Here is a 144179-nt window from a genome sequence, read left to right on the forward strand (position 1 = left end):
CTACCGTCACAGACGACCTTTGAATCATCCTTATTTTGACTTATACGAAACAAAGGAAACTAAGTCGATATGAAAGAATATCAATCGTCACAGACCCCATTTGAATAAGCCCTATTTTGACTTTTTTAAGACAAAGCATAAGTCGATGAAGGGTTGTACAGGCACAATACACCATGGTCATTCATCAGTGTGAAGTCCATGTTGAATACATGCACAGTCAAATGCACAAACTTGATTTCTGTCCTAACGATAGATTAGCAATGGATTATTAGCATCCACAGTTGGAGGAGTCTTTTGGTGTTGCTGTAAAACAAAAGCCATTCCAACTCCAAACTCCACAGCAGATGATGATGATGCATTGTCATGGGTAACAAACAGGTGAGGAGTAAAACGCTGGATGACACTGCTTGTTAAGTTCTCCTGCATACCAGTGATGATCTGATCATCACAGGTGATGTGTTGTCACGGGTAACGGGTTAGGATAGAACACTGGATGGCAAAGCTCACAAAGCCTTCCTGAATTCCTATGATGCTCTCACCATTACGGATGAAGATTAGTTTGAGAAGCCAAACACTGCTAGAAGAGGAGATGCTCCCCAGCATTGAAGATGCGTTGACATGAATGGATGAAGCCAGTGACGTTGCAGGGATGGTGCTTGTGATGTTGTGGTCATGTCAAGGTCTGCTACATGTATTTTTAAAGATGAACTACTTGAGGTACTAGCAGATGGGTGTCGGGTTATCGCTGCTCCAGCGATTTGTCTCGCGCGATGACAGAGTCATCAAATTTGATCATGTACGTCGTGCCCTTGTGCCAGTGAGCGGTAACTTTGGCCGGCTGCATTTGGGGAAACAAAGAGGATAAGGAAACAAAATGGAAACTCACATGAATGAAACGTTACTTCTCTTCTTAGCATGAGATCAATACGAGATCATCAATACGAGATCAATCGAAGATCAACAAACTTTGGGGTAGTAGCCATCCTTCGCAAGCTTTCTCACCTTCAAAATCATGTCATGTCAAAAATGGCCAAAGATATCTTACCAAGCCTTGGTGAAGTTCAACCTGCCTAAGTTCACCCTGCCTTGTTTGTTAGCATGGCAGGGAAGAAAATAGTCAATAAATGGTCAACATTCTATTTTATAAAATATGTGGTGCATGTATAGATCTAAATGAATTCTCACAGATTTGACAACGAATATTATTATTATGTATTCTCAATCATCTGCAGAAGTAAACTTGAAATGCAGATTTTATATAGACTTGTTTAACATGGCATACTCTGAAATGCACCAACAAAGTTCTTGGTTTGTCAGACAGCTACAACCATTACCAAAAACTGTATCAATTGATCGCATTTTGATCTCCTTCAAAACACGGTTTCCTTGCCTGGACCTCACTAGCACATAATTTCTCCTTCCATGCAACCCATGGAGGATAAAATCAAAACTTTCTACATTATTTCTTTTCTCTGCGTTTAAAAACAAGAAGTATGCTCTGCCCATTCTAAACTTCATGTATGTGTTTTCCGACAGAAATTGCGGTGTCTTCAAACCCTAAAAGAATAAAAAAACAAAAAACATTTATTCACATTTTTCATCAATACATGATACTTTTGTCAGTTAAATGTTTGTGGGGCCACACACAAAATATTTATTAGTCTGTGTATGTGTGAATATTTTGCTAATGGGTAACATGGGGACATACTGTAACTGTAAAGAAAAAAAAAGAACAAATAAACTTCTGAGCTGCAAAAAGAATAAGAAGTGTGGGAGACACATCCCCTAAAAGTCCCCATCCTACCTAAAATCAGCATGGTTTGACAGCCAGTGGGGTGAAATGTATGTAAACTATACCCATGAGAATGAGTTTTATCAAAATGTTGTCTATTGTCTCTTTGCAAATCTTTTATTTGTTTGTATTGTTTTTTCACACTGATATCGAAAAAACATAAGAAACAGTCAAAGTATTATTAAATAAAAAGGGGGAATTTCCCCCAGAAAGGAACACCCAAAAGTAAGTACCTACAATGTGCAATTAAGAAGTCACACACTGACCCATGTCACACATGTAAGCCCACCCTGGGTCTAGGAAATGTTGGGAGTACAATGTATTCAGCTCAAGTGCTGCACACCAAATGACCTGATCATTGACAGAGATACAACTCCAGAGGGAGCTATTGTGGCTAGACAGACTCTTCCTCTCTCTCTCTCTCTCTGTGTCTTGTTAACTGGCTCCAACACCACACACATCACTTCTCATAAACATCAGCGCAATTGCTTAGCTTTGTTTATTTCTTTATTTCCTGGAGGAATTGACCCCAGAAAAAAACAACAACTGATTTTGTGGAGAGTAGGTGAACACAAACCAGCAGGTCACACAACATGTGGGAGAAATCACACTAAGTGTGTCATTATGACAGGATTTATGATTTCTGATTCGACTGTTTTTGATTTCAAGTGAAACACCACTGCAACTTCAAGCTGACTTTAAAGGGACTCTACAGTACTGGTTGAGGTGGGGATTCAGTTTCACAACATTCCTAAGTGAGATAATGAGAAACCTCTTATGAAATATGAAAGAGCATGTAATACTACGAGGAATTCAACGTTTATTTGATGAAAATTGGTTTTGAAATGGCTGAGATATCCAAAAAAGAGCGATTTTAATAAAGTGTGGGACCCACACTTTACTATGATTGCTTCGTTTTACTTTGTTTTTTGGATGTTTCAGACATTCCAAACCTTATTTTCACCAAATAATCCTTGAATTCCTCTTAAAATGGTATGCTCTGTACTATATCTCAACTGTTTTCTTGGTATCTCACAAAAAGTTAAAAGTCCAATTTTCATCTCTACCAATACTGTACCATCCCTCTAATCCTTTGAGGATTTTGCTTTACATGTATTATGTGTTTCCAACGGATGCCAGTTCCACATTATTCTGGACTAGCCTACAATGGGTTAATAGAGTGAAGACAAACAAATGAAATGTTAGAAGTTACATACGAACTGGGCATAAAGAAGAAAGCTTTAAAGGCACATGGTCCTGGTGGTTTAGTCAAATGCGTACATGGGCGCACGGCGCAAGTTTCCTATAGAGACCCACACTATCAACTCCTCTTTAGCGCTTACGCTTTGGCCCATTTCCCCGAGTCCAAAGAAGTCCGATCCACTGTAGTCAGTGGTCGGATCACAGTTCGGCTCATGATTCGGCTGAGGGGGATGACAGCTTTAGCAAACTTCTTTTGTGGTGTCATAATAAGAATAATAATAAGAATGATATGCACGCACCCTGGCATTACTACAGACTGCGTGATGCGCAGAGAAGAAGACGAAGGCAACATTACCTAGCACCACCTACGTGCTTTACTCTTGATGACAGCTCAACTTCGGCAATCTTCGTATCAATGCTTAACAGTGATTGGCAGTATCATCAACAGCGCCCTCTACACTACTGGGACTATGTACCTTTACAGTGTCGAGTATTCATGAAACAGAAATATCTGTCAGAACAAAGTATGCAAATTATATGAGGTAATGGTATCACCCGACTTCTACTTATTCATAATGATTATTATGCATTTAGTTGACAAGAACAAACAAACAAACCCACAAACAAACTATGAACATTATCTTTATTAGGGGGGGGGGGGGTAAAATGCAGTTTGAACAGGTCTCTAGGCCCTAACCCTGGGCCCCGTAACACCAGCTTGAAGAGGGTCTCCCATGCAGAACGACCTGGTCATACTGACTGCACTTATGCAGTTAAGTTCTGTCTGGCTGCCATATCAAAGTGACAGGTTGGTCTCCATGCAGAGCTAACCAGAAACAGTGTATCTATTTGTTTGTTTGATTATTAGTTCAAAAACACGGCATCACCCCCTAGCCTTTATATTTCTTTCAATTCCTGAATGGTGTACGATAAAACGAACTGGACTCTTGGTTGTCAAATGGTTAAGTAAACGTGCAAGCGTCAGCAAGAGAATTCAGGTATGGCGATGCCAAAATGCAATTCAAGTATCCTCTTCATTTCTTTTATGAACTTTAATATTTACTTACTCATTGACCTGTGTTGATATTTCGTTTTAATTTATCTATCAATCCGTTTATCCCTGCATCTGTCTAAACTTGTTTCTTTTTTTAGATCAAGCTATTCATTCATCTACAGTAATCATATCTGTCTATTTCTTTCAATCTTTTTCACTGTTTTGGAGAATTACACACAAGTTCAGACAAGTTATCCATGGTCACGAATGCACTGACCCTGCCAGACTTCAAATACGGAGGATATGCAGCGTTGCAAACGATGTGCTGATGAGTTGCATTATATTTCATTTCACTGCAGAAATAACAGCACATACACTGATTAAAAAAAGAAAACAAGGCATAAGTTATCAAGAGGAGTGTGTATATGTATGGGTGTATGTGTTGTGCATTCTGTTTGCATGTTGTGAGTGATGTTTGTGTGTGAAAAAAATGAAAAAACTACAACAGATCTCAGCAGATTCAAATGGGTTAGATTTGGCAAACCTAATGAAAAACCACCTACACATTTGCAGCTTGAAGGCAATTCAAACTTGGGGCCCAACGAAGTTGTTCCTGTAACTGGATACATTGTCAATGATGTTCACTGAGGCTTCCTTGTCACCACGTAGCCCACTTCCCAACCAACCATTATCCCCCCCCCCCCCAACATTCAGCATCGACTCATTCCTCCAATTTTACGCCCAAAATACAAAATGTGCATCCTAAAGTCACAGATTTTACCTAAAATTGAACTCTTTCTTGAAAAAAAAAATGACAGCACCAATATACTGAGCATCTCTTCATTTTTTCCCCTAATAACCAATTGTGGCAATATGGTTTGACAGAAGAAAAAGAAAGTCCCCACTGGCCACCATTGTGTACACACATGACCTTCTCAAATACGCTCCTCTGGCTGCAGGGAACACTGCGAAAGAAAACGAATTCCCTGATGATACTATTCCACTGGGAGCTAGTGCCAACCTTGCGATCCTTCTGTAGTGAAGATCATCTCTCAGATCCAGGCCCAAGACCCAAGATGGCACTGCCCACCCCCTTCCCCTCCCCCAACTTCTGCAAGCCTATCACTCAGATGAAAGTACCATTAATTATAGCCATTTAAAAAAATTCCTCTTTTCTTTTCCCCCTCAACCTGCTGAATTTTTACTCTAGTAATTACAAAACAGCACCATTTCCACGTCACAAGCAGCATTATTGAATCAAATTTAAAGGTGAACATTCAAAGGATTTTGCAGTAAAAATCAGGCACTCTCTTGGGTACAGTCTGAGGCAAATATTTTGCCTCACGTTTATTTTAGGAAACTGCATGACTCAATTCATGAGAAAATGCTATTGTCTCCCATGAGGGAAATTCAAAGTATATTCCCTCCAAGGTGGAAAAGTTGCTAATCTTCCTTTTGAGATGGGATGATGATACATTCTTATTTTGTCACTGTACAAGTCTCAATCATAAGTCAATGAAATTTTCAGGGGTAAAACCATAGTCTTTGTTTCAGGACTTCTGAGCGGAGTTTGAGCAAAAGGAAAAAAAAAAGGATCCCTGAAAATTTCATGACAGTGAGCAAAATAAATTGGTCCCTTAGATATGACAAACATTGTATAAAAGACACTGAATATTTTGTGTATTTTTTATATATATATATATATATATATATTTTTTTTTTTTTTTTTTTTTTTTTTTTAACATATGTGAGAATCATTTATAAAAGCAAGACCTATGATGCTGACTGGCTTGGCTTGCTGGAAGAGCGCCACCTAGTGTTCACTTATTTAGAGCATCTTCAACAAGTCCTCTTCACCTCAAAATGCACAGGACACTGGCACCAGCATCCGACCATGATCCAACCAAAACTACAGCCCAATGCAGGAACCTGGACCAGCACTGTGTACAATATAGAAACATGTCTAGTGAGCCCGACAGTGGTCCATGGAATGGGGTTGTCTGAAGGAAACTGCCTCATACCAAGACACTGTCACTTTCTCCTCCATTCATCTACACTCTGCTATATGAAACACATTTACAGATATGGAATCCATGGAAAAACTGACAGGGGGAAGGGGGAAGGGGTCACAGTTGCAAAAGAACTTTACATAGTCATTCCAAGACACACAAAAGGGTTGGAAATTGTCCTTTTTTTGTACACTGCCCCGCCCCCTCCCCCCCCCCAAAAAAAAACCCCCAACAACGACAACAACTTTGGAATCTATTGCCCCTCTCAATAGCAAATAAGGCGTCCAATTTATTGTTAAGGCATTTAGAATCCTATTCATTTCAGTAATGCTATATAATATTTTATACTGGTATTTTTGTCTACTCGTAAGTTGATATAAATTTATAATGTTTGATATGTTGTTGTTTTAAAAAGCTCTTTGTACCCTCCAGAAAAGGCACTACACAAATGTCACAAGACATGTATGTTTGTAATCCGTATCCGGGCAATTACCCCCAGAGGGCAATTACCCCCCCCCCCCCCCCCCGCCAAATACTGGTAAGGTTAGAGTTAAGATTAGGGTTAGGGTTGGGTTTAGTGTTAGGAGTTTGGGTTATGGTTAGGATTAGTTTCAGGATTAGGATTAGGATTAGGGACAGGGGAAGGGTCCGGGGTAATTGCCCAGGGGGTAATTGCCCTAGACCCTTGTAATCATATCTTGAAAATGCACTTTTGAATATGATATGATGTGAGCTACAAGAAGCAGGGCACAAAAATGAATCTCTATTTAAGTATTATTAGCAAGTATTTCATCATTAGGATCTGATGTCTGTCATTCTGCTGTTTAAATCTTACAAATTTCCCACTCAAAGGAATAGAAGAAGATAAACTTTTCTTTTCCAATCCAATCCAATTTCCTTGTGATAAACAAACTTATTTTCATCTCATCAAGTTAGGTGTACTCAAGGTCATCCTCAATTTCATGCCAAGATTTCGCCCATCCTATATTTTATTAATACATCCCTGTAGTATCTTTTGCTTTTATTTGTGCTCCCAAAACATACAGTGTGCTAGGTTCGTAAACATGCAAACTTCTGTTGCCAACAAATGTGTCTGTGCCAACTATATAAAAGGCTATGCCCCTTTTGGCAAGTTTGGGGTTATAAGGGGATAGAACTGTTCAACATCACTCTAGTTATGTAGCGATAAATCAACGTGGCTGGCTTGGGGGGGGGGGGCGAGGGAAGAAAAATCCTTCACTTTCGGATGGCCATTTCTCTGGGTGTGATCATTTTCAGGTCCACGGACAGTGTGCCATAAATTCACGCTCGCTTTGGGAGAATGAGGGAGACACATGCACAGGGGGGAGAGCGATGGAGCGAAACCCTGCCATACGTTACGAAACTCTCATCACGTAACTCCAGAGTCTTCGCGCCCTCGGAGGTTCTCCCTCAGCATCAACCAGGGAGTCGTTTAACGAGAACAACAGGGGGCGACATTTACTGCATTCCTACATGGTCTCCAGAAGCAACGGCCCAACATTTGTAATCGTTTTTTTTTTTTTTTAATTACCGTGCACCATCATCCCTTTTTCTTGTCTATTTTTTTTCAAGGAAAGGGGGTCATAAGAATTAGAACATGCAATAGGAACTATTATTATCTTTATTTTTAAATGAAACACATTAGCACATGAATGTGGAGCTTTGAATTGGTCTCTTGAGCTATAGAGTTCAAGGTGAGGTGTCAGGTGGGGTGTGTTGGGACTGAATAAAATGCTGCATGGAGTTGAAAAAAGAAGAAGAAGAAATGATGGATGGGAAAAGGAAAAAATAAACACCTAAAAAAAAGCCCAACTGGAAATGGAGGACACAAATGATTACATCTCGCTTGCATTGTAAGAGACACACAGATGTTAATTAACCCGTTGAAGTTGAGTCCTGAGTATACTCGGGCAAGTGTCTATGGGAAATGCATGCTGTAGCAAAATCAATCTGTCCTGAACAGATTAATGAGTCTGAAGTCATACTGTAAAAGTGGATATTTTCGCGCGACTAATTTTTCGCACTTGGCCGTGTCAGAAGACTTTCGCATGCTTTTAATTCCGCGGAATCAAGACAAACAAGTACTGGAACATATGGGATGCAAAAATATTTGCGTGCTTTTATTTTCGCGCTAGCTTCTCGTTGCGCGAAATGCGTGAAAATTTCAACAACGCGAAAATGTCCACTTTTACAGTAATCAGAAGCATTAAATTTACTCCATCCCTCGGCTGGGATATGCTGACACTGTGAGAAATCTTGAGGTGTCAGTGGTTAAAGGAGAACGAAACAAAAAAATATATAATATGTACAGTTTGTAGATTGAAGGAATGCAGCAATATTGATTAGCACAATGCATCAGCAAAGTTTGAGGAAATTGGACTACCCCTTAAAAAGTTATAAATTTTCAAAGTTTCAGTCCAGCCACTGCTGGATGAGAAGACTACAACATTTTGTGACATCATGCATGGACGATGATATAAGAAAATATAAAGAAGAGTTAATATATTTTCACTTTTCTCCATACTGAAAGAGGACTAATTAACTGACCTCTTATGCAAAGCAGGAGGAACTATATTACCTTCAACATTTGTCAGTAACAAGTTGAGGGAATGTGCACTTTTCATTTAAAAATGAAATTGTGTGAAATTCTCTTGACATTTTCTTTATATCATTGTCCTGCTGAGAATGAACTGTCGCTTTAGTAGTCTTGTGATCAAGCGATGGAGACAATGGAACTTAAAAAACTCATATATTTTCCTCTGCCAAGGAAGGAAGTTATGTTTTCAACGGCGTTGGTTTGTTTGTGTTAAAAACTCACCTTTTTGACAATTGTTGATTACATGTTTGAATTAGAGAAATATGTGATAGATTTTGTTTCATTATTTTGTGCACGCATAGAGACTATTTGTATGGTATTATGCGTTTCTAAGAACTGACTATTATTATTATTATTATTTGTTTGTCTGTACGCAAAATAACTCAAAAAGTTGTTAACGGATTTGAATGAAACTTGCAGATAAAGTTGATGATGACACAAGGAATGGATGATTAAATTTTGGTAGCAATCTGGGAATTTTTATGGATTTTTGAAGGATTTTTTATCTTTTTGCAGATTGGGTCAATGAACTTGGGAATTCAAGTGGCGTGTATTTGAGGTTTGCATGCTCTGCTCAGGTGAGGCACCTCATAGCTGGAAGCTGATGACGTAAACAAAAGGCTTCTTTACTGGGAAATTGGGTGATTTTCATCATGCGTGAATGGATGGAAATGCGCCGCTTGGCGGAGGTCTGCAATCTCCGAGTGCTTTTCTAGTTTTCAGTAGATTATCAAATTTAGTTCAAATTTCAATGATGTGCTCCACCAATATTGCTGCATTCACTCAATCCTATATATTTTGGTTTCTTATCCCTTTAAAGTCAACTTTAACATAAGTGACATCAATTACTTAAGATTAGTAGCTCAGTTATGTAACATTCCATCATATTCTCCATTTGTGACCAGACTCACATGACCGCATTCAAAGGCAGTGGCTTGGGCAGGAGAATGCTTAGCTATTAATGGATGTTTGTGGTTCCACTTCAACAGTTCATGTCACATGGAATTTGCAGTCACATGACAATTCTGGTCACATGATATGAATGACAAGTCAGGTGACTGACATGTGGGTATGGGAATCACCTGACTGAACCTGATACAATAACCAAAACCTTTATAGAGTTTTACGTACAATCATGATTGTAGGAACAGCTGGTGAAGGCTTTAGAGTTTGAGAAACTGCTGAAAAGAGATATTAGAAAAGTTTACCTGTTCTCAAGGTCATGTAAAATGGAAAAAAATAACCCAAACAAATAAACATGACATTCATGCAAGAAGGTCTGAACAGACAAACTAATGCAAAATCAATCTAGTTTAATGAATATTCAAATAATTATTCGAACCCAAAATATAATCACACAATGACATTAGACTCTACAGGTATTTTCAGGAACACACAAACTAACTAACAAAAACAGGATAGACTTGAAATTTTAGTTGTAATGAATATATTTGCTTCAGTTTACATTTTAGTTTTTTATTTCTTCCTAAGAAATCCCTGTTGCCAAACTTTGTTGCATCTTCAAAACTCATACTTGCACTTTGTGGAATATGAGCAGTTATAAAAGAAAAAAAAACAATCAAATTCACTGATGATACTTACAAAGCTGCATCCATTCAGAATAGCTTCAATGATGCCAGCAGTAAAGGCTGCACAGTTTAAACTTCCTGCATGATAAAAAAGAAAAAATAAGAGATGGAAGTAGAGAGAGAATCTTTTAATAAACATTTTGGAATTTTCACAAATTGCTACTGGCATTCGATGCTTATAGTGTAGACAAGAACTTTTGCATGCATTTTAATTTTGCAAATCTTGGCTCTTGCAAAATTTGCAAAACTAAAATACATGCAAACATTTCTGGTTTTACAGTACCAATAACACTTGCACCCCAACTGGCTGAGGTACTCTCTAAAAAAAAAAAAAAAATCGAGTGAAAATATTCACTCTTGAAGGAGTGAATACAAAAAGAGTGAATTTAGAGTGAAATTGGAGTGAATTTTGAGTGAAAATGACGTTTTAGAGTGACCTCAGGGATCACTCCAAAATCTTCGAGTGATCCATGAGGTCACTCCAAAATGAGTGAAAGTGAACATTTTCACTCCAATTTCACTCCAATTTCACTCTTTTTTGTATTCACTCCTTCAAGAGGGAATATTTTGACTCAATTTTTTTTTAAGGGAGTATTAGTCTACAAAAGACACAAATGCATACACAACAGGACATAGAGAAAAACACAAACAAAAATAAAACGGAAATCAGATGAGAACAAAACAAAACACCATGACCAAGCACAAATTTGATCCCACACACCATACAGACAAACAAACAAAAACACAGGAAGTGAGAAAATTATGCAAGCCATATTTTAATAATGGCCACGTCAGTACTGGTTGGCACTAGTACATGGGGCGTGTTAAGGTTCTACCTGGTGTGTTGTTTATCTACTTTTGATTTAATTTAATTTGCTAGCCTGTACATGTGTGCACATGAAACAGGGGGGGGGGGGGAATGAGGTACTTACAAATTATTAAAAACAAAAACAAAATCATGTTCACCTCTAATCCAAATCAACCCACAAATTTCCATGTGATGCACTCATCATTAATCTTTCATTAATCTTTGTGGGAGAATATATACTGAGTCAGCATTAGGAACATGTTTGCATAGGAAAATGTACTTGACAATTGCTGAGAAGCATAACCATGATGTTGATAATATGATAATAACCCTAATCCATTCAGTCTTCAAACTTACTTTCTGATTTGAACCCTACATGTAAAATATACATTCATATATTTCTTTAACCTCATGCTCTATCACATAGATGATATAACATACATATATATATATCTTAACATTTTCACTCATATTTCTGTTTTCTGCTTGTTTTAGGTAACTTTGTGATATTCACTTCCAGAAAAATGTATACATTGTCGGTATACTGTTGTAACTGTCTGAATACTTTAAATATTTGTTGTAAGCTACCGATTCATTTTTTTTTTTCAAATACTAAAAGTGCAGTGAACTTTACCTGCCGCCAATGATGGGGTAGAAATTAACCCCCTTGGCACCAATACCATATAAAAAATGAATTATGTCTTTTGCCCTATAGTTGCCAGCAGTAAGTGACCGAGTTCATAAGCTTAAAGGTCAAATAAATATCACTTTTGCAGATGTCACAAAATTTTGCATGGTTGAAGAATGATGTATCCCAACACTGTGTATGAAATCTTATGGTAATGTACCATAGCTTCCAAAAAAGAAAGAAAGAAAGAAGAGAAATGAAAAACTAACAACGTATATCTCAAGAATATGATACCCTTTTGTACTGAGAATGGGGGGGGGGGTCTGAATGAATTCATTGGAAATCTTAAGTATTGTTTCCCCTTCCATTGTAAATTAGGATGCAGTTTTATCATTCTAAGGAAAGATTTGAATTATTTACCTCTACAATATATCAGCGTATGAAAGGAATCTAATTTTCAGGGTTGCAAAAGTATCTCACAAACTGTATAAGTATAAGAGACGATATTGCTGACGGCCTTCTATATTCATGTTCTTTTAAAGTACTCTTTAAGTAATCTACGAAATCACATGCATACTTTGACGAGAATGTTCTTGCTTTGTCATAATCATTTCATTTGTGCAAGTGAAGAACTAAAACAAGTTGAATCTGAAACTGAAAGGTGTGTGAAAGTTTCCCCTTCCTTCGCTGCTGAGAATTTTTAAGAGTCATCGTAGAACCCACAGAAAATGTGTGGCTGGCCCAAAGATGATGGTACATATATGTACATCTAGTTTGTTCCAACAAAGGAGCCTTCACATGTGCAGGTGATAAACATCAGGTTGACATATCAGAGTGTTACTGTGGCCTTAAGTGGAGGGGAAAACCTTTTCTTTTACCTCATTTTCTTCTCTTTTTTTCTGTTGTTGGTCCAAGTCACATTACTTTGAGGCCTTTTCCCCTCTCCCTCCCCCTCCCCCTTTCCACCCCCCCCCCCCCACCCATTGCCCCAGAGCCTGAAACCACAAAACCACACCACGATATTATTTTGACAGCAGAATGCTCAATATTTTCAAATTCAGCTGCTACTTAGAAAGGAAAACACATCAGGTCCGAGGGGGCTTCTCAGAGAATTATGCAGGCCCCGATCTGAACTTAGCCCCTTTGCATGCTTCACAATGTTGGCCAGGAGCAACCAGTAGAATTGTTTTGTCTTTAAAGATTGCACGGAAGATGTATAAGAATGGCAGTACACCAGAATCATCTCTATCATAAAGAGTGTATTTTTTTTTTTGCAATTATTCTGACAATGGTTCATGAGATAAGAGGCTGCATATCTATGACCAAACCCATCTCATTTTGTTTTGGCTTTATTGGTATGTTGGTGTGAGAAGATTATTGGCAATGGACCATTTCTGTCATTTATTACAATTTATGGATGTTTTTTCTTTTCTACAGCCTAGTAATGAAGCATCTTAATCTGTTGAGGATGAGTCCCGAGTATACTCTGGCAAGTGTCTGTGGGAAATGTGTGTTGTAGCAAAATCAGCCCATCCTTAACGGGTTAATTCACCTACATGTACTTCCTTTCATTAAGTTCTTTTGGCAGGATTTCATTTAGATGTTGCTAGATAGGGGCAAGCCTCTGGGAAGCTTTGCAGTTGTTAAGGGCAACTTTTGTGAACAAAGCACGCACAAAATCTGAATACCTGACAGAACTGGTCTATTGAGCATGCCTCAAATCACAACCACTGAAATGGCAACATTTGGTGTACTGCATAATTCTGTCTACCTCACAAAAATGCAAAGATGCTCTCACCAACTGTTTGAAATTTTGAACATTATTTTTTTTTTGTACTGACACTGTGTTTCACATCTCACAAACATTTTCTCATGATGTTATGAAACTGTTATAATACGTATCATAGCTGATGTAATAAATCTTTGAGCACACTTTATATCACAAACTTTTGGAAAAAAATTCTTACATCATTTTTTTCTCTCTTCTGAAAACACACTCTTCATAAATAAAGGCATAATTTACCATTTGCATAAGAAACAAAAAAACAAAAACATTAGTGCTTTAAAATAGTTCAAAATTGTGAGTAAGGGGTAGAAACTACCACTGTAAAATTTGAATCCGTATAATTTATATTAAGTATTGTTAAATACACAAAATGTGAACAATAGTTATAATAAAAATGCTGCCAGACTAAACTGTCTACAGTTATGGTTTAATGAGAAAAATACTGATATCTCCTTATATTTTAGACTTTCTTGCAAAAATTTTAAATGATAGGATGTTTTGTGATACAACAGACCTACACATGTGCATCAAATGTGATATCTTGAACATTTTTCAAATCAATGTTCCCAAAGGTAAACAGGCCCTTCCATGAAGAATTAGCTCATAATAAAAGATATTGTGGTATGAAATGTCACTGAAAGAAATCATTAATATATCTACCTCATTTAGCTAGAAATTATAATACATTTGTATACATTTAAGCCTCACTTTATTCTACTTCATCTTCATCATCTTGTTTATATTCCAACAAAGTCTGCAATTTTCCTTCTATAACATACACTGCAATAAAACTCAAAATTTTCATTCTAATATAAATAATAAATATAGCCACGCTCATTCCAAAGTAAAAATAAAAATTTATAAATTTACAAACTTGGCTACCATTCATCTTTAATCAATTTCTTCAACAGAACAAGAAAAATCTATGATGTCCTCCCCCCCCCCAAAAAAAAAAAAAAATGGAAAAAAATGTAAAGTTTGATTCACCGCATGGGATTCAACACAGCATGCCAAATATGCCAAGTCTCATGGGGTGATACAATGATTAAGACCATAATCATCATTATACCACCAGAGAAGAGAGAGTCATCTATGCAAATTTAAACCTCACGTGATGATGGCGTGATGTTTGATTTGGTATCAGTTTCTGCCAGGGCCAGGGGTGAGACACTGGGAAGATGTTTTATTCTTTCTTTTCTTTCTCTCTTAAGATCACACAGACAGGGTAATTCCGTGGGTGTGAAGGTACAAACACACACACACACACACACACACACACACACACACCACGAGGTACTCAGACCCTGTGTCAATACCTGCGAGCATTTACATTCCTGACACGACCCCGGTGCCGGCGTACGTTGGCCGGGCACCGCTGAATCGTACGATACTTTAAGGCGAAAATCTGAAGAACCTGAACAACACCTCCGTTTTGCATAGAGCAAGACTGAATTAATCCAGGAGGATACCAATACCAATATCAATAATTGCATTTTTATATAGCACTCTTACGAACTATCTAGCTTGCTTCTTCACAGGGCTTAACATCACATCATCTATAGCAAAGCTGCTGACAGAAGGCAGCCATGATAATACTAATGATGATGATCATAGTAGTAATGATAATGATGATTACAATAATATGATTATGATATTCACAACAAAATAATATAATTATGATATTCAAAACAGCAAAACAATAGTAATGATATCAATAATGATAAAAATAATAATAAATAACTATTTATCAATCTGTATCATTGTTATTAGCATCAGTACCATCATCCCTACTTCACAAACATAATTGAATAACAAAACTTCACTGGAAAAAAAAATGGTAATCTTTGTTACTACTGATAGTAAACATAAAACTCTGGCGCACCAATGACAGTAGGTACACCCAGGCCATGCACAGTTGCTACGTCAGGCCAATTAACCTGTACACTGGGATGGTCATGGAACTGCAAGATGACAAGTGGAGGATGTACAGTATGTATGCTACAAATGACATACCAATATTACAAGTCCTGAATTGTGTACATTGATTGATCGATTGATTGATTGTACATTGAGGGTCTAGGGCAATTACCCCCTGGGCAATTACCCCGGACCCTTCCCCTGTCCCTAATCCTAATCCTAATCCTGAAACTAATCCTAACCATAACCCAAACTCCTAACACTAAACCCAACCCTAACCCTAATCTTAACTCTAACCTTACCACTAACCAGTATTTAGCCGGTGGGTAATTGCCCTCGAGGGGTAATTGCCCGGATACGATTTTGTATATCAAGTAAATTTTTCTTTTTACTGATCAATGCTTAAACACACACATACACACACATACAAGCACATATCAATTGGTAGAAGTTTTGATTCATCCATGTAACATTAAAAAAAGGTACAAAATTAAATCAATTCATCTGGACTTACTATTACATCAAATCAAACGAGCTGATGAAGCGTCCCGGATCGGACGTGAAACTGTTCTCGGAATGAAAAAACAAACAAACAATAAGCCCAGATGAATTGATGTAATTTTGTACCTTTATTATACAGTACAAGCACATACATTGTATCAAGTTCAACATTCTACTGCACTAGCTTTAAAACTTCTGTGGGAGGGGGTGGAATAAAAAAAAAACTAAAGCAGGAAAACATGGTACTGTCAGGGTTACCAGCATTTCAAGAAAACAAAATTCCCTGATTTTGCCTTGATGAAGTCTCAAAATTCCATGATAATTATTTCAACTAATTTCCAGTTTCACACCCAATTTTCATCTAGTTTCATCCAATGGATGTTGTTTTGATATGAAACAAAATATAACAGAGTCTTACTCCCTCATTTCGATTTTGGGGCTGATCAAAATTTCCTGACTTTTCTCTGATTTGAGGCATTTTTATCAAATTCTCTGGAAAAAAGTAAAAGAATTTTCCCTGATTTCTCTGATGGGCTGGGAACCCTGACTGTACTAGCTTTAAAGCTTCTGTGGGTAGGGGGTGGAATAAAATCTGAAGAAGGAAAATATAGTACTGCAGCTTTAATGGTGATGTGAATGTTCGTCCTCAAGCATCGTGCATAGTGGGCTCAACTCTGCTATATCAACATCACTGACAAGCAAGTACAAAGAGATGCGCGGAGGAGGAGGAGGAGGAGAAGAAAGATGATGGGGGGGGGGAGGAGGAGGAGGTGACTTTCGATTCATAAGACAAGATGAGAAGAGAGAGAGACTGGGTTCATCTCAAGTTCATTTGTCGTCAAATGAAGAGAGACAATCGTCACTTTTTTTCTTTTGCCCCTCCTCCCCCTTCTCCTGGCCTCCTTCATCTTTTACATTCTAGTCTTGCATGTCAAGACATATCAATCTAATCTAATCTCATGCAGAAGATGCGATATGCTCCAGCAAAAAGTAAAATAGAGCAAAAAAAAAAAGGACAAACAAAAGAACATAAAAAAAAAAGAGGGGAAGAGAGGGGAAAAAAGTATCAAGATCTTCCAAGTCATTGAACCTCGATCGGAATGCAAACATTAAATTCTTGTTTGCATTTCTCCTCTGTTCTTGTCACAGAGGGAAAACAAAACAAACCAACCCACAGATAAGATACCTTTGGATGAAGATTGTTAAAGACAAGAACTGAAAATCACATACACAGAGACAAGAAGTGTAGCATTTTTCCCCCTTGGATCCAATCCCACAATCCAGTATGTTGCTAAGTCAGAGAGAGGGATTCTTCGAAAAACCCTTCACGAAGATGACAAAAACGGACAATCGCGTCGGGGAATGCACTCGTTTCCTTGACAACAAGTCGTACTTTTAAACACACCAACCAGTTCATTGGACAGAGATGATTTACGGAATTCCACAGGGATCAATTTGGTTAAGAACTCGGCGCGGGATTGCTGGAAATCTGGCTAATTCACAATTCATTGCTAACAGGAGGGAAATAGAAAGCCAGTTCTGCCACTTGGCAGCCGACTTGAGAGAAGTTCACAGGTGGCACCTTTCGTCTTTTGGAATTGCTCAACAGTTCATTATCACGCCAAGTGACCGCCCCGGGGAATATCAATACACCCCACAGCATCTTTGCAGAAAAATGCCAGATCTTGGCTTCGGCCATTGATGACAACAAATGTTCTCAGGAGAGCAGGGCAAAGAGGTACCTGGAGGCCTCTTTGTCAAAAACAATGTTTTGATTACTCTGTGATCAAAGGTTATGCTAGGTACAACCACCTCTCCTTTATCGCCTAACAGTTGCCGAAGATTTATATGTTTATGAATATATACATATATATATGTATATGGGTGTGTGTTTCAATAATATCCAAAAATACACACAAAAGAATTCTATATCACTTGAACACAATGTTTAACAAAGATGAAAACATTCCCAGACTTAAGAAGAAACCCCTGAGAAAGTCATCCCTTGATAAAAAAATGTTTCCTGAAGCTTGTAGGAATGCCCTACATAATGCAGATCTGCCTCCTTCAATATACAGAGTTCACCTTGTGTGTGCCTACATGTGATGAGAAAGGAATATTCACATTTCTGGCCTTAAAGAAAAAAAAATTGTCCAGCAGCTACACTGTATCTTTACAACTAGAGAAGATGTCCCCATGATGATAAAATACCCCCCCACACGCACACACAGTCTTTAACAACAGAGCAATGATAAATGTTGCTTTGCACATAACATTTGTTTGAACACACGACCATGTACTTCTTTAAGTTGGTTTATGTGGATGACCTTCAAAAGAGCAGATAAAAACACAAACTAGGGAGGTGAAAAAGAACAGAAAGATTCCACAATCCCAGAGAAAATTTTTTTATCTCCCAGTGAACAGTGATGACTCCCTCTATGCTATTAGCACTCACGACGCTGGCTTCTCCCCAAACAGAGAAAGTGGCATCGGGAGGCTCAACGTGAAGATGTGAGCATTAAAAGTGTCAAAAGTATTGTGACGGGGTGTCAACTGCATTCCGTCACCTCTCTGTCAACCGGGGCGCCCTGGGTGTCCGTCGGTTGTGGAGTGGCTAGGGGGACTCTGTGATGCAGACTCAACCTAGTTTCGGGCTTGGGTTCACTTCAAGCGGGGCAAGATTTTCAAGACGACTCGCCAAAATGTATGTGAAGAGTTAGCACAACCTTGAAAATTCATCAAAGTGAAAAAAAGTACACTCTCCTTTATACTTAACAAAAAAGAAAAAAACAAGATTTATCAGAAGTACTGTAGAATCCTATTCAGGTACTGACAAAGGTTTATTTGCATTTTTTTTTTTTTTTTATCCAACAGGATTGTTCACTTGAGCAAGATCGTAAGTAAAATTCTCTCAACACATTGTTTAAAATCGACTGTAAAGAAAGGTAAATGCACGGAAACCCTACAAAAACACATAAAAAATTGTTCAAAATCTCATCTTAAAATAAGAAATCTAATTTTGATGCTAAAACGTTGGTCATGAAATGATTACTGGTATACTCTTTGATACATATCCCCCCCCCCCCCAAGCTATATGCTTATTTGACGACAGTCTTCTGCATTCACACTCCCAATACAAGTGCCATAATTCTGTCAGATCATATGATTCACTTTATCCCAAGTGGTTCCCAATTGACGTGTTCTCTTATTCTTTTCTTTAATCTGCACACATATATATCTCAGTTTTATATTTGGATGTATACACTGTATGTTCTATTGTCTTGTAAACAAAAAGAAATGACTTTATTTCATTTGTAATACATATTCGATGCAGAAAATTCCTAATAAATTCATTTTGAATTTGAATTTGAATTTAAACAATGGATTTATACTTGAATAATTCTAAATCTTGTTTGTAAATCAATAGCAAGGACCAATAACTACATATCGACAGGTTACACTGCCAAGAAACAGACAGAAAGAAAGACGAATTCATAGTGAGAAAGAAATTAAAAACAAAAGTCACAGCTAATGACAAGTGTGAGCTTTGCATGCTGCAGCAGCCGATAAATTTGTCACAGTTTTCGTCACGCCAGTGAAATTGAGGATAGAGGCAAGTCAGGGATGACAACGTTATCTAGTTTCTTTCATTTGAATCTACGTAGGCGCCAATTGTGTTTGCCATCTATGTTTGATGATATTACATCAGTGGGACTGTTGCATGCTACTCAATAAACTTATCACACTGATCTACAAACATGATCATCACTGTGAAATGACAAGTTTTTGGCACCCTTGCTGACTTCTAAATATCATTTGGCCCAATGTCAGTGTTGAAAAAACCTGTGTAAATTCCAGTCATTGTCTTAATAACAAGGGACCCAGTGGGTCTAACACTCACCTGAGTAATTGCAAGTTTACCTTCTACGCATTCTTGCAGACTATTACATTGTACTAAGAAGAACATAGCACACTCAAAAGCTTAGTGGGGCTTCCAGGGGGCATGGTGCCCATTTGTATATTTCATCACACTGCCAATAATATCTGCCAAGTTTGTAGCAAATATGGCCGTGCACTTTCAAAAAGAAGATGAAAATGTGAAAACTGCCCCCCTCCCCAAATCTGCCATGTAACACTTGAAAGTACAGTACATGCACCGATGTACTCTGGCGTTGACTGTCATTTCTGGTTCTAGGGGTTTCCCTCGTAAATATATTTAATCATACGGCAAGTTTGGTAAAAATTTAAGTATACATTTTTAAGAAGAAGAGATGAGAGAGTATAAATTGCTCCTTAATTTTGTAATGGTACCATCAAAGGGGCCACCACGCTCACTGTATTCTCTCTTCCAACTCCCCCATGGGACCAACTAATGTCAAGGCAATGTTTTCATGGCTGACAGTATTGAGATGATTATGCCCCAAGACTTTAGTCCTGCAGCAAAGCTTTTGCTTGTTTGTGCTCACGTGACCACGCAGGTAAAATGTTCCGTAGTTATGTCTTTCCTGTTGTTTTCTCCACGGCTTCATCCTTTCCTCCGTTCCCATTTCCTTGCAAATCTGACATGACAGGAAGAATTTCACGTAGTCTAGACCTATCCCCCCTCAAGAGTACATTCAGCCCGTCTCAAATGGCCATCGCAAAACATACTCTGGAGGAATATAAAAAAGAAAAACAAATAAAAAAGTGCCACCCCTTCGTAAACTTTCTTATTCACACAGTGGTGGCATCCTGCAAACACTGCCAAAATTGCAGGCTGCTCCAGGAACGACGTTGCTGCAAATGCAAGGGGACTTTTGACGTGCGAGTCTCAGTTTCGACAGATGGACGCAAGGAATCCCCTCCGCCCACTCTGCAAAGTTGTTGTTTTTTTTTTTTTTTTTTTGGGGGGGGGGGGGTTGTAGCAGTCCTATACAACTTGATGTTGACATCCAGAGAAATGTTTGGGTTTTTTTTTTCCTCCCATCAAGTGACATCTACACATCACCATATGGAGGTGCTTTGGCACTGCAGCTACGCCACCAGACTATTGAACTTGAGGTCCACTGGTTCAAGTAAGTCCCCTGGCTGCAGTGGTTGTGCCCCTAGGCCAGGCACTTTAATACCCTGATTGCCAAATCATTTGGAACGGACTGAAAGTTGTTGGTCCAACGGCAGCTCACTTGCAAACATGCAATGCCTCCTAAGATCGTAATTCAAATTTGACTCAGAATAGATGACCTTCAGTTTAGTTCAGTTCGATTTCTGCATTTTTTCCTTGAAAATCATATAATGATTGAACGGTACATAAAATGTCCATGAAATTTTCACAGCATTCACTGATCTGAACTCAACGTTTTAGAAGACTTTGAAGGGAAATTTGGGGCCTAGACCTCTTTAAAGTTAGTCTGACAAGAAAGAATGAGGAAAAATTTGTAAGCACAACATGGAAAAAATTGATCAACTTGGATAAAAATTGAAGAAGCTAGGAAATTGTGAAGTTTTTCTTTTTTTTAACTAAACCTTTCTTGAACAGTTAGAGTGTAAATATGCAAATGAGTGAGTTGATGACGCCAACCCCTCATAACTTGCTTTATGCATGTACTTTGTACACAAAGCCTTGAAATATAGATATGCAGTATTTTGTTCAAAAGCATTTCAAATCTAAAATGAATCAAACATTCCCTCAAAAAAAAAAACAGTAAAATTATTAACATACAAAAACATGCAGAAATAGAAATGAAGTTTCACTGTACATTTTGGAGGTTTTGATCGGAATAAAATCCAGTTCCCTTCAGCACTATTAAGCAAACATGAGAGAGAGAGAGAGAGAGAGAGAGAGGGGGGGGGGGGGAGAAAGAGAGGGAGAAGGAGAGGGAGAGAGAATCAAAGGGTAAAGAAGATTCATACACCCTACATAAAAATAAAGAAAAAGAGGGGAAAAGCTTGGGCCTCATTAATACCGGTAAACCGATTCACCTCATTGCTCATGTGGTACCACTGGTAAACTAGGATCCACAGAGAGCAGAATGCCTGGAATTTCTGGGAATTAAATAACATAAAAAAAAAGGCTTTATTATGGCAGAACCTATTTTGTTCTTTATTTCTTGTTTTCTATAATTGTTTATCCCTTATGAGGGAGGGAGGTGGGGTGGTTTACCTCCCGAGCAGAGCCAAAGCAGTTAATTGTTCATTAAATTAGGTCTGAGCATCGGTGCAAGCTGAAAGCAGACTGATACACCTGCTGCAAGAATGCTTTCGTAAGGATGTTTGTTGTGTTGTTTTGATGAACATAAGAAGCAATCCACGAGCCATTTCACAAGAGATGTGGTACCAAACCTGGGACTCCCGATCCTTGACGGCATCACCATGGCAACAGCCAAATTGCATCATAGCTGATTGGCCATGATGGTACTTAACCCATGGTGACACTGCTTGCACATCAGGGATCTGCCGAAAATATGGATGAAAACCTACAATGTAGGTTCCACTGCTTTTTCACCAGTATCTTCTCCAAGTAAAACTTAATTTTCTTTGTTCCAGCATCAAATCTATAATTATTATTATTTTTCTTTTTGAGAGCGGAATGAATGGCAGTCAAGTAGAAACACACTCCACTGCCCAAGAATTTCTTTGAGGGAGGATCAAAACAATGTGGCATTATAAAAGAACAGAGCACAGATATTTGCTTCTTGCCAACATAAACCTCTCTTTGAGTTTAGGTTCACTCTTTAAAAATAATCCATTGTTATTTCACTTTCTTTTATTCACTCTATACTGGCAGGAACTTATAATCACTCACTTGCAGCCATCACAGCCTACCCTATTTCAAACCCCACTGTAGAAAAACACACAAAAGGAAAGTTTATGTGAAGTTAGTGTGTACAAAGCAAAACCATCAAACTATTCAGTTGAGATGTGAATCAAGCGTCTCACTCCCCTAAACGGGTCATATCTGTTTTGACCTTGGCTAAGCGCCCGACGGAGAAATCTTGTGAGTTGAACCCTCTCAGCTCTCCGACTTATATCATCGGTCCCCTGTGACATCATAAAAACGTGAATTTACGAGCCGTACCCGACAACGCGCTGCACGTGCGCTCCCAATCACATGACAGAATTTTGCATCAGAGACAATAATAATATACCAGTGACTCGGTTTGGTTGGAAACAGTCATAAGTGAGTCAGGTGCGTTGCATATTTCCATAGTATAATAAACTACATGATAGTTATGAGGTGTTGTGCTATGAAAATGTTAAAAAAGCACTGGCGTTTAATTAGCAAATTCAAATGGCTACAATGTATGCTTACTTAGAGGAAGGTGGGCAATATTATGAATTGTTACATATCCAGAGGGACGTGGAATGGTGGGGGGGGGGGGTTGAGTAATGAAAGAAAAAGATAAACCTTATCAATTAATATACCTCACACACCAGGCTTGTGATTTCAGGGGTGGGGCTCGCAAATACAAATGGAATATGTATGTCTAAAATTATTCTATCAAAATGATCAGAACGTGGCATAGTTAGTGATGTACAGCAAAAAATACGTTATTCAAGGTTGATTTCTCCAAGCACCAATCAGTACGAACGTTCAATCTGCAGAAATTTTGGAGATGTTAAGCCAAAGACACACTCTACTAGTAATTGGAAATTGGGTTATAATAAACGCACAATAGTGGACATTTTTAGCTGTGACTTGGCATGTGTTGCCAAAGGTTGCGGGGGGGGGGGGGGGATGAAGAATAGTAAGGAATGTATGTTGTTTACAATCACCAACAGGAAATCTACACACTGACTGACCACAAACAAGAAAAAAAGGGGGGGGGGGTCAAGACGGGAGGTGATAATTGAATCACATTTACTTCTGGCACAAAGCCAAGTGCTGCAATCTGATTCATAAATGCGTCAAATCAACCTACTAGACTTCCTCCCAGACTGCGTGCTGATCACGGACAGATGGCCATGGAATGTTGCTAGAAACCACATGATGCATCAATGGCATTTTCTTTTTTTCTCTTACAATCTCTCTTCTTATCACATCTAAATCTCATCCGAAAAGAGCAAAAAATAACCACCGCCTGTTACCAGCAGGAAACAGAACCGACGCTGAATGATGACATTCAATGAAATGATTATTGCAGTCATTACGTAATATCCCCTCGCACACTGGGCGTATTGTTTTGATCCATCTAAATTCCCCACACTCAAGGCGACAACCACACTGGCTAAATTTCACCACCTCTTCAGCCTCGATGCCTCTGTTGTAATTACATCAAACACTTCATATGGTAGTGCTTGTTCGGTTGCCCATAGCCCCATAGGAAGGCCAAACTCACAAACATGCATTCCACTCAAACTAAACAGGAAAGAGAAAAAAACAGAGGAACATAAACACACACAGACACACAAAAAAACCTGACATATATTCCAGTGACCTTTCTCTTGCCATCATCACATCAGAAAAGTTAGTCGAATCTGTTTTTCTTCATCAAAAGCGCCAAAACAAACCTGCAATATTGCCCATAAACTAAAAATAGGAAGGGTTAAATAATACCCCTTTCAGGTAATCGCGGTTCAATTATCCGCATCCAAATAATGCGAATGAAATAATCAAAATCGCGTTCATATATCCCATGAAGTGCGCATTACTTTTACGAGTGCCCGTTCATATAACGGTGCGAAAGACGGGAGTAATTGTCATGGTTACTGCGCACGCCTCTGTAATGACGTAATGTTTCCGGTGATATATACTCACGTGTATGCACAGCTCGCGCTCAAGCTCAGCTGCAATCAGCGGTTGTGCGGGAAATCGAGTGACCTTTGACCGAACTATGGAATGTTAGTGCGCATAAGTCGTAAAACTCGTCCATGTATTCTCGATCAACTCCTCATGCTGCAATAATGCGCATAATAGCAGCATCAAAATAATGCGCACTTTTTTACTCCTCTCCCGTTCACGTAATCAAATTTTACGACTTATTGCTCCTATTATCCGCATCCACGATTACCTGAAAGGGGTATAAGAGAAACAAGGCGACAATTTCAACCCTCTTTTTCATTATACAGGACATGGAAAGAACGTTACATTTGCCCTTGCCACATAATACTCCCATGCAAATGCTCAATCTAATGATGTAAGCGAGGCCAATTATGAAATCTTGAAATAATGCTGGGATCTCTTCATAGCAAACTATCGAATCTTCCCCTCTAATTCATCAAGGCTTGGTCACTCCCTAACAACACAGTACGTGCTCATTGAAGCATCTTGGGTACTATTGCCTTAAAGGGATCGTACAGTTTTGGTTGAGGCCGAACTACAGGTTTCTAACATTTTTTGGGAGAGACAATAGGAAACCTGTCATGAAATATGAAGGAGCATGTAACTCCAAGTGAACTTAAATGTTTATTTGATGAAAATTGGTTTTGAAATGGCTGAGATACCCAAAACAGAGCAATACTAATATATGGGACCCACCTTTTTTTCCGACTGCTTTTGTTTTTGTTTTTTTATGTCTCGGCCATTCCAAAACCTATTTTCATCAAATAAACTTAGAATTCCTCCTAGAATTGTATGCTCTGTACTATTTCACAAGTGATTTCTTGATATCTCACAAAAAGTTAAAAGCCCATTTCTCATCTCCACCAATACTAACTATACGGGGGCTAGAAAACATGGTTTTGTTTCAGACTGTGTTTTGTGGTTTACATTTTGCTATGAATGGTAGTTTTTGAGCATAGTTTTGAAACACACTGTGGTGGTGCAATTAAAAACTGCAGTGTTTCACTAGAAACAAGTTTTTTTAAAGTTTCACTAGAAACAAGTTTTTTAAAGTTTAATTTAGATGCAAATGCGATTGCAAAGATGGTTTAACTTGTTGAAGACGAGTCTCGAGTATACTCAAACAGGTGTCTATGGGAAATGCATTGCTGTAGCAAAATCAACCCATCCTCAACGGGTTAAATGATGTCACAATTGTGCACACCCTGTTCGACCTAATTGTCAAAGGGACAAGCTGTGTACAATGAGATGAGGAGAAACTATTAGAAACGCTCTTCTGCCAAACCTTCATTCAAAACCGTGATTCAAAACCATGCTTCAAAATGGTCTTTTTCCGAATGCAAAATCTTATAACAGCAGCCTTAGACATTCATTGCACTCACACATTCATTGCATATCATGTTTATTGTTCAATCTTATGTAAATGTGACATAACTAATCTAATAAAATCCTAACAGACATCAGGATAGAGGCATGTGGTAGACTTTTGGCAGACAGACACCTGTATCACAATACTAGCTTGCCAAAAATCACCTGGGCTCGTCCTTCCTGTTGTTTTCCCAAACCAACACGACTCGCTCTCTATAATTTCCTGAACTTCCCGCTAAAATGTGACCAAACTCACGCATCCACAAATCTTCGTTCTGGCTTTGACAGGGCATTACCGACATGTAACAGATACATGTTGCTACTTCACACCATTTCAGGCAATTGGCCAAGACGCAAGATTGAAATATTGGAAATGCTGATTTTGACACTTCCATCAAATCGTACTATATAGTGTATAAAACATCAACAACAGTAAAAGCCAAAAAGAAGATGGAACAAGCAATTGCAATTATGCATCTCCACTGATAAGTCCATTTTTATTTGTTATTTTATTTTGAAAAAAGAGCCTTTAATCACTAAAAGTATCTAATCACCTCTGAGCCTGGAATATAGTTTGCCAAGTTTCTCCCTGAAGTTACATTGAGTGGATCATTCATACTCTGATCATGCATCATAATGTTGTAACAAAACAAAACAAAACAAAAAACCCACATACACCTATGTTGATTGTCATGAAGACAATGAAAATAAACATATTGATTTCATGCTAAAAATAACACCTGGTTGCCATTGAAATGACATAAGTCTGACCAGGGTGATGTTCTGCCCAGGTGTTGGAAATGAACATTTAGACAAGGAAATACCTTCTTGTGTGCTAACTATTGATTTTCTCAAGGTGTTACCTACTGTCCCTCAAAAACATGTTTTTCTCAATGTTAAAGATAAAACAAAGATATTAAAAGAAGAACAAAGAAATGGACAGTATTGATTTATCTCAGGGTGTTGCCTACTGTCCCTCAAAAACATGTTTTTCTCAATGTTAAAAATAGAACAAAGATATAAAAAAAATAATGAAGAAATGGACAGGACAAATATGTACTTTACACCTTGCACCTGACATTTTCATTGCATAATCCCATCTAATCTAATTAGAATGCCTGAAGCTGAAGCACAAGGGGGAAGTACAAGCTTGTTTGCGGTTTGGTTTGCGAGGAAGAACCTTTGATTACTGCATCTGGTGAAGATTACCCTTGGTGTACACAGTTAAATGGGCTAATAACAAAACAACCCAGGGAATGGGTTTGTCCATGTGGGGGCAGATATTTCTTCATGTTTCTTGACCACAGATGATCCTCTTCCTTTGGTAACAAACATTTCTCTGGTGAAAAATAATCACTGTGTCATGACAGGGCGAGGCACACTAAACACCTCTCTTCCCACTTGTCTGTCTGGGGAAAATGAGACAAAAACCAACCCTAAAAAATAATGATGATAATAATAATAAAAAATAGGCAAGGTCAGAGATACAGTAGTCAGCAAAAAACAGCAACAACAACAACAATAAAAAAAACAACAACAACACACACACAAAAAAAAACCCAAAGCAACACAAAACCAAAACAGGTGAGGTCTAAAACAATGAGCAAGCATGAAAGGTTATATACAATGCATGCACCTTGTTGAAACTTCCTGAGTGCCTTGTTCAGAATGATAAGGGGAGAGGGCAACATTCTCAAGACTAAATACTAGAAGGCCTGTTCAAGACAAAAAAGAAACCTTTGGTACTTTTAACAAGTCGTGTTCTTGTGTCAAACAAAGAGGGATAGAGGTAAAGTTCAACAGGAGGGTAACAGTTGCTACTAGTTAAGCACTGAAGAAGCTTCCTGGGTGAAATAAAAATGTATCATTTAGTGGTTCTTGTGTGCTTCCTCAGTAGCCACTATTGCTATGTTGATGCTGCTGCTGCTGATAATGACGATGATGACGATGATGATGGTGATGATGGCGACGTTGATGATGATGATAATAACATTGATGATAAAGTTGATGATTATGGCGATGTTGATAATGACGATGATGCTGTTGAGGATAATGATGATGACATTGATGACTATTATGATAATGATGTGGATAATGATGATGATGATGATCTGTTCTCATTGTTCTCATCATCATCATCATTGCTTCTTTTAACTTCACTTTATGCAGCATCAACAATCTATGCAGCAAATTGACTATTGGAGAGCTTGAATGTAGCAGGTTTGACACTGTAACCTTATCTAGGCCTGATGTGGAAGTAGTAGAATGATGGTGCTAATCCATAGCAAAATGACATTCAACTCTGTGTTAATGCTGATGCCAATGAATAGAGCACAAACTAAATGCACAGAATCATAGATGTTTCATTGAAACTAGCCACAAATTTAAGAACTAGAAAGAGAACTTTGAAGTTTTATACGCCTTCATGAAACACGGATAGCATCTTGTTGCATATCTGAAAAGCGTACTAAACTGAAGCAGGATAATCTTAATATGAAACTTTGATGGAACTATATTTACAATAAGTGGGAACTTACTGATAACAAATAGCATTTATACAGTGCTTAATACATGCATTTCTGAGCACATTAGCATGATATGGCACTATTTTAATGTTTGCTTTTCTTCATTACAATTGCCTTAAAATGACAGCAAACTGAAATCTCATTATCCGATGCTGCAACAAAAAGAGAGGAAAAAAAAATTCAACACAATTCAGAATCCCAGATAACACGGATTGATTCCAGAGTTCCTTCTACACATACTATTTGTCTTCAAAGCCTTGAAGAAGACTATCAACAGCATCACATTCTGACAACCTCACTTCCAGGAAACTGCCAAGGCGCCTCAAGACATTAGCCTAAAACAAGTGGGTCATGTCTTAATTTGTTCCAATATATTTTGACCCAAAACAAACACGACTGTGGACATAACCTTCCACAGTCAGTGGAAAACAAAAAGCCAAAGACAAGAATATAGGATGGAATGCTCTCTTTTGATGGACAAAAGGCGCAAAACAACGTTCATGTTTTCTTTGCAAATATCTTCCCTCCCTCTCGCTTTCTCTGCACTGACACATTACCAGTCACAGGGAGTTATGTTTATTTGGCTGAATCATTCTTGAGTTAGTCCTGATACACACACACACACACACACACACACACACACACACACACACACACATACACACACAAACAAACTTGCACACAGACATACACGTGACTGTAAGTAGGCCAGGTCATACCCTCTCCTCTCAGACAATATTTTCAATACACCGGGAAAGTGCAAACTATCACTAACGATACCATGAGAAAGTGATGGAAAAAACAAGGAGAAAAAGACAAAAATGGTGCCAAAAACAAGAGGTAAAAGCAGACAAAGATGAAAAAACCTTTAAGAAAAAAAAAGTGACAAAGAAAGAACAACTTTCCAACTTCCGAAGCCCTTGAAGCTATACACAAAAGATGCAGCATGATTTTGAAATATTATGAGACATTTTCACCAAGTCCTAATTAAGGATGATTTTGATTTTGATTGATTCTGTTGTTCCATATCTCCTCATAAATATAATGATAAAATCATTAGAACATAAGACAAGATATAGCAGCGTAATCAATAGAAAAGACATGCTTGATTTTTTTTTAATGGCAGTAAAGAGCCTTCTTCTCACAAAACAATAAACAACAAACAGAACAGAACATCCTGCTGATTGCTATTAACAAGACAGAAAAAGAACATTCTGTACTGATGCAATCATAATTTGTCATATTTAAGGACCTTACTCAGACACTAAGTGTTCCAGCGAGATATCTCTACTTTTCTTTGGTGTCATCTTATTGCTACTCTTCCGAAACAAAAGTCAGATTAATCTCCTTAAAGTGTACCAGGGCCCTGTTTTATGAAGAGTTAAAATTGATTATAAAGTTGATTTCAACTGTAAGTCTTATATAGGAGACTGTGTAGTATGAAAATTTAAAATCGATTTTATCTTCTGATAAAACGGGACCAAGATAAATATTTCCAAAGTATTGCCATCTAATTAAAAAAACAACAACAAATAAGACATGAAGCAACAGATAGGCCTACTAAGTTTCTATGCCCCCCCCCAAAAAAAAAAAAAAGAAAAGAAAGAAAATAGAAATAAACAAACCAACAGCTAAGAAGGCAGACAGGCAAAATGAAACGAAAAGTACATCATAAAACAAAGAGAATTAAGAGAGACAGACAAATCGAAAGAGGAGGATGAAGCGAAGAGAACAAAAATGGGGACGAAAGGTGGGATGAGAATGTAGTGTTGATATGGCCACTGTCATCGGTTACTCCAGCTTTGTGAAGCGGGGAATGTGGTTCAGATCTCCGCGGGGAAAATTTCGACACTGCCAGCCTCAGGATTACGGTTGTTATCAAATCAAATAACCATGGCAACGGCAAACTTTTCCCTCCAAATTCTCTCAAAGGTTATCCATCAAGATCGCGACTCACGAGCACACACTTTGTTCCTCCCACAACACTCTCTCCCAGCCCTGGTCCCCGGGCCTGCTCTCCCAAAACAAGGGACTTACTCCAAAAACAACACGGATACATTTCACACCGCTCATCGCCTCCATTCACGAACGTCGGCAGGGCCAACGCCCCTTCCCCCTCCCTTCCACGTTTATCCCAGGTAAACATTCCCGGCACGCTCCCTACTCGTAGCTATGTCTGCGATGCGACCGGCACTCGCCAGTCAAAATATTGCCTTTGAACCGGTTTCAAGAAAACCCCTTGAACAGAGAGGAAGCTACGCAGCTTAAAGGTAGAATCCCTCTTTTCAGAATCAATACAGTGTCAGTGTGTGTGTGTGTGTGTGGTTTTTTTGTAGATTTCATACAAGAGCATCCCCAGCAAAGCATGTGTTTTGCATTTTACAACAAATATCATTCAGTGGCAGTAATTGAATTTCATCACCACTATGAAAAATGATGCATCAGTCTAATGAATGGTCCACACAATGATACAACACCATAGAGGTGTAGTGGTAGAGTGGACTGGACTTTCATCGAGTGGGTCCTGGGATGGAACCCTGCCATGGAACTTATGACCTTGAGCAGGAATCTTGATAAATTCTAAAATGGAAGTTATCGCTCTGGTGCATACACAACGGGTAGCTGGTTTGAAGCTGGATGTCAATTTAATTTGTTTGACATATGTTTACATCTCATAAAGTGGCAGCTTGGCTTGAACTCTCCCAAGAGAGTGCGGTCAGTGCACTGTAAGTGCTGGCTTGACTCCAGTATCAGAGGTAATGACACCTTTGAGCATCGCAGCATGGTGGAAAAGTACTCTGTGTTATTCAAATCTGTAATCATTACCATTACTATTATCATGGCATTATGCAAGCATTAATTACTACCCAGAGCAATTATAACTTCTTGAATTTGCTCTCCCAGACCCAATGAAATAACAAATGGATGTTCAAAACAATTCTACTGTGAAGTGCTGTAGATACCAGATCACTAAATACACTAATGATTCAGCTAAATGCATGTCAAGTAATCCATAGTGTTGAAAGGCCTAATGTCAATATTGTTGAAAGGCCTCAAGTCAACGAAAAGCTGCATAATCTGTTCTTTAGAATATTGGAAATTTCAAGTATTCTTATCCAAAGTAATCTCTTTTCATTTCTACAAAGCCTGACCTCCACCAGCCTGGCATAGCAACCACTCAAGTGTGTGGAATGCATTCTGAAACTCAAAAAAAAAAAAAAAAAAAAAAAAAAATCAAGAACTGCAAACTTGTGTCATTGATTTCAATCACTGAAGCAAGTGTACAGAACAAACATTACTCTAATAGGTTTTTAACTTACTATATAACTTACTACGTTCATCATCAGATGCATTCTTACTCCAAACACCCAGAGTAAAACATGGGTATGGTGATCATGCTTTTTCCGTTATGGGACCAAAATTGTGGAATCAGTTACCTCTTCAGTTAAGGGAACTGTCATCTACAGAGTCATTCAAATCCAAACTTAAAACTTATCTGTTCCTTTCATACTGAGGACTGTAATTGCTGTTTGTCATTAATATTGGATTAATATTGTATTTTTAATTGATATATGTTGTATTCTTTTTTGGCATATATATTTGCTTTTGTTTACCATTTTTTTTCTTTGTTGAAATGTTTGAATATGTATATGCATGTAAATATATGATATTTTTTCATTTTTGAAGCGCCATGAGCACTGAAAAGTGGACCTGTGCGCTATACAAGTAGCCACTATTATTATTATTATTATAATAGCCCATCTAGTAGTGACAGCAAATATTATACCACTATACAATACAATTACAATGTCTGAAAGATATGTCTTTCACCAGATCTTAATATACATTGTAGTTGTTATTCAATTAGACTGATTTCAGCCATAGATGCATATACTTATATGCTTTGTAATTGTATAGATGGATTCTTTTTGTTGTTGTAGATTTTGTAGGGTTGGTCATACATATGTGTGTGTGTGTGGGGGGGGGGCATTGTGATGAGCTGGTAATCTCACAATATTGAAGATGGTTTTTGTTGTTGACTGGCATCTATGATCTTAATGTACATTTCAAGTTTTTTTTTTTTTTTTTGTTTTTTTGTTCCTGTGCATTCCTTTACCATGCTATGTATATGTTTTTTGAGAGATGCACAAACTTGTGGAAGAACAGCCTTTGGCTGGAGCAAGTGCCCTTGTAGAAATAAGATGAATAATTAATCAATCCACTGCTAATGGAAACCAACGATGGCACATCAATATGTGTATAATAAACCTTTATGGAGCAGTACAATATTTGAAAGCAATAGGTTTTAGTCATGTTACTTATGTGTGTCCTTCATCCATTTATTTGACCAGAAGTGCTGCTTTAACCTTTTCTGTACCAGGGACTCTGGACAGTCCATGTGTACAATGTTATGGAGGATTCTGTGCTAATTGGCACCCATAACATTCTTTGGCCCGAATTCACGAAGGTGGTACAATTGAAACTATGGTTTAAACCATGGACAAAAACCATGGAGCGCCAAGTGTCGCTGGAATATTTCGTTACGAAATCAGTCATTTCGTTGATGAAATGATTATTTTGTAACAAAATGACAACATTTTGTAACTAAATGAACATTTCATCCACGAAATGATAATTTCGTTATTAAACGAAACGGTCATTTTGTCAACGAAATGACTGATTTCGTAATGAAATATTCTGTGCGACACATGGCGCCCCATGGTCTTTGTCCATGGTTTAAACCATGGTTTCATTTGTACCACCTTTGTGAATTCCGGCCAAAGGGTTGAAGTAGTAGGCCTACATCTTTACATCCGGTGGTAGACTGTACTTTTCAAGATATATGAAGAAGTGGGTCAACCTGTAAAGTTCATTGTATGTTCTTGCACTCAGTAACATTGTGATCTATTTATGTGTTCCAGAGTAGGGTGACATGATCAAATACAAAGAAAATGGCTTTCACAGCACATAATTCTTTTTTTTTCCTTGTCAGGGTTGTTCATGTCACCCTTAGGGAAGCTTTAATGATTTATCACACATTTCCTAACAGAGTGAAGGTCAAATAAATCAAAGCTTTCTGTATCCACGAGGAGTTCAACAAGAGATGAAACAGGATAGACACAATGTAACTTGCAAAAAAAAAAATAAAAGAGGAAAAAATGGAATGATGTACTGTGACGGTCCCTGGGAAGACCAAAGATGAAGGAGAGACCACAATCCACACAACAACAACAACAACGAAATATCACAATATCACGAAAATATGTATGTTACACACCATGAAATCTATGTCATATCAAGCTGATGGAGTCATAAATATAAGCAGCACCCAAAACACTTGCGCCTGATCAATTACGCTTTAAAAAAAAAAGGAGAAAAAATGAAATGGAGGCATAAAAACTTTCTGGTTCTTGCTTAGAGTCTGTCTGTCTGTCTGTCTCTTCCTTGGGAGACACTTTACCTTGACATTGTTTTAGAAGGAAGTTTGTTTGTTTGTTTGTTTGTTTTTTTAAGTGATAGTGAGGCACCCATCACACCCTTAACAAAACAAATGGATCTTGGTACAAGTTGACTGGGTTATCTGGTGGCAACTCATGAACTCAGTCAAAGGTGTGCAAGGTCTCAGCACGTTTCAAGTAAAAGTGGGAGGAAAAGCCAAGTCTTGGATCTTTGTGTTTTCTTCAGCAATTTTCTTTTGTCCTTTTCTTCCCTATGCTTCTTTTTATATACTTCAGCAAAACATTTGGGAGAACAACTCACAACGAAGAACAAAGGGCAATACATCATATTTGATGAATGAACTGCGTCAGAGGAAGACATATGAAACCTCTTTGGATGAGATTTTCAAATTCAAATTCCCCCAAACCCACCAGATTCTTGTGGACAGTGAGTATCATAGCAAAGAAGAAAAAGTGTAAGGACTACATGTATAATAAGTCCTTGTGACAACTCACGTCCATACCAAAATCGTGATTATGTTCTACATAGACATATCATTATTGTAAGACACAAGCCAGTAGAGATGCAAATCTATATTTTGATACTACTGCACTTCTGATTTCTAGATGCCCAATATAAAGCACATTTTCCATTGAAACAATTAAAACAGTAGTTGATGAAAAAGGATACAGAAAATTCCTTTGCCCTGCATTGAACAATAAGCTGTAAATTTGCTTTTCTTCTTCCCTCTTTTCTCACACTAAAATTTGCTATGTGTCTAGTTACCTCAGAAATATATTTCTGGTTGTCTAATGAATGTATCATGGTACTTATAAGCCAAATATTTCTCAAGATCTTATCTTCTCAAATTTCGCTTGTCGGGTGCCATATTAAATCTGATCCTGATGTGAATCAACGTGATGTGCATGCATACACTTCTGCGATCGTTACTGCACTACACAATCAAGAATTTAACCACTTGCAAAAATTTTTTTGAAGTCTCGATTTGCAAAAAATTAGACTTGCTAGATCTGTAGCGTATAGAGTATGTTGTCCTTTTTTTACCCCGATGATGAATATATGTCTGGTATTAACACAAGGAGCTTTTACTACTAATAAAAGGGCACTCACCCCTGGGGAAAGAGGGTGAAAGATTTCAACATTCTCTGCAAGATTTGACAAAACAAGTCCACACAGACAGACAGGGAGACAGACAGACACACACGCATACTCTGGTGTACAGGCACATACATACTTGCAATATTTAGAACTCTGCATGTTTTTTTATTAGTGTTTATCAACACCCTCGGATTCACTTTCCGGTAATTAGGTATTATCAGATTTTCATTACATCTCTTCATCCGTTAATGGCTTGATACGGTTGTTAGCTTCGCTGACAAAACTCTGCGGGATTAAAAGTGCCCGCTTAAGACGGAAGTGGGCGTGGAAGAAGAATCAAAATAAATTGACGGCCACAGAGGCATGTCCACGCTTTGAATGGCCATGGAAAAGCGTGCGGGTTTACTGGACATTTGGCATGCATGGAATGGTCCTTCACACATATGCTTCTTTTTTTCTTTTTCCTTTTTTGTTGTTGTCAGAACAGCTCTCGTTGATGCAATCGATGCTATGATTGCTTAATGTCTTTTCTTTTTCCGTCTCTTGTACAGGTGAGTTCAACCCCCCCGGAAGATTATTTCTGCTTGGCTAGCAGACGGATTGTGGAGTGAGAGTGGAGAAAACAGCCCAAGTCTGTGTTTTCTTATGGCGGCCCACGTAGAGCTTCATCGTCTCATCAGTGATATCCATTCAGCAACCTTCAATTACTGTCCCTTTTAGTTCTTTTGTGGCCCTTTTTAATTTCCTCCCATGCTGTCTGGGAGAAAAAAAACAACAAACTAACAGACAGATGAATGCTTATGCTTGTGTGTCTTGAGCATGGCTGCATTAGTTTTTTGTAATGTGTGCTTTTTGTACAACTATCATTCATCTCTATTTGAGAAGCACACAAAGAAACTTTAATTCACACCAAAAGAAGTCACACCGATTTCTCCTCGAGCATTCTGAGAAAAAAGAAAGAGAAGAAAAACTGCCTTCACAGAGCCATTAATTGCTGCTGACTTCCATCGATGGAACAAAATTGGTTGTTTGTTACCTGTTTGCTTTTCTTAGCTTCCTATGCTATATTTATTGTAGATGCACTGGGATTCATCAAGGCACTTAACCCATACACTCTCGCAAGCACAATTGAGTGAGATCATTCATAAGAACTGAATGGGGGGAAAAAAGCATGTGAAAGATGAAACTAATACAGTACCTAATGAACTTGCCGTCATTATGAATACGGCAATTATCGACGACTAACAACGCAATTAATTCAGACACTGGTAACATCATTATCAATATGATGATGATGATTGTTGCTATCATTGGTATGACAGTGCAACGTTCGTCTCTATTGTCATCATCATTATCATCCTTGCTAAAGAAATGAAAAATAGCATCAGTAACTGAGTGTTTATGATGTTTTTACCAATTAATACACCAAGAAAATATGGGATGAAATATACTGTATATGCCGTTATTTTCGCGAGGGTTTAATTTTCGCGAATTTCGCAAACTGCAGTTGGATCACGAATATAACAACACAAGAAATTGTCTCCATGCGCTTTGTTAATAGAGCATTAACGTAAGCGTCGGCATCGATTCGCGAAAACCACATCTCGCGAAAATGTCTAAGACCTCGTCATTCGCGAAAATATCTGTACGCGAAAATAATGGTGTATACAGTAAGAGAACACATCAAATGACACCTGAAATAAACTACACATTGTCAGCTGAGAACCAGAAGGGCACTATTGTATTCTAAGATTTGAGCATACTTCAAAACAAAACAATCAATTTCCATGACATCAAAATTTTACTTCATCAAAAGTGTGTACATTTATATAGCATTGTTCCAAATACCGGGTAGAATAGCGCCATTGTGGTTTTGATTTGTAACATTTTACTGAAAGTAAAAATAATTCAAACTTGACACAATAATTTAGAGGAGATGAAGTTCTACAACATGATACCTATAACTCAATACTCCTCAAAATTGCGATAGTGCCCTTCTGGTTCTCAGGGGACGAGTTAATGGTAATAAGTAACAAAAAAAAAAAGTCACATAGTTGAAGGAGTGTTTCACATTGCCTTTAATGTCATGTCATGATGACCTCGTGACCCTTTGACCACCCCCCCCCCCACACACACACAAACAAATCAACAAGAAGGTTGAGGGCGACATTGCCTCTCACAGCCATCCGTGCCCGAGCAATATCCACGACTGAACAATGATGGCTTTCCAAAATCAGCCAAGATCCACGCTGGATTTACAGAGATAATTTGGTGATAGAGCAATGCAAACATGCCTCTTTCCTCTCACAGACAGAAAGAGAGACAGAAAAAAAAAAAAGATCATCAAAAGCAGTTGAATCTTTCAAAGGGAAGTGCTTCTGTGGCCAATCGAGCGAAACATTTATTTTTGGCAGGAAGTCATTGGGTTCTGCCATTATGCCATCGACTGTTGACTCCGCTAATCCAGCGCTTCTCCTTTTTCGTTCGTATTCCGGAGGCAGACCCTGGAGGCGAAACCCCTGAGAGCACTTTAGAGTGCCCCATGCAGGTGGTTCATGTGCAGGTCGGAGGAGATTTTGTATTATGCCTATTTCTCTTATGTGCCTACTGATGCAAAAAAAAAAAAAAAAAGAGGGGGGGGGGGGGAGTGGGTGATGGCACATCATACGACATTACATGGGATTTAAGATGAGAAGGGCTCATAATGGGGTAGAGTAAAGGGTTGATCCAATGGTCGCCCATCGTCTCTTGGAATGTAATGGCCAAGAATTTACCACAACTTCATCAACCTGTGCGTTCGTTGTGAAAAAGAAAAAGTGTGTCATATTGATCATTATGATAAGAAAAAAAAAATAAAGTGAGTGAAACGATAATACACATTGTACAACATGGTACTATGCACCTCTGTTTGTGTGTGTAAAAAGAAGAGTTTTGACACACACATGTCTACTTAATTGCAACAACCTATATATCTAGACTCTCTCTCTCTCTCCCTCTCTTTCTCTAGAGAAAGGGGGAGAAAGACTGATAGATAAAGAGAGAGAGAGAGAGAGGAATAGGGAGGCGTGAGAGACTAGGGTTATTAAAACTCTATGAGAGATAGAAAAGTAGAGTAAACATGTAGCCCTATTGGTGGCGTACATACTGGTAAGCTACGTATGTATGCATGTGTGAATGTATGTATGCATGATATGTCATAACCACTGGTATTACCAGAACTTTCAAAACATTACCAATATGATATCTTTATCATCATTCTAATCATCTTCATCACCAATGCAATTCCTAAGATATGTCGAGTAGTCAATGACGGTTATAAAGGTATATAGTGTGATTCCGGGGAGATTTAACCCGTTGAAGACGAGTCCCGAGTATATGCTCGGGCAGGTGACTATGGGAAATACGTGTAAGCAAAATCAGTCCGTCCTCAACAGGTTAAAGGACCCATTAAGCCTGGAGAATAGTAATAGTTCAGTGCTGTCAGCTGCAACAGCAGTGGTCACCGACCTGGCTCAATGGTCTATCTTTTTCTTGATATCTCCTCACAAATTCCGTGAGCACCACCAGCAACTGTGCTTCATAGAATGCCAGAGCTGTTTCAAGGAAGTGACCATGAGAGAGTTAAGGATGTGTTAAAAGGTCATATATCCCTTTTGCAAAATCACAACATTTTGCATGGTAGAAGAATAACATATATCAACATCATGTACAGCCCGTATGAGATCCTACAGCAATACACCTCAGAATCTTTTTTAAAAGAAATTTAAAACCAACCCCATGTCACTCGGAGATATGCTCCCTTTTAGCACCGAGAATAAAGGTTGGAATTTTGGGGGTTCAGAATATATTCATTGGAAATCTTTCATATTGTTCCACCTCCATCATACATGAAGTTTCCCAGATCATCATTCTGAAGAAAGGCCTGAATTACCTACCTCTGCAATACACCACTTTATGAAAGGAATCAAATTTTAAGGGTTGCAAAAGGAACACATGGACTTTAAGGCTCCGCATCTGCGTTGACAGCTTAGAGGTCATTGCCCTCTTTCACAGGCAGTTTGAGAAATTCTGCTTTGTAGACTGTAAATTTCTTTGTATCACTGCAAGAATTTATCATACCCATAGTATATCAAGTGCTTGGCATGTGAGCCAGGGCAATGGCACATGAAGTAAATGTACACATGCTCATGAGATGGTTTGGTGAGATGTAGGTATCCATTATGCAAGCGCACAATGAAGAATAATGGAGTTACCTCAACAAGTAGGTCATACTTTGGGAAAGGGGTGGGCTCAAACGTGCAGTAAAAATTTCAGGAAAGGGATTGATGAATGGTAAACTCAGGAGCTGTTTGAATGTAATTAGCACATACTGAGAGTGATCAATGGAGACCTGACAACAACAACAACAAAAATCCATTTTACAACTCTAGCACCAGGGAAGAACATTTCTTAACCTTGGATTTTTTTTTCCCCTTCTTTCATGACATTAAAATGTCACCAAATTTTATGGTTCTGAGCTGGAAACGTTACCCCACGTGAATCTGCACACACATGATCCCCAAAACTCCACTTTACATTCGGACAGGGACATTACGTGTCCTGTGTAATGATAGACCTTGCCAAAAAATTTTTTTTACCTACATCCCTTCTTCCCTAGGTGCATTATACACCGAGCCAGCGAGCAAGCGAGCAAGCGATCAACAATAGCTGGGGTCAAGAAACTTGAGGGGGACATGGCCCTGGATATGGGGGGGGGGGGGGGTAGCAAGGGAAGATGGGTCCACTATCGCTGATCTAATTAGTGTCATCCCTAAATTTCAGTCTGTCCTTCTGCCACCATGCCATTCTTCTTCTTTATTCTTTTTCTTGTTTTCTCACATTAGGACGAAGAGATAAAAAAGGGGGGAAAATGAAGTCAAAAAGAAGACTCACATTCAAAAGGAAGGGGGAGACCAGAAAAGTATCCTTGTGATAAAAGAGTCAAAAGACAACCAGGATGAATGCCCCTTCACAGCATACAGGGCCTTATTGTTCCCCTGGAGGAGAGGGATGGGTGACGGACAGTGCATCCTTTCTTTGCGATGAAATGAAAGAAAATGAAAGAAATTAAACGACATGGCCTTTTTTTATTTGACAAAAGGAGGAAAAAAAGGCAAAGACAAGAATAACAGCGGTGAGAGATAAGAATGAATGAAAATTTTTGGGGGAAAACAAGGGGAGGATTAGACACACACACACAGAGAATGACCTTTGAATTTACCCCTTACCCCAGACACATTCACAAATTCACAATCTCCCCTTTAATATTGTTTTCTCCTATCTGGCGTGTACATTGAACATCAAAGACAAGTATTTGTCTCGCTTTTAATACATCTGCGCCATCGACGTCATTTTGTGGCCCCTTCTACGGCTGCACATTTCAGATTTCATATCTTCTATGACTTCTTCCATCATTGCAAATCTTTCTTTCGTTGCTTACGCATTTTTGTCCACTGTTATTGCTGGCTTTTTAATAGACAAACACAAGACTTGTTTTCAGTATTTTCTCCTTTTATTTCCCCGCTGAGTTTTAGAGCAATTTTGCGATTCTTACTAAACAAAAGTCTCCTCACAGACAACATGTTTGGCAAACCAATAAAACACGTACTGGGTCATTTCTCGCAAAAATGCAATCATGTCATTGTGAAAAAACCTCTCTCCCCCTTATTATACTGATGAACAAACAGACAGACAGCATTCTATAACTTATATGAATTCATAGAATATCCTGTGAGAACGGGAAACACATCAAAAGATGATTCTCTTTTAATAGTCCACCATTAAATGGCAAATGAAAAACTGGAGGGGAAAAAATCAATATTGTTGCTTTTCTCGAAAGTTTGTTATGTTGTTGTTGCTGTTTTTTAAATTCTCGTGCAAATACTAAAGCAGATGTTCCTTCATTTTTACTACCACCACCACCACCACCGCTACTACTACATGTACTACTACTACTACTACTACTACTAGTACCACTATTGCTATTCCTACTGCTACTACTACTGCTACTACTACTACTACTACTACTACTACTACTACTATACTACTACTACTACTACTACTATACTACTACTATTACTACTACTACTACTACTGCTACTACTACTACTACTAGAGTTTTTTATGTGGTATTAGTGCAATTTAAGATAAAACAGTATAATGAATATTTCCTTCTTCCCCTCCCCCACCCACCCCCCCCCCCTCAAAAAAAAAAAAAAAAAGTCTACAATCATGGTAACATACTCTATCAATGCCATTTTGCTATCAACTCAGTCAAAACCAAACTCGATCCTGAGAAACAGAATCTCTTAAATACTGTTCGAGCTGTCTCAAATGTCCTCACATATCTTTCGATACATTACGATCAGTGATCTATGAAAACAGAAATATATCATCTCTGCAACCTATATATCTCTGTTTTGCTTAATAATGTTATATACAACAACCCTCCATGGAAAAGAAAAGAAAAATACATAAGTAGAGCAGAGTGAAAGTTCTTCCATCCTGCATGAAAAAAGAATACAGAAGAATGGTGAAAGGTTACACATTCGCATCTCTTGAAAAAGAGACCGATACCCCGGTTGCCGCCTAATGCGGTAGGTCGAATATGCTCCCGCGAATGGGAACAGAGGGCGGTTTTGTCCCCCTAAGCCCAAAGACAAACACGGCGAACAACAGCATCACGAGTGAGATGCTCCCCTTCGCTTTGTTGTGGAAACGAAAGGGTGGCACTCTCATTTGGCGCAAAGAAGCCGGCCTATATTGTATCATTACGGGTTGCCGTACAAACGATACTTTCCTCCATAATGTCTTTGGGGACAACATCCCCCCGAGGGGCGGGGGGGGGGGGGGGGGGGGGGGAGGGAAGAGAAAGAAAGGAAAGGATGAAAGCAAAATCCAATCACGTCACGCTTCTTCATGCAACTCCCGACAAAGTTGGCAAATACGGGAGACAAGACGCATTGAGGATTTGCGCACAAAGCCGGCTTTGTTGCCCCAACTTTTGGGTCACTAGAGTCACAAAGAAAGTTAGCTTTGCATTATCATCGGAAAGTCCTGAATCCCCTTCCAATTCCCAAAGATTGCCCCCACCTCAATGCAGACACCTAATTGATTGGTTTGGTTTTCTTCTCAGTTCCTCCTCTGATTTCTGTCACCATGATCTCCTTACTCTTTCCCCAGCAGGTGGCTCTAAAGTGGAGTCTTGAAATGCATTTTGGAACCATCTTTTTTCTTTTCTTTTCTTTTTTTTTCTTTGGTCTCAAAGTCCTTACAAAATCCTAAAGAATACTTTACCAAGCACTAAACCAGAACGGAAACACACGAAGAGTTTCATTGCAAAATGAGCTATAAGCATCATTCTTAAACATCTTATAGTAAGTCCGTCATCAGACACAGCAAAGTAAAACCCCTCCAGTAATATCTTACTTGACACTTAACAAAATAAAGATTTGTAAAACATATTTTACGATAAGGGTCTTGAATTGATGGCCATAAGACAGTATATATTTGGGCATGATCAGACACTTGTACATGAATGAAATTGATAGAATTTGGAATTGAGGAATTTCTCTCACATGTCATCAAAGTGGCATCTCAAAATGTCCAAAATAGAGTTTCAGGATTGATATCATAACAATTAAAATCATATATGTGTATACAAAAACATCTACCATAGCAGACACTCATGATACAAAATTGCAGGAACATAAAAAAAATAAAAATATGCATTCTATTGCCTCTGCTGCTGTTGGCATTGTTGGTAACTGCTTGTCCGTTTGTAGCAATGGTGAATACTCAAAATGTCACATTTTGATATGAATTTGGATAAAAATTTTAGGTCAGATCCACTGTGGTGAAGCAAAAAGGTGATACATTTTTGATGATCTGGATCATAATCTGGATCTGGATCTGGATTCAGGATTTCTTTTAAAGCATGTAAGGAAAAAACTAGATATATCGCTACGGCTACTGATATGCCTCCGCCATAATGCATGGTTCTCCTAATAGGTCTATAGTACAATGTCTTGACAATGTGTGATGACAGTTTCACACAATTGGCAAAATATTAAAATGACAGGTTTGACACAAATGTGCTGAATGTTCACTTTCCTAGAACTAGGTTCAACTGGATGAATGATTAAAATGTCAGAGTGCAGATATTTGGGGAACTGATGATTTTTACTTGACTTTTGACCCTTTTATAAGTTTATGCATTGAGTAATTTTCAAGGTATTGAGAAAAAGTATAATTTCAGTATCAAATGGGAAAATAGCATTATCTAAACCTGGCCTTTGACCTTTGACCTCACAGTTCCAAAGAGAATCACTGTTAGGTTGAACATGCATAAATATGTAAGTTTCATGATGATACCTTGAGTTACTTTTGAGATATGGAGGAAAAAGTGCAATTTAGCACTTTCACTTTACCTTTTGACCTTTGACCTTTTGGCAAGAAACTTCCCCAAAAATATATATTGGGTAATACATGCCATATATCAAGTTAAAAAAAAAAAAACCTTCAGGCATATTGCATTTTAAGGAAAGTAGTGATATTTTGAGGAGTTGACCTTGACCTTTGACCCATGACCCCCAACTTCCCTAGATAATCACTGCCCATCGGTACAAGCATATATACTAAGTTCCATGAAGATACCTTGAACCATTTGCGAGATATGGAGAAAAACATGAAATTTCAATTTTTTTTTCACAAAATAACCTGTGACCTTTGACCTTTGACCCTGTGACCCTAAAATCCACACAAAGTATCATCCCCCAAGGATATACCCTCATACCAAGTTTGACGGACGGACGGACGGACGGACGGACGACCCGAAAACATAATGCCTCCGGCCACTTCGTTGCGGAGGCATAAAAATGTGAGAAAAGAGAAAAATCCACAAAAAGTAAAGCCGATAGCCATGACATCTTCTAAACTCATCCCAATAGCCGTTGCAGATTATAGCATTGAAAACCTGATCACAATTTCCTACCAACCATAATTTCTCACGGAGAACTCTCACGCCATCCATCCGACACAAATTGGTCATTTTGTTCTGATCTTGACCCTCTGGCAAATTGGCCACTAAAAACATGATGGGGCACAACAGAAATATCATCGATAATTTGTAGCAATAAAAGGCACAATGCTTTACACTAATTTGTAGTACCCGTTTTCTCCCATCGGACATGATAAACAGATACCATTGATGGACCAGAGAAATGGTGGTCATTTATCGCAATGCTCATTTTCATTTTTCAGATGAATGGATACATAAAATGACAATGAATCCTTCCTCCCCCCCACCCCACCACCCCCCCCCCCCCCGAAACACAAGTCATTCAAAGAAAAGGAGACATACAAAATTGTATATACAAGGTGATACATGTATACAAGGCGATGACTGAAAACCTTTCACAACACGAGACTATACCCCATTTGGGGGCGGGGAAGAAAGGCAGTCTCTGTACATTTCAGGATAACAGCATTTTAGGATAATAGAACTTCATCTTCTCCGCATACAAACACATGTATATGATTTGTAGCCTATAGATGTGAGTATACAATAAAACAACAACAACAAAGCACTGCATTTGGCGCAATTCAAATGGTCCTTTTAAATTGGATCTTTCTAAATAGGATATTTTTCACTGGATGTGAATGGACCTAATAAATATAATATCATCAATGAGGGATCATGCACAATACATGGGCAACTTGCAGTGTGAGGGTGTGAAAGGTTCTCATGAGTATGTACATGTTTGGGTGTGAGTGTGTATGCTCAAAGACACAGGAGATACGTGTACATTACAGCAATGTTTCAGCTCATATAAAAATGGAAATTTTTGCGGTGTAGAAATTTTCGTGCATTTCATGCAACTTGGAGCAAATATAATAGCAGCGAATATTTCTGCTCGTTGTATGTACCACTTCGTAATGTGTTCATTCCGCAGAATTAAACACATGTATGCAAAATTCATCTTACTCGGCTGAGCATGAAAAATTGCTCGCGCAAAAATATCCATCTTTACAGTACAGCAATTAAGCAAATACTCCACATGATATTAAATGGTACGATGAGTTTCTGTCCAGCTCGTGACTTGTCCGACATGTGATTGCAATCTAAAAGAAAAGTTTTTTTTTTTTTCCAAGTGACTCCTTCCAAGTGAACGCAAATTCCTCGCTTCTAGCGAGGTATAACTCAATCACATGTACACACATACACGAACACACTCAAGCACACAATGTGCAGAAAAATACATTCTTCTGGAATCTTATTAAAGCAAACCTCATCTCTCTTTTTCAGTTCTGACAGTGTGGTGCACTATCACTTCAAACTCCTTAACAGATTTCATTAATCTGTGTTTCAAGAATGGAATGTGAAGAGAAGGATTTTTAGAAAGTAAATAGGTGGAATAAGTAGACATAGTAAAGGAATGTTGTGAGTAGCAGCATGGAGCTACCAAAAAGATGGAGTAACAACGAAGGCCACCAATATTATGTAACCCAACTACGAGCGGTCAGTTCTGACAGACTTCAAAGCACCGCACTCGCTGGGACGGCTTAACTCGTCCCGCAGGGGATACTTTGGCAAACGATGCTCCGAGCCGCAAAAATGACGTCATACTCACCGACATTGCACATACAATATAGTGCTGTATCGAGTCGAAAACTCGACTTGCAACAACATATGGCTGCGCAAAACTTTGCTGAAGACCACGCGCATGCGCATAATATCCACAGGCAAAACAGAGGAGATACCGAGTGCAGTGCACTTTGAACGAACTGAATTGGCCCATGAACAGCGAAGGTACTGTACAGTGTATTGTCGTCATGCTTTGTGACTGTGGCGAGTACATACCCTAAGAATAAAATTCTTAATAAAAATCTCTCATATTTCTCCACATATTTCAATATCTGTCCGTAAAGCTGACATTTGAAACTACAATCTTACGTAAGTGTTGACTGTGTACAATTGCGTACATTTTATCTATACCGTTGTGAAGCCAGCTGTTATTTGTCTTTGTGTTTGTTCGGGACAGCGTGACGGCCATTATTGATCGTGTCGAGAGTGCAGTGTTTGTTTACATGCCGGTCGTATCATATCGTGATTTACATACTAAACGACGGTATGACATGTTAAACAATTTGTTACACTACAGATTCACTATTTGTAGCTATAATTAATTCAGAATCATGTTAAATCGAATATGCTCGAAGTCGACGGGGCAGTTGCAGTTTGTGTAGTCCCATGCATTGACGTTCCATGGTGGAACCATGGAGCTAGGTAGCTCCATGGTAAGAACCAGTTTGCGAACGCGCTGCGGATGATGTCATTGTGCGTACGCACTGTCTCATCTGTCATCGCTCTCGCTCACGGGGGCTTAGCGAGGATTACTTTTTACGAGTCGGCTTCGAGCATCACTTCAAAAGGACCCCAACCGTTGTTACTCCATCTTTTTGGTAGCTCCATGGTAGCAGGAAGGGCAAACATGAACATTCTTCTGGGGTGGTCGCAATCTGTTGGCCAATTCTTAGGGGTCCTGCAACAACCACAACAAAATTGTTGCAACTGATTGACAAATTGCCCTGCATTGACGTAAATAAGCACTGAATTGATCAGTGTTTTAGTAGTAGCCATGATAAAAAATCATGGGCGTACATACTTGAGCGGGATTTGAACCCACGACCTCCTGGGGGACATTTCATGAAGCATTTTGTACGACAAAGTTGTCGGACAAATTTGCTCTCAGCCAGTCAGATGCAAGGATTTCAGTAGCTTGTAACAGTTTGTCAGAAAAATATCCGACCAAAATGCTTCATGAAATGCCCCCCTGATCACCGCACAGGCGTCATCTCCACTAGACCACCGAGCTTTCGCCCGACAGCAAGTGTTGGTTCTAATCCTTATAGCATGCAGTGGGTACTGCGTAATTATTCAAATTCATGAAATTCTTCCGTTGAGATGCTTTCATGGCAACTGATTGACAAAATTGTTTGTCAACACAGTTTGTCTCAATCACTTTATAGGCAAGAGCAAAATTTGTTTGTTCACTTTATTGTTCATAGTTTTTCTTTTTCTTTCATTTGACCACTGTGAAATAAAACACTGAACCTGGTTTCATAAATTGCTTAGTGGATGTAAACATGCAGACATAGTCTCATGGGTGATGAATGCTTGCTATGTTCAGATCAGCTCAAAATTTGTCCACAATGCATCACACTCTTTGGTGGTTCTCACTAATAAAAGCAATACCAGGTACAGATCTCTACCTAATTCCTGCCAACATAGCAGATCACAGATTTCTTTTTGTCTATGCTCATTCTACCATTGAAAATGCTGGCTTGTAGAAATCATTCACCATGCATCATGAAGAGAATGGATTCTGAGGCCAAGAACACAAAATATATTTGATTCTGAAGTCAAATCAAATCATGATAAAATTTGAGACAATCTTCAGATTTACACACAGTTTTGTCAAATCATAGAGATGGAAAAAAACAAAACAACAACAACTAAAGAACAAATTAATCTACCCCACCTCATAAAAATAAATAAAATGAGCATTTATACAAAAATTCTTCTCAATCATTTCTGAAATGAAAACAGGTGGTAGCTACCAGCAATATTGCCATGGCTCTACTGTGCCAAACTCATGTAACCTTCATTCTTTAAAAAACACTAGAAAGGAAACTTTTATGAAGACTTTGAATTGACTGGACGAGTCCTTCACTACCCACACACAAATCGGAAATTAATGGAATATTTTTATTCCGAAATTGCCTAAGAATTTCCGGAGACATTTGAAGACACTGGTATCACGACACAATACACCACTTGAGACAATCAGATTAACTCTGGAGAAACTTTGGAGAAAAACTTTCTGGAAAAAAACAACAACAATGTGCTTTATACAGAGGAGGTCCATTTGTTTCTAAGAACCGAATCTAAACTTAGCTGGCAGGAAAAAATATCCCAAACATCACATTACCCTTACAACGAACCCATTTTTCAAGGGCATAATCAAATACTTTAACCACTTTATAGACAAGGTTCCACGCGCGTCCAAGTAATCAAGCGGAATAGCCTCCCCCTCTCTTCTTTCTTTTATTCTTTAAGGAAAAGAATTTCAGAGGACAGTTAATATTGAAGTCGCTATTATTCATCATCATACAAACAACTTTGTCTTTTTCGGTATATGAAGAAGATTGACCAAATGTTGAGGGAAAATCCCTTTTGGTCGGTCGCATCGGAGTGAAGCATTCGCGACAAAACAGGAATAATTCTTTCCACAGACACTCATTTTTTCTCAAGACTTCCAGAGGAACAAAAGAACAGGAAACAAAAGGGACCGGAAAAGTACAAAAAATGAAGAATTAAAAAAAGGGGATATGAAAAGAAAAGATGAAACCACTGTATACACCATGTGCACATGATACGTTTTGTGGGGTTTTTTTTTTCTTGGTTTTTTTTTTTTTTTTTTTGAACACTGAAATAATATCCTAAACTAACCTTGATTCATTTTTGGTTCCCACCCTATGATTATGAGTTTAGACATCAAACGCCATCCCGAAGGCTGGACGGTATTGATGGAAATGCATACAAAAAAGATTTTAATAGGGGAACTGATGTGAAGTCATACAGTTGTAGGGCATAATACTCTCCATGCATAGACAGTCAATCTGAACCCTGCTCATTATATAAACTGCTTTGTCATTGCTAATTATCTGGTCAGACCCTAAACTTTTGGCGATATAATCTTTGTATGAAAAGGAAATGGCCCTCCTAAGTCTTATGTGGATCACAGTGGGGCCTTGGGTGGAAACTAATTAACGGCCCATCACATGATTGTACCCATGCGAACACACCAACCATGGCCACAATGCAACATTTCCCTTTCAGTGCAAAATAAAACAACTTTTTCTTTTCTTTCATCTCAAGTTGACTGGAAGATGGCCGAGAAAATATCACAATAGAAATGAAAAGGACATGATCACTTCCTTCCACCAAATGATTGTTTAACGTTTTGACTGATTTCTCATACATTTTACATTTTTTAAGGGGGTATCGCTCTAAGTGACAAATGTTTGCAAATGTAGCAAATTCTAGCAAATTTTAGGGTTTCGTCAGGGTTTGTAAACAGTTGCAATCAAATTCACAAAACAGTTTTCATTGTTGCAAACAGTTTTTCATGTCGCAAAGAAATTTTGAACATGTTCAAACTTTCTTTGTGACAAATTGCAACATGGAAAACTGTTTGCGGCAATGAAAAGTGTCTGCGAGTTTGACTGCAACTTTTCATGAACCCTGGACGAAACCTACATGTAAAACCACTACGTTCATAAACATTCGCTTCTCAGTGAGATACCCCTTCCATGGGAGAATGACAAATGAGTTGCAATGTCATTCACCTTTTATACATGAAACACAAAGAATTGTATCTAGCCTTTGCAAATCCACCAGTCAGCATATCAAAAACTCAGATCATCCTTTTTGACCATCACATGAGACAAGTGTCAAAGGTACAGCTGGAAGGACCATTAGATTTTGTATGTTAAGTCATACTAACAAATTGGCTTTGATATTGAGCAACCATCACCCCCCCCCCCCCCCCCCCATGTGGTAGCATCTAGCATGGAGCCTGCCTGGTAGCATCGTCATGTTGGGCTAATGGAAGGTGGATAGGTGAGCTACTGAGATGCTGCTCTATCTGATCTTTAATATTCTTGAGCGTTCAGCCAGCTTGGCAAATGTCAAGAGACCTGCGATACATACATACTAGCTGAAACATAAATCTAAAAATGTTAGAAATAACATGCAGACATGTGTGTACGTGCATTTATTTATGTTTGTATGTACCTGTGTGTCTATGATATGTGTATCTGTGTGTGTGTTAGTGATACTGATATGTGTATCTCTGCCTCTGTGTGTGATTAGATGAAAGAACTGATTAGTTCAATCTCGAGGAAAGTAGCTCTACCTTGGTGAAACATTGGCCAATGAAATTTAAGAAAAAAAAGTGTATGAATGTATACATGTTATATGCTACAGTCTAACAATCATTTTTTTTTTTCCTGGTCTGATTTCCTTTGTTTATTCAAGGAGGTGCCAGTCACCCTGAGATAAAAGACAAAGTAATCTATTTCTCTTTTGTGAGGTGTTAAAACTTCATATTACAACCGTGAAGTGAATGCTAGGAAACAATTACTGGGTGACTCACTCTTCGTAGCTCAGGTGAGCTCACTTCTGTTATATTAAACCCATGTGCACAAACTAGATTGAGTGAGTGGGTTTTGACTGTTTCCTTATCGATGTTATAAAATTGGTGATTTTTTGCTTTGTTTTTCTAACAATGACTTTTGCTCACTTGTAATCACTTTTTTTTTTTCTAGGCTAGAGGAAGGAGTGTACGTTAAAGTACATTTACAAGGCAAAGTCATGTATAAGTGAAAATGTGATAGATACAAAGTGTAACAAATGACCCGATACCGCACAGCCCACAAAATGTTACATGCATTGTATTTCCAGAATGCCTGAAAATTTGTCAAACATTTTCAATCATTTACCTAATAAAATTGGAAAATAACATTGAATTTCAAAGACTTATTTGATATCATTTGAAAGCTTAGAATTGCCTCTTTTTAAAAATTTGATCCTGACTCAAAAGAATTCTCTGGTGACTTTTTTTTAGTGTTTCATTTTGCTTTTCTTTTTCTTTTTCAGTGCAGGGTCACAAAATATATAGAGTTTTCCTGGTCACCATCCCATTTCTATCCACCATGCCTTCCCCTTTATGACAGCAATGTTAAAACATTCCTAAAAATTCATGTAAATCAATAGTATTATAAAATCTGAATAATGTATTTTGAATGATCCCAACAATGCAGTACAAGTCTTTTTGCATTAGCTGTAAATTCAATGAAGACAATGAACATGACACTGGAGAATTATCATTTGAAGTGAATTTTACTTCCTAAAATGAAAAGCCATTCTGTTACATTTTGCTGCAATAAAAATACCATAACAATCAACAATGACTTGATTAAAAAAAAAAAAAAAAAAAATCTCATGAACGCAATGTCAGCACTTCACACCAAGAAGAGGTCTTTCTCTTACATTTTGGTGCAAAAACCCCCAAGCAATTCAATGATTAGTCAATCATAAAAAATAAAAAATAAAAAAAAATCTAAGTTTCTGCAGTTCACATCAAGGTTGCCACTTCTATGCTTCACACATTCTCTGAAGTAATATTATCAACTGAATGGATGTGTGGTAGATTAGAAAAAAAAAAGAAGGGGAAAAAATGGTGACTTTTCAAAGAGGAGAACAAACTACCATAGTAAGTTTGAACAACCTTCAACAGAGACCATGAATGATTCATCACCAATATCCCATCTAAACCAATCTCATCAGAGCCCCTTTGAGACCGGCCAGATGGTCTACGCCCCCCTTCTTTTTCTTGGAAAACCATCGTCAGAGGAGATGATGCTCTTTCTGTCCAGCCTTGGCTGTTGACCTTGACGTCTCTCCGTTTTCACCCTGAGGTCTTTCTGGTTTAGGATGTGGGGAAAGATTTCACTCAGTACCGACCACCTCTCTTGCACTGTCCAGACAAACCAATAACCATCATCATACTCTTGGGATAAATTGGGGGTGGGGGGGGGGGGGATGGGGATAGGTGAAACAAAAAAGATCATCTGGTAAGATGCCTTGCCGCTGTCTGGTATTGTAACAACTTTTGTGGGCAATTCCAGCTTGCGTAGTCATAAAAGAGACGAGAGATGCCTGCTTGTCGTGCTACATTCACGCTACCTGAATCACCGGACACAAGATGAGGTGGAGAAGAAAAGATTGCTTTGCATTTCTCCATGATTCACTCCTCACATACCGGTCCCGTAGCCACAACATCAAATATAAAAACCCACAAGCATTTCACCATACTTCATCACACTTCCACAATTCATCTCTATCTTTTTTCTTTTAATCAAATATTTCACACATTTGCTCACTTCTATGGGTGAATTTGATGTGTTTGACAAAAGACATAAACACACACTTATACACATTACAAACTGTTGAAGCAGTGCACTACATTACAACAAATTAATTTACTGTCGCAATTACACTGTAGATTTGAAAGTATCTTTGTTACACTGACTGCCTCCGTGCTATGGGTGTTATCAGTCTTATCATTACATACAGCACAATCTTTTCCAGTACACACACTTGGACTACAATAGCCTTGGCCACTGAAATTCATAGCCATTTTCTTCCTTTCTTCATTTGGCAAAGGAAAGGGCTAACTATAAATAAACACTGTATAATAAACTATTTTCAAAGCGAAAAAAAACAACAACTATTTTTAAAGGGACCACTTAAAATGAATTCACTCATAAAAGTCCTATCACCAACATACACATTTCATGACACTTTAAAAGATGTTTTGAAGATGAAGGACATTACATTGTCTTCTAAAAAGAAGGGCAACCATATTAACTTTTTTTTTTTTTAAGGGACAACCTAAACCAATTCCCTTGCAAAAGTATTATCCCGAACATATACTTTCCATTAACACTTTAAAGATGTTTTGAAGCATAATTACTGTACTTTTTCTCTTTAAGGATAATATTTGTAATGACTCTTACAGATCCTCAAGGACAACAAGAGTGCTGTCCCTGATAGACACGCACGAAAGATGATTCTTTTTTTTGGGGGGGGGGGGGGTGTGCACCAGTAAACTGGAACTTCTGAAATGACATCACACTTTAAAGAGCAAAGTGACTACATTCCTATGAAAGCTGTTGTATCAAATGACCATTTTCATCTTCAGCGAATACTTCTTTCAGTGCTTCAAAATAGCACTAAAATGTGAGTTGGAGATAGAAACAACCAATATAAAAATGTTAATCACTATACTTAATGTTAAGTGATATACAAAATGTGAACAACAGTTGAAGTATTCTTTTTCTAGAATAAACTGTCTCCAGTTATGGTTTATTGAGAAAAAGAGTGATATCTCCTTGTATTTTAGGCTTTATTGCAAAATTTTTATATGGTAGGATGTTTTGTGCTACACTTGATGTACATGTATATGCATCAAATGTGAGAACTCGAACATTTTTTTTAATCATTGCTCCCAATGGTAAGCAGTACCTTTACAACTCTGCATGAGGACCTCAACTCTCCCTTTAAGGCTGGAAATAGATTCCTGCCCACCCCAATCCGTGTCTGGCAATCTTCCTGATAGTGAGAACTCCTACACCAGTTTGCACCCTCAAAATTGTGGTGGAAAACATTTAAAACGTATTTCTCTTTTTTCTTCCTCCGCATAATTATTTTTACAGATGTTTCCACATGGAACTGTAATTTCCTACATACGATATAAAACTTAACCCACTGAGGACGGACTGATTTTGCTACAACACGCATTTCCCATAGACACCTGCCCGAGTATACTTGGGACTTGTCTTCAATGTGTTAAAAATGTTACGTATTGTTATTGTTGTCGTTGATGACTATTAGCCTTCATTAGCATGCATAGCACGATTTGTCATCCTTGGCATTAACTGAGTGTAAAGATTGGAATAACTGATAAGGGCCCACCAAAAAAAAAAAAAAAAAATGAATGAGGGAGGCGGAAGAGGCTTTACCTTTATCAATACATTTTTTATACAACAATCAAACCTTACTCAGAAGTTCATGCTACACGTCTTTTCGCAATTCTCAAAAGATATTGCACCGTTCACGCACAGTTTTTTCGTGAGGTAACGGGAGGGCAAGGCCGTTTTGACATGCATAAAGGAATGAATGTGCCACACCATTAGCAACCTATGATCCTGCATCCTACAAGCCACAAAAACAGCAGCAAAATACCGTCTTTTGGAATTCGAGTCTAACTGAATGCAATGTGGCAGAATCTTGAAACACATGGAGGAACTTGGATTCCATTATGCCATAAATCAATCAACTTTAATCAATGTAGCACTGCTAATTCATAAAGACATAATGACAAACAAGCCTCTTTTGATATACCAATATTTCAAACTTGGCATAGATGGTAGAAAGCTCACAAAAAAAAAAAAAAATTGCAGGGGGGGGGGGGGCATCAAGAGCTCATATGGGCAGTATTAGTATTGATTACTAACACTGAACATCCTGTGGTTCAGGCACATCACCCAGTTATAATCAAAATGTTACAGCATCTTAATGTTGCGTGTGAATTGAATAAAGGTGGGCTATAAAGTCATCATGCGCTGTGCTGGGATTATAAGTAAGGTTCCAATTTAATGGTTTGTTTGGTCCCTGTATTAATACTACTTCACATATTGCGCACAACAATGACTCTGAGAATGACTGCTCTTGAAGGGTTGCCAAGGAGTTTTCTCTTTTGCATCCTCCCCTTCCCCACCATATATCTACCAGTATCAACCAATTCCACTATGATTGTTTGTGATATTCCCAACCCCCCCCCCCATAATAATCAAATCCACTTTGCATGCTTTCAATTATGACTGATATTCCTGTATTGTCAAAACATGTGAAGCTTGGGATTTCATCAACATCTTTTAAACATGTTTTTTTTTATTCTAGTTATCAAAACTTGCTTTATAACTTGGTCAGGTCTCTTTGTGTGGCATGACATACTCTAGTATAAATATTGATTGGAAGTTAAAGTGGTGTTCATCCCCTCCCCCTATATAAAAAACAACAACAACAACAACAACAACAACACAAGACAAGGAAAAAAACAAACAAAGACAAAACAAAACAAAACAAAAGGATCACAAAACAAAACTGCCCACTACGTAAAAACAACTTCATTTTCTTGGGAAACAGAAGGCCATTAAACTGAACAGATACTATACAGCGTCAAATAATGTCCTTCATGTTCTCGTCTCTGCATATGAAAAATTAAAGGATCAGTTTGAAAAACAAGTGGCTAAAACTACCCATTCTGTCTGGTTTGAGTGATGGTGGGGGGGGGGGGGGACAGCACAGGGGACTGGGTCTTTAGGATGGGTCTATAGGATGTGACTAAGCTGTGGATCACACTCTTGGCCATAATCTCCTCGACACCACAGCGAATCTCTGGAGGTGTGTGACTGAGCCCTGTGGTTCCACATTGCTAATCCACAGCAAGAAAGAAAAAAGGAAAAAATGAGGATGCCTTCACATCTGTATCTTCACGAGTCTTTGGCACTCACACCCACAGCTAGAGATCCCTCCCCTGCAGTGATGGGTTTGAAACATAAACTAATCAGGGCTTTCTTTGAAAGAGGTGTGTGAGAGCTTTCTTTGAAAGTAGTGTGTGAGAATGCCTTGACATTTAATCTCTTGTTTTACTTTAAATCTCACTTTGAGTCAATTGAGCTATGAGATTGAACACTGAATTTCTTATATATTTCTATTGAATGATTAAAATTTATTGAATTGAATTGAACTGAGTTAATTTGAACTGAAGCCTTGATTTGAGCCTTTAAAGGGTGTGTACAGTTCTGGTTGAGGTGAGGATTTAGCTTTTAACGTTTTGCGAGATATTCAGAAACCACTCTATGAGATGTCAAAGGGCATGCAATTCTAAGGGGTATCAAAAGTTTATTTGAAGAAAATCAGTTTTGAAATGGCTGAGATGTCCAAAAACAAGGTGAAACAAAGAGATCCTAACAAAAGGCGTGGCCTGTCGCCTTTTATTATTATCACTTTTTTGGATGTCTCAGCCATTTGAAAACCAATTTTCATCAAATAAACGTTGAATCCTTCTTAAAATTACATGCTCTTTCATATTTCATGAGAGGTTTCTCATAATCTCAGTTGGGAATGTTAAAAACATGAATCACCACCTCAACCAGTACTGTACTGTCCCTTTAATCTCATTTAACACATGTGGTGCCAATTTAAGAATTCTTAACAATCTAAGTGGTAGAGAGGCTATTGAAAATTCTGCAACCGACATTAAAGGGACTGTACAGTACTGTACAGTACAGTTGAGGTGGGGATTCAGGTTTATAACATTCCTAAGTGAGATAAAGAGAAACCTCTTATGAAATATGAAAGAGCATGTAATTTGTAGAAGGATTTAATGTTTATTTGAAGAAAATTGGTTTTCAAATGGCCGAGATATTAAAAAAAAGCGATAATAATAAAAGGCGACAGGCCACGCCTTTTATTAGATCTCTCTGTTTCGCCTTGTTTTTGGATATCTCAGCCATTTCAAAACCAATTTTTATCAAATAAACTTTTGATTCCCCATAGAATTGTATGCTCTTTGACATCTCATAGAGTGGTTCTGAATATCTCGCAAAACATCAAAAGCTAAATCCTCACCTCAACCAGAAATGTACAGTCCCTTTAACAATGGTTTATGACCAAAATAAGGCTAAAATGAAAGCAACGTTTTTATTCTACCACGTAAAATAACAAGCAATGAATGATTCTAATTCTATGAAAAGGCAGAGCATCACACCATAACAATGTGGTTTCTTGGACTTACAGCTTCAATGTATTGCGGCAGCTTTCTTGTACGCAAACGAAACCGCAGTACTACAAAAGAGTATTCAAAACATTCAAGACAAGCAGGTAGAGAATCACTGCGGTAATATTGGTGAAGAAATAGATGTAAACAAGCCTCATGCTGCTTTGGCACGCCATCACAGTATCTAGGGTAGTGGTCTAAAGATGAATAATTTTTTTCCCCCAGAAATCTAGAGATGTACAGTCTTCTTGTTCCTCCCATCAGATGAGATATTGGAGGAGGGGAGGGGGTTGATGTGAGTGGCTCATATAATGTGTGATCAAAATGAGGTCAGGCTTGTAATGATGATTATTGATAAAATGTAATGAATAAGACTCGGTAATTGGCCATGGTGATTTCCGACGCCTAACGAGAAGGAACCGGTAGCTGTCATGGGCGAACTCTTGAACCCAATTCCTGCCGTCACCACCCCTGCAGTCATTTTCAGCATGTATGACAGATTTAGAGTCCATGCATGGTATAAAAAGTGAACTGCAGCACACAGATTTGGAAAATTGGAGTTTCACCGTGAAAACATTTTCTCCTTTTCCATGCAGCTTTGGCACGCTGAGTTCAATGATATTTCTGAAAATCATATGCATGAAACACAGATCTCTGAATTTGGGTATGCCAGCAAACTGAGATGAAGTACTGCATGAGCTGAAATTTTCGCGAATTTCGCGAATCGTCTTTGAACCACGAAAGTAACAACACGCAAATAACTAAGTTCAGTTAGACCCTCTCAACTGCGTAATTAACAACGCGCAAAAATGTCCTCCAAGTAGCAATTCGCGAAAATATCTGTACGCAAAAATTTCAGCTCATACAGTAGATCTCTAGACTGACCACAAGCACCAGTGATGATCTTGGAAGTCACGAAATATCGTTGGAGTTTGATACAATGAAACCAGACATTTTTGTATACATGAAACTTTTGGGAATTTTACAAGGAGCCAAGATTTGTGAAAGTAAAATGCATGCACAAGTGTCTGTCTATCTACACAATGTACTGAATGCCACTTGCGATTCACAAATGTTTCTTGTTTTACATTACATTTACGACATCAAGGACCATATCTGGGGCCCGTTTCATAAAACTTGTTATCAGTGACAACTGCCACATTTCTATGACAAATTTGCTCTCAGCCAATCAGATGCAAGGATTTCAGTAGCTTGTCACATCTATGACAACTTGTCACTGATGACAAGTTTTATGAAATGGGCCCCAGATAGCAAATTAAAGAGGAGCCAAGCAAAGAGATCATAGCGAAGAGTTTTCAGTCACTAGGACTTCAGTTAGGGATTGGCTGCATTCAAACTGATGGTCATAATGAGCAGAGAGCATGAAAGCATCCCTCACTTTCTATTCTACACCATATTTATTCAGGCAAAAGTCTGTTTTCCAAGCCACTTCAAAACCATGTCTATTAAAGTAATCTTGTGCTGAGTATGAACAGACCTAGACTAGCAATGGTGACAGAAGAAATATTCTACTTGTATTGTTGTTGTTGCTTTGTAAATGGATCTCCATGTAAGTCTGTTTTCCCAGCTGCTTCAAAACCATGTCTAAGTAATCTTGTGCTGAGTATGAACAGACCTAGACCAGCAATGGTGACAGAAGAAATATTCTACTTGTAATGTTGTTGTTGCTTTGTTAAATGGAACTCCCTGTAATCTGCTGAACATCATTATACACAAAAATCAAAACCACATCAAGGAAATCTGGTGACAATAGGAAAACGAAATGTGCTTTATGGAGGAAAATTATCACGCTTGTACAAGGCTGACAACACACACATTAGACACGCGATACTGTGTAAAGTTTATCTTGTCTTCACAAATATTTGATTTTCAGTATGATGCTACCTACTTTAAAGGGAAATGTGGGGGTTTCTTCATATTAATGCTGTAACAGAAAATAACCCACTAAGAAGACACCTCAAAGTTTTCTGTTTCAAATAAAAATTGGTGCAGAGCTTGAATCTTATACTAAAAGATTTAAAATCGTGTCTAAGTAATCTCATGCTTAGTGTGAACACCAGTAAATCTGCAACGGTGACAAAAGACACAGTGAACTTGCATTGTTTGTTTACAGAATTGTTCTCACTTTGTTGGCGAGTTTTTTGTATTCTAAAATCATGAACCCTTCCTTTAAATCTCTGAACATCATTGGACACAAAAACTAAAAACACACAAGGATAATTGGCAACAAAAGGAAACAAAATGAGCTTTATGTAAGAGCATTATCACGCTTGTACAATGTTGACAACACTCGGTACACATGAGATGCTGTGCAAAGTTTATTTTGTCTCCATAAATATTGGATCTTTAATATTTTGTTACCTGCTGTAAATGTGGGTTTCTTCACATTAACCCGTTGAGGACGGTTTGATTTTGCTACAACACGCATTTCCCATCTACACCTGCCCGAGTATACTCGGGACTCGTCCTCAACGGGTTAATGCTGTAACAGACAATTGGGAGTTGCTTCATTTTCTTTTTAATCATGTGTCCTCCCTTTAAACAGCTGAACATCATTATAAATACAAATTAAAAACCACACAAGGATATCTGGTGACGATAAGTAAACAAAATCTGCTCTATGCAGGAAAATTATCACACTTGTACGGTGATGTACAAGGCTGACAACACACATTAGACATGAGGTATTGTGTCAAGTTTATTTTGTCTTCACAAATATTGGATTTTCAGTATTTTGTTACCCACTGTTAGCATTGAGGATTTTTTTCACAGTGATATTGTAACAGACAATAGCTTGACAAGATGGCACTGCAATCATGACATTTTGGGGAATTGTCACTGGCATTCAATGCATATACTAGTCTAGAAGAATGTTCGAGTGCAATTTGATTTCAAGAGTCTTGGCTCTCGCGAAATTCGCGAAATTAAAATGCACATGAACGTTTCTGGTTTTACATTAATTCTCATCTGTTTCATGCAATAACATTCTCTCACCTAAAAATCATTAAAATTCAAAATTGCACATATTAGCTTCTGCTCAGTCAGTCAATGCCACAGTGAAATTTTTCAAGGTCGTCACAGATACTTTCGATACTTTTTGTGATGGGATATTGCGCTGAAGTTGAATGGCATCATTAAAGTAATTTCTTTTGCTCTTCTTCTTTTCACCCCTTCTAGGACCAACTAGAGGTAGAATCAACTAGGAAATCCTTTCTGTTGATTCTAAAGTGACTAACTGTGTTTGTAGAGGTGGGGTGGGGAGGAGGGGCCATTTTCACGACATCCCTGCAAATTTGCACCGACATCACATTTTAACACCAAAGCTGTTGATACACGCCACACTTGGCGGTACCATTGCAAACATGGTCTCCCGTCTCGAAAGCTAACGTGTGGAAGTCACGAACATGTCTTTGCACGGTTCCGGTAATGTTCTTGTCAGGCGCGCCACCTCGTCAAACATAAACGTGGCCCTTCGTATGTTGTTTCTTTAGTGCCCTGTCAGCACCCATTACAAATATTCACATTCTGCTGCCTGAATCATCATGTCGTAGTTTAATCAGTCTGAACACACATGATCTTATAACTGTCAATATTGCTCATGTATCACTTTGTGCAGGAAACATATTAAACACACACACACACACAAAAAAAAAACATCCATTTATAAGCTTCTGACCACATTTTCTGCCCTTGATCCAATATGACTGTTTTGGGCATTGTACAGGGTGTAGATGAGAAGTTTCTTTACACTATTACAGCCAAGCAATGTCTTTTTTTGTGTGTTTTGATTGCTTTCCTAATTATATACATTGCATATACCCTAAGATATATATAAAAAAAGGATTATGATATAGGGAAAAGAAACTGGAGAAAATTTCAAAACATTCTGACAAAAATCACACCTTGTACATAATGAATAGCTTTTGAATTTAATAGAAAAGGATGTAATGAGTAAGACCATTTGCCTGCTGATGTTTCTAAACTATTAAAGTGATCCCAATTCTTTATTTCATATACATGTACTGAAATGGCTTACAATGATTTGAGTGTGAAGACAAAAAAGACACAAAGAATCACCATTGCAAAGATGGAGAAGAGAATTTCACATAATACATTACTCTTCATATCTAATGCACACAATTTATCAATCACACCATACAGGCCTATTTATCTGTTTGTTAGTCTTCATACTGTAAAACAAGGAATGTTTGCATGCATTTTAATTTTGCGCATTGCGCGAGAGCCAAGATTCGCGAAAGTAAAATGCACATGAAAGTTCTTGTCCACACTATATGTATTGAACGTTAGAGGCAACTCGTGAAAATTTCATGCCGCGAAAAAGGCCATCGGCTCCAATTTGCGAAAATTTCATGCCATGAAAATTTCAGGTTTTACAGTATCTATGCCTATCTACTGGTCTACAATTTACCCAATTATCTGTCAGTATGTAAAAGGGTGTCTGTATGTAAAATTTTGATTGAGCGATAGAAATAAAGAGAAGGATGGGGAGGGTGGAACAGAAAAAAAAAGAGAGATATCTTTGCGATTGTGTTTCAATTGAGTCTGTTTGCTGAGACTAGAGTTTAGGGGGAAAAAAAACCAAAACCCTGGAAGATCCGAGGTGAAAAGAAAGGAAGCTGACCTACTGCCAAGGAGGCAAATTTAACAACTTTTTGATACAGACTTGGTCGAGCCAGACGACCACCAACCTCCCTCCTTGGCACCTCCCGCTCCTTTTGTCGGCGTCGGCGCGAGAGAGACAACGGAACAAACGAAGAAAGAAGTCTCATTGTAGAGCAAATAGATGGAGTGGTGTATTCTTTTTCTGCTTGTGTTACCACTGTGCATGTGAGTGTGTGTGTGTGTGTGTGTGTGTTCAGACAGGCAAGCGATCAAGGGCAAAGAAGACACAGTTTGCTGAATAAAATGTTAAAAAATTACAAAAGCTCCCCTTGGATGAATATAACTTTTCTAAGACTAATAGTATCTCTTTCTCTCTCCCTCTTTCTACATTTTATACAGGTATCTCTCCTTTTATCTCTCTCTTTCTCTCATCTTTTTATTTCTGCAACATATCTGCACTTCTCATTCTCTTTCCTCCATCTCTTTCATATCTTTCCATGCATCTGTCTTTGTTTATTGATATCTTTTCTTTTGTTTTTCTCTTTACCAATCTTTCTCCCTTGGTTTGCTACTATCATCCTCCGTTTTTTATGATGATCATCATCATTATGTATAGGATCATAATTATCCTCTTTATCATCACCATATCTATTACATATCCTTTTGTTGTGAGTATGTTGGGCAAGGATTTACAAGTAAGGACTCTCAAGTTTATACACTAGAAGTAGGCCTATAACCTTCAAACTCCTTTGAAAATCAACTTTTCTTTCCGATATTCCATTTGTTGCACAAGCCCTACCCCCCCCCCTTTTTTTTTATGTACGCGTGCATTTCTTCCAAGCATTGCTTTGAGCAGACTGGCAGGAGGAACAGTATTTGCTGTCCTTGACTATTTCATAGTCTCACATGGCTTAACATGTGTTTCATGTGTATAGCATATTAAACATAAAAATACTTTTTTCCTTCTTCTTTTTGTTGTTCTTATTTTTTTTTACTTCAATCACATACAAATAATCCCGAGTAACTATCAGCCCATAAGTGATTAACATGCAAATTCACTTGGGCAAGGCAAGTTATACATAGAACCAGTCTGGTCATTTTAAAAGTTTGAACGTATGCATGATTACTTTCCACTATTCTTATAAATTAAATCTCATGAAAACTGCCTGCCTGATCCTACACAATCCCCGGCAGATTTTCTCTTGTATTTTGCAATGGTCTTTGAAAGAATACATTACCTTCCATGAAAATAAAGATATAAAGCTCTTTGAATAATATCTCTCATCATACACCTGATTTTTTTTTCCTGTGATGAATACTATTAGTCCTTGAAGGTTTAGTAAGATTAGTAAGTTAAAAAGGGTGATAATTATATTTTCCTCTTTTTCTTTCTTTTTTTTTTTGGGGGGGGGATACCTTCAAATGAGAGGAAACACTATTTAAGAACAAAGAGAAAACTTGAACTGGCATGCTATGTGTCTATTTCTCTGTTACCTGATCTTTAACAAGCTACACACATCTCTCTCTCACACGTAATCCTTGAGATGCTGTGATATTTGAAACCCCTTTAATACTTGCATCTGTTCTGGTATACGGTGTTACGACCAAAATCACTCTGAGAATGATCGCACAAAAGAAACAATCAACTGATGTTCAGGCGGTTTATTAACAGTGATATTGTGGGTACAGACTGGTAATCGGTTTTCACATCAGTACAATAATGATCAAGAGAAACAATTATAAATCAGTAATACAATCACTTACACGCATTACAGCCCAAATCGTAATCACGATGTTATATAGTCCCTTGGTGATGTCTAACTACGATGTTCGATGCACAGATGAATGGTCCTTGATGCACCGATGAATGATTCCTCCGACGTAAATCCAGAGGCACGGGTTGCAATAATCCACGTTATAGATCCAGGGTAAATTCCACGATAAACAAGGTGTATGTCCACGGCGAAACGTGCAAAATCCAAACGTTATGACGACCACGTCCAGTTGATGCGTTGAATGATGATTCACTTTATAATGTCCAGCAAGGAATCCAGCCCGTCACAGCTTTGCCGTAATAATGTCCGTTGACACTAAAATATGGAGTCTCTCTCCAATGTAGGCAAATTAATTCTCTGCAGGCAAAATGTCTCCCAGGCCTTATCTCCACAAACACAGTTTGTATAGCAGGTCAGCAGGTAACACAGGACTGACTATAACAAGTCGCTTCAGAGCCAGAAGTGACGTAACTCTCAGAGCAGAGGTGTTGGGTACTCTGCCTACCTCAGAATTTCTCCTGCTTTATACTATCCATTCACCCCTTTCTAGTACATTCTGTAATTTTCTCCAACCTGGGGCCACATACCTGAACATACTAGCAAGTCCAAATTCCAGGAATCCTGGATGACTCACTGCCTAATATGTGCATAACATCATTGCCAAAATTAACTACCAATCACATTGGGTTACAAGGGCAGTGCCTCACTCAGCCAGCACTTCCTAGAATATTCTGGAATGGGCAAAATCATTCTAGATTGAGTGAGCTATAATGTATTTCCTGTCACATGCATACATGTACTGTAGCTACATTGTATACCCTGTAGAAAATTCTCCACTGATCTGGTCAGCCTGTATGTACTATATCTATATCATATAGAATGTTCTCCATTAATCTGGTCACCCTGTGTACATACCCATTAAACAACCATGCATACAGCCTTGATACATGTACATAACTACTTGTGTGTACATTTGTGACAACGGTGAAATTAATGCAGCAGTGGTTAAACAGTCCATCTGCTGAAGAGGAAATTTGATTTAAACCTCTCAAATATCATACCTTAGATTATTTTCTGCCAAAAATTACATACACTACGAAAAGATAGGACTTGTGACACACCACAACTGCACAAACCTGTTGTATCACGACTTGAAAATATGAACTTTGCATCACCTTTCGGGTACAATTAATGCCCTTCTAAGCACCCCTATTTCTATTTGATTGGCGACTGTTGATACAAGTAATGGGGGTTGAAAGATGTGATTGCTTTGTATCAGACATCAAAGTCATTCTTTAGTTCAAGTTTTCGCTCCCCCCAGGTTGGCATCAATACCCCTTGACTCCAGTTGGGACCTTTGTCTGCACCCCACTCCACTGACTCCTTTTTGTTCTCAGGGGTAATAATGACCATTTGATATTGATCTTTGCAGACTTTACCGATGAACGATGCGGATCAGAGGGACAGGGAGAGCAGCAGAACAGAAGGACTGTACGACAGTGTGAAGAGTTTGCGACCTACAAATATCGCTTTCCATTCAATCCCATCCCCCGGCTCACATCTCTTGCACTCCTTTCTTTTGTGCGTGTGTCAACGATTCGTTGAAGGGCATTGTCCATTTCGGAAGTGATATCCCCTAAGACCACTTTTTTTGGGAACCGACGTGCGGAATCTCTCGCCCGACTTGCTCTCCCAAACGGACCCCATAGGAGTGCGGAGTTTGGGCATTGTGCTCTTCGCATTCTCTATTTAACGACAAATCCGCGCCGCGCGATGTCAACCGTGAAGTGTGCCCGGGCTGGTATCGGTGTGTCACCACCCGGCTTTCCCGGGACTTTTCCCGCCCCACCCGTCTGTTTGCTCTGTCGACGGAGAGGACGGTGTCATGCCCCACAAGGCAAAACCTTTCTCTACAACCTTAAAGGTGTCAGCCTTCCCTTTCTTTACAAGACCATCCCAATTTCCCACGGCCGTCATCCATAGATCCGAATAAACTGAGACTGTATACACGTACTGCATTCAACAAGTGTCAAATCTTATATGGAACTGCCTCTTAGAGTCAGCAATACAGCTACCAGACGAGGAGCGAAATTATATCTTCCATTTCCCCACCCCCTGTTTTTTTATTCACACTTGAAAATGAAGACGGGACAGCTGTCCATCAACCAGGGATTAACTTGTCTGATGCTTGACATCACACATTGATGATGTGTGCTTTTGGCATCATTTGGCACTAATATCAAATACACAATATCGTTAAACGAATTTCAAATGTAAAGTGATGGTGGCCATTTTGAAAATGGTGGTCATCTTGAAAACGGCCATCATTTTGTCACAAGTCAAATCAGAGATGTTACGTTGACTGTAAAATGACTATTGGAATGCGATTCATAATATAAAAGAAAACATTCCCATCCCTAAAATTGATTTAACCTACAATATCAAAGAATTTCAAATAAGAGAAGGCAGCCATTTTCAAAATGGCTGCCATTTTGCTACAGGTTGAAATCGCAATGGCCCTATCATACATTCAAAAATCATCATTATGGCATACGTAGTCTACCTGTAGACCAAATTCCTTTCTTGTTTCACCAAATCCACAATTCTTCAAAATTTTTCACCGATCTGCAGTACTATGTTATGCTCCACATTTTGGTCATCAGCGGAGATGCTGAGGTCTAGTGGATTGTACCCTCCGTTGTCAATAGGAAGGTCCATGGTTCACAGCCATGCACTGGAACTTACAGCCTTAAGCAAGACACTCATCCATTACACTCCTCTCTAGCCAGGTGTGTGAAGGGGGTAACTGGTAGGAAGATGAATGCTGTCTTGGTTAAATTACAGATAGAAATTGGTTGGAAATGGTTCTAAGCAATTGGGATGAGTTTTTCATTCCATAACATTCTAATTGTTCTTGTTTTGGTTTGATTCATTTCCTGCAATAATACTGCATCAAGAATTTTTCAAAAGAGGGAAAAACAGACGCACAGAATGATACGTAGATGGACTCAATACGAAAAAACAAGAGGCGTTTAAGACCTTATTTCACTGGCATACTTCGCTTCACATTCTTCGCATTAAGAACTGTACAATCTCCAGCAGACTGAACCTCTAAGTCCCAAATGCAAGAGGTTCCTGGACGACATAGATACAGATATAAAGATGCATACAGGTAGCAGGTACAAATCTCAACAAACCCCCCCCCCCCCCAAAAAAAAAAAAATGTTCCAGCTCTTGCGGTCGGGCCGAACAAAAGGGGTTCACAACTCCCATGTGGAATTGCCCCCCTTTGTCAAGTTGAATGTGATACTCTAGAGTGAATCATCATCGATCGGCAGCGAGCTGTGATGCGCGAAGAGACCTCTACCTCTCACGGACGAGCAAGGTACCTGCCAGTCTCCTCGCCGGTTTGGATTCCCATTTTGTAAACTTTCAGGGTGTTTTTTTTCCCCCGTTCAAACTACCTCTTCTCTCTCGCTGTGGCTTTCTCTTATCTAGGCCAGCCGCAGAATACATTTCCTGGCCTTGATCCTAAGCAGCAGAACCAGTCGAGTGGCGCGGAACCGTTTGTTCGAATAAAACGTGGCTCCATCTCTTGCTCTGGCAAAGATCCTCCCGACTATCTGTCAACAGTGTTGGGCAGCGCACGTTCGAGAGTATGTCAACTGTGGTCAAAGAACTTTATTGACAAGACCACTGGAAGACAGGTGGAAAATTTATTTGGGGGGGGGGGGCAGTTGTGATATTTTCATCAATTGAGAATCAGGTGTATCACTTTTTGACAGTTGTATTTACATACAGCAATATAGCATGTATGGGTTTTAAAAGTATTCCTTCACAGGACTGAACCAAACTGCCTGAACAATGATCCAACTTTGCTAACTTACGTCACGAGCTTCACGGTTTGCAAGCCACTGTGAAATGGAGGCCACAAGCTATTTGCCGACAAGCCTCAGATCTCAGCTTATCCTTGAGACTGGTACTTGCTTGGGACTGCCGATATTAAAGGGAGTGGCTGACTCTCAAATTTAACACTTTGGGTGCAAACGTTTGTTTAACCGATTGATTCCACAGCCACTCCCCATAGCTTTCATGTCATACGCGTTGAAGCAGACCAACTGAGGAGTGGCGAGGTGACAGTCACACACAAATGACAGTGTCAAGGAATAGCGAAGATGGTGTCATCATGGGTGGACGGTCCTGGCCTTACTACACTTGCGCCGATTAACAACCTGATCATGCAGGCAGATGTACATCACCATCAATTCAAACAAAACTACAGCAAGGCAAAGTTGATATGCACACAGCTTGCAGGTGATTTGGCAATTGGAAAGTGACATTGTTCCCCTTGAAGTGTGAGCACCTTGGTATTAACATTTATAGCTCTGAATCCCTGAATGCAAGATCCTGTGTGCAGATGCTACTCAGTCATGAATCGCTACTCGTAGATAACTACAGTTTAAGTTACACAAGCGAGGCTAACCTTGTTGAACATGACCAGATATTCATTATCATAACTGCTACTAAACTTAACCCATTGTGGACGAGCTGATATTGCAATTACACACGTTTCCCATACACCTGCCCGGGGATACTGGGTACTAGTCTGCACAAGGTAAATGAACGATGCAAAAGACTAGTGCATTGGGATATCTGGGTTGCTATGTGTCTGGGCAGTCAACGTTCCACATTTCAAAATCAAGGAGATAAAAAAATAAGGTTTTGGGGGACATACCTTGTTTGTTACAGTACATTCATCCTGATGGGCAAAACTAACTTTTGTCAGGATATATCATTTCATTTTGCTGGGAGTCTTTGCAGCTCCGAAGAGCTCTCAGTCACTGGTGGGTGAATGTCACTTTCGCAAGAACCTTCAACCCACTGCAGAAACGGGTGCAGAGCACACGAGAAGAGTCGGCAAATTTGCACAGTTCAAACCATTGTGGCTGACGCAGAATTTCTGATGCGGAGAAACACCGACCACAATGTCACACATGATGATCTCTCAAGCGAATGTCGCAACTGGCATTACTGTGTGAAATATGTCATGCAGAACTATACATCCATTCAATATCTATTTATATACAAATATGCCACCTCTAATGTCGAACTCTAACATGTATTTAACAAATATACGTATCGGATACAATTATCGTATCTCATAAAATTATATGTACTGAGTATATGTTTGAGCATCTGCATTGAGCATTTTTGGGTTATGTCATTTGATCGGTGCTGATATAAACTGGCAGTGAGGTAGCTCCTTTCAATCAAATGACTAGCGTTTGAGCAAAGGTTCAAACCTGGGTGAGTCTTACTGAGCAATATACGTGTGCTATCATGCCGTCCCCTCTTGTACAGGCAACCCACTCTGTCCCTCAGAGGTCCCATGTGTGAGAGAGTCACAAACCACACATGTAAATGCCCCATTCATTCATTGTTCGTTCATGGTAGGGGCACTGTAGCCTGGTGGATAAGACTCCCAACTCCAAATCAAAGGACCCGAGTTCAAATCCAGTCCAGTGCTTACGTCCTTGGACAAAATGTTTTACCTACCATGTTCCTCTTGCCCCCAGGTGTATGAATGGGTACCTGGCAATGCTAGGGTAATAATAATGGCAGGGCCCTCTGGTAGAGCAGCGGCAACACGAAGAGGCTATCCTGGATAAAGAAGACCTCATTATTATCATTATAGAGAACAGGGTGTATGACCCAGTGATGTGAGTCCATCCCAAGTACTCACAACTGCACCCCATGGAAGACCAGCTCATGCAAACTGACCACAGGCTATCCAGCCATCTTGTCTAGAAGGGAAAATTAAACATGCTAACACCCCATGAATACACCAGTCATATCATATTGTTACAAAGTCCCATAGATGAGGCAAATAATGAACAGAACAAAAAAGCAGACAACAGTTTGTATTTTTTTTTTTTACGGATATCATTGTAACTGCACCAGTTTGACCAACCCTGAACAGAAGAATTAACTCGCTGAGGACGGACTGATTTTGCTACAACAATCATTTCCCATAGACACTTGGCCGAGTGTACTCAGGACTCGTCATCAACGGGTCAACAGTGTGGGAGTCGAGCCCTACGGTATTTGCATATAAATGTGGACGACCCTCTTCACGAAATTGTTTCATCTTCTTTGATGCCTGATGTAGATGGCGCAACATGTTCCCAATGACTCTGTTCGCTTGAGGCTACACAGTCAGAAGCTCACCTGTTCTGGTTACATTGCCATGAGCAATTGTCAAGGACAAAAACTGCGTAATTGATTATCGCGCTACATCAACATTCTTCTTTCAAATCAAATGTCCCGGTACAAAAGTACCTGAGATACGAAAAACTGATAGGGCGATGAAGGGTGAGTGTGTACACAATCGCTTTTACCCTTTATTGTGTGCAGAGTAAACAGATCATCCGCAAGCACCAAAAACATATTTACCCAGTGGTGCATCTTCACAGCTAGGATAAAAGGACAAATTACTGACAAATTTCACAAAATGACACCCATAAAAACCTGATGAATCAGATAAGATTGCCCTCTGCCTCCATGTGATTGATTGCTGATAGGGTCTATTAGCTGTCACACAAGAGTTACTACCATAGTGAGCCAACTGGAGATGGGTTGGGGAGCAAAAATTACCAACAACAATAGCACATTGTCAAAGTGTTTTTTTTTCACTACACTATTAAAGTCGGTGATTTCACACGTATAAGAGAAGAACAAAAAATACACAAACAAACAAAAAATAACAAACTATAACTCAATAGTTGTTAAAGCATAATTCCAGTTTTTTTAAGACAATAATATTCATTCAAAGAGACCCAGCAATTTCAGCAATATTGCCCTTATTTTTAACCTGAAGAAATTTGGTTGCTCCTTAGTCCGTTTATCCCACTGCCTTTGAGAATCTGATACGGTTTGGAGCAAAGACCACCCTGGATATCATGCTTACTGGACATTCTTTATTGAAATATTATACGAATGGATATTATTTTGCAAATCACAGTGACCGTCCCACTTTGACATTTCACCTTTCATCATTTAAGTTTCATGGAAATGACTATCCATACATTTTTACCCTAGTATTACCAAACTCATTCTCTCCCACTTCTAGCAGAGATCGTCAACTTGAGGCCATATTCACAAAGTCTCCTGCTCTTCCGCTTAAGTGTGAATTTTCCCACTCTAGCTGATTTATTTTCTACCACTTGAAATTCAGCTTTCTCCTATCCAAGTGTGGTATAATTGTCCTTAATACATGCTCAAAAATATGGCTAGAGTAGCACTAGAGAGCATTGGCACTGTATAAACCCTAGAGCTGCCAGGGCCCCTACATGTACGTGGGCCGTGGAAGCGCTATGCCATAACGGATGTCATGCTTTGCACTCGTGATGTGCACTTTAAGTACACATAACACTTTGCCAGTGTTCGCATGATCAGAGTCTCCAGTTTGCTAGGGGGTCCAGGCAGGAGAATCCCCAGTTTATAAGAGATGGTTGGGGTCGGAGTCTTTGCTTCCAGGGAGTGTGCCCAAAATCTTACCAACCGGTACATCTTTAATTTAGTTCAACATAATATACTGTACCTGAGCTAGGTACTAAACAAAATTCACTAGGCATCTTATGAAATAATGAAATGTGGGACAGATGGACAACCTGCTGGGCTGAGGCATAAAAATACAAAACACACACGCATACTCACACACACAAAAATCTTTGATAGGAACAGATATAATAGCAATCAGCACTGCAATTAATGTTGCCATAGCGATAACAACTACAGTTGCATGGTAAATTGTGAACTATTCATGCAATGGGGCCTACAATTATGCTTGCACAGATTGTATTGTCTGATAAGCCTACCTTAAATTGGGGAAGAATTGATAAAAAGTTATCGTGTTGGTTCTCACTGACCCAAAGCACTGACATTTTGTTCTGACATGAATGCTGCAACTGAACTGTAGACATCACTAACACCGTGGCGATTCAAGCTATTCTGCTCTCCGCCCACCCCCGACCATCACATGCCACAACACCTATCTTTTAGCTGATAATGCGAACGTTGCACAGTGCTGTCAACCATGCACTAAAATTTGAACTATTAGTACCCTACGACCCGCGCTATATCATTGAATCGCAAGCACGAGAAAATTAACATCAAAAACTCCATACAGTACTTTTGTGTGCACACAAGCACATTATATGCACACACACACACTCAAAACATACTAACACTCTCGCATACGTATGTAAGACCATATGTGACCTTGCACCTCAAAACAAACAAAAAGTCGCCAGACATGAATTTTTAGTTAAGACCATATTCTGAAAGAGCAGACTTTAAGCTTTAAAATGATGTATAACTCAAATCAAATGGATTCTCCTAACCTATCTAAATATTGGAAAGAAAGCACAAACTCAGGAAAAATGTGTACTGAGAAAAGAGGCTCTGAAGTACAGTGTCTATTCAAGCACTTAATCTTTACCAAACCGTGCTGGCTGTGCGATGAATGGGACAGAAAACAGGAAGTAAACCACCAGAGTAACAACAATGAAGGGATTATCAGATTAAACTGAAATTAAGCATGCCTCATTAACACATTCTATCCATAAATAATGCCAACTTTCAAAACAGTAGATCCTTTCAAAAGTTATTAGAGTTGAGAGCGAAGAGTGTGGACAAGGTTTTTCGGAAATGAAAAAGGGATTCTAAAGACACACCTAATCACACTATTCTACCAAAAATGATCGAGATAAAATGCTAAAAAACACACTCTCCTGCCCGTTTTATGATACCAAATTTTAGCATAATGTAAAAGAAGACCAGCTCTTTCTGAAAATATGAAAAAGTCAAGTTCGGCTAGGCTGACCCATTTCACTTATTTTCAGTCCTCACGCAAAATCAGTGTGTGCGACTTTATGTTCGTTTTGAAGTGCACGGTCACATACATTAAGTTGTATAATGCTCAGACACACACAAAAGAATTCCAGGTGTTCCATAGCAATAAAATTGGTCTAAAAAGGAATGTTTGCGAAGAGTTATAATCACACTTAGTTCTTTACCTGAGAGACTTCTGATCTAAAGGACAATAGAACTGAGCTCAGGTGATAGAAAAAAAAAAAGGAAAATTCTTGTGAAACCAAACTGAAGATTACTGATCTGACTGATAAGATTGCAGATCTGACCATGTAGGTCCATGATCTGACTGATAAGATTGTTCTGCTGCGGTAAGCACCTCCTACATTGTTCCTTCGTGCAGAGAAACAAAACAAACACACATCACATTGAACATTACTAGATTGAGACGAAAAGGTGTGAACACCACCAACCTGAATACATACGCTTTAACTCCCATGAAGGTGACATGCCAACAAACATGCAATACACTGTAGTTATGATCTTTACAAGTGAAATACAATCTTTACATACTCTTTGTTGTTGTTATTTTAAAGATCGAAAGAAGAGAGAGAGAGAGAAATGGGGCCCTATACAAATAATTTGCCCCAATACTCTTTCACGGTTGCACTTTAGATCTATCTTCAGCACATGTATGATTCACTTTAATATTCACACAGCACAGATGCCCATGAATGCTTTATCTCTGGCAGAACAAACCACACAATTACAAAAAGCAAAAAAGAAAGAAGACTTCTCCTCGGAAGAATGACTCCCATTTTGAGAATACTGGGGTCTCAATTTGTTTCAATATTGTAACAACATACATTCCAGTTTCTTGAAGTCAATTGTCTGTTTTAATTCATTAACTTATTAGACATCAAGCAATATTTCCAGCTGAAATCGCTTGAGTTGTGAACCTTCACAGCCACATGTTGTTACAGAGTGCAGTGAAGACTGCCAGAGAATGTTGTTGGATGGAGCCCCCAATCCCACTTCCACTCTTCCTTCGATCCACCTACCAAACCATCATATGACCCATAAAATCATCCATTCCATTCCCCTTAACCTGCCGACTACCTGGCACTAATTCAATCGCGTGCCCGTGGGCTGACAATAAAGTTCAAAGCTAATAAGCAACCATGCCGCAAGGGATTGTCATACTTGTTGATAAAGCACATTGTCTGATTTGATTGCCACACACTTTAAAGGGATTAGTGTTCACCCATCTAAAAAGTGTGCTTTTACATGATAGCTTTGGGGTTCCATTTCTAAGACAAATCATGTCCATGATATGATTTCAATTTTTGACACACATAAATCTCTACAAGGGGCACTACGAATCTGCAAAAGTTGAAGGGGGAGGGGCGGGGTAAAGGGAGAATTTTGAAATGAATCACACAATATGTCACTATGGTATGAAGTTACCTCAGAATGTACTGACAACATTACTTTAATCAATAGTATCCAAAGTAAAAATGGCATCAAGTATACTTTTTGTGAGATTATAGAACTGTCAATGCCAGTACACACTGTTCTAATCAATGACATTGTCAAAGCACAGTGGAATCTGAATTAATCACAGGGCTTACAAATCTAATCCCCAAACAAACAGGGGACAAGCCTAAACCAAAGCAAAAACCAACAAAAATCCTTGTCCATGCCCAATATCATTATGATGACTATGACATACATATTCCAAGTGTATGATGTGCTTTGTTGTCTATTAATTATTATTTCTAGTAAACTTGATGTACCCGATGCTTTCTGATAACAGCAAACTTAAGGATTTATAGGAAACTTTTGGATTAGGATCAGGACTTTGGATCAGGGGTTAGGAGCTGGGATTGGAGTTAAGGGTCTGGATGCAGAATTTTGGATTTGGATTATGACTGCAACTATGAATGGTATAAGCTTGTTTTGCTGATACACAATTTTTGCTGATACACAATGTACACCCCTAGGTGGAGTGGGAATACCTCTAGACTAGTTTAAACCAAATGGTAAAAAAGAAAAAAGTTCCACAGGCTGGAAGAAAGGCTAGCTCCAGGGACTAGTAGTATACTGTATAAGCTGTTATTTTTGCAAACAGATATTTTTGCAAATGGGGAAGTCACAGACATTTTCACAGGATGGCACTTTCGTGATTTAACACCAAGGTTTATCTTAAGTGCACTATTAGCCTAGCGTACGGAGACATTTTTTGCGCATTGTTAAATTTGCAGCCTAGCAGTGATTTGCGAAATTCAAGAAAATTAAATCCTTAATAACAGCTTATCAAATGCAGTATAAGGATGTCTGAACACACTACTTAATTAGCTCATATTGAATTTGAGGCAAGTCATGGACCTCAAAAACAAAGTCAAAAACAAAACAGTATACTGTATAAGCTGTTATTTTTGCAAACAGATATTTTTGCAAATGGGGAAGTCACAGACATTTTCACAGGATGGCACTTTCGTGATTTAACACCAAGGTTTATCTTAAGTGCACTATTAGCCTAGCATACGGAGACATTTTTTGCGCATTGTTAAATTTGCAGCCTAGCAGTGATTTGCGAAATTCAAGAAAATTAAACCCTTAAGAAAATAACAGCTTATCAAATGCAGTATAAGGATGTCTGAACACACTACTTAATTAGCTCATATTGAATTTGAGGCAAGTCATGGACCTCAAAAACAAAGTCAAAAACAAAACAAAAACAAAAAACACAAACCAACAAAAGTAAAACACATGTTTTAGCAAGTTGCAAAGAGTGCTTGAGTGATGAATTAATTAAATGTAGGATGATGCTACATGTAGACAGATATCAAATGATATTTTATAGGATCTCAAGTATAATATATCACGAAAATAACATAAAAACTTGAATAAACAGTCAAAGAATGGCAAAAGAGAAGACATGAAGACACACACACACACACACTTAAAATAGGTACTTGTGGGAGTACCCCATTGTTTTCTCCCATAGACACATACTCCCACAATGTCATTTTTACCCCTGCAGTACTGACTAAATAAAGCGAAACATACAACGGAATCCCCACAAAGTACCTCTTGCTCGTCCAACCATTCACACACACACACACACACACACACACACACACATACATAGTACATACATACATACATACATACATGCATACATACACAAAAATAATCAAATTGTCTAAAATTATGTGACAAATACAAGTACAAGGTCAAAGGAAATTGTAAAGATGACACCAGGTGGGCAAACGAACAGGAAGAGGAAAAAAATTCAAGGAGCACCTACCTTTGTCTTTGGGCACAGAAATGAACTTGTTGACTACCGACTCCTTCTCTATGATGTAATCTGTCCAAACAATCATAGAATGTCAAGGAAAGCTGAACATTGAGAGCAGGACACAACAATCGACAATCGGCAATGTTCTCTAGGCCAAGGTACATTGTATGAAGGGAAACTCGCGAGGTACACAATTTGCAGCACATATCACGATTTAAACGTATCCGCCAATTCTTTCATATTATAAATCGATTCTGGAGTACAATGTTAAAGTAGTTTTATGAAATGCTTGCATACATGTTTTATCTCATGGCCAACAATAAATAAGTTTGACCTAACTTCAGATATACATCAGGTAGGAAGTTTTAAAAGAAAATCAAAAGGAAAAACTGAAACCTCAAAGAGGAAAATTTGATAAGATTTGACTTTGCATTTGCTGTATATTTGACTTTAATGCCTCACAGGTCAATTAGAGTCATGACTATTTAAACCTCTTGAACATGCCTAATTTCATTAGTCTTGAATACAATAACAATGAGAATGGTTACCATAATAACAGAAATCATAAAGATAATGATAATAATGAACAAAATATTACATCAACAATAGTATAACCATACTTAGTGTATACTACAAATTAGATAATAATGATTAACAATCAAGCTTTAACAATCTTGTAAAAGAGGAACACACGAACAGAGCAGCTTATTCCAAGGTCATCAGGAAAGCTTTCTTTCGATACGAAAATACTTTTATAGCATTAGTAAACTGCCCTATTCAACGTGTCCATTTAAACATCAAGTATGAGTTGGTGTTTTGCAAGTTCGCATCTTGAAGTGGGTAAGACTTTGTACCACATTTGACTGACATTTCATTCATGTAAATGATAAGTGTATGGGAGTTGCACCACTTAGTAACAATACTAGTACTATCTATTGAAGTCCAGTTTCACAACACAGTACTGGGGCTGTAAGGCAAGATGGCATGGGGGGGGGGGGGGGGGCTTCTAAAAAAAGCATTGTTTTACCAAAGTGAATTTAGGGAATTAGTAAGGTTTGCTTCTTTTCAACCTAAAATTCGGCAGCAGCGTCATTTAAACATTCGGACTCATGTGATGACCAACGCTAGGCATCAAAAATCAGGGTTACTCGTATAAGACAGCCCAAGTTCCGAAGGGGAGATTTCCAGAAAATGCCACGGAGAGCTTAATCCCGCGGTGGCGATTTATGTCCTCTTGTTGGGTGATACACCAGCGTTGTTACGCCATTAGGACGAAACGACCCTGAAATCTTGAATCTATTTCCTGGGACTTAATGCCCTGGAACTAAGTCCTGGTGTGCAACAATGGCTGTGGGATCATGAATGTGGTGGACCATAGACATTGTCCAAGGGATCAAGCAAGTGACCACTAATCAACAATTAAGGAGAAATCTACCCCCAAACATGTTTTGTACAATTTGTAGATGTGGATTACTCCCTGGTACTGCTGTAATTGAGTGCAGAAATATCATGAGAACATGATAGCGTAGCTTCAGGAATGTTGGACTATCCATTCAAAAGTCTAAAGTTTTTAAAAATTTACAGTTTTACCGGTAGTTGCATCCATGGGTCATTCATGCTGGATGAAAAGGGGAAAATAGTCGAAGATTTCACCATAGTACAATAATATAAAGTAAACCTTCAATTCTATACAGTCTCATTTTTCTCGCAGTGTTAAATATGATTTGACTTTACACCTCTTTCCGAAAGCAAGAAGAATATTTCCCTCAACATAATGTCAGCAACAAGTCAAGGAAGTACACTGTATTTGTACAGGTTTCACCATTCATACAAAAAAAAATTGTTGTATACATTCCTTAATATTTTATTTTTTTCTAATATGTCCTATTTATAGGCCATCAAACACATCATGGTACAGTATTTGCCAAAAAATGTGGGATATTAAGCAGCATACCTCACCATTGCAGTGAATAATTAAGCATTTCGAACTACACTGTATGTCTCCATCAGCAGTAGATAGCAGGCATGGGCTGAGTTAGGCCAGGGGTATTCCAAGTTACATTTGCACTTCAGTAGCTTGGCCATTTCGCTGCAACATTCTGCTACAATTGAATGGCACATACACTTCAGAAATGATTCGGCACGCCGTACCCTTGGGTAAGGTCGTAACTCGGGGTATGGCATTGAGTAGCGCCATCTCACGTCCATTACTGTAAGAGTGGATATTTTCGCGCGACTAATTTTTTGCGCTTGGCCGGGTAAGAAGATTTTCGAGTGATTTTAATTCTGCGGAATCAAGACATCAACTACTGGAACATATGGCACACAAAAATATTTGCGTGCTTTTATTTTTGCATTAGCTTCTGGTTGCGTGAAATGCGAAAATTTCAACACCGCAAAAATTTCCACTTTTACAGTAGTAGTGTAATGTTGTCATGAAGATTACTTTCTCATCATCAGCGCTGGCTTAAAGCAGTGCGGCAATAACAATCCTAATACCCATTTTCCTTGCAAACATAATAAAATCTGTATTGATGTACAATGATGTTAAAATGAAAATTACAACAGAGCATGTGCATAAGAAAAAAGTTACTATTTCCATTCATTAATTGTTGCATAATCAAACAAGAAAGCATTTTCATGCATAACGATACTAAAAGCTATTTTTACACATTTCTTGGTAACCCAGGGTAAAGCACTGAAAAACACCAGGGTACACCAGGGTACCAAACAATGCATCAGTTAACTGAGCAAACACACACAAAATACTTTTACAAATACACACAAAGTCCTATACTCCCTGTTTTAGGTTTCATGGACATGAACACAGCCTTTTGTTGTGGTTGTTCTAGAACATTTTAACACAGATGCATCTAAACATTCTAATGGTGGGCGTTGAAAGACAATACAGAGATAAATAGATGCCACAGTTGCCATTAGATGCAACACTTTAAAAAAATTATGTATTATCATGATTGGAATGTGGTATAACCATTGTTAAAAACAAGAAACAATGTCATTGGTCTCACTTCATTTCACACATCGAGGGGGGGGGGGCAAGGGCAATGCAAAGTACACAAAGTCACACAACCATCAAACTCATACTAAGCCTACAAAGTTCTACCAAATAACAAATATGTAATGATCAGTAAAATGTCTTTCTCTGTTGTGGCCTTATGGAAGAATTATTTCATGATAAACAATACAACAACAATTTGCACTCATACTTTATTTAGCCTCACAAATTAAAGGGAATCTAGAGCTCAGAGCTTTCACACAGGGCAGTTTCCATTACACTTATGAGCAAAGAATTGTTTTATTTTGTTTTTTCTTTCTTTGGGAAAAGATGATGATGATGATGATGATGATAGATGATGATGATGATGATGATGATGATGATGATGATGATGATGATGATGATGATGATGATGATGATGATGATGATGATGATAGATGATGATGATGATGATGGTGATGGTGATGATGATGATGTTGATAGATGATGATGACAATGATGATGATGATGATGATGATGATGATGTTGATAGATGATGATGATGATGATGATGATGATGATGATGATGATGATGATGATGATGATGATGATAGATGATGATGTTGATGATGATGATGGTGATGATGATGATGATGATAGATGATGATGATGATGATGATGATAATGATGATGATGATGATGATGATCCACATCATTTGTATGGCACCATATATCTGTTTGAAAAACATTCAAAGGCATAGACTCTTCCAAGAGATATAGCAATTGAATGCTTGGTGAATTATAAGAAGATAAACATTGAGGAAGTCATGGCAGTTTGTATGTCGTTGACTGTTTCATTGTGGTATGACTTTTGTCTTTGACTAGCTTTTTTGGTAGTGTGACCATGAAATACTTGCATTTTTCATTAAAAGATTGTACATTACAAAATCTTAACTTGTCTTGTAGGATAAATAGAAACCTCTCACCCTAATATACATTTATCTTCAGCAGAGTCTTGGCAAAGTTTTTCTGCAAGAAACTGTAGAATTGGGCAATATTTGTATACACACACATATACACACATACAGAGGATCATACGATCAACTCTAAAACTGAGGTGAAAACTGAAACCCCTTTTAAAGGCACACACTGGAGATATATAGAAGACATAAAGGAGGTATCTCACTGAGCGGCAAACGTTTGCGAACGTAGCGACTTTTGGATTTTGCCAGGGTTCGTAAAGGGTTGCAAAAGGTTCACTAACCGTTGCAAAAAAGTTCACAAACGGTTTTTATTGTCGCAAGCAGTTTTTCTTGTCGCAAAGAAATCTTGGACATGTTCAAAATTTCCTTGCGAATTTGTATTTTTGCTAACAGTTCCAAACATTCGCAAAACACTCGTAAGAATTCGCAAATGGTCGTAATACGGTGTCGCTAACATTTTTATTTGATTCGCCACTGCTAGCGAACAAGTAACCATATGGTTCCTATATAGCTCCTGAAACAGGCAAGCTCCTGAAACAGGCAAGGTTCGACTCTAAGAAAGTTCTTGAAGCACTTGACATCTCCATCATGTAATTACTGCAAACAACCACTCTCTGACCCAAACAGTCTTTCTTTTCTTCTTCCTTTCTTGTTTTTCTTCATCTTCTTTCTCTTCAGTTGCACGATAGCTGTAGCAGCAGCCAGGCAAAGCAGCTCTTCAAGGATAGCAGCACGTTGAACCTTTTCTTGGCAGAAATTCATTTCTATATTCTGGAAATCCATCTTGAACAGTGGTCACAAGAGATCTGAAAACAGTGGAAGGCTGTACGTTCGTTTTATGGGTCTGACTACTGTAAAACATGATATATTCGCGGCATGAATTTTTCGCGAATTGGAGCTGACGGCCTTTTTTGCGGCATGAAATTTTCGCGAACTGCCACTGGCATTCCATGCATATAGTGTGGACAAGAACTTTCGCGTGCATTTTAATTTCGCGAATCTTGGCGCTCGCGAAATTCGCGAAATTAAAAAGCACGCGAACATTCCTCGTTTTACAGTATACATAATTGCCTGGCACTTTTCCAGGTCCCAAAACATTCGCAAATTGTCGTAAGGGATTTGCAAACAGTTGCTAATATTTGCAAAACTGTCGCTAACATTTGCAAAATTGTCGCTAACATTTGCTAACAGTCGCTAATAGTCGCCACCTGTGTTTCGCAAACACTTTCGCAAACATTCTCTCAAGTGCTGCTGATTGTCGCTAAACATCGCTAAAAGTCGCTAACTGTCGCTAATGGCAGAAGCAAACCTTGATTTTTCGTAAACATTAGTCAGAAAAGTTGGCGAATCTCAATTTCGCTACATTCGCAAACGTTTGCCGCTCAGTAAGATACCAGCTTTAGGAGAACTCTTGAGATGGCCAAGAGAACTCATTCTGGACTTTGTAACTTGTTATAAGGTAACTTGCTTAACCTATTGTGTGCTTTGAGGGTCGAGAGGTACAGAAAACTCCATAGCATTATATGCACTGTCCAAAGTCACTTACACAGAAAGGCTTTAAAAGAACACTCCATGCTCATAACACTAAATTTGCATTTTTTTCCAAGAGCCAAACCAGAATTAAGTTTCTACAATCACATGTGACCTTTAATAGTGAGAAAGAAACAGAGCATAGCTTGATCTTGTGTGCACTTCTGCGACAAACCATTTGTTCTTCGAATATATGTGTGAATGTGGATGAATGTATGTGCATACCTTTGCATAGTTGAGAGCTGCAAGTTTGATTGACAGATTGAGAATTTGCCACACAATTGCTGCGAGAAAATAGTGTTTGCAACTGGTTATGAAGCATTTGAACCATCTGCAATTAAAACATTTTTGAAAGACTGTTTATTGAAACACAATTACAAGTGATTTGTATTGTTGGTGGCAATATGAAAATTGATCATGATGGATGTCAAAAAAGACTCCAAAGACTGCAATTTTCACAACTTCATGTCCAATTTCGCTCATATCATACAGTAACTAGTGATGTGTTCCTTATGTATCTTCCTGCTTGCAGCCAAAGGGGGCATTGCTGGTTTTATTATCAAGCCCAGATGTACAATGGTATTGTCTTTCCCAAAACAACCAGCAACAGTATTCTTTAACTGAAAGCAAGCATCCTTTGGCCGAGGCAGCTAAGAAAGTGCACAAATGTTTCATCATAGTAGAAACACAAAAGTAAGATGAAATGACTCCAGTGTAGAGGGACTGATGGCATTAGTGCTGACAGTCGCTTACCCAGAATGCCAACTGAAATCAAGCCGCGTTATCTATCTTTAGCCATTCGGTAAAATCAGCAACCAACATTTACGATGCCTAACACCATGTAATAAAAGCACACTGCTTCCAGTCACGTTTGATGAGTGTCGTATCTTGCAAGAAATGCCTCCTGACAACCCACATCAATTATCACATTACATAAAAACCACATCATAATTCCACTACCCCTCCCCCCCCCCCAACCACAAAGTGACTCAATTGTGTTTTCTGACAACTTAGAATTTCAATGTGAAGACATAATTTCTAATGTCCTCAGGGAAGCAAGCATGCAATGCACACATTTCAAACTTGAATCAATCAAGCTGCAAGTTAGAACGAGTCACTACATGTAGTTCCACTCGAAACTTGAAACCCCTTAGTCTTTTGTAGAACAGACATTCTTGGCAACTTCTATCTACTGTAAAAGTGGAAATTTTCGCGGTGTTGAAATTTTCGCGCATTTCGCGCAACCAGAAACTAGCGCGAAAATAAAAACACGCGAATATTTTTGCTTGCCATACGTTCCTGTGCGTGATGTCTTGATTCCGCGGAATTAAAAACACGCGAAACTCCTCTGATCCGGCCTAGCGCGAAAAATTCGTCCCGCGAAAATATCCACTTTTACAGTATGTAGATTTCAGAAATTATTGTCATTCCCTTGCATATCTTACACATCTACAGGTTGAGGTACACTCACAGTACCTAATTAGTTACAGAAAATTTGTCTATTGTACATCATTACATGTTAGTTATAAAGTTCTTAATTCTTTCTAATAAAAAGTTGTATTAAAAAAGACCCAGCACACTACAATAAAAGACATAAGTAGATATTAGTGAATAAACTGAAAATAAACAAAAAACACATTCATAGAGTACATTTGTGTGGATCAGGATACAGTGTTCATTGAATTTTGACCTAGTGCGTGGTGAGGAGCGTCATTGTATCATTAGCATTAACCCATCGCATACGCTTGTGTCATGAACAGACTCTGCAGATAGTACCAGAATCTCAGTGGTGAAAGGGTTATAGCAAGATTCGCACTAGTGTCACATGTGGGCACATATGTGTGAACATGGCGTGAGCTCCAAGGCTGGTTGCAAGACTAGCGGTAGAGCTTTCAGCGATGACTGATCCGCGACAAAGTGCTCCAGAGCATGAAACGCTTCCACGTAGAGGTCCTTGATTGCTCATCCCGGCAAAGAGTCGCTGCAGGGATTTCCACGAGTCACGCAATGGGTAGGGATGGTCGGCTGAACTTAATACGGGACAGTGACCAGAATTCTTAAAGTCTGGGGGGCATTTCATGAAGCGTTTTGTCCGACAAGTTTGTTGGACGAATTTGCCCTCAGCCAATCAGATGCAAGGATTCCAGTAGCTTACAACAGTTTGTCAGAAAAATATCCGACCAAAATGCTTCATGAAATGCCCCCCAGGTTTTTCACGGATAAACCTTGGAATAGATGTAGACTACTAAATGGTGACAAGAAACCTTTCCCAGTAAAGACGGAGTTTTTACTTTGAATGGAATTGGATGCACAAAGGCAACAGATCAGGGAAACTTTGAAGCAAAATAATGGAGGAATGATTAGAAATGGATGCCATCTGAGTATTCTTGAGTGCTTCATAGAATTCTGTTACAATGAATTACACAAGAATCAAATGACCACATAGAAATGAAAAAACAAACAAACAAACAGTACATCAAGATTAGCAGTTTTGTTTTGTTTTGTTTGTTTATTTTTGTACTTGTACAGGAACCATCATCTTTAATCAAATGTGCTATAATAAACACATTAGATTGATTGAAACTTGATATCTATCATGATAGTTAATGAATTCCTCCTGAATATCCTGCCATTATATACAGAAAGCAGTACTTAGGGAGAGGTCTAAAGCTTGTCAGCATATCTGTGTTGATTTCCTTAACCTACAACTGGGCTTTAAACTTCTTTTTTTTTCATATTTACACAAAGTAGAAAGCATTAACATAAATCTCTAAATGATGAGTATCCCAAGAGACCAAACCCAAGTCAGTGTGTTGACACACCACCATTAACAATCGTATGTCATCATGGAAGTGTGTCATCAGATACAATGCATCATAGAGGAATGCTAAAACTGGACAAAAGTTTGTCCAACCAGTCATTTCAACCACAAGCCACCAAGACATCTGTGAAGTATTGTAAATATTCCCCATGTGTGTGTTTGGGGGGGGGGGGGTGGGTGGAGGAGGAGGAGTGTTGGGGTTATCAGTCTCGCGCTTTTTTTTTTTTCAAGCCTTGCATCAGGAACAGCAGAACTGCATGATGTTCTAAAATCTACTATCCCATTTCTACCATACATACACAAGCACACAAGAGGGTGTAGGTTGCACTTACAGCCATAAGTAAGGGGGAGGGGAAGGGGGATGATCAACAGATGGGAGGAGCGGGGGGGGGGGGGGTATGGTTGAAGGGAAGGAAGAATAAATGGCTCACTGACTTCACACTATCTGTGCATATTTTTTCCCATATTTTTGGGTCAATTTCTAGTTTCTTATACTTAAAGGGACTGTACAGTACTGGTTGGGGCGAGGATTCATGTTTTGAACATTCCTAAGTGAGATAATGAAAAGCCTCTTATGAAATATGAAAGAGCATGTAATTTTAAGAAAGTTTCAACATTTATTTGATGAAAATTGGTTTTCACATGACTGAGATATCCAAAAAAGTGCTAATAATAAAAGGCGACATGCCACAACTTTATTAGGATCTCTTTGTTTCACCTTGTTTTTGGATATCTCAGCCATTTCAAAACCGATTTTCATCGAATAAACTTTTGATGCCCCTAAGAACTGCATGCTCTTTGACATCTCATAGAGTGGTTTCTGAATATCTCGCAAAAAGTTAAAAGCTAAATCCTCACCTCGACCAGAACTGTACACACCCTTTAATGTGGTACAACCACAGTCAGCTAACTGTTTGCTCTCTAAACTCTAACAGAATTGACTCATCCCACATACAATTGTATCTATGAGCCACTCTTTCCCATTACCTTTAAGTCTTTGTGTCTGTGAGTACTTTCATAGCTTAACTTGCCAAGCTTTTTTAGCATTCAGAAATCCCTCCAAACTTTACCCTGTTAGAAAGTTAGCGAGCCCACTCAGGTGCAGCAATGTGCCTTGGCCCATAAGGAAGGTCATAGTGACATAATAGGAATAAAGGGGATTAGGAAACGTCCATTAATTGACAATGTGTACATTTATAAACTTTCAGCCATCTGTGCCAATCAGTGAAGAAATCAATCCAGCATGAGTGCCCATTGGTGAACAGAACAAACTACAAAAACTTACTTCAAAAAGAAGATCATTAAAGAGATATTCATAGCTTTTGACCCGTTGAGGACGAGTCCCGAGTATACTCCGGCAGGTGTCTATGGGAAATGAGTGTTGTAGCAAAATCAGTCTGTCCTCAATGGGTTAATACAAATGTAAAAATGTTATATATCAAAGGTGAACCACAGCACCAAAGTCAAAACTGACAGTCCATGAGGTGGGATATCAATCTAATACCCTATTTATACAGGGCATTTACAGCACTCCAGGTGCACTCCTAAAGTGCTCTAAACTCAAACGGTTGTGAACCAATGTTTAAAACCTTAAAATTCCTTTCATGAGTTGGTATATTGTAGAGGTAGGTGAATCAGACCTTTCCTCAGAATAATAAAACTGAAAATTTCTTCATGATGGAAGGAGAAAAATATACATTTCTAGTCAATTTATTTAGACTCCAAAAACATGCCAACCATTATTTTTGGTACAAATCGGAGCATATTCCCACATGACATAGGGTTAGTTTTTCATTTCATTTTTTTTTCAAACTCTGAGATGTATTACCTTTACAATACGATTTCATAGATGATGTTGGGAGACTTTCTTCTTCAACCATAAAATTCTGTGACGTTTGCAAAAAGGATATACAATCTTTAAAGCCATATTTTGGACAAATTTGAAAAATCCCTCCTTTTTTTTTGGGGGGGGGGGGGGGGCAGGGGGAGCAAGGAGAGATAGTGAGAGTGGACTGTCACCTTTGAACTGTGATTCATGCATATGGAATGCCAGTCCTAGAACTCCCTGTGGCTATGAGGACAAGTCCACACCTCCATAACTCTTTGCACTCGTAAGAGGATTCCAGCTCATCTTCCCCACCACTTTGACTTTCTTGGGTTCAAGTTAATGAAGCTTCCGGTGGTATAGAATTCCCCAATTATCGCATCGGCGGGCAAAAAGGACATTAAGGCAAGAATCACAGCAAAAAGCACTGGCCGGGCTTCCCCCATCTATGGGATGGGTGGGGCTGGATGGGACGGTGTCCCGGCTTGTTGATATAAACACTGTCTTAGCCATCCAAGGACGGTCCCTCTTGAACTACTACGGACATGGGCTCGTCTCTTTAGGAATCCATCCAGTCCCCGCCTAGATGGGGAATTTGGCTTGAAGTCAATCAGGACTTCAGTTCACTTTGGATTTTTGTTCATTTTTTTTTTTTTTTTGAGGGGGGGGGGGGGAGGTGGGATTTATTCTGACTCATACATATAAGAAGTCATTGCTAGGTCAGATAGACCAAAATATGTTTTCAGGGCATCAACTCCATAGATTGTCGAAGTGTTATTTATGCCCTTGGGATGTTATAATGGAGAGATCATTCTTCTTTCTTTTTCTGTGGTATGGAGGATTTGAGGTTGGGCATGAAAAAGGTTACTTCTTTTTTCCATTTTCTCCTTGGCATCAATATAATCATAAAGGTGATGATAGATGGTGATAACAATGGAAAATAATATTTACTTCATCATCATTATCATCGTCATCATTACTACAATTATTACTATCATTACAAGCAATACCTTTATCATCATCATCACTATTTTCATCGCTATCATTTAATGCTAATCAATAACATAATTATCATAATTATAATTATAATTATAATTATTACTATTATCATTATCATCATCATCATCATCATCATCATCATCATCATCATCATCATCACATTGTTATTAATGTCATTACTATTATACTTGTACAAAAGTATTATCACTAACATCTGCACCGTCACTATTTCCCTTGTGTCTGATACGAAGCCATACCATTTTATTTGCTGCTGCCTCTGTTTTTGTCATTCCTGTTTGCCTACAACATTTTAAACATTACTAATCATGTGATATGATCCCCAGCGTGTAAAATTATTCTGCACGTATGAGGAGGAAATTGGAATAACGAGTAGGGTGTGAAAAGGGTCTGTTTCCAAATGAATAACTTGGGAGCACATCAAAAACTATGATGGGCACGGCAAAGTTGGCATAATATCCTAATTAAACCCTTCCCAAAAACCGGTCTATATTTGGTCTAGCCTTCGCGAAATCTCATGCTGACTGGGTGCGGTAATTACGGTTTATTACTAAGTACAGCATTGAATGATTACGATAAACAATGAAGCGATCTTTGGGACACTTCCAAGCCACTAATAAAATTGATTTGATAAGTAATGTCTGGGGGGGGGGGAGACAAAGAAATAATGTTTGATATACTTTCTTGAACAGAACATTTAAAAAACAAACATGCATACTAAGATCTGTTTCCAAGGCAGTCAATCTAATATAGGAACTAAAACTATGTATTGAAACCATACTTTGCCTGAAAAACAAAAAATGAAAATTGTAACTTCATTTTGAGATAATATAATTTCTGTATCCAGTAAGGACTATCATCTTAATGTGTCATATCTCCCTGCAATCACAATGGATCCCACCTCCAAACTCTTGATTTCTATTATTAAAAAAAACAACAAAAAACTCTCAAGTTTGTTATATTTCAGCCACTTCACCCTCTGGATCATACATATTTTGCAGTCCTCTCTGTTCTCATAGTTTGCAACCCTTGTCAGAATTAAAGTGGGTGTAGGGTCACAAATATTATATTGGACATCTCTTGCAGTATGCAAGGTCAAAGACCAGTTTTAATATTGAACCCCGTGATCATTAAAAAATTCGACAACAACGACTAAAATTGACACATTCTCACTCCTAGGACTAGCACTTCAAATGAAACTGACATTGCGTTTCAGATGTTGGCCAACAGTGCAGACAAGGATACAAGCAGGTTGATTGTCAGTCAGTTACTAAACATGGTGCCCAGTGGTGACTTGTGGGCATTTCCTTGGTCAAGTGAGGTCAAGTATAGGTAAAGTGACAGGGAAAAGTCTCTCTGAGTAGAAATCCTCATTTTGCTTTAAAAGCTATGAGTCTACAACATATTTCCTTTTTCTTTCTTGTAAATATTTACCATGGACTCAACTTTTTTTTTCTTTTTGTGTCCTGGAGGATGTGATATAGCCGAAAGCTCTTGATATATTTTTCGACTGAGTCATGCAGAAAATATGCATGTCAAGAAAGTTTGACGTTATCGAGATTTTTACAGCAAATGATGAAACTTACCCCCTGTTCAGACGCAAGCCAGTTTATACTCGATAAAGGAACAACGTATAAAGAATCATCGTATAGCTGACAGACCTTTCAGACGCTAATTTCGATCATTCCGAAAAAATGTTGTATAGATGTACATGTGCAGTTTCTCACTGCTCGTGTTGTTATGGTCATGAGTGACAGGTACAAGGTCACCTTTCGTGCTCGCTCCCAATAAGCCCCGCCCAGTTATACCGTTCTATGGTCGCCATATGTTCAGACGCACAATGGACACGATGGAATGCTGATTCGTTATCAAATTCTAGTTCGAAACCATGCTCTGACCGTCGTTTCACTATATGTTGTTTTGCTATACGTCGTTTCGTTAGTCAGCGTTAAGACGTGTGAATTCATCGTATAGCTATACCGTTTTGGTACAGCTATACCGTTCTAGTATAAACTTTTTGCATCTGAACACCCTGCAACACACACCATGGACCCTAGGGTCCATGCATACACTGTAGTAGGCCTGCATACATATATGCAACCATAAGAGCCTTTTTGAGTCACCCCTTGAAGCTGTCCTGCTTGACAAAATATGAACATACACGTCTAGCGGTCTTTACTTTCTTTCAAATACAATTGCAATCAAAGTTTCTTTGATCAGCTGCTATCTATTGGTTCCTTCATCAACATCTATCAAATATATTTGTGTCTATACACATATGTACACCTAGTAAAATAAGGAACACTGAAATATCATGCTTTAGTTAAAGGACAAGTTCACCTTCATGAACATAAGGATTGAGAGAATGCAGCAATATTAGTAGAACACATCAGTGAAAGTTTGAGGAAATTGGACAATCGATGCAAAAGTTATGAATTTTTAAAATTTTTGTGTTGGAACCGCTGGATGAGGAGACTACTACAGCTTGGAGTCATATGCATACAACAGTATAAAGAAAATGTAAACAAAATTCAACATATTTTCACTTTTCTCGCATAATAAAAGAGCACTTGACTTGCCTCTTTCTAAAGGCAGGGGGAATGATATTACCCCTAACATATGTCGGTAACGAGTCAAGGGAATGTGTACTTTTTTCAAAAGATGAAATTTTGTGAAATTCTCTTTGTATTTTCCTTATATTGTTGTACGCATGTGACATCTAAGTTATTCATACAATGCAGCAGTCTTCTCATCCAGTGGTTACTGCATTAAAACTTCAAAAATTCATAACTTTTGAACGGATTGTCTGATTTTCCTCAAACTTTCAATGATGTGTTCTGCTAATATTGCTACATTCTCTCAATCCTTATGTTTATGAAGGTGAACTTGTCCTTTAAAAACTTAAAAACCTAAAAATAATATCTGCTTATTCATTACAACACAACAATAATTTGATGCAATAGATGCTTCTTTTTTTTTTTCGAATCACAATGAAATATCTCCTCCTCTGCTTAGTTTTTTTTTTTTTGTGTGTGTGTGTGTGTGTGTGTGTATTATTGCTTTTTGCATCTCAGTCTATTTTAATTGGAAATTCAACTGAAAATGGTAGTTGCTTTTCACTTCCAAGGTTTACGCTAGTTTGGCATAAAGGATGTCGCAATCACTCACACATGGCACCTGATGATATGGAAACATGACCAATGGCGAACACAGGATGTCAGCTGTACCAACAGATAAAGACGATTAAAGCTTGCGGACCAGCTTTTCAATTGAACCCCCCCCCCCCCCCAAAAAAAAAAAAAAAAAAAAAAAGAAGAAGAAAAGATCATACTTCTACAGAGGGGAACTCAGGAAAATATGAAAATAAACATAGCGACAAGGTGTATCAATGTGACACATGCTTATGGGTTCAAACTCTTGTCCTCTAATGACAACCAAAAAGAACATAACACACACACACAAAGGAGGAATACACTGATGGCTTTTTCTGAATAAGTACAGATAATTGTGCACAATTCTGTGTACTCCCATGGCCATGAAAATTTGTCCATCACAGACAAGGTGCGATATACTACCGGCATTTGACAATTTTTGGGAGCCATGCAGAAAAGCCGGCTGAAGCAGATATGTAGTGTCTGGGACACTGGCATGACATCTGCTGACACGCACTCCCACATGTGGAATGGTTTCCTTCCTATGCATCAACAGGTTCTGCATGACATAGTGCTGGCTAGGTGGCATACAATTGTATCTATGTACATACATATAAATGTATATATCTCACACTCTGAAAAAAAAAAAAATGTAATGTACAATGAGGGCTGTCAAGATAAGGGTAAGTTAGTGTCGATTCAGGAAGCACTCTGTTAACGCTTCTTATCACTCTTTGCACCAGGAGGCTGTGAATATCGACGTTTGACAAAGCAGGGAGTTGGGAAGAGTCTCTTCACACCTCCCTGGATGAAGCGAGAATGATGGGCCATTGCTCAATTTCTGGCCTCAACCAGGGAGGGCCACCTCCCTGCCTCAACAGAAGAAGCTTCATTTATAGACATCATTAGTCAGCACATGGGGGGGGGGGTGGAATGGAAGAAGAATTCTTGAGCAGAAATGGGTTCTTCATGTCCCTGCCAGTTCAAAGATCTCGTTGAAAGGACAACATTTTGATGTCATTTTGAGAATGCCAAGCCTGACCTATTCCTTTAAGAACAAGTGCAAGATAATAATCAGTCAAACATGATGTGCGATGAGTGACAGAATTTTACAGGATTATTTGAAATAATAATTAGAAAATGATAGCTCTTGAATTTGCAAAGAATAAATTTGATAATTTAGCAAATTTCTTGAAAATTACTTTGATCAAATCTTATTCAACTGTTACTGTTGATTTTTACTCTGATTACGATGCTTTATTTTATTCATGGAATCTGCATGAAAATGGCAAGGACATGCAGTCTAGTGTTGTACATCATGATATTTGATTCATTATCACGGCTTATCATTCTAATATAAAGGTTTGTTTTGTTCTTTTTAAAGTGCATGTACTATACTTGAAAAACTGCTAGAGACTGCCCCCCCCCCCAAAAAAAAAAAAGAAACTGAAAGAAAGAATAAAGAAATGATATAATTTCACTCATTACTGCAGATATTTAAGCCGGCATTTGACACATTTCTTAACATTATTATGAGAAAGACTCACAAAATAGAGCCACTTTAATACACAAGGTAATGGAATATCGGGATCCCTGAAGTCACCTCCTCAAAAACAACAACACCTCATTGTTAGCAAGCTCGTTATGATGACATAAATTTTCTGGTATAATATTTACATACTTGTCAATTTGTTACATTTACACTTTGCTAACAATTCATCCACACAAATGGCAATACAATGTGATGGATGGCAATCTGCATGTGTGCTTAACAGCCCGTTTCCTGCAAGATTCCACACTTTCCAAAGACTGTACAAATCTTTCCAGATTGTCGAAAACAACAGGTTTATTGGACGCTGAAAGAACAAATTCAGCATGTCAACAGCATACATAATAGCAGAGGCTGCAGAGCATTCCAAGTGAGCTACCCACGTATTGTATGGGGTATGGTCTATCGATGCGTGAAAGGGTCCTTTTTACTGCACTTATCATATTGAGAATATACACCACAGCATAGCAATAAACATCCACAGAAAATTTCAGTATGATTGGCCAAAGGTTCATTATGAAACTTTTTGTAATCAGTTGAGCTTACTATGCCAAACATCTGTTTATCTGAAATGAAAGCTAAATACTGTTGTGATAAGATTGGTATGGTTCTACAATGTGTACAATGTACAAGAGTGATGCATTTAACAAGGGAAACCTCTACAGTAGTTAGCAAGTACTTCTTCACTATGAAAATTGTCATTATCATCTCAAACCCCTGCATCACCAGGTACCCATATCTCCACCTGAGTTGAATGGGACAAAGTGGGGTTAAACACCTTGCCCAGAGATGTCCATACATGCACTGGGCAGGATTTGAACCTGTTAATAAGTCCATTGTCTCATATAACATATAAATGTGTTTGTAACATTATTTTCTAGCTTCATAGCCTCATACGTAAACACGTTTAAAGATGCTGCAAATGAAAATGCAAAACAGAAACATACACAAACACAAGCCCACAAATATAATCCAGTGACAAAAAAAAAAAAAAATCCATCTACAGATGTAGATTCAAAACAGAAATGTACAATGAAAAAAAAAAATCAGAGCAGATGTCAAGAGTACAAAAATATTCAAGAATTATAGATATGATGTGTACGTACCGGTACAAAGAATTTTTAAAATCAAAACTTCACTGATGATATGTGTGAACAAAAGGATACAAGTTCTTTCATCATCATTAGCATGTTCCAGTTTGTCAGCCTCTTTTCCAAATAGCACCTGTCATAGCAGACATAAATAACAGGAATTATCAAAATGAGGTACAAGCTGGTACATTTTAATGAGCAAAAATGTTGTCTATTGACGAGTTCACTTTTGCTATATCAAACCATAAAAAGTCTTCATACGTGCAACACTTTTTGATTATTGATTCTGATTAACAAAAACAACAAAATCTGCAGTGTAAGGTACCTGTTGTTATGAAATTTGTGATTGTGTTATGCGACAATTATAAAAGAGTATATGTACTTGCTGTACTAAGATTACTTCAATTATGATGCATGAATCATCTTATATGGGGGATGAAGTAAACTTTATGTATTATTGGGTTACAAATGACGGAGGGAATAAACTCACTTTCCACACATTTGACTTGATGAAGAGCAGTATGTTGAGAAGCTTAGTCTCTCTCTTCAAACCTCGCTCTCTGATGAAGAGCAAATCTAATATTCGCACACCAACATGCTGGCCCAGATCTGACAATCTGCAAGACAAAAGCAGAATAAAAATATGATTAAAAACTGTCTTAGGATCAAACCAGGATTAATATATGAACCAATCAAATGACTGCAGGCATCCATACTCTGTACAATGATGATGATGATGATGATAATAATAATAATAATAATAATAATATTAATAATAATAATAATAATAATAATAATAATAATAATAATAATAATAATAATAATAATAATAATAATAACTAGAGATTGTAATTTGTCATTACTGACAAATTAAGGTGATCCTATTTTTTTTAATCAATAATTCGAGTCCTGATCGCAATACGCATGACCACACAGGTTTCATCTGTGTATAGAGTCATTGGCCGTGTGATGTTTGGATTCTCATTTAGAAAAGGGAGTCATATCTGCCATCTGTGGTACCAAATTGTGTATACACTAGATAACAAAGATACACCAACAAATGCATACTAGAGATTGTAATTTGTCATCACTGACAAATTAAGGTGATCCGATTTTTTTTTTTATCAATGATTCGAGTCCTGATCGCAATAGGCATGACCATACAAGTTTCATCTGTGTTTAGAGACATTGGCCGTGTGATGTTTGCATTCTCATTTCGCAAAGGGAATCATATCTGCCATATGTTTGGTACCAAATTCTGTATACACTATAACGAAGAAACAACAACAAGTACATATGACCTTTGACCTCAATTTGCACAGACAAGATGGCATCTGAGTAAAAAATAGTTAATATGTGAAATGATCCTTGTAACATGGTCTTTGCGTGTGCAAAATATGGGAAAGATAGGACATGTATTCACTAAGATACAGGATGAAACACTTATGACCTTTGACCCTAATTTACATACCCCAGATGGTATCTGATCAAGTAGTTGCTATTTTATGAAATAATTTACGTGACATGAACTAAACATGTGCAAAATATGGAAGTGATAGAGGCCGTTTTTCTTGAATTATTGCAAAGAAAGTTGCAAAAAGAAAGAAATATCTCAATACATAGAAGATAACCTTTAATTTCAACCAAGTTCTTTATTGTAATCCCGACATCGTATGAAAAAACGAAGGTCTACCTAACGATAGCGCAAAGTCTCAGCTACAACATATTAAAATCTAGGAGAAATTCACAGAAGGGTAAGTGAGCTAGTGCTCGATAAAGACAATCATGTCAATTTTCACATTTAAAAAAATTCCCTCCCATAGAGATAACACGTCATAACGAAGATACAAAAAAAAGTACAAATGACCTTTGACCTCAATTTGCACAGACAAGATGGCATCTGAGTAAAAAATAGTAAATTCGTGAAATGATCCTTGTAACATGGATTTTGCGTGTGCAAAATATGGGAAAGATAGGACATGTATTCACCAAGACACAGCATGAAACACTTATGACCTTTGACCCTAATTTACATACCCAAGATGGTGTCTGATCAAGTAGTTGTTATTTTATGAAATAATTTACGTGACATGAACTAAACATGTGCAAAATATGGAAGTGATAGAGGCCGTTTTTCTTGAGTTATTGCAAAGAAAGTTGCAGAAAGAAAGAAATATCTCAATACATCGAAGATAAGCCTGAATTTCAACCAAAATTTTTGACGTGATCCAGACATCGTTTGAAAAAATGAAGGGCACATTCACGGTAGCGTAAGGTCTCAGCTACAACATATTAAAATCTGGGAGAAATTCACCGAAGGGTAAGTGAGCTAGTGCTCGATAAAGATAGTCATGTCAATTTTCATTTCCAGAAAAACTGCACTCTCATAGAGATAACACGTAAACTGGTCAAATTTGACAAGATTACTTTCAATCCATTTTTACGAGGTGATACCGTTATCCAATCAAAATTTTGTGATTTTATGTTTGAGAGAACATTAAATAAGCTACATCATACTGAAATCTGGGTGAAAATTGACAAAGGACTATTGAGATACGCTCGAATGAACTTGAAATTTGATGACGTCATTTCGAAAATTTACTTTTTTTACTTTATTAAGAAATTTGATATCTTTTAATCAGTTTGTCAGCATTGCCAACCCATGAAATGACATGTACAACTCATCAGCTTTCAAAATATGTAAAGAAAATGGGGGGTCACCGTCCATCCTAACGAGTAAAATCGGATTTAAGATTGGCAGTTTTTTGGCATAGTTGCACTGTATATCGCCATTGACGCGCGCGCGGAATTTCAAATTTGACGGGCCGGTATGACGTCATATTGAGTGGGATTGACTTGAAACTTGGTATAAATATTCCTTGGCATTTCAGACATCCGATCAAAGTGAAAAAACTGGAAATTTCAATTGCATATGAGCTGTGCGTGCGTATATGCGCGCGCGCGTGCGCGTCCGTCCGATTTTTTCAATTTTTCAAAAAATGCTCCAAATGGTCTGAAACGTGTGCAAAAAAATTTTGAGCTCGATTGGAGCATACAAATATTTCAACGCGCGCGTACGCGCACGTTCTAAGAGAAAATATGAATTTTGAGAACATGAGTAGAATGCGCATAACTTGAAATATATGTGACGTAAATTTCATTGAAAAATTCTTTTCCACTAATGAGATATGATTGAGAATGTGTTTTCATATAATGACGTCATAGTGACGTCACGGTCGACTGATCACTATGATTTTATGAGACCTGTCGTCTTTGGGACACGATACATACATGGTATAAGTTTGAACTTGATAGGCATAGCACTTTCTGAGCTAACCTCTGCACAACTTTTGGGGAGAAATAAAGAAAGAAGAAGAAGAAGAAAGAATCCGTACAGATACAGAAGGTGATCCGAGAGGATACTCGGATCACCTAATAATAATAATAATAATAATAAATGAAAATCATGATCATCATGATCATAATCATAATCAAATGTTATCATTATCAAAATTATTATTATTTGTAGTAGTAGTAGTAGAATTTATTTCTATTGTCCATGACTTGTTAATTCGGTAAAAATTAACATTTCTGCAGCATGGAATTTTTATGAACATTTTAAGTGGCACGCAAATGCAGGAAAATTAACACATTCACTTTTTTTTACTGGTTATATTATGTAATATTCTGTAATATCTTTGATCTCAGGGAAGTACATTGTAGGGGCTGAACTGTTGTTTTGTTTGCAGTTTTCTTCACATTACACATTTCACACAGCATGAGTGAATTTGCTACTGTAATGCAGACCACAAATCCTTTATCATAGGACATGCTGCCAAAGTCGGTAATTGACATCGCAGTGGTGAGCTGCTTGAAGTGTTTGCTCAATTGCCATGACTCTCTATGAAATTAACAACATGCAAAATTAATCTTACCTGTGAAACACGACTCACTATAAAATGTTTGCTTTAAGTTTTAAAGTAACTGAAAGATTATAATAAAGAATGAAATGTTATATCTTTTTTTTAAACAGTGGGTTGAACAGTAAACAAAAACACAGAAGTATACATTATACAAGGAATACCACACTGGCAAACATTTTATTTGCTTGCATTTACATGATACCCATAATCAGTGAGGGTGATGTTTACATTTGAAAATATGAAACAGAGAATCCAATCGTATTTGTCGTTGAGTTGGATATAACAGTTTCACACATTTATTCATTACCTTCTCCATGTTCATACTTCAGTAATTCAAAGTATGCTATCAGATAGCTAAATCCCAGACATCCAAGTCTGTAATAACAGCTTTCAGAACATTAAGACAGGAACTTACTTGCTCTGCAATTCAGGAACAGACGACACTCTGTTCTGGCAGTACTGTACCATCTCAGAGAACAGAAGGGCAAATGTGCTGATGTTTATCTGAAATGAACAATGACAATTAGCAAAGAAACTTATTTTGCATTTCTGTTGGTGATCTTGAAAATTGAATCTGCAAATAAGATCTATAAGTCTTACTCCTAGCAGGGCACTGTGGTACAAAATGGTATCTAGAGCTCAAGCTGCCCACCATAATTTCATAAATCAACTTGTGTCAATCGGACTTAAATGCCACACGCTGCCAGTACTAAAGCTGATTTTTTTTTTTTTTTTAGTTGTTGAGAGTGGAGACGGTGTCATAGCTTTTGATGTAAGAAGTTTTACTTGCACTGAAAATACAACTCTTAGTCTTACAACAATGAACTGCTACGAGCGGGACGAGATTCGAGAGAGAACACAAAACCACCCACGCCACGACCACTTCGTATACCCAGTGACCAGTCATTGGGTGTCTGGACAGGTTGTGGGACCGGACGCGTACTGTAAAGTGCGTCTGGTTTGACAATTGACGCGCCTACGTAAACAGTTGTTTGTCAGTGAGGAGCTGTGCATAAATGCGTATTCAAAGTAAAATAAGCAAGTCAGTACGCGAGAGTCTTAAGTGTCCGGACACCCAACCCCCCATCCTACTTCCCAGCGGCAGCAGTGCAGTGAGACCGAGAGGCGAGACGACTCGTCTTGATCTTGTGAATTTGTATAAATGTAGAGATTACATATGGTTGCACATTTTCAGTAACTACTAAAGACATGCACTATTCCAATAACACAACCGTAAAGCCAAAAGTCTGTAGATTTATTCCGAGAGAAACTACACTCATTGCACTGATCAGTATCGCACAGTCACACATGCACTGTAAGTGTAACTGAGCTAGCCGAGTATAATACTTACAGTAATATCGATATATGGGACTACACAAATTCACTTTCGTTGCGATATCACACGGAACCATAGCACAACAACATGTCTTTGTAGGGGGCAGAAATTTAATCTTAACAACAGTTACTCATCTCTTCTACACCGTGAAGTAAAACAAGAGTATATTTTGCTACAAACCTCGCCCTTTCCTTTGCTCAAAGGCCTGTCTACCAGGCTCGCCTTCTGTGATTTTCGGTCTGCCATTTTTCGCTACGGTGCAGATATGCGCATATGCATGCATGCGCATGAAAGTATCGTACAAACTTACTTCGTTCAGGGAGGTGACACTCCCTACTTCGTTCGTGTGTAACCTGCTCGTACGTTGTAAAACTAGCAGACGACAATAAGAAATTTTCGACAACAAAGGCAATAAAATCAAACTTGAGAGATGGACTAAAAAGTGTCTGGCAGTTTCAAGTCATTTAGTGACACATGTGTTGCCCTAACTTCTTCTCATTCTCACTAACTTCGTGAGGAGTTTCAAAGCCCAGGGACATGATGGTTTCAAGCATTGTGACTGTGCCCAATTATTTACTGCTGTTACAAGTTTCGTATCACAAGTAGTGCTTGATTTTGTTTATGTTTGCTTGCTTATTAATGACCATGGGATGAAAGAAGAAGAAGAAGAAGAAAAAGAAAAAGAAAAAGAAGAAGAAGAAGAAGAAGAAGAAGAAGACGAAGAAGAAGACGAAGAAGAAGAAGAAGAAGAAAAAGAAGAAGAAGAAGAAGAAGAAGAAGAAGAAGAAGAAGAAGAAGAAGAAGAAGAAGAAGAAGAAAAAGAAGAAAATCACTACATGAGTAATCCTGTTTCAGCCTCCCAGAAGCGTACTACATGCATGTTGTAATCATCTGACTGGTTTTATTTTCGGTATTCCTGTAAGATACTGTGCTAGAAGTGTTCTGTTTCGTCTGGTTGGACGTTTCTTTTTTTTTTTCCACTGTTATTTATTGCTTTTGTTTGATTTAGTTTTTGTTTTGACTTTTGTTTTTGTGTTTGTATTTGATTTTTTCCTTTGTTTTCTTTCTTTCTTTTTTTTTTTTTTTTTTTGGCGTGTTTGTAAAGAGTGTGTGTGTGAGTGTGTGTATCCCCACCCCTCCCCTCTCCCCCGGATGGGTGGAACAGCGTTATCAGCATTTGCAACCCATTCGATGAACAGCAGCACAGATAAGTCTTTGAGAGTATGACATCGGTGTTTAAAGATGAAAAATGTTGTCATCATAAGATGAATACATTTTGGTCTACTTGATCAGTTTTAATGAGTGAGCTAATCACCACACAAGCGTATTATTCCAACAATGCAACGGTTTCAATTCAATTTTAATTTTAATTCACTTTATTTTCATATTTCTCAATGAAGGAATGTACATCAAATATAATTAAATAAAGTGAATCACAAAATCCGGCTAGGATGCACATTAAATTATTGTAAACATATAAAACATGGCGGTCAATCTTCGTAAGTTTGGCTCTATGTATAATAAATGCTCAAGAAATATGACGGAACCTATTTAAAAGCAAGCTTGTTAGGCGTAGGTCCCAAATTCAATTTCCTAGGAGAGAAAAAAAAAAAACAAAACCGGCCATCAAACATGTCAAACCTCGATATAATACTTTAGAAGTGCAAATGAGAGTGAATATCTATTTTTTTTTTTCTAATCACTTTACAGCACCAGGTAGTGTATCAGTTTTTCGTCACATACGTCCGACATTGAAATCAGATTACTGCCTCATGAGGTGAAAAATTTTCCATCTTTGGCTTCCTGGAAGACGCAAATACATCTTTAAAGTAATCTGGGTTTTGTCAATCTACGTCATGATTTCGGATTACCTAACACACATGCGATTTATATCCAATTAGATTGATTTCGAAACAACAATGAATTTCCAGCAGTATTAGGCCTATGAAAAGTCGCACGCGACCCCCCCCCCCCCCCCCCCTTTGAAAAAGCGTCTCAAACTGCTGTTATACCCACGGACATTCTATATAGCAAGGTATGACGACAACACGTGATGTTCATTGACAAAAAGATTTTAAAGATGCATCCAAACAAGGCCAACAGGGGGAGCTTGTATTGCACTATTAAGTCTGCGGTATGCTGCAGGTTGGTAAAACAACAACAGCAACAACAACGTTCGGTAGTTATGTTATAAAGCAGGTAGAAGTTGTAAGATATTAAGGATTTATAGCCACTAAACTGCGTAAATTGTGAAAATTGCCGTGCTTAATGATTGGTCTACTGACGTAATAGAAGTGAACGAATCACATCAATTCCACAGAGAGACATGCGTCAATGACACCAGGACACCAACATTGTGCGTCAGGCCAATTCAGTGTCAAGCATTGTTCTGTATGCAACTTGCAAAGTACCGAAATACACATAATAGCCAGAAATAAATCACAGCGAAGGAATTCGACACAGGGATTGCAGAACGGAGGAGGGGTAATACCCCCCACCCTTCCTCCCCAAACAAAAACAAATAAGTGCACCCACACACACTCTTGGCTTTACAACAAAAAAATGATCTGAAATAAAAACATGCATATTCACCAAAACCCAACATTAATTGTCCGGCCCCTTCTACATAATTATGATAAAGCGATGTATAGGGCCTATATAGGGCCTAAATAGTTAGCTCCATATTCCAAAGACGGCAAAATGCTGAATCATGGCAAAGGTCAAAGCCCATGTATATTCAGATTGATTAAAATATATAATGTAAGTTATAAATTTACACGAAAGGTCATACGGTTATACATTTACACGAAAGATATGAAAGAATCTAAAAGTTTCACATGTTTATACGAATAGGCAAAACCGCCGACATTTCGGAGGTCAATACGTTTCAATACATGTACAACCGAAAAGATCGTCAAGTTGATATTTCCGTGCTTATCATTGAAATAAAAAATGATTAAAAATATGGAATTTGCTCCCTCCGCCTCATTTATGAAGGAATTAATGACCGTCTCTAAAATTTTACTGAATTAGAGGTGCAAGAACATTTTTCTTTGATGTATCTTGACATGCTTGAGGAAAATCGAGGTTAATACTAAATCAAGAACAATCCTGTTACAAAAACAAATCAACAAAACAATGGAATTTGAAGGGGCAGCTAGCGTAAGGCGCAGGCACACCGTATAATAATGATTTTTCAGACCGTGTCAGGAAGTCATGTTATTTGATCTTTCATTATCCACCTATGCACAAATAGATAAAACTAGAACCCTGTTCAATTTTGATGATTTCACTGAATTTGAGTATCTTGCTTTTATTAGCCATTGAATAAAAACGTTTCTTTCGATTACAATTACCTCATTGTCTTTTATAATCTCAACATTTATGTTCTCATACACCGACGCGTTTTTTTTCCCCCATTTGTTAAACGTGTGTGAAAACTCCATGAATAAACCGTATCCATGACATCTTTGTGTATATAAAAGTCATGGCAACGCGGGAAAAAAAGGAGGAACTAAAACCTGAGGGTAATTTTAGATTCTATCGACAGGCTTTTTTCTTTTTTGTTTTCCTGGAAACGACTGAAAAACGAAAGATTTTGTCCCTTTTTCTAAAACACACACACATACAAAAACCTTTAGTGATCTTCCACCCTCTTCAGTTATCTAAATAACGGTAATACAATTCGACAGGTTTACATCCGTGATGCTTGACATTGTTTGTAACCCTGCTTGCCGCCTCCTGCCCTCCGCTCTACATTTTCACAAATAACGACGTAGAACATAGAATGCGAAAGAAAGGGCGGAGATAAAACATTCATTGTAACTCGAGTACGCAGATAATGATAATTCCTCTCTTTCCCATTCCGTTTTCATTCGCGGTTTTGTCTCCCACGCACGAGTTCTTGAACCCTATAGATCAACGTACAAGTTAGGCCTCCCATGCATGATACATTCTCATGCCGATTGTTTATAGGGGCATTCTTTGTCTTTGTCACATTTCTCACAAACTTCAAAGAACATAGGGGAAGGAAAAAATGGAAAGGAAAGCATCATTAACCCTAGATGTCTTTGTAATGAGTCAAAATAATGTCACACACGTGCACCTATGCAGACAGCTAGGATATAAACGCCGCACACAGAGGGTTAAAAGGGATGATCTAGTTTTGAATGAGGGTATTTCCAACTTTTTTGTGAGATGATTAGAAATCACTTACGAAATATTAAAAAGCGCACAATTTTGAGAGGAATTAAAAATCTATTTTTGATGAAAATCGGTCTTGCAAAGGCTGAGATATCCCAAAACAAAGCAAAACAAAGCAATCCTTATAAAAGGTGAGTCTCACCTTTCATTAGGATCGCTTTGTTTTGGAAATCTCAGCCATTTCAAAACCACTTTTCAGCAAGTTTCTTTGAGTTCATCTCAGAATTGTAGCTCTGATAATTTAAAAGAGGTTTCTCATTACCTCACAAAAAAAGTTGGAAACCGTAAGTCCTATCTCAAGCAAAACTATATCATCCCTTTAACAGCAGCAGCAGAAGAAGAAAAAGAAGAAGAAACGAAATCAATGGAAGACATTTTCAAAGAGATTCAAATTTGTTCATCCCCATCCTTAGTTAACTTGTATTATAGCAATTATTATATCCCCATCCTTAGTTAACTTGTATTATATTAATTATTATATCCCCATCCTTATATAGTTAACTTGTATTATATCGTTAGTTAACTTGTATATGCTTTATATACATATCAACAAAGATATGATTGTGCTTCTGTTTTTTTCATCTGCTACTCATTTTCATATGTTAAATCACATTCTGTAATTATTACAAATATCTTGTGCATATACATTGTATATAATTTCTTTGTTTATTTGATGGAAGTGAAAATAAATTTGAATCTCTCTTTGAATCTCTTTGAACGGAAGACATTGTTTTGTTATCGTGTGGGATCGGTATAAGACGGAGATATGTCGCAATCGTTCTCTTGTTACTCCTGGGCCATTATATTCCAATCAAAAGAGGTTTGCTGGATTTCAATCCCTCGAATCATCAAGGCGTAATGTTTTGTTCTCTTTATGATAAGACATTCTAGTGCTAACATCGTTTATAATACTCAAATGAAAACTGATATCAAATAACTGGAGGTACTTACCTCGGGAACAACCGTTTTATATCGGTATTGTTATCCAAGAGTTAGTCTGTAATGTCAGCGGTCGAAACTTCGGAATTTGATTTGTATACGAGATTTTCTAATTTTTCATAAATATGAATATTAAAAAAAAAAGTTTACTCGCAGAGGTAAAAGTCAGGTGCACTTCATAGAGGGATTTTAAACCCTGATGAGCTGATGTGAAGAATGGCTAGATTTACTCGGATTAGAAATCAAAGGGAGACTTTATTGTTGTTGCTGATCTTTTTTTTAATGTGAATCAGTCACTTAGGGGTAAATGCGAATACAAGAAGCTTCATAGGATCCCGTGTCGTTTCAAACGTGTCTAAAGAGATGCTTACAGAGACAGACACATTTTCGTGTGACTGATTTTACATGAAATATTCCAAAATTTTCTGTCATCTGTCTGTTCTAATCATCTAAACGTTAATTCCCTCAACATCGTTTGTACTTTCGACAATGTGACATTTGAAAATAAGTGGCATAAGACGTTGATACTTACATCACGTTTAGTTATCTCATCTGCCAAGCATGTCGAACGAAGTTGTCGTGACGTAATACTTGTAAAATCTCGAAAGAACGAGAGATAAAAAGATATTCTGTGTGTACACGCGCGTGTATACATGACGAGCTTTTGGAACAATCGCGTCTTGGGCGACATTTTTCTTCTGTATTTCTACGTCTGAAACGAGTACAGTTATTCTGCGTCAATATGTTTGACATCAAAAGGCAGGAAAACAAAAAGAGCAGCTCAGGAGTTTTTGAAACTGTCAGTAAAGCGACGTCTGACGTCGTACTGTCGGCTAAAACCTTTGATGTCTTTGATTGCGGAATAAGAATCAGATTACTGGGCGGGTCGTTTTATTATCTTCGTGACACGTTCGTGAATAGCAGGAATGCCTCTTGGATGCATGAAACGCAGACCTGTCGTCACTCGGGTGTAAAATGAGCGAGGTGGTTGAGACAGAGAGTGAACAAGTCATATTGAAGAATGGCAGAGTGATTGTCTGACGTCAGACGAAGACAAAGTACAACTTTGTCAGCAATTCGCCCAGGTAAAACAGGTATGATTACCCGCAATTGCATGCAACGTGATAAAAAGAAACCGGACCCCAGTCATTCTTTGGGACAACGAATGATGGATGAAAGGCGATATTTTCTGGACTTTTGCTGAAAAAAAAAAGTTTCAGATGTTTGCCGCTCTGTACAATTATAACTCTGACGTCATATCTTATTTGATAGATGATATTCCATGGAACGGTATTCGATTTCAGTCGCATTAAATCATTGCGAGGCATTTCCAGATTGTTCGTGAACAATTGGATCCAGCCCCCTTGTTGTCAGCGACCGATCTCTTTACATCAGTTTTGTTCCAAACATCGAATATCTCTTTCAATAATAATGACGTGGAGTGTGTTGTCGTGGGCACGTATTATTTCACGGAGGTCTTCAGCGACGCGCACACACCCAGACAAGCAGAAACAATGTAGAGTGTTTATGTTCTTGTTTTTTCTTTTCTTTTTTTTTTTTTATTCAAAATCACTTATGGCAGTTTGATAATAAGCGCAGACAATAGCAACTAGTAGCGGCAGGCGGAGGCATTTATTGTCCGTCCGATTTTCGGCATGTTCATTCCGGGTTCGCTCAGCAAGGTTTTGGATGAAGGGGAGCGGGGAAGCCAGAGGGGAAGGAAGGGAGAGCAGGAGGGGGTGGGGATTATAATCTGTTGCCGAATTGATCATCTCGTCTTCAGAAGATTTGCAACTCCAAATTTTACTGCATGCATTTCCTGTTGGAGGAATATCAAACATAGAACTGAGAAAGTCTTTATCAAAATCTGCTCATAATGAAAAACAAAGTAAGAAAATTTGCCAACCTGAACTATAGGAACATTAACTTTAAATATTCTCAAACGTGTTGCTACTTTAAGGCTCAGCTATGAATTTAACAATTTATAAACTCTTGATAATAATTCTGTAACTGACATATCAAGAATAAGTGACCAAACCAGGCTCAAATTAATGTAAGATAGTATATATTTCATTTGTTTACGCAGTATTAGCAATGCATGATCAAAATTGTGACTAAACAATACAGCATAAAAATGGTTGTTTATGGGACTAGGCAAATATACGTAAGGCCCATGAGCTTGTATCTAGGCAAAAGAGGCCCACGAGCTCGACATTACATCACGTAAATATAGATAAGGCCTATAGTGTCTTGCTCGTGGGCCTTATTTTGTCTACATTGTCGAGCTCATGGGCCCTATTTGCCTATAGCGTCGAGCTGGCTCATGGGTCTGTTTTACTTAGTGTCCAGCTATTGGGTCTGTTTTAGTTGATGTCTTACTCATGGGTTGTATGACTCGTGGGTGTTGAGCTCGTTTGATAACCTCACCCTTTTTTTCGCTATCGAGTAGGCATACATGAAAGGACCTGCAGTCCCGTGATCACAATCATGCTCGTAAAGCGGGAGCATATACAGCATGTGCTTTAAATACAACGAACAGGGGTCCACTATAATACTTTGTCGCCGTTGGCAAAGGACCGCTGGCTAGAAGAGCACGTGTTAATGTTAATGTACGCCTGTTCGCTGACGTCACCTATCAATCAATTACATGAACCAGGATATCAAATCATAACATTGGCGACAACGTCGGGTTGTTTTCTTTCTCCTTCCGTCTCCCTTTCCCCTTTTCTCACTCCCTCTCTTCTTCGTTTCTCTCTCCCCTCAAATCTCCCTCTGTCTCAACTCTTCCAACGCCAAGTAGCCTAATTGCTATTTGAAGTTAATACTATCTACGACATATTTTTTTTTTTTTAAGATGCCGTTTGGTGTCGATCATTCGATTTTTTTTTTCCATGAAAATAGATCTCGGAGAAAAGAAAAGATAGATACCAAACAGTGAAATGACACTCCGTATTCAAACAATAGTCTAGCGGAACAGAGGAGAGAAGTATTGATAAATATATACGGGATGATATACCATAATATACAGGGAATTATATATCAGGCCTAGATAACATATACATCTGATACATACATATATATATATATATATATATATATATATATATATATATATATATCAGAGTGTTATTGATTCCTTACGTTTCTTGTGATTTTACAATATTGGGCACAATAACTTGCGCAAATGACTATGTAGGTGAAAATGTCACCACCTTTGTAGATTCTCCGGGTGTACTCATTTTTATATAGTGCATATCTTTTTATATGAAATGAAGCAAAGGAATAAAGTTGCATCCTTCCCATCAATTATCATACGATATTGTATGGTAAAGAGAACTGTTTAGTGTGGGATGGGTTGTATTTCTCGATCATCGATCATAAATCTAATTTAAAGGAAAACAACAACAACGTGATTACATTTCCAAGTACAACATGGCGGTCGTGGGTGATCACCACATCAAATTTCCATATGGGCCCACGTGGTTGCGTAGATATCGCAGTCATTTTGGAAAATTGGGCAAATGCTAACATCCCGCAACCTTCTTCTTTTTATACGTTATATACAAAATTGTACCATAATGCCTCTTTGACTTCATTTCGTTCACTGGGTACAGTTTAAACATTACACGACAATTCACTCTATTAATGTGACATAAGCGAGGATATCGGTCAGTTCGGCACACACATAAACACCTTCTTCTTGATAGTATTCACCTATAGATCCAAGATCTCGTAAAGTAACAAATAATAAAAAAAAAAAACCAACTTTTTGTATAGGCCTATGCTCAAGGAATCATGAAATAGAAGAGTAGATTGGCATCGTTCCTGATAACGGAAAATAATGTTTAGAGATGCGCAGCTACCATTTTTTTCCAAAAGAAAAGGTATCCCCCCCCCCCCAAAAAAAAAAAGTGCTAAAAAGAGCCTGAACATCCTTATTGGATTAAAAATGAAACCCGATGTAGATAAACAAAAAGGGAATGTCACACGTAAGCAACATTTTAAGATGAATGTGTGGTTTCGAGAAAAGATGAACATGATTCAATATTGAAGAGGATGGAGATGAAATTAAAAGTGAAAGAACGTGGCCAAGACTTCCAAATAGATCTACTTCCGATGTGTTATTTCTTGACACAAAAATATCAAGAGAGGCAACGCCCCGTGATGTCATAATTCTTCATATCTTTTCTTGGGAATCCATCACTGTTAACGAAATCCTTTTGATGCTTTTTTACAAAATGCCGCGCCCAGCTATTGTGTAGGATTGTGATATTTTGTTCGCAAACCCGAACCACAGCGTAAAGTGCTAAATTTAGAGAACGATCGTTCATTCTTTTTTTTTTAATTCTACAATTCTTTTATGGCATGATTTTATACGATATACTGGTAAGGACGAATTATCCATTGTAATGATTTCATGTGGTGTGATTGATAGTGTTCTTTTATTTAAATCTTCAGAAACATACGCGCTATTTCGAGAACCTGGAGAGGATTAAAGTTAAAGCTATTCAAACTTGCAGCCGGAGGGGTATTTTCGTTGATTGTGGAGTTCGTTTTTTAACTGTTTTCTTATTATTCCTCTGTTTTTCAATGCCGAATTTCTCTTGCCTACGTGCAGATGCAGTAGCGTTTCACGCCCACAAAATTTATGCAAACGAAAAAAAAAAAACAACAACAACAACGAAATTTCACATCTTCAAGATTAATGTCTTAGAGATAATTTCCTTTAAAAAGAAAAGAACATTTATACGACAATTGAAAATCTCGAACTATATGTTTAATTAATGCTTCTAAAATATAAATAAATACGCTATGACATTTCTATCTCCCTATCGTTTCAACATACATGTATCGCATATCTTATTATGTGGGGTAAGTCCAGGGCCTGCTAAGTCTAAGAATGAACTCTTAAAAGTTTACTCACCGACATTTTAATTGATACTCTATTCAAAGTAATGTCACAATATTTCTTGAAGGATGATCATGATAGCAATGGTACAAAAGCACCATTTGCACAGTTTGAGCATGCTGGGCTTTTGTTCTTTTCCCTTTTGTCGGTAGGCCCATACAGGGGCGGATCTAGGCATTCCGTAAAGGGGGAGCGCAAAAAAATATTATTGGCTGACAAGCAAGCAAGCAAGCAAGCAAGCAAGCAAGAAAAAAAAAGGCTTCGAAGCAAATTGTCTGCTTCCACTGCAATCGAACGCACAAACCATGTTTGTATGATATATTTCACTTTGGCAAACCATAAACAGACAATGAAATTTCTTCAAAAAACAAACAAAACATGTACATGCATACTTAGTGTCTTGTTCAAAAAATACATTTACCATTACTGTGTCCAGCACGGTAGCAAACAAATTTTATGATGATTGAAAAACATGCTGAATTTTCAGTCGTATAAGTATATAGGCTTAATGATATCATGCATTGAACAAACAAGAAAATATTGATGAATTTGAGAAAGTACGACGGAATCTGATATAGAAAACAGTTTGTTACTCAATTAAGTTCCCATTAAAGAGAATTCGTTTAGTTACGCTATAGATATGATACAATACCAAGTTCTCTCATGAGAAACATCAGGTATTAAAGTAACGATAGTGAGATTCACACGTAGGAGAATTAGCGGGATACAAATCTCGAAGTTTACATCGCGATCGAGATCCCGCTAATTTGACTGTGTAAATGCGGCTAAATGTATACCTGGCAACGCTAGGGTAATGGTGATGGCAGGACTTTTTGGTAGAGCAATGGAAACACTGGAGAGGCTATGTCGTATAAAGAAGATTTTATTATTTTTATCATTATTATCATTATTATTATTATTATTATTATTATTAATATTATTATTATTATTACTATTATTATTATCATTATTATTATTATTATTATTATTATCATCATTATTATCATTATTATTATAATTATTATTATTATTATCATTATTACTATTATTAGCATTATCATCATCATCATCATCATCATCATCATCATTAATTTACCAAAATTGAAGGGGTGGCACCCCCCCCCCCCAAAAAAAAAGGAGAAAATCCCCGATCCCTACAAACGACAGCAGTAGGAAGGAATATGACTTTTCATTTATCTTTACCTTCATTCAAGTAAACGAATCTTCATAGATAAGAATTACCATAAGATACGAATACAAATGTGTCGTAGACATGCAATATACGTAAAAAATGCTCTGTCATAGGTCCTTTCCATGTTGTAAGGGAGTTCATAGTTAGCGCATGTCTCATTTGACCCCTACACCACAGACTTTCAAATAACATGGAAAGGACCTGTGACAGAGCATTTTTTTTTTTTTTGTTGAAACATGCCACCTTTGTAATCAATGTCAATGAAATGCGTGTGCAGCTTTTGTTAAACATTATTGATGAATCACTTTCACCTGTGCGTTCTAACAAGGTGAAACACACAACTTAACATTCCAAATCCTCATTTGCCTGAGGATTCTTTTCGTTTGAAAGTCAATTGCAAATACACAAACATTCTCATTTGACCTTTATTTTGCACATGCGCAAATCGCAACCGTGAACTCCCTTATTTGAAAGTCTGTGGTGTAGGGGTCAAATGAGACATGCGCTAACCATGAACTCCCTTATACATATTGTACTTTTTTTAATATGTAAACCAACAACCATGTACGTCACGATTTCTCCTGGTTTTCCGCATATTTTCTTCTTTTCATTAACAGTTTGTTTTGTTTTGTGGTCTGATTTGTGTCCAGCAGTCAAGCAGAGGATGGGGACAGAGGCTTATCTGGAGAACGAGCTGGTTCCTGACTGTCTATGGTCAGGATCAAAGATGCGGTTGCCATATTTTACTGCGTTTTTACGAGGGTGTGTGGAAAATACGACGTCCAACTAAACTCGCATGAAAGGCAGGCCGAAAAAGTGATAAGTTCAGAAATCGCAGCGAAGGAGAAAGTGAAAGAGAGGGGAGAGGAAGAGAGGGAAAGAATTTAGGAGATGGAGGGGGGGGAGAGAAAGGGAGGGGAAATGGAGTGTGGAAAAAGAAAGAAAGAGAGTTTTGGAAAAGCATAAATCAAGATACCTCCTGGCTTGTAAATAGGATATTAACATTTCTAAGAAGTCTGCTAGGCTTTTTTTATACTCGAGATTTGAGGGGCTATTCTCAGCAGTGTGGTTTTTCGGGCAATGAACGAGGTGGGACACTGTCACGGCTAACTGCAATATGAAAATTAAATGAATGAACACATAAATCAATGCATGTATTTATAGTGTATGATCTAATGTATCTAAATCCCTCTCTACATATTTGTTTGATTTAGACAAATACAAGAGATTGCAGGATATCTAAGTATTATTCACCTTCTCACAAGTCATGAATAACTTATGATTGAAAAAATGATTAGAAAATAAAGGACGATGTTGATTCAATGAGAAATTAGTCTGGAACATTGTTCACCACATAGCTGGCAACCAGCGGCATGCACCTGGAATCCCCACAATTTTTATATCATGTAATACGATTTTCTGTTTGTATTTTATGTCCGCTTGTATTGTATGTTGAATTGTCGAATAAATAATAATGATGATAATAATAATAAAGATAATAATAATAATAATAATAATAGCGGTAATGATTGCTCATAATCGGCTTGTAATACATCTCTTGATACATGTTATAACCAAAGACATAGATTCGTTAGTTATAGTTAGTCATAATTGACTAATCTGTGACTAACGTTAACGCAGTTTGTTTTGTTTTCTTTTGTTTTGAACTGCTAATAACAATTTCCCAGGTAACAAGTATGAGCAAACTAGGAGAAACTCCGATATCTATGATGCGTTGATATTCGACAGCTGAAGAATTATAAGAACGATGTCTCGTTAAATCTTGGCTTTGCAGTAATTGACTTTTGACGCGGTACGTGACTTTAACTGTAATGTGTTTGGTCGATTAGAGGTGAAGTGTAATCGTCTTAAGCAGAAAAAAGTAATTCAATTATTGAATTATTGAAGTAATTACTTTAAATCAGTGTTCTCACAAACCGTTTCTGCAGATAATGATCCCTATCTTTAATCTCCGGATGAAATGTTTCTAATCAAAACCCCCATCCTCGCACTCTGTTTACCACAGAAGAGTATTTATGTTGTATCTTTCACTTTCCACGCTTCCCCTCCTCCCCCCCCCCCCCCCCCCCACCACCACCACCACCACCACTGCCCCTACCCGGTCATCGACCTTCACTATTACACTTACATTGCACTCAAACTTGATGCGCGCGCATAAACCATGCCAACATTTTATTATATTGACCATTACCGTGATCGAGATGCCGCAGTCGTCTCTGGAGCCGTTGCCGCATACTTTCGAAGCGGATTTGCAAGTCGCCTCTTTCGAATCACTTCTCTTTAGACGTTTAACCACATTTGGTCTTGATGGAATATGCATATCCATTCCAGTCGTTGAGACCACTTCTTCTTAAGAGCTGAGTTTAAAGATGCTGTTTGACCTGCTTCCTGTATTTGGCGTCACGCGGGTTTAACTATAACCACAGGAGCAAAAAGCCATAATCCACCACCCCGCCCCCACGAAAACAAAGAGATACTATCCAAAATTCCCTCTGAATGACTAAATTCTTGAAATGACCAACCATCTTCCTCGTGCGAAAAACCATACAAACGATGAAATACTCATGGCCTTCTATACATTTTTAAGAGATTGTCACATTGTGCACATAGCATGGAGGCCGATGTAATTATCTAACGTATTATGCATATGATAGGATGATGGCAAAAATCTATAGATCTGAAAAATCTGTCTTTAATACTGAAAGACACACACCTATACACTCTCACACTCACAGGCATATACACACAGATATAATTATGTATGATACATTAATGTATAGTTTATGGAAATATGTAGATAGACAAATACAACGTTCGCTTTCCATCTATATAATCATACATCAAATACAAAGCAAGAGCATTAAGCATTATAGGCTAACATCTACTCTTAAAAAAGAAAAGAAAAGAAAAGAAAATGTTATTGATGACGTTCTCTGACATGGGAACGTCAATTCGTAGCGAGAGGGAGACCGGAGGCTCAGGTCGAGGGGAGAGTACATGTCTTGACACTCACTCAGGCATCAAGGCAATATCAAACCTGAATGCAACTTTCCTGTGGTGCCCTTCACTGGAACATTGTGACTAACGGCAATGTTAGGGCCCTCATAATAATTCAAAATAGTATATTACTCCAAATTCATGAAATTCTTCACGAATTTGAACAATTACGCAGTACCCGCTGCATGCTATTAAGGATTAGAACCAACACTCGCTGTCGGGCGGAAGCTCGGTGGTCTGGTGGAGATGACGCCTGTCCGGAGATCAAGAGGTCGTAGGTTCGAATCCTGCTCGAGTATGTACGCCCATGATTTTTTATCATGGCTACTACTAAAACACTGATCAATTCAGTGCTTATTTACGTCGATGTAGGGCAATTTGTCAGTCAGTTGTAAAGAAAACATCTCGACGGAAGAATTTCATGAATTTGAATAATAAAGCAGTACCCGCTGCATGCTATAAGGATTAGAACCAACACTTGCTGTCGGGCGAAAGCTCGGTGGTCTAATGGAGATGACGCCTGTCCGGTGATCAGGAGGTCGTAGGTTCGAAGCCTGCTCAAGTATGTACGCCCATGATTTTTATCATGGCTACGGCAGGCTACTACTAAAACACTGATCAATGCAGTGCTTATTTACGGCCATCAATTATTAAGGCCATCTACATTGTACATCCAATGCAATTTACCTCTTCTGACTGGACAGAGAGATCAATTAATTTTGTAGTAAGTGCAGATGGCCCCCATGGCGACCAGCTGCACCATACATTTTTGGGAATACATTTATATATTCTCTATAACCCTAGAGGAATGACTCCGACTATAACAAGGCTTAGTTTGGTTCGTATCGGGCCATGCGCTTTCCCAAAAGACGAGAATGTGCACAGTTTTCGAACGACGCAAGACGACGCAAGACGGAGCACGAATGACGGACGGGGAGCGAGCGCAAATAGCTTATTACTTGAGCACCTTGAGTAGATATCATCTGTCAAAATTACCTCCATTTTGTGTCAGCGCCAACATTGTGTATGAGTGAAAGCAAGGCTAAGAAGAAGAACGTGCAACATCAACAAAAGGAAAGGAAAGAGAAGGTATATAGGAGGAAAATAAAATACACTCCATCGGCTCGAACATATCAACGGAAAACACCGGGAACATTCTCTTGTTTGATTTCAACCAGGCTCTTTGCTTTAGACAGCCCTGGATGGGATTGTACTGAAACGGAAGCAAAATAATTGTGACGGTAAAGTATAGGCAGACTAAAGACCGCGGTACCACAAGCTGGGCATCCCTTTCGGGCACGGGGTTGCAATGAAATTAGACGACACTTCACGGCGCCACAAACTTAAAGTTTGCCTCCGGCGAGATCAAACACACAGAGAGATACACACACAACATAGTTTTTCTTTAGATATACAGTAAATGACATCTTAGCGTGTTTATTGATGACTCAACGGAGTTGGAATAAGGGGATGGCAAAATACTGCTTGACTTAAGGCGACGTCTGTAATCCCATCCTCGTCGTCTTCTTCTGTTAAACAGATAAAACGACCGGGGTATAAGTAGTGATTCTTAGAGCGCTATAGGAGAAAGAAATCTGTTTAGAATGAGTGACCAACAATAACCCTTACCCCCTTTCCCCTCAGGCCAGATCCTTACAGATCGAGGGGGAGAGAGAGCGGTGCATGGGGGCAAGACGATCGCATTGGGAAGGGGGAGAAGGGTATCGGAAGGCAAGTGATGTGTGGGGGTAACTGTATAGTATACCTAAAAAAAAAAAATACAGGTTTGCCGCGCATCATAATAGCCTTCGGTTCGGATTAGAAACGACAAAGCAGCCCAGTGCAAGAAGCCCGATAAAGGATTCGAACCGTTGGTCTCCAACGTTATTCTTTGACGTCACACACATACACACACAAAATACATAGACATACGCACATACACACACGCTTTGGAATTAGAAAAAAAAAAGACGAAATAGAAGGAAAAAAGCAGTCACGAAAACATCAGACCACCTTAACATCACTTGTTGTCAATCCTAACTATCCAAGATGACAAACGGGCCGACAAAGGCACACTTTGTGAACAAACTATAAGGTTTGCTTGTTTCATGGTCATAATGACTGAGAACTTACTGGCATAAACACTTATTTGTTATTGTTTGTTTGTTGTTGTTGCTTTCTTGCCTGTTTGGTGTAGTTTTGTTTATTTCTTTTTTTTAAAGATGACAATATACCAGTAATGCCAGTCATTGTTTCTCTAATTCCCGTCGCTACAGTCCCGTCGCTAGGCTCAATCATTATGATTTACTGTATTGCGTGTGTGTGTATGTGTGTGTGTGTGGGGGGGGGGGGATGCAATCTCTGTAAAACATTTATGTGTTTCTGTAGGGAATGGCAACAATGAATGAATGAATGTTTGAATGAATGAATGAATGAATGAATGAATGAATGAATGAATGAATGAATGAATGAATAAATAAATGAATAAATGAATGAATGAATGAATGAATGAATGAATGAATGAATGAATGAATAAATGAATAAATGAATGAATGAATGAATGAATGAATGAATGAATGAATGAATAAATGAATGAATGAATGAATGAATGAATGAATGAATGAATGAATGAATGAATGAATGAAAGGTGTTTAGGGTATAGGACTTGCAAAATGTGAGTTTGTTAGTTGATGTGCTTGTTTGTTGTTGTGTTTGGGTTGTTGTTGTTGTTTGTTTGTTTGTTTGTTTGTTTGTTTTTTTGGGGGGGACCGAGTTGGGGTAGACGCAAAGCAATTAACTCTTTATTCATCATCTTAATTCACCTAGACATAATTCAAACGAGATACATGACACATTTGGAAAGAGATATATACATATATATATATATATATATATATATGAAGAGCTTTGTTCGCAAAAACCGATAAGTCCATATTTGCCAAATGGAGATATTTGCGATTAAAGGTCAAGAAAAATAAAGAGAATAATAAGAAAAATTTTGCTTCTTTTGACCATAACTTCAAAAATGTACCTTTATATGTAGTGACCAATATGTACTTAATGACAGAGACCGTACTTCAAAATCTTCAAAAATGGACTTATCGGTTTTTGCGAACAAACTCTTCATATATATATGTATATATACAAGTCATGTGGTAAACATATCAGTATGTATCAGTATGTTCAATTCACGGGGTCGAGGTAATACTTACAAATCACCTAAATTGCAGAGGGGAGCAGCAGAAGATGATCTGATCGTTAAAAAAAAATGTTTGGAACTGAACTTGATAAACTTTCAGGAACAACATAAACAAAAACAAAACAAGGAAACAAATATGATCAGAAGCTGCAACTGGATTTCCATTTCGCAGTATATAAAGGAAAATTATGGTTGAATTGAGTTTTTGTCGAGTCTTTATGCATTTGACGGTTCTGGTTCTAAAAGCAATCTTATTTCAATATGCCTTCATTTTATTTTCGTTCAAACCAACATTTGCTAATAATTTGTTTGTTTGTTTTTTTTCTCAGAATTCCCTTATCAACGATTTCGCATTTTATTCCATCTCTTGCTGTAACACTTAGAGATATTTAATATAGTTAATTTATACATCTGTCTCTCTGTCTCTCTCTCTCTCTTTCTCTCTTGGGGGGGGGGGTATCAGAAAAAAATAAAAGAGAGTGCACAGGAAAGGCCAAAGAAATGTAATGAAAAGAAGAAGAAATAGAAGAAGAAAAAGGAGAAAAAGAAGAAGGAGAAAAAGAAGAGTAGAATGTACAGAGGACGACGAAAAGGAGGAAGTAGACGATGAAGAACTAGAAGAGCAAGTATGGATAGGGTGAAAAGGATCGCTGGTTTGATCTTTGTGCTCGGCTTCAAGGAAGGCGGAAAGCGCTGCTTCTGGAAGTGGCAAATGCTCTCAAGTACAAGAAGATAAGAGATAATTCATGGACTTTACCTGCCTCTCTGGATGACAGGTGAGGTCTATAAAAATAAAGAACCACAACAACAACCGCTCTAACAAAACGAAAAAAAGATCTCAGATGAAGGACTGTGAGCAGATCCTTGAAAAAACGTGATAACACAAAAATCTGCGCCTATCAATGATAAACGCATTTCCGCGTAGGAAGTAATGATTATCAAAAAAAAAATAGAGGAAAGTTATCTTATCAAAGAAGAAAAATCAAAGAAGCGTATAAAGGAGACGTCGAAACGGAAATCTTGGGAAACATTCATAAATCAAAAGGAAGAAAGTGTAGCCTGATTCCGCCCGGAGTTCTGGGTCAGCAAACTATCAGGAACCGTGTCAGTCACCCCGTGCCCTCTTTGACTGATTGACACGGCTGCAAGACATGCAATATCAAATTTACTTAATACATAACAAACCGGTATAATATAAATTTATGTCTATCAATCAATTAATCTGCCTGTCTATTATGTGTACATAATAATACAATCAAACGGCAAGTGGCCGTTGTAGACAGGTGGCCGCTAAGGCATGCTTGACTGTATGTATACTGTATTTTTACAGTATGTGTATGCGTGTAGTGGAAAGCATGTAGGCATATTATGACCAGTGAGAATGTTTATCATTTAGATAGGATTCTGCTAACCTTATTTCTTAATACACACAATGACAAAGTCGTTTCTTCTCTTTTCTTTTTTTTTTTTGGGGGGGGGGGAGGGGAGGATGGGGTCTTTTCTGTTATTTGTTATTTGTTTGTTCGTTTGTTTGTTTGTTGAAAGGTTAATCAATTATACTCCCCTCCACTTAGAGAAGGCACCTTATTTCCGCGGTTGACGCCGTGCCCAATTGGTTGTAATGTTCTGAAGTCGTGACGGATGAAGCAGCGCACGTTATACGTTCCAAAGTTCACCGGTACACTCTTGAGTGAAGGAAGTTAGGATACAACAGACCCAGTAGAGTGTAATACGAGATAAAAAAAAAAAAAAAAAAAAAAAAAAAAAAACGTTCTCAAAGTATGCTGGCGATGACATTTGAGGTCATCTTAAAATCCAATTGTTTCCTGGAAGAGTTCCGGTATTCAGGACATTGGCATCTTGAGACATGTCAAGGCAGAGGGAAGTTAGATAACGAAGTTGGAGATTACCGGTGACCGATGTTTTGTTGTTGTAGTGGGGTTTCTTTTCCCCTAATAATAGACATGCACGTCGCGAAAATGGTGATAAGGCCGAAGTTCTGCGTCTCAATGAACTTGCAGAACTTCCCTGAACTCATTTTAGTTTGTTGCATCTCTGCCAAGTGATATGAGACATGTTATTGCCCTAAAAGCGATTGGAGTCGATGAGACATTTTCTCCTTTTTCTGAAAATGCGCCGATTTTCATGAATTCAACGTGTGTGTTGTTGTTGTTGTTTTTAGCAGCACGCCGTCATTAAAATTCCTACCAAACAATAACACATACATCAGCCAGAGATAGGCATGTGCATGTACTTTCTTAACATTTCTACAAGTGTTTAAGAACATAGTCACACATCTAATTTATATACATGACAAAAGTTTTTTTAACTTTTATCATTAGTTACAATTCAAAACAATCTTTAGAACCAAAATACACAAAACATATTTCATTGCTGTTTCTGAGGTAAGCCTATTTATTGAGCTTTTATGAAAAAAAAAATGTCTGGTTGTGCACATCCTCAACATGGTCAATGCATGAGCATCATGTTCTGACAGTCTACTCTAGTTATGTAATATCTTTCATGTAGGTCACGTGTATTCTCACAAACAACATCTGATATAGGGATAAAAGTGGTCAGTGACACGCGCACGTTGGGCGCCGAAGTGGTGCACCACTTACCCATTGGCACACGCGCAGCCACTTGTCACTGAATATTGCATTCGGTTCTAGAAAATTTTATTGGCGAGTGCATATTATTAGTCAGGTACGACTTGTTCACTTTGAAAGGAAATCAAATTGACTCGAATATGAGAATGAAAAATATAACAGTATTACGACCAATGTAATCAATCCGTTTTCATTAATGTACAGTGGCGCAAGACTTTCAAATCTAACGAAGATGAATCAAGACCATATAATGATAATATATAGAGGAAAACTTTGCTTTGTCACATTTAGTTTGGTATACTTGGACGTCAATAAACATAAAATTACTGTTAAATACTCGCTTATCGTGACTGTGTGTCCCCTCCTATTGATACTTTCAGAAACAAGCTCAGGGCTCTGCTTATTGTTGTGCTCCTCCCACCACCACCAATACCAACAACAAAGACATTCTTAGCTCTGCCGACTAAACGTTGGAGGGATATTCATTCACATCGATAAAGACGTCTTAGAATACGCCATAAAACTATAGTTTTGAAATCATGCTGTTACTATTCAAGTTTGACGAACAAACAGAACCATCTTTGGGAGATATAATAAAACGCCTCCGGGTCACGGGATGGTTTCTCCAACGCTGTCATAATTGCCTGCAGGAATAATTAAGTAATGATATATCAACCGGAAACTCTCAGACTGATATAGATTCTTTTTAAGACAATATCAAAGACACTACAGTTCATGTGGAGCAATGATAGGTATATTTTTTTTCAGATTTCTGCAAATAAGAAACATTGTTAAGCAATGTCCTTTCAGTATGCAAGGTTAACACACAGGTTCGATGTATTCGCCGCCAATCTTGAGCTGTCATCTTGACGCTTTAATAGGAGTATCTTATTTAAAAAAATGTCCGTGTCCAAGATGACAAAAAGGTAGAAAAAGAATATAATTATATATATATATATATATGTATGTTCACTGGTCCCACTTTGAACTCAAAACTCACCAGCGTGTGTTCACACTTGCAGGACAACGAGCGCCAATTGACGCCAAACTATGTCAAATATCACACCTCAAAACGCAGGGCACTTTACACATTTCAGTCCATCACAGTGGCGATTGAGTGGTGTGGCTAAGTACAATTACCTCCTGAACCCATGCGTGCCTTTTCGTGTCATGCTGTCGCGGTCTCCGTCCACAGTGGCAACACATGGTCAGTATTGCATCGCGTAATGGCGACGAGTTCTTTCCGCTCTTGGCCTTGGCTTTTCTCGGCTCCTCTTGCAGTTTGTTGACAAAATGCTTACATGCATCATGCATTTCCAATAGACCGTTTCTGTAGTGTGTTCAAATTCTATGCATGCTTTGTTCGCAAAAGATTGCCTTAACAACCGTAAAACTATTTGCCCTACCTAGCAACAACAGCTTATTGCAAAGTGAATTCCTGCCTTTAAAAAAAAGGGGGGGGGGGCTTTAGTAGACTTCAGCAAAAAGGACAAACGCACAAGTACAATGAAAAAGGAACGTATTAATCTGCTTATAGATCATTGTAAAGCAACCAGCGTAACTACAAGTAATTGATTTTCTCACAAATGTTTTAGATACATGTAATTAGCACAACATTACAATCTCATTTATAGACTGACAATTTGATTTTTGATTTACGCAGACCTCTATTCAGGTTGAAGTTGGTGTGACATGCTAAGTACAACAGTCAGTGGATGGCCCTGGCATGTGTCATTTTATTGATTGTCGTGCATGAAAGAGTTACGATTGTGGCTTCATGAGTACAAATGGATTATACAAGATTGTCCTTAAAGGCCCGAATTCACGAAGGTGGTACAAATGAAACCATGGTTTAAACCATGGACAAAAACCATGGAGCGCCAAGTGTCGCGTGGAATATTTTGTTACGAATTCAGTCATTTCATCGATGAAATGATTATTTTGTAACGAAATGACAACATTTCGTATAACTAAATGAACATTTCGTCCACGAAATGATACTTTCGTTAACGAAACGGTCATTTTGTCGACGAAATGACCAATTTCGTAACGAAATATTTCACGCGACACTTGGCGCTCCATGTTTTTTGTCCATGGTTTAAACCATGGTTTCAATTGTACCACCTTCGTGAATTCAGGCCAAAGAGTTTTTCTGTAAGTTGTATTCTTTATTCTCTTTTAGTCCCTACGAAGACTCTTACAGTAGCTTGAAAATGAATATACACTACCTAAGAATGTTCTTTTCGTATAGCATAAACTTACTACTCCAGCTGTAATTTTCACAAATTTTGTTACCTATCAGTTTATATCTGCCTGTGAAGATTGTGTTGTTTTGATTTCTTAATGAAACACACACACACACACACGCACACACACACACACATACACACACACACACACACACACACACACACACATACACACACAAACATAAAACATCAAAATGATTTCAGTGCAGGGAGTACTGGTGTTGGGTACGCCGACCTTCGACGCTTTATCATCGAGACAACAACAACAACAAAATTCATTCAAACTTTACTCCCGCCTTCGGGCACAAGAGAGAAAATGAGAGAGAGAGAGAGAGAGAGAGAGAGAGAGAGAGCAAAGAGAGAGAGAGAGAGAGAGAGAGAGAGGGAGAGATAGAGGGAGCGAGACAGAAAGGAAAACACAAAAGAAGGAGCTGTGAGACGATATCGTCACGTGATTCGGCGGACGATCGGAATAGAGCAGGCACAAGGTCAGGGACCTATTCATGGCTGTGTTAAGAATAACATTAAAGGTTTCCTGAACTGAACGAAGGAAGCGTGAGTGTCTGGTCTCCGTGAGTAGTGAGTCATAGGATAGTGACATAATGAATTGACAAACTTGCCAACATTTAGGTGACGTGTGCAAAAAACAAACAAACATGAATATTCAACACCTTCTTGACCTCTTGGCCTTTATAACTCGTGCGCTTTGATTTTTCGTGTCGGTGTTCTAGTTTTATGAAAGCAAAGTCCCTAGAGGAATTGTTACATTGATATCGGAATTACAGTTACTAGTAGCACATTCACATCAATACTTGACGAATCTTGGGACACACTAAGGACAGAGATGATCGTGAGAAATTGCAAATCACCTGCATTCGGTATTTCAGAAAGCAAACGCTTATTGCTCACAATTAAAGATTTTAAAAAAATGCATCTTAGATCATTATCTCTCTATTGACTAAATAAAACTAAAACGAGTGTTGACATACATTCACCATTCATAACATATGTACAATGTCGAAGCTGACTGTACTTTTGACTTTATCTCATTGTCTCAAAAATAGCTCCATCGACAAGGTAATATCCTTGATAATCATACTTGAATGACGACAATGAGGTCGCCTCGAAAGCAATCAATTAGGCTGAAACAGTCAGTAAAAAAAACCCGTGTTATAGAGTTAAGTTGGTGTGCTTGTTATTCTGTATAGGGTTATTTATAGATTATAATTACATAAAATATCTTTTAAAAAATCAGCTTTAGAGGAAAAGAAGGCTCCTCCAAAAAAACAATTATATGCAATAGAGTAAGTGTATCTGATGATGAATGGGACCCTCTATATTCAATCACTGCGCATGCGAAATGCCACCTTAACTAATGCATACTTTGATCATTAACAGAGGCCCCTCTCCACAGATTCGTACCCGTGTTGTCAATCACAGAGACTCCAACTCTCCCGTTTTCGACGGGAGATCTCCCGCCAAAAACCCATTTTTGCAAAATCTCCCGTTCTCCCGTTTGAGATCTAATTTCTCCCGCCCTGGCTCTTTGTCTCCCGTTGGAAGGGATTTCTTACTTATTTCTATCGTATGTTGAAAAAAATAAGCCTTAGATAGCACAAGAGAGCATCTAGAACCCTAGGAACTTCGCGCTTCGCACACATCAAGTTGGAGTCTCCTGTTTGCTAGGGGTTTCAGGCGGGAGAATCTCCAGATCAGAAGGTGCTTTGGGTTGGAGTCTCTGCAATCACACCGTGCATTGGACTTCAAACAGGGGCAGCGGCAGCACACTGTGGATCTCTAGATATACCATAGTGAAATGGGTCTGATCTGCAAACCCTCACAGATCAACTTCCCTAGCATGGCACTGTCACAATGCACTACACAGGTTGCCCCTGGCAGTGACGGGGTTAACAGACTATAGATCATTGTGAGGAAATAAGCACCTTTGTACTAGCAACATTAATGACAGACGCGTTCTTGGATAGAAGCGTGATTAGTGCTGGGATCATGTTTAAGCGTCATTTATGACTAACATAATGACTCATTCGTATATGAACGCGGATTAGTAGAGCAGATAAGCCCTCAAAATCACGTGAATTGTGCAAAATTTGACTAAAGCATGAAACTTTCACCAGTGTTAGTACATACCATAAGATTTATTTTAAGATCGGGAGGTAAGTCTGATTTGACCTCTGATGACCTCCAGAGGTCAATGTACTTTAGATATCAGAAAATCGATGTTTTTAGACATTTGCAAATGATATATGTGGTTATGTTGCACTAAACATGCATTTATACTACAGAGAAATCATTTCCAGATTCAACAGAGCACTGACAGGTTTTTACCTTTGACCTCTGATGACCTCCAGAGGTCAATGAACTTTAAATATCAAAATATCGATGTTTTTAGACATTTGTGAATGATATATGTGGTTATGATTCACTAAACATGCATCTATACTTCAGGGAAACCATTTTCTGATTCCACAGAGCATTGACAGGTTTTAACCTTTGACCTCTGATGACCTTTGGAGGTCAATGACCTCTAAATATTATATTGATCTGTGATGTCATTGGTTAATGGTAACCATTGTTAAGATGTACAAAACAAGCATATCTGTCTTACAATGAAATTGTCTTCATATTCTAAAGAGCAGACAGGTTTCTACCTTTGACCTCTGATGACCTTGAGAGGTCAATGACCTCAGAATATCAGAATATTGAAGTATGACATCATTGGTGAAAGGTCAAACATGGTAAGGATGTACAAAACAAGCATATCTGTGTACAATGACATCGTCTTCATATTCCAAGGCACACAGACGAGTTTCTGCCTTTGACCTCTGATGATCTCGAGAGGTCAATGACCTCAAAGTATCAGAATAGTTTGGCATCATCATTGGTAAACATGATGATGTTTTAGAGAGCACTCGTAGGCCCTGTTTATTAACGAGCCATTACCGTTCACCTATGAAAATCATACAAGGACAAATACCTCGAATGAAATGTGAGGATGTTAATATTGATATTGCGATAGTTAATAGTTAATAATTGTTTATAATGTAGGGCATTTCTGTTATCAAAAAAGTGGCTACTCTTTCCGCAGAACTTTTCAGGTAATTATCTAAGTCGGGTATGTGCACAGAGCAAGGGGTGTCGATCTGTTTTCACGTGAGGGGGGGGGGACTTGGAAAATATGTAAAAGCATAAGTTCATGGTGCAAAGGAATGAAGCGGAGGGGGAGGGGGAGGATGTGGGTGGGGGATTGGATTTTTGCAGGTTTAGACCTGAATTGATTCAGTGTAGCTCTTGTTTAATGTGTGCGTCATCACTTATACGGAAGTTGATGGGGTGTGGGCGCATCTCACCTACCCTCCTCCCAAAGACGAAGTTTGTTTGTTTGTTTGTTTTTTTTTTTTAAGAATCTGATGCACACGTTTTGGGGAATATTTGGAAAATTATGGATCACCAAGGTGTACCAAGTCTATATGGATGGGAACCCAGGAAGCGCAGCGTTGGCGAGGGTAGGGTATTCCACTCCCATTCGACAGAGCTCTTGTATTTTGAGAAATGAGATTCAACGACCTGGCACACAGGCACTTTTGAAGGAATACCTCGAGATTTGTATCAAAAAGGTGTAGTAAGTCAGCCATCTATGGAGGAAGACCAATCGACAGAAGGATGTGGGTGGAGGTATCCCCCTCCCACATTATGGAGCTTTTGCATTCTTTTGTTTGCAATTCAATGATCTCGTGCCACTCTTGGTTGAACTACCACTTTGAAAAAAAAAGTCCATACCCAAATGTGTAGCCATAATCAATGCATGGAGGGGAGGTTGATACAGCGAGAGGAGGGTATGAAAGGGGCTGTCCCCCAATCCTTCCCATGCGAGGGAGCCTTTGCAGTAAGAATAGAGATGTAAAAAAAAAAATCTAGTATACACATTTATGATGGAATATTTGGGAAATTATCAGTAAAAGGAGTGTACCAAATCTAAGGGTAGAAACCGAGGAGGGATTGTTAATTGAAAGATACACTACCCCCTCCAACAAGAGGGATTTTCTTTAATATGTCGGAACTGAAATTAAAGATCTGGTACATACTTTGTGATGATATAGAACAAAAATGGGACAAAAGCACTGAGCGTATATGGAAGGGGACATAACGAAAGATAGTGTGGGGGAGGGGGTATGCAAAGGAGATTCTGCCTTTTAATCTGGTGCATACTATAGCTAAAATGTTCAGTGACAATTCATTTTCTGTCAAAAAAGTGAAGAAAAAAAAATCTCAATCTCAGGAAATACTTGGAGGCAAAGTTTTATGTCCCCACCATTCCCCCTCCCATATTTTCTCGGGAGGCGGGGCAAATGCCTCTTGCCCTCCAAAATGAACAATCGTGCATATATAGGAAAGCCTTTTCATCTTTGGAATTCAAATAAAAATATCTCTTAAAAACATTTTTCATAGAATAAGGGAAATTATCATTCCCCAAAGTATGTTATATCTGTGGAAGGAACCAAGCAAGGGGAAGGAGTCTATCGAAAGGAGATATCCCCTCTCACAGAAGGGAGATTTTGCATTTCAGAATTAAATTTTAACAATCCGATGCACACTTAAAGTGAAAAACTTGGGCAGTTTTCTGTCTAAAAGGCAAAAAACAAAAAAACAACAAAAACTAACAACAACAAAACATAGTCCACATCTCAGAATTTAATGGGGTGGGGGTCAACTATCCCTGCCACCACCCCACCCCTCCTCCAAACTAATGCCCCGGTATGTGCATGTGTTTTATTCCACTTGTTGAAAAGAAGAGAGAGTTTTAAGAAACAATATTGTTCAGTGGTCGCTATCCCAGTCAAGTAAATTGTTTATCAATAAGGTGATTTCCTTCACCTGTATACCTTAAGATGATGTAGGCCTGGTATTTGCCTTGCACGTTATTACATCTATTTCTTTTTTAGTATTCTCGTTTATATTTTGATGTGAAAGTTGTTTACTTTGCCACGATTTTATTTGTACGTAGAAAAAATAATCCAAGACTGAAAATGAAACTGATACAATATTTAATGATTGACATGATGCACATATTGTGTATTTCTATAGCAATAAAAGTGAGCAATTCAAAAGGCGTGTACTCATTTCACATGAACATTAGCGATGATCCTCTGACCTCTGGAGGATATTGAAAGATATACATCAAAATGTAAGAATATTGATGTCTGGTCTCATTGGTTTGTAATGGCCTGCTGCTTATGAAATAATAATTATATTTAAAAAAATGAATTTTATGTGTGTGTGTGTGTGTGTGTCCAAAATTGTATGCAGAGTATTCCACACACAGTTCAATTTTGACTTCCATCTAGGACAATGAGCGGTTACTTTTTTCTCAACTACACTGTAATACCAAAATCTATTGAAAAAACACGGTGGCGGCTGGGTCTAACACATTATCATTCCTTTTCGTTGGAGATCCATGCGGGATGGTCAAAACGAACATAAAAAATAGATATCTCAGACCTAATTGTTATAACAAAGCATCATATCCTCATATACCCAACCCAACCCTCTATGCCCAGACAATGTAAACCACCCCATGGACTTACTTGGAGCTTTAGAATATCCTTTGTCAACAGAGAGAGACATCCAAACCTTTGCAGTGCCGACTAAGATCTGCCATGGAACTGATTGGTATTGGCTCTGCATCATTGACAGCAGATCTCGTTTCCTATTCTCCTCCTTCTTCTTCTTCTTCTTCTTCTTCTTCTTCTTCTTCTTCTTCTTCTTCTTCTTGTTCTTCTTCTTCATTATACTGTGTAATCTTGTAATATTCTGCCATTGAGCCTTTTCTTAATTGGTTAAAGAAGGTATCCAAAGAGCTATATGAAGCAAAAAACAACAAACAAATGCAAAAACAAAAAGAGAGACATATGTATCTTTAATAACAGAGCTGAATATTGAGTATCTCTCTCCTGAAGTGTTTCAAAGAGATACAAGAGACAGTGGCCGAGAGTAGCCGCCACCTTTTTTTGGGAGTAGGCCTACTTTGTGTTCTTGCAAATGATGCCTGACATTTTTGGTCATTTGCCCTTTTTGAAGAATGCAGCAATAGAGCCACAACTTCCTGCGGAGTGGATATTGTGGGGTTCTTGATGCAGAACATCATCGCTGAATTTGCCTGAGCTGTACTTTCTTACAGGGATTGCCATTGTAGTTTTGTTTTGTTTTGCTTTGTTTTGTTTTTCACGTGTGGCTGTAACACTGCTTGTTTTGCATATGATGGTCATTGCAGCTAAAGAGTGCATATCTTCTCTGGATCATTCCAAACTTCATGATGTTTCACCTGGGTGAATGGATCCCAGATGATGCATGCATATTCCAGGACAGTCCTGAGCGGCATGGAGTAGCAAAACACCTGAACTTTATGATACTCGTATCTTCGTCTGGAGAGAGTCTTTGGTTGAAGCAGGGAGGTGCTAGAGAAGGAGAGGCAACTAAAGCTCTCCTTTGAAGTCATGCGCGGCACCGCCGAGAAGTTATGCGTTCAACTACAGGTGTTACCCATGTGCTTTGACAAAAGAGAGCATCAATAATCCGGACTAGCGCTCTCACATCTAGAAATATTTGCTCCTACTGCAATTCGCTCTCCCTTTCAATGTGATGGCAACAATGAATTTGTGTACCTTGAATTGGAGCAGCGAATCGAAATGCAGTGTAAACCTCACAATTTTAACAGCAAATAGTTTAAAAACACGCTGGAACACGCTTTAACGGAGTACTTTATTTGAAAGATCAAAATATCCCCTTATTAACAGATAGAAAATTAACATGCGGAAATGTGCGCATTATAGAAAAAATCACGTTTTTAAGAGGGCCTAACTTTCATTTCCTTTCGATTTGTGAATTACGAAGAAACTAGAAATACATGTTAATAATATTGAATTCTTTCCTAAAATATTCTAAATCTATTCGAGTATTTCATTTAGAATTTTGCGATGAAATAAAGCTTGTAATTCAACGAAAGGTGAAATGCGTTCTTCGTCTCCGAACTTCGTCTTGCAACTAGAGCGGTGCCGAGCATGACTTCAAAGCGTAATGGAATGCTAGACATCCCATTGTAACGCCTTGAACCCAAACATGTGTTTGCATGAATTACGAAGAGTTGCCACTCCATCTCTGTAACACCTCCCTGGTTGAAGTATAACCTTTTTAAGCTGCTGTGGCGATTTGATTCCAGCTGAGCCTCCTATTGGAACTCCAAAATATTTTGCACAATCCGCTTTCTCCATGGTTTGCCATGAATGCTTATCTATTCCCTGGGTAGGTCTCGGATGGCAATAGCTAGTTGCAATACACAGGATTGCTTCATGTGGAATGCATGTTGGGCCTCACAGTATGTCGAAGTGTTCAAGATGGTCCATGATGTCGCAGCTGTGGACTGTATACTTCAGGACCATGAGTCATTCATCGCAGTCATACTGTAACAACCCACCAGCTTTACACTGGCCAATACAGGCCCACCAGCTGGAAACTATGCAAATATTGCCCATGAGCTTGACACTTAGGCAAACCAGTCCTATAATGAGTCCGACAAATGGGGGAAAAGATCTATGAGACTTACACTGAATAGATTAAACATTCTGTAGATCAGTCTCGTGGGCCTTGTTTTCCTCGAGTGTCGAGATAATGGCCATATTTGCTAGTCTACATAACTAACCCAAACATAACAGTTGCATTTGAGGTCACTGCCATCACTCAAGAAACTTAAGCTTTATTTCTGAAGTAATTGACCTCTCACATTTCAGAGACCTGTTACTATAAACCAATGCTCTGTGGAATATGCATACATACTTTGATCAAAACATCAATGCGTGATTTGTACATGATTAAGTATTTACGATTACACCAATGAAGCCAAACATCAATACAGGTAAGCCTACACATGTGACCTCAGTGACCTCTCATTGTCCTGAGAGGTCAAAGTTGGATATAACGCACAGGCTAATGACCAATGTTCCATGGAATGACAAGATTCTTCTGTTATAGCATAAATGATTGTACATCGGGTATTAAAATTGACCATTGACTATACATAGAATATCAATATTCTGATATTTTGAGGTCATTGACCTGTCACCTTCCTCAGAGGTCAAAGGTAGAGACACGTGAGTAATTTCTCTTGCTCTGTGGAATAGGAAAACAATTCAATTGTAATACAAATGAATATAACACCTAAATCATGTTTGTCATCAACCAATTGCACCAAATATCAATGTTCTGACATTTTGAGGTCATTGGCCTCATCATAGGTCATCTGAGGTCATCAGAGGTCAAAGGTAGAAATCTGACTCGAAAGGCTCAGTGGAACATTGAGGCAATTCCTCTTACAAAAATTAGTTTTTAGTACATAATTATCGTGTTTCAGTTATGAGTGACGCATTAAAATATCAATTTTCTGACATTTTGAGGTCATTGACCTCTGAAGGTCATCAGAGGTCAAAGATAGAAACCTGTCAGGGCTCTGTGGAATATAAAGACAATTTCACAGTGACAAAAATTAAGTTTTAGTACATCATTACTGTGTTTTATCATTAACCAATGATCCAAAATATCAATTTTCTGACATTTTGAGGTCATTAACCTCTGGAGGTCATCAGAGGTCAAAGGTAGAAACCTGTCAGGGCTCTGTGGAACATAAAGACAATTTCACTGTGACAAATATTAAGTTTTAGTACATCATTACTGTGTTTATCATTAACCAATGACGCAAAATATCAATTTTCTTAGATTTTGAGGTCATTGACCTCTAGAGGTCATCAGAGGTCAATTCAGACTTACCTCCCGATCTTAAAATTAATCTTATAGCATGTACTAACAATGGTGAAAGTTTCATGCTTTAGTCAAATTTTGCACAATTCTTCGGCTTATCTGCTCTACTAGATAAGCTTCTAATGGAATAAACGCAGGCAGGACGGAAAAACAACAACAATAACAGCGAAAAAAAAAACCCACAGCCTCAACCAACAAAGATTTTTGAATAATATTAAGGCAAAATTAGCTTATACAGAGAGAGAAAGAGATGTGTATATATATATATATATATATATATATATTATATATATGGGGAATTTGAGAAAAGGCGAAGCAGAAAATATAAAGACAAAAAGATGAACGTTATATAACGATAAAGTCAAGCAGAAAAGAACAATAAAAATGTGACTACCTCTTTGCATCTTCCCCCTCCAGGGGTCTAACAAAAAGGTAGCTTATGAGAGCACAAAAGTAGCGGCGGTCGCGGAGGTAATGACATGGGTTGAATACCGTACCCACGTCAAACATTCCTGCCGTCATATCTGGGGCAGTGGTACTGGTGGCGTTCGCTCGCCAGTTACGTCTTAACAAGATTGTAACTTACTATGAGGTCTCCGCCTTCCGTCGGTGTTCGCGTATTATTATGCACATGCAGGTGACTCTAGGCGAGAAAGACGGGGTATACCCAGGAGGATGGGTACAAGATCACCTGCACAGTTATTGTATGATAGAGGTAATACACAAATTTAACACACATACAGTCACGCAGTATGCAACATTGTATGTTACAAGCATGACAAGATCATGCACCCAACACGCACACAGTCACACTGTAATACATCATGTTATTGAGATCTAACACCAAACACAAATTTTATGCAGGATTATGTATTCGTGGTCATACAACCAATACACACTCACAGTTACACTATACAGCACCGTATGTCAAAGGTCATACCCCAACACACAAGCGATGACACTATACACACAGGGTACATTAATATATGCATAACATACACCAAACATATGCAAAGAAAACGCATCAGCCTAAGAGGAGATAACTTGCAAAGTATACGCGTGGACGTCACTTTCCTGCCTTCTTTTTTAAAGAACAAATGCGAAATCGCTGTCTTTGTTCCTATAAAGTTGCCTCACCCTAGAAGTCTGAAGTTAATGCACAGTTTCACTGAACCCGATGAGTTCAGAAGTAAGAAATAATGATTAAGAAAGACGCACCATCATTACGATGCACTTTAGAGAAATCCTGTTGACTACTTAAAGAAGCCAATGGACTTAGCAGCGAGGGGGGGGGGGGGGGTTGAAGTCAAACGGCAAAGAAGACCCTTCAATACCAATCGCAACTACTACTACTACTACTACTACGAAGTAGTCAATGAGGGATTCGGACTAACTGTAATTATCCGGATGTAATCCAGGATTATCTGTCAAGATGACAACGCTACTAATCTTCGTATTCCCTTGGACGGAGAGTGTAGGGGCAACGCAGACGACAGATTGGCGCTCACATGCACGAGTGAATTATTTACTGGTTCCCCAGAACTCGCCCGGGGCATCCTTCAAGTACAATTTTGGCGCCAATGCTTGCCAGACCTGTCGTCTGTCTGAACCCCATTCAACTCAGTCACTACCAGCGGCGGCGCCAAACTGTGAATGCCAATGTTAGGTTACTATCGTGGTACTGAGAGCGTTAACTACTACCCAACGGCGCCGCACAGCAAATCCCTCTCATCACAAAATACTCTCTCCACGCACAAACAGGCACGCACACACAGCACGCACGCGCTCACACACAAACAACACACACAAGCTGTCTAACTCTAATGACTGTCATCTTATAAGATTGCACTTACAACGCTTTGTATGGCTGGTAAACGAAAGCCAACAATTTCTCCTCCCCTATACAGACGGCGTGCCGGTGACTTTGGCAATATCGTTTCATGACAATCAAGACGATTCCAGCTTTACTTAAATGAAATTCTGATTGAATTACAAATTGCACTTTGGGGAAGTTAGAAGTTTAGAATTTTGAGAAATAAGAACAGAAAAAAATTCTACATGTATATTTCCATTGCCATCCATATCATTAAAACATGTTCATTGGATTAAGATGTATTTATTTCTTGTAGTACGAAACTCAGTCCAAAAAGTATGTCATTCATGCGTTAGATATTGTAGCGTTACTACTTACAATACCAACATGACCATTGACAATGTAAATGAAATTTAGTCACTGTATGAATACATGTACGTCAGGAGTTATAAAAGTTACCTTTCAATTATCATTCGATTTCTTAGTTGATTGTATGTGTGTATGTGCATGTGCGTGTGTATGTTGTGTGTGTGTGCATGTTTGTGTTTCATCATGTTTGTTTCACATTCACGCTGCTATGTCTATTAAGTAATCGTCATTTTCGAAATTTGTTTCACAATTAAATCGACGTTTATTATACTTGATGTGTTCAAAAGGAAAAATTATAAGAGGAATGTAATTATGTTCATAGAGGCATAAATTATTATCAATTTCCCGCTATCTACTTGTTGGATGAATATTTAATGACAAAAAGAAAGAGTTCTTGTAACAAAAAAAAAGACAGCAGAGTTCACCGAGAGATGAATGAAAAGTTATGTTAGAGGGGAAAAATGACTATTCAGCAAAAATTTTATGCACATCAAGTTATATGTGTATGTCTAGTTATTTATCTATGTCGCCGTGAGTAAGAGCTACAAAATAGTAATGATGTCATTCATATTCGACAATATTTATGTCGATGAAACCTTTTACACACACACAAACAAAAATTATACTTCTCTTCTTTATAAACCTTTTTGGCAATACATTTGCAACTTACTTTTGTGGAATTTCGCGGTTATAGTCAGTGCATTCAACCAAAGTCGTAAATGGAAAGAAATTTTACTGACAAGAATCTCGTGCTGTTGTCATGCCAACCTGCCCGATAATGGGACGCAGTTCAATGACATTCTTTCGTGGATTCAGAGAAAAATTAATGGACAGAGAAAAGGTGGGGGGGGGGGGGTCGAGGCGACAAAACTCTGTGCCTTCAGTGACGAAACCGCTATGCAAGGCATCCTTGAAGAAAGAATAAACAAACGTGTTATCGAAGAATAACGATTCATAGCCAGGATTAGTATCAAACGACACAAAACAAACAAACTCTTTCAACAAAAGATATAGGGACGTGGGGTGTTGGACAATTATTCATCATTTCCCGAAGAAAATCGAGGTAACATCTGAAAAGAAGCATAGAACAATTCGCAAATATTCATTCAAGGTGCGTTTCGCTGAAAAGCAGTTTCGGTCGATCGGCACGGTATGAATGAAATAAATCAAAGTATACCTTGGTTATCAACTAATCACAGTATTGTAAATTTACGTGACGTTGACAGTCCCTGAATACTTTCCCGAAAATGCAGCGTTACGTGGAAATGAAACAAGGTTATGCGTGTCTGTAGTTGCTGATGTGTACCGGTATGTACATTGTGTGTGTGAAATGTGCCGCGTAAAGACAATAAGTTGTCAATCATTCGTTGATAGTTAAGCTGCTCCTTCCTTAAAAAAAAAAGAAAATAAAAAGGGGGGGGGGGGGGCTCTTTCCCCCTCCGATTTGGCTAATTTTTTTTTTTTTTTTTTTTTACTGGAAAGTCAGTGAGCGGGCAAATATTGCTATTCCCTAAAAAGTCAAATAACAACAAGTAGAATTGAGGATAAGACTTGAACGTTTTAAAGACAGTTATTACAATAAAATTATCAATTCTATTGTTTCATAATTTATTTCAAATTGTAGACACGATTTTTTTTTTCAACTGGTATGATTATTATAATTTTCCCTGTTAATGAGACTTTCGAACACAATATGCACTATGGTTCCGGTGACATGACTGCGGTTTACAACGACTGTTCTTGAAAAACAAATACATTTTGCATCTCGCTGTCTGCCCAACATAACAACTTCCCGTTTCTGCAAAATGGATTCCCCTGCATGCAGTACTATCAAACTGAGTATTTGGTGTAAGGAGAGGAAGCTCATAGCAAAACTTCATGCAAAATTTGGATTCACACAACGTTTTTATAACAAGCAGAAAGTTTCTCATTTCAGAAAGTTGCCTAAAATAGCAGCAACTATTGCCGGTTAAGTGAATCGCGAGCGTTGAAATGTATCTAGTAAGTAGGCCTACAGGCTAATAGTAGCCTGTTACAAACACGAAATGTATTCATATAGATAATGTGGATATTACTGAACCGGCTTTTTATAGCTCTTTAGCCGGAATTTGCTTCGCATGTATATAGAAGTTTCCGTTGGTTTAGTCAAGGTCGGAATCATCACTGAAACATTGTATTTTTATTTAACGGAAATACGCAATAAGTATGCAACAAGGCTAATTGTCTAGTCAATTGTTTTAAACGGTTAAAATGATCTGCCCGAGTCATGGTGCGATTCAGGTTAGGCCTATGTATCTATACAGAAAATATTTATAAATTAGGCCATTCGTAAAAGTTTCTTACTTTAAGGAAGAAATGTTTAGCTATACCATTGATGGATGGAAGAAGAAAAGTGACCGACTAGAAACGTGTGAAACTCTCTTCCCAAATCTTCACTTCTGTATAGCCGTAAGCCGTGGTTCGAATACACTGTATAATAATATATGATCATAATTATATGTTTATATATAATGATGAAGATGATACTGATGATCATAATGATAATAACAATTATTATTACTATTATATCTATCTATATACATATAAATATATATCATATATATATAGATATAGGTGTGTGTGTGTGTGTGTGTGTGTATCTTTTGAAGGACATGTTTTGCAGCACAAGACATTTTACCCAGACGATTGATCAACAAGTTTAAACGGGTATCAATTAATGGTCCTGATGGGGTATGGTGATTATTCAGGGCCGTCTGGGAGAACAGTGCTCACACTGAAGGTACTGATCTGGTTGAACAAGCCATTGCTTCTCTCATATTAACATCTTAACATCAGCCAGCGGGTAAATAACTGAATGTCGTCAACTGGGTGTTTATAGCTAACGTCTAGGACATGATTTTTTTTTTCATTTTGTTTGCAAAGTATCATCTTTCTGCAATGCGTATAGATCATCGTCAAGACAACGTTAATTCATCCAATGTACTTGCTGACTATTGTGGTACATTGTGATAAAGGCCACAGACTATTTCACATAATGATATACTCTTTAGACTTTTGAGGAAGTAGCGAAATCAAGAGACGAATACACGTGATCTTCTGAGATAACAATAATGACAGAATGATGATTAATGAGGTTTTTACCCTTTACCCTTCGCTTCACCTCTTTTGAGCAGGACCGCGTATCCGAAAAGACAAATATTTATTACATAAATATATAATTTAGGAGGAGGACACAACTTTCGAGGTGTGCGTTGCGGTATGATCAGAGCAAAGTATGTATACACCGCGGATGACCGCAGTGTTCCGCCTTTCGCGCCGCGCCTCTCTGACTTGGGGGCGCGATCGCGTGGGTGCAGACCCTTGTCGTGGCGGCTTTGGTTGCGGTAACGATCGTGACGACACGCCGGTGTATGACACTTTTTGCGTTTTCTTTTGTGGCGAGAATGGTAATTCCCGTAAACATTGGCCGATTTGGAGGAAGGGATCAATATTCACATTTATTGCAATTATGCAAGTGCCCGATGTATCCGCCTAAAAAAAAGTTTGAATTTAACAGTAGAACAATCGGCAACTCATACATCCATGCATGCAAAACGCCCGCACATATCTTTTTATTTTGTTTTCGTGATTTTTGTTGATTTTATCTAAATCATACCTACAAACAATCTGTTCCGAGTACAAATTTTAAAAAAATGCAAATACAGCTTAGGAAAAATTAACATAATTTTGCAGTACTCACTGCAATGGTCTCTCACTTTAATAGCGACAGTAATAATAAATCAATTAGTCAAACTGGCTGAACAGTACCATCGAAGCAATGATTTTTAAAATATGCATTATACTCCATTTGAGTATAATGCAATAATTATATTCCACTCGATGTTGAATGTATTGACGTATCAAATCAAGTTCCACTTGAATATGTAATCATATAAGTCCCTTTCCACTTGTAAGAAAATAATTATATAATATACAAAAAAGTACATTAATATACACAACTTAAGAATGAAATCATTTATAAAAGCCCTATCAGCCCCCCCCCCCCCCCCCCAACCGAAATACATCTCTATCTATCATATCCTAAACAATTAATCAATTTTTTTTTTTCGGAAAACAATTATTGACCATCTTCAGGAATATTCATGAGCGAGTTGATGATGTCATTCCCTCACATTTTTCATGTATGTTATTATATTAATGTAAGTAAAGGCGCAAGTTTTATATCTATACAGCTGAAATATGATTTTTTTTTTGTTTAGTTTTTTTTTTTTTTTTTTTTTTGGGGGGGGGCATTTTTTGTATAGGAAATGAATAAGAAATTGTGAGAGCAAGGCATCGGCCACTTGCTGATTTGAACATTCATAGCGACTGGTCAAGTATAGTTTTCCGAAATGTTTTAACATTTCAGAATATCATAACTTACCTATAGATTGCTTAGCCGATTTTGATCATTTTTTTAACTGGTCTGCAGGGATTTTCTTTCTCTTTCTTATAAAAATCATAAAAATGATAGGGTAGATTTTTTTTCTTTATCATTTGCTTTTAAATTTGCTTTTAAATTTGCTTTTAAATCTCAAAGCAGATTTTCCCAAAATGTGTTTACTGGCAGCATTTGGCTGCCGGCTTTCTTTCCGCTTCTATATTGTAGGATCGGGGAAATAAGGTGAAACAAAATATACTTCACTGGAAAGCGAAAGTGTCTGATGAATGCAAAACTACCCAAAACCAGAAAATCAATGTTCGGCAACTTTGCCAAGTTTTCCTGGTGGCCTGTCATTCAGGCCCAAAAAACTGCTGGGATTGTAATTACAAACAGGAGGTCAAACGTTAGTTATGTATATAGGCCTACATCACTTCTTGCTCATCGCATAGAATACCAAAAACCCACAGCATGGTATCTTTCCACAGCATCACACAGTACGGGATTGTGCAAAGATATCTATTGCGAATAGTTCAAATATGAAATCACAATTCCGTTACCCATTTGAAACACTCTAACTTCCTTAGAATGGAAGTCAATCTATAAGACTGTGGTAAGGGACCAACCCAAAATTAGATTATGAAAAAAAAAATGACTTCTAAATCTATTAGATTGAGATTTTCAATCTAATTTTGGATTGGTCCCTCATCTCTATCTAAAGAATTTAGAGACGAGTAGTACTTAGTATATATTTATGTTAGGTAATGAAGTGCTGAAAGTATTGTGCTATATTATGTAATAAAGTACTGATGAACAGTTAGTCATGTTCTTGTGTAAGGTGTAAGGCCTGTGATGTGCGGTCGACAGAACTTCGACAGTTGCAAAAAGCCGACCAGAAGCAACATGATTTCTTCAGGCTCACTGCGCTTGCGCTAATCGAGTTTTGAATCAATCGAGTACCTACTCCATTACCTGTTCTGCGTGGGTAATAAGTGCAAGTTTGAATTGCATGTTTCAAGACCAAGTGTAAGCTCTGGTATAATAATGAGTAGATATATATTTTATAGAATCATTGACACAGGTATACTAGCATGTACTATACAACTATACTGTGCATATTTTGTTCATGCTTTCTTATGTGTGTTTGTTAGACGGCGTGTGTATGTAAGAGTGTGTGGTATCTTGTGAAATAGGGCCACTCTACGAAGTTCACATGACAAAACATACAATAGTTAAGTGAATATATATATATATGTATATATATATATATATGAAGAGCTTTTTTTGCAAAAACTGATAAGTCCATATTTGCCAAAAGGAGATATTTGCGATTAAAGGTCAAGAAAAATAAAGAGAATAATAAGAAAGTTTTTGCTTCTTTTGACTATACTTCAAAAATGTACCTTTATATGTAGTGACCAATATAATATCTTATCATTTAAAAGGTATTATTTTGTACTTTATGACAGAGACAGTACTTCAAAACCTTCAAAAATGGACTTATCGGTTTTTGCGAACAAACTCTTCATATATATATATATATATATATATATATATATATATATATATATATATATATGGAATCGGAGAATTGCGGACTTCTTAAAAGCTCTTTGTATTATAACTTATTATACACATTGGATATTTATTGTATTCCGTGTGATCCCTATAAAACCCTCGAGACATAGGACTGAGATAAAGAACGACTGACCGATGTGACGATTTTTACAAACTGGTCGACCAAGACAAACTTTACCCAAAGACATGGAATTAGACTAAAGTAGACATTGTTTAGTAACATTGAATATTAAATAGCACTAATCCAGAGCACAGACTATACTGCCAATTAAACACCCCAGGTAGTGCCACACCAGTCATATAGAGAAAGACGCGGTGTATCATTGGGGCGGGTCTGTTTTCTAGATTTCTTTAAACGTTCATTTTGAAAAGCGCATGATCATTTTAACACTTGGTATTCATTTTTTGTTTTCATTTAAACACAATAATAAAGACAATTTAGCATTTGCATAGAACCAAGTCCGTTTAACTCAGATCAATCATACCAGAAACATTATGGAAACAAAAAAAAAAATCTATATGAGGGGTGAAGAAAATGTGAAGTTTAAGTGCATTCAGTCCCGTCTCTGAAACACGAGTAGGGCAATTACACGGAGAAACGCGTGACTTTGGGGGTGATAATTGCTATCGCTTTTTACCCTGTTTTATGACTAACAGATGTTTAATTGCCCTTAGAATGGGAGCAGTTGATATCACATCGACAGAGCTGCTGATTGGTTCGTGCGCGTGGGCGACCCTTGTCGTCGACACTTGACCTAGGTCAACATTATTTTCCCCCCATTTGCACACCGAGCAAAGATTGTGGAACAACATAAAGACAGACAGTCATATTTTATTCGCACGAAGAATCACGCTCGAGCAGAAGTTACTACGCAGTTTCGATCCGAACAAGAAGTCATTGTGCGTATTAAAATGATGTGTGTGTGCATATAATATTGGGTCTGCATGTGTGAGTGCGTGCGTGTGTGCGTGAGCGCGTATGTGTGTTTACCACTTGTTAAAACGTTACAGCCCTTTGCCTTGTCGAGAAATGCAACGTAACAATTCTGTATGTAAGTGATGAGTTCACAAATAATGATTCAAAAGGAGTAAAATAAAATTAAATCAAGGTAAACAGCGACATCAACAGCAAATGGAATACATATCGATGGGGAAGTACACATTACCTGGATAAAGATACAAATCTATTCAAACAGAGAAAGAGATAAATATATAGATATATGCATAACCTTCTTTTTTTAACAAATAAATAGATGCAAGTATAGCAGAGATCTGTTAAAGTAAGGAAGCAAAATTCTGATCAGTTTTATGTTTTGAAATCGAAATATTGATAGGTTAATTGAAATACAGGCCACCATCTCGTATGTAAAACATAGCTGGATAAATATCTTTAAAAATTAGGGAGAAATAAGGAGAAAGATTGATCAACACATAGAATCTAGACATTTAGACGAATAGAGAGATAAGAAAGAAGAAAGGGGGGTGAAGGGAAAGAGAGAAAATTAAAAATGAAAACTTTACCCCTCCTTAATTATAAAAATCAGGAGAAACTTGAATGTTTTTAATACCACACTGAACATGGATGCACAGGGCAACCAGTGTACTCACAGTTTATTTCCGCTTTGAAAGTGGGTTATTACCGGTTAATTAAAGGCCGCGCTCCCCGACTTTCACTCGTTTTATAACACTTAAGAACTGATTTAAAGCACACACGTATGAGCGTGGTCGCACTAAAAATATTCCCGATTTTTACTTCGCCTTAAACGGTCTAGCCTTGATTCAAGACGGCCATTCGAAAATCCCTATACCACCTAGCCGTAATAAAAGGACAGTACCAGACCAGGAAACAGTTGGTCCGAAAAGAGTGGGTAAAATTTTTACAAACACGACAATCGAGATTTGATGAAAATCAGACAAAATTTAGGGAAGTTATGAAATTTTGAACTTTAGATTATTTTCACAAGACAGTTTCTGAACATAATGAATATGCAAAAGAATGAGTTGGTAATTGATGTCATCACCTCAAAATTGTCATAGTGGTTGCACATAAAGTCTTGACATATATATATTTTTTCCACTTCAAATGCAATCATTCCCTAATCTTAGATACTTTGGCCTACATATCTGACTGATTATCATTTTGAGGTTATTTAGCCATGAATAACATTATGCGTATACCCATTTATAGGAGAAGATCGAATTTTTGTCTTTTTTTTTCAAACGATCAAGAGAAAATTGTGAGATGATGTACATTCATTTATCAAAATGTTTGAGAATTGTTGTGTTTTGCAAAAATTAGCGAATGTTCAGATTTGATAATTTCCGTATTTGTTATCCGATTTTGATAAGCATTTTCATGGTTGTCCTTATAAATTTCTTTGACTTTTTCTTTAATCAAGTTCATTTCTGGTCCAAAATTGTCCTTTCAGTTGCAGCTGAACCGCGCCAGATACCCAGCACTGTGGTACGATGGTTCAGCATCCAGACTCACAAACACAAGATCGTGGGTTCGAGCCCTGTCCGGCGCTCACATGCCTTGACAAGATACTTACCCAATACATGTATGTATCGTACCCTCACCAAGCACCTGACAATAAATGTCTTACACTTGTAAATAATTCTGCAGAGACGCACGTCTTAAAAAAAAAAAAAATTACAGTGTACGTATCAAAATTATATACGAAGGATTTTGACTGTTTTGTTTTACATATCTTCAGTGGACCAACTTATTACATCTCAGTCCCGAAAATTTACAAGGAGGAGGAGGGGGTAGGGGTTAGAGTTCTGCTCTAAGCTCAGAGCTAGGTTCTTGAAGAAAGGAGATTTTACCTATGAAAAGAAAGTTCACGTGTTTTCTTAACCCACGCCGAATCAACTGTATTGCCCTTGAAATGTAAAGAAAGTGTGTCCATACGAGCTGTATTTTTTTAGAGGGCTTACACCCTCATCAACCACACCTTATTAGTTTTGAACGGGCTTGAAAAGCTTATTTCTCATAATATGTTATCCCGTTTTATTTTAGTATCTTTGTTACTGAGGAGTTATAGGGCTCAAGTTGGTTATGATACTCTATTTACACGTGTGAGACCTTCATTGATGCGGCTTTGCTAAAGAGAGACACAATGACAATGCATGGCCGTCATTGTTCATTTGACACGGAATCGGCTCCATGGGTTCATTAGACCTTTTTCTTTACTATAAGGGGAAAGGTGAGCGAAGTTCCCCCTTTATCAAGAAGACGGGCGGAAGCTCGGTAGTGTAGTGGATAAGACGCCTGTCCGAAGAAGAAGGAGGTCGTATAGGTTCGAATCCTGCCCGAGTGTGTATTCCCATGATTGCTTTTGTCATGGCTACTTCTAAAAACACTGATTAACTAGATCTGTCGTCTTTGGGACACGATACATACATGGCATAAGTTTGAACTTGATAGGCATAGCACTTTCTGAGCTAACCTCTGCACAACTTTTGGGGAGAAATAAAGAAAAAAAAAGAAGAAGAAGAAAGAATTCGTAGAGAAACAGAAGGTGATCCGAGAGGATACTCGGATCACCTAATTCAGTGCTTGTTTACGTCGATGTGGAACGGTTTGATGATCAGTTGCAGTGGGAACAACTCGACGGAATTAGAATTTTATGAATTTGAATGACAATCATTGTTATTTTGATGCCACTGACATTAAATGTCACTTTACCCAGAGGGAGGACAAAATTGAATCACAACGGCATTTCCAAAGAAAAAAAAAGAAGAAGATGGGCGTGGATGGGAGAAGGGTACATATATAGTGCATATGAAGAGCTTGCTTCCAAAAGGAACTAAATCCATCATTTTCAATGGATCTAGCGCCTTTTGGAAGCAAGCTCTTCATATTCTGCAACAAATTGGACAAGTAGAGTTCTTAATTTGAGAAAGTATTATTAAGTGTTAGATGGCGACCAATCCCACACATTAACAGCACCTATATTTTATACAAGAGCCAAGACAGTCACCAAATGTGATGAGATAAGAGCGGGGTGCTAATTCACTAAGTCTGTCACATTTTGGGAAACGTAATCACGCCTATGAATAGACAGACCTTTCCCGACCTTATCGAACCTAAAAATAGCACCGAAAATATAAAAACAAATTTGGGGATTAATAATGGAACACAATGAGAGGCAAGTTCGGTGCGATAACTCCCTGGTTATAAGCACGTTCCCCCAATTGAATGATTAAAGAGCTTCCGTCAAAATCAAAACTATTTTTGCCTTGGCAATGTACATTATATACATGGAGGTAAATTTGATTGCGGAAACATTTAGCGTGTTCAGTGGAACATTCAGCGTGTTCAGTGCATCGTGAATTACACTTTGTGGTTAGGTCTTCGAAAAAAATAAAAAAGTCAATTACTTTGAAAATTGATAACGGAAATTATGGAAATCGATTACATTTTATCATAAAATGCAAATGTTTTAGTGTTTAAAATGAATTTACTCATTGAACATTAAACTATAATTTAAAAGTAATATGGGATGTGATGTGAGATCTACTTGAGATTCACGTGAAAATAGACTCATCAGCATCAACATCTTCGAGAATTAATTACAATCCTTATGTTAACCAATGTATTAAGTACTCGCACACACGTGATTTGACATTGCTTTCGCAATATCCCTTCAATACTTTGTCATTCCAATGGTACTCCAAAATAATTCTTTTTTCTTCTTATTCTTTCCTCTCTTCTCCTTGCTGTATAATCTTCATTTTCCGTCTTCATTCTATCTGGGGTTTTTTCAGTGTATTTAGAATCGATTTTGAACACTTTACATTCACTATCTGTTGTTTCTGCTTTGCATCCAATTCATTTTGTGTATCACTTCCCTTTTTAAAGATGAACAAACTATTTGTAACTCGTGCGTTCGTTTGTCTATAGAATGTTCGATCTTTTTGTTGCGTTCATTGTTTCAGATGTCTGTTTTTTACCCGAATCATATCCTTATTATGTTAGTATTTAGTAGCGTCAGTAAATGAAGAATTTGAATAAAAAAAAAAAATCAGATGTATCCATTCCATTGATTTGAAATTATTGATATTAAATCGCCTGAAAAAAAGAGAAAGAGATTAAAACGTATGTGACAATCTAATCAATATCTTCAAAAATATTTCTATTAACGAGTGTGGTATCACTGAAAATATTTTTTTCTCCATTCGATGAAGATGACCTTAGAGAGAAAAAAAAAACCCACCAACTTCAAAAATGGCGTTCATCTGTTTTTGTATTCAAATTCTTCGATTGTGGCTATTTTGATAGTTGTCATAATTATATATTTTTATCATCATCATCATCAACATCATCAGCAGTAGTAGCAGTAAAACTATCATGATCATGACCATGATGATGATGATGATGATGATGATGATCATCATCATCATCATCATTATTTTTATTATTTTGTTCAGTTCATTTATTCTACATCCTAGAACAGACCAAAACTTAAAATATCATACGCACAGGCTGAAAAGCAAGTTAAAAAAAGACACTGTAAAACAAACGACATCATGCCCATAATGTTGCAAAGTCTTTTGGGATACTGAATAAACAGAAGAAAAACATTAGAGTATAAACCAGTCATGGGCTTGAGGGAAGACAGAATGCCGTTGTTGTGTCAAAGTTCATTCCTCTTTCCAGATACATGGGTAAATAATCTAATATCAACATATGGACAAACTACCAAAACAAACAGGAAAGAAGCACATGACTTATGCAAGGCCTACATTACTTTATAATAGATTATCAATAGGTCTGCATTGACGAAGGGAGAAATTCGTTTGTTTATAGTCTGATATATGTATAGCCACTGAACAAAATACAGCAAATATCCTTGGAAAATAAAGTGAGTCGTAGGTGCATATACACAGAAAAGCACAATCACGTTGTTTGCACCGAAGAATAATTGGGTTTTAGGTTTCTCATAGTATTTATAGATGATCAGTACTACTATTATTACTAGTACTCTTAGTGATATCATAATCATCATCGTATCATTATCATTATCATTATCATTATCCTGTGATTCATCATTATTGTCACCATGACAACAAGGCCACACGCAACCCTTCTCGTCCGCGTTTGGACGTGTTTTGATCATTCGCGCCAAACTTAGTTTGCTTAGGATTAAAATGGCATGTCTGCGTTTGGGGACTCTCATCGCTAGGAATTACAATTTAAAGGCACCCCGCGTGGAAGAAGTTAACCCCCTCCTTAAAAATCCCATCGCGGATTTGAAAATGAGTTCTAGGGCTTCTCGTCCTCCGCGAGTACTTAAATGTCATAAAACACCGATCAACTCTTTAGGAAGGTATGCAGGATACAATGCATGACTCATCATTTCGCTCAATCATTATAATGTAACATGCTCGCAAAAACAACAAACCATACTATACATACTAACCGTGTCTGATGTGCTTAAGTTGTGGCTTGCTTTGTTTACATCGCGAGCTGCGTTGATTTGTGTAGAAGAGAACCAGCGAATGCTGGCTACACATCATTAGACACGACCAAACCACATAATACTATGTTCGAAGTCCTATTAAAGATATAGCCCGGGCTACAAATAAGGCACCGCAAATAACCACGATGATGTCCCGATAAGCTATCCAATGCCACGCGTTTCTGCCCACCCCCCCCCCCCCCCATTGCTCTTCACATATCAGTTAGAGCATTACCTTGTTTTTATTGTATATATTGATGAATAAAAATGGTAACAAAGACATCAGAATAAAAGAAAAAATACAATGTATAGGTATTCAAGCATTAAGAAAAAGCGTTTGTGGTGATCATGGTAGCTTAAATACGCACTTTCGTGACATAAACGGCCCCTTTCTGTCTGTCTGTCTGTCTGTCTGTCTTTCTTTCTTTCTTTTTTTTTCAGTTTTCCAAGAAATTCGTGTCAAGTCAAGGGAGAGGTCTACACGGGAAAAACACAATGCTGTGTGGTAGGTATAATTTGATGTGAAGAAGATCACTTCGCCCACACATTTTATACCACTATTCTACAGGCATATATACCTGACTTCAATCTCACGAAAGCAGAGAAATTAAATAAAAACTACATAAAAGGTCTCTTCTGGACATTCATCCACTCACTAACTCCATGAATTCCATGTCCAATTGGTAACTTTGTTTGGTTTGGTTTTTCTTTGAGCCCTTTCACTTGTTTTATTAAACAGCGTTACAGTCGACTTGAAGATGTGGTTGCATTTCCCTTTTAGGAAAACCAACGGACATTTATCAGTTGTTTCACCCGCTTCCCCCCTCATAACCATTTCGAAGACAACTTTATACAATGTGATAATACGTACAATGAAACTTCATGTAAATATAATTTGAGCAGTTTACAAAATTGATTATCCCCAAGAAAAAGCAAATACACTAAAATGACAATTCTCTTATGGTCTCCTTTATATTGTCATTCAATTTGAAGAACGTTATTTCCTT

At 38.0% G+C, this 144179-nt stretch overlaps 1 protein-coding gene across 1 annotated transcript; it reads right to left on the reverse strand.

Moving 5' to 3' along the window:
- Positions 1-703: 703 nt before the first annotated feature.
- LOC140237198 (trafficking protein particle complex subunit 5-like) lies at positions 704-97643 on the reverse strand. The gene is made up of 7 exons (XM_072317142.1): positions 97562-97643; positions 96461-96549; positions 92613-92739; positions 92198-92255; positions 75169-75228; positions 10218-10282; positions 704-838 (listed from the first exon to the last, which is right to left on the reverse strand). The coding sequence occupies exons 1-7, from the start codon at positions 97625-97627 to the stop codon at positions 740-742; spliced, it is 564 nt and encodes a 187-aa protein (XP_072173243.1). The 5' UTR covers positions 97628-97643; the 3' UTR covers positions 704-739.
- Between the last annotated feature and the right edge of the window lie 46536 nt (positions 97644-144179).

Source organism: Diadema setosum, chromosome 13 (genome assembly GCF_964275005.1).
Source record: "Diadema setosum chromosome 13, eeDiaSeto1, whole genome shotgun sequence".
Taxonomy (NCBI): domain Eukaryota; kingdom Metazoa; phylum Echinodermata; class Echinoidea; order Diadematoida; family Diadematidae; genus Diadema; species Diadema setosum.

Bases quoted from the DNA above. Each gene is read 5' to 3' on its own strand.
- LOC140237198 (XM_072317142.1), bottom strand. From the start codon at position 97,627: ATGGCAGACCGAAAATCACAGAAGGCGAGCCTGGTAGACAGGCCTTTG. The intron at 75,229-92,197 runs GTATCCTTTTGT...TTGTTTGGACAG, and splicing joins TAATGATGATGAAAGAACTT to ATTACATCATAGAGAAGGAG. The intron at 839-10,217 runs GTAAGTATCATC...CCCCAAATGCAG, and splicing joins TTCTGAATGGATGCAGCTTT to CCGGCCAAAGTTACCGCTCA.